General features: G+C 40.1%; 1 protein-coding gene across 2 annotated transcripts; it reads left to right on the top strand.

Annotated features, from left to right (window-relative positions):
- The first annotated feature begins 31,467 nt into the window (after window positions 1-31,467).
- On the top strand, window positions 31,468-142,934 carry COL5A2 (collagen type V alpha 2 chain). Of its 2 annotated transcripts, none has more exons than XM_075285118.1 (54): window positions 31,468-31,682; window positions 79,189-79,410; window positions 82,238-82,251; window positions 83,910-83,942; window positions 87,986-88,018; window positions 96,748-96,801; window positions 98,191-98,289; window positions 99,355-99,435; window positions 101,533-101,577; window positions 103,366-103,419; window positions 104,427-104,480; window positions 105,252-105,305; window positions 107,620-107,673; window positions 109,168-109,221; window positions 110,046-110,090; window positions 110,805-110,858; window positions 111,058-111,102; window positions 113,043-113,096; window positions 116,752-116,850; window positions 117,252-117,296; window positions 117,377-117,475; window positions 118,450-118,503; window positions 118,658-118,765; window positions 119,354-119,407; window positions 120,460-120,558; window positions 122,582-122,635; window positions 123,924-124,022; window positions 124,112-124,165; window positions 124,263-124,316; window positions 124,437-124,490; window positions 125,217-125,270; window positions 125,351-125,395; window positions 125,485-125,583; window positions 126,222-126,329; window positions 126,433-126,486; window positions 129,335-129,388; window positions 129,462-129,515; window positions 129,763-129,816; window positions 131,449-131,556; window positions 132,593-132,646; window positions 132,742-132,795; window positions 132,943-133,104; window positions 134,096-134,203; window positions 134,839-134,946; window positions 135,352-135,405; window positions 135,597-135,704; window positions 135,820-135,873; window positions 135,950-136,057; window positions 137,988-138,041; window positions 138,158-138,265; window positions 138,358-138,646; window positions 140,319-140,509; window positions 140,885-141,124; window positions 141,672-142,934. In XM_075285118.1, exons 1-54 carry the CDS (start codon window positions 31,595-31,597, stop codon window positions 141,816-141,818), a joined length of 4,479 nt encoding a protein of 1,492 aa, XP_075141219.1. In that variant the 5' UTR covers window positions 31,468-31,594; the 3' UTR covers window positions 141,819-142,934. The 2 variants fall into 2 exon arrangements, with proteins under 2 accessions (XP_075141219.1, XP_075141218.1); XM_075285117.1 differs by having other exon boundaries at window positions 31,469-31,682; window positions 110,805-110,862; window positions 111,062-111,102.
- The last annotated feature ends 1,245 nt before the right edge of the window (window positions 142,935-144,179 follow it).

Genomic DNA, 144,179 nt, shown 5'->3' with positions numbered 1-144,179 from the left:
CCCTAGTTCTCCGATCATTATACTCTGTGGTCTGAAAAGACCGCAGAGTATAACAATTATTCATGAATGGGGCATAATACTGTGTGCAGGAGCCACTATGGGACATAATAGAGTGTGGTCAGGGGATACGGTGGGTATAATAGTGTGCGTGTATGCAAGGGCCATGGTGGAGCATAATAGTGTGTGTGTCTGCAGGGGCCATGTTGGGACAGTATACTGTGTAGAGGGGCCGTTATAGAACATTATAGTGTGTGTAAATGTGGTGTTATACTGTATGAGAGTCAGAAAAGGGGTCGCTATGCTGTGGGAGGCCCCCAAGCCAAGTTTGATTGGGGGCCAAGCTTTGCTAGTCACGACACTGGGTGGAGGCCCAGAGGTATAAAAAATAGAGAAAAAACATTTATAATCTCCTTCTGTTAACAGTTTGGGTTATTCAGGTCGATTGAGCCCATCTCTACTGACCATGTATCTACACGTCCCTGATAACATTTCAAAACAAGCATGAAAAAAGTGGCAAAATAAAAATGCTCCAAAAGAAATAGTTAATATTGGACAGGAAATCTAGTATTTATTGTTTAACTCTGGATGGATTCTTGTGACTAGTGGTTTTTGAACATTTACAGACAGCCTGCTGGCAGGGAATGAAAACCAAAAGCTGCTGGAAGTATTACACCTACCTGGAGAAAACTCCAGATGCACAAACAGTTTCCTAAGATTTCAGGTCTTTCAAACTTCAAAGCAATGTAAGGGGGAATTCACACGTAGTAAAGTGCACGTATTCCCATGTCAACAGTTTGCGCGCTCAAAAAGATCCCATTGATTTCAATGGGAGTTACGAGCGTATACGCCACGTAATTTTGTGCCCGTAGTTTCTGCTACAATATATCTGTAACCTTTCTTTAGTGTCACATCTAAATATATTAGTCTATGAATTAACCTAAATGTGGCCCCCTGTTCATAATTTAATTTATATTTTGCCAACATGTTCCGCAGCACAATATAAATCAAAGGGAAATCGTCAGGCAATATCAGATATTACAGTGCAGCAAAATAATGAACATAACAATCAATAGGAGTCAGGGCCCTGCACACAAAAACTGACTCAGGGGGCCAATACTATTGACTCATTAATGTTTTCTACCTTTTCTTGTAGTGATCAGTAACATTTTGCAGTGTTCTGGTGCCACAATGTACAATACTAAGTGAGAATTTCTGCAATTATTTCTCTAAAAGTGAATTATTACATGATATCCTAATACTTTCAGGGAAGTCATTCCAGCTGATTACTGACCTACAAACACACATTTGTCTCCAGAGAAATATGTGTACTCCATGTGAACCAATTAATAAGTCATTCAGTAGAGAGTCCTCTTGCTAAGCCTATTAATTTGAGAGCAGCTTGGTATGAGAATAATCAGTGAACTGAGGAAAGATTTCCCCCGCACAGAGAGTAGCTATGAGACGGTGAGTGATGAATCATACATGATTCACTGAACTGTCTGTATGTGAAACAAGAACATCTGGACCAAGCTACGTATACTTATTCTTTTTCCGTCTTTGGTAGCCATCTTTGAGAAAATGAAATGGACAGAATTCAGGAGTATGTGTTATATGTGGCACTGCAGTCAGCAGACTTTTCTGGATCATTGCTGAACTTATATTGATATAGCAATGCTAGTATAGATAATGCATGTTCAAGTAATAGCTACACTGTCATTAAACTTCATCTGGAGCATGATGCAACAATACTCTGTAATGTCTAACAGCGAAACAATTCCCCGAAGCCCCCCAGAGTGGGATTACACAGCATTATCCCGCTATCACTATCATTCACTGTGATGCACAATTATCCTTTTAATAGAATAATTTCCTATCACGAAATTATCATATATATTATGGTGAAATAAATCATTTTTAATACTTAATAAATAATACATTTTTATGAATTTATATTTATCTTTATCCAAAAGCAAAGAAAGATAAAAGGTCGATTTAGAAAATGTGGCACAAGATCTCATAATAAATGCCATTATTTTGAGATCATGTCACCTCCCCTTCCCCCCGCCCCCACCCCAAAAAAGAAAACACGCACACTTTAGTTTTAAACTCTCTCCAAATATCTGCACCGGAAAAAAACAAAAAGTACTTATGGAGTGCAGAATACAGTCTGGGGACCTGGAAGCCAGTTTCCCTTAGGCCTATTGAGAATTTGGTTTTGAAGATCTGGGCAAATAAATGAACCAAATGTGCTGTGCTCTTGTGCATTTCTGTTGTGTAATTTAGTAGATATTGATAATGACATCAAAACTGACATGGTTACACTTTATATGTGGTGCACTGCTGGTATATATCCATATGTGTATATGTCCATAGATTTTATAGTGACTTTTTGGCAGAAGAGCGTTGCTAATGCAGAAGATCAACTACATCAGCATCATCTGATAAAGTTCATTAGTGCGGCAGGGCATGGAGTCTATGTCTCCCTGGCCCACTGCTGTCCCTCATTCACTATAAGGATTATGTAGAGTGTGGAGTTATTAAGGGGAGCACCTAGGGTCATTACATAGTGGGGTGATACCAGGGCAGACACAGACTGCAGAAGGCCCTTGTGCGAATAATGTATTTGTGGCCCCCATCACCTCTAATTGGCCTCAGCGGTCATATGGGGTACAGGGCTTTTGGGAATTGAGTGAAGGTGCACAACCGAACAGTCTGTGGTATCAGACACAAGAACGCTGGGGGCACGTAGCATAATGTCCCTTAGTGGCCCCTCCACATAGTATAATGTCTCATAGTAGTCCAACCACACCATATCATGTCACACAGTGGCCCGCATACAATATAATGTCTCACAGTAGTCCCTACAAACAGTATCATGTCACACAATGGCCCCAATATAGCATAATGTCTGATAGTAGCTCCTCCACACTTGCAAATACCCTATAGAGGCCCATGAGGCTTTCATTAAAAAAAATTCTCTTCCGACCCTAGAGTATAATGAGCGGAGGCACAAGGGAGGTGATTAAACATAATAAATAGTGTTACTCACCTCTTCTTAGAGAAATCACACCAATGTGATTGGGTCCTAACGATCTTTGACCTCGTTCATGATTAGAGATGAGCGAGTACTGTTCGGATCAGCCGATCCGAACAGCACGCTCGCATAAAAATGAATGGACGTAGCCGGCACGCGGGGGGTTAAGCGGCCGGCCGCCGTCAAAGCGGAAGTACCAGGTGCATCCATTCATTTCTATGGAGCGTGCTGTTCGGATCGGCTGATCCGAACAGTACTCGCTCATCTCTATTCATGATGTCTCTAAGACCATAAGAGATTGGAAGACTGGAGTTGGAGCCCAGGAGAAGTGAATAACACTGTTTATTATGTTTAATCACTTCCGCTAGGCCTCCGCTCATTATACCCTGGGATCTGAAGATACCTCAGAGTATAATAGCAGTTTTCTTTCATACCAATTTGATCCAAACAAACTGGTGAACTTTGAGTGACAAATTTCCAATAATAATAATAATAATAATAATAATAATAATAATAAATTTTATTTATATATCGCCAACATATTCCGCAGCACTGTACAACTTGTAGGGTTCAAATACAGACAGATACATAACAAAGAACGTCATTTCACACAATGGGACTGAGGGCCCTGCTCGCAAGAGCGTACAATTTATGAGGTAGAGGGGGTGACACAAGAGGTAGCAGGGGCTACCTACCAATAAATTCACTCTAAAGATGTAAAGTGGAGTCTGCCGGGCAGAACTATTTTCTTCATGTATAAATCCCAGCTAAGTGGGCCCCCTTCCCTCCATGGGCCCTGTGCAGTTGAACCAGCTGCATATGTGATGTTGGGGGTACTGGGGAGCATTATACTGTATGAAGCACACTAAGGGACCATTATAATGTATATGGGACCAATGAGGGGCATAATCCTATATGTGGGGCCTCTGAGGGAAATTATACTGTGTGATGGCCACTTATGGAGCACCGCTAAGAGGCCTTATACAGTGTGAGGGCAGTAGGTAAGGGCACAGAGTGTGCATTATAACATATGATGGCACAAAAGGACAGGGTGAAGTCAAAGGGACCATGGAGTGGTCACTATTACCAAAGGGTACACTGGAGGTGTATTATTACTATGGGATACACTATTTCCTGGGCGCAGTTATTTCCGACAGCACTGTGTGACTTTAATTACTGTAATTGGCACTGTCTGTGTATTTGTATTAGTATTAGTAATTTTAGGAGAGCCTAAGTGTCTGCCCCCCCCCCTGCCATTTTAAAACTACCTTATTTTGCGGCATACCAATTCTGTATTACATTTCCCTTTATTTAGCAGCATTACAAGGCTTAATCAGATTCTATTTGCAGGTAAAATCTGCTACGTGTGACAGCGCCTATAGAGAGCCGACACCATCTATAAGAGCCCTCTTAATAAATCCTCAGGGCTTTTTCACATTGCGTTTTTGGCCTTCCTTGCCGGGATACGTTGGTAACCAGTCAGAATCAGCTGTCAACTTATCCCTGCACGAAGAACTGGCCATTAAAGAAAAGGGGGGCCTGCAGTTCTCCGTGCAGGGATAAGTGGGTAGCTGATTGGGTTAAAGTCCCTTCTCTAAATATGTCTTACACAGAACAGGACAAGCCAAAACAACACAGAGGAGGAGTCAGCAAACCGAGGTCAAACCAGAGAGGCAAAACAGTACCAAATCACAATCCAAAAGAGTAGTCAAAAAGCCAAGAAGCAGAGGTCAGTAAATACAAAACAAGAGCAAGGACAAAGCAAGGTCAGATACAATATCCAGCAAACATTTGTGGCCTGATGGCTACTTAATGAAGCCCAGAACCTGTCTCAGGCTTGATTGGCAGATAAGCTTTCAAACACAACACAAACACCCCTAAGGGTGCATTCACATGGAGGAAAATGGCGCTGAATTTGGTGTGGAATCCATGACAGATTCAGCGCTGAAAAAAAAAGCCTCCCATTGACTTCAATGGGTTCCTTTTTCTGCAAAGCAACCCAGTGAAGTCAATGGGAGGCTTTTTTTTTCAGCGCTGAATCTAACGCAGATTCCACACCAAATTCACCGGTATTTTCCTCTGTGTGAATGCACCCTAACAATAACAACACAATAACAAGAGACCGGGAGCAGGTAATCATAAGCAATCAGGCCTCCTGCACTGTACAATGCAGCAAGAGAATGGTGCAGGAGTTCGAACGGGTAAGGATGTAACATGAGTATATATTTTTTTTATTATGCTGTGTTTTTTCTCTTTCAGGTTATGATGATCCATTGGATTATGTTGGATTCCATCGATGATCATCATTTTTGTTTTATTTTTTTAAAATTCTTTAATAAAATGGTCAACGATTTGTCTATTTCAATAAAAACAAATTTCTTTCATGTCTCGAGTTTTTATAAATACTTTCTTACCTCTTAGTAATGGCGACTGGTAGACAGCATCCATTACTAAGGTGTGGCTTAGCATTAGTGGTGAATATTCTAGCATTAACCCTCCAATTATTACCCCGCTACCTAATGCTGAGGAGAATTGGTTATCATCCAATACCCGGCTGTTTAATAGAGACTGCTGAGGATTGGGGCAGTCACAGGCTGGAATTATTAAGGTCAGTGCACACTGAATTTTTTGATGCTGATTTTGATGCTAAATCCACCTAAAAAAAAAGCCTCCCAATAGAACTCAAAATGAGCACCAAAAAACTCAGTGTGCACTGACCCTTAGGCTGGAAAAGGCCGAAAACAACAGGCTGGTATTATAAGGCTGGGAAGGGCCAAAAACCATGCCCTTTCCACCCTTGTAATGTCAGGATACTGCTTGTTATATCTGTCTGGCTCAGAAATATTGGGGGGACCCTATGTTGCTTCATAATTAGAAAAAAAAATGACATAGGGTCCCCCCAATTTTTCATAACCAGCCAGATATAACAAGCAGCAGCAGCCTGACATTACAAGGGTGGCAAGAGCCATGGTTTTTGGCCCTTCCCAGCCTTATAATACCAGCCTGCGACCACCCCAATCCCCAGCAGTCTCTTTAGACAGCTGGGTATTGGACGATACCCAGCTCTTCCCGGCACCCCTGATGGTGTTGGGTACCGGGGTAATAATTGGAGGGTTAGTGCTAGAATATTCACCAGCTAACACTAAGCCACACCTTAGTAATGGATGCCGTCTATCAGACAGTTGCCATTTCTAAGGGGGTAAGAAAGTATTTAAAAAAAAAAAATCAAGAGACATAAGAGAAATTTTTTTACTGAAATAAAAACATCAGAAAACCCTCATTGACCATTTTATTTAAAAAACAAACAAAAAAAAAAACAAATCCGATGTAATCCAAGCGATCCATCATAACCTGAAAGATTAAAAAAAACTTGTATGACGGAGAGATTGCCACTGATGTGAACGTAGCATAAGGCTATGGCTACACGACTCTTTCACATTAGTGAATGGAGTCGCATTGGGTCCCTCAGGTTGCAATGTGACTCCATTCACTAACATGAGTGAAAGAATCACAGGGCGACACATCTTTGATTGTATGATGAAAGTTATAGTGTAGCCATAGCCTAATGCTAGGTTCACAACAGCGGCAAACTCTCCGTCATACAGGTCCACCATGGGACCAGAATGACGGAGAGGTGGGCTGCCAAAATGGCGGTTACACCCAGACAGTGGCAGACAGAAACCACTGAGGACTTATCTGCCTTTCACTTTGAAAATTTTTCAAAGTGAAAGGCAGATAAGTCCTCAGTGGTTTCTGCAACTTGGGTATTGTTATGCTGGAGCTCTAGAAAAGTGCACCAGCATAACAATACAGTGAGACATTACCTATGGGCCATAGGGGTGGGTGTACTACAACTCCCAGCAGCTCCAGCCTCCAGGGCATCTGGAGCTGCTGGGAGTTGTAGTAATTGGGGGCAAAATAGGGGACAAAGCTGTTTTCTGTGTTTGTAATATAAATGGCACTTACCTTCTCACTGCAGGTCTGGCCTCCGCTGCACAATCCAGCCGCCGCGCTCAGCGTCAGGACTTCAATGACGCATCAGGAATAGAGACGCGACTGGATTGGCCAAGCCGTTACTAGGCTATAGCCAGGGGGCGGGCCCAAATAGCAGGGACATTCTCCCGCCGCTGCGCCGGCAGCCGGCCATACAGTGCGTAGACAGAAGACAGCAATAGCCTCCACGGACGGACGGGGTTGGGGCCCAATTGAAATGTCCCGTCCCGGGTCCCCCTAAATATCAGATGATCCAGGCCTTGGACTGCTGCGGGCGCCAGGGGCCTGGCCGCCCCCCCCCCCCCCCATTTTTAAATTTGGCCGGGCCCCTGACGCCAGTAGCAGTAGTACTGGCCTATCGGCGGCCCTGCTACTATAATGTTAGGGGTATCAGCATGATGAGACTGTTAGGACACCTGAATGGAGAGGGATTATGGAAATGTGAAGAACCTAAGACTTTTGTGTGACAATTCTGCATATATAAATTGGGACTGGAGGGAGAGTTCATGGTGGTCAGTGCCAAACGAGAAGATTAGGAAAGGGAGCATCTACAATCAAAGGAAACATAACTTCTGAGTCACTGGATGTAATAGATATTAATGCTTCCTGTGCTGTTTGACGCTAGGTTCACACCTGCTTTCGGCACTCCGTTCTGTGGTTTGAGCGGCGGTGAGCGTTTTATGCTCTCCGCCGCTGAACCGTTTTTTTAAATCCGGACACAGAGTACTGCATGTCCGACTCTGTGTCCGGATTAAAAAACCCGGTTTCACAGCGGACAGCATAAAACGCTCACCGCCGCTCACGGCCAGACAGCTTTCTGAATGAAAAAATGAATGAGTGAGAAAGAGTCCTGCAGGTTTCCGTCTCCTGCCTCTGTTTTGTGCAGGAAATGGAAACCTACAGAACGGAGACCGGGGCGCAGATGTGAACGAGCCCTGAGTGCATAATTTGTACTGTTGTTTGGGGATGGGGAGGTTGAAGCATAGGGATGTTTGCTCTTGAGAACTGCCATGGGGCTTGAGCCCCAGATCACAACATCAGCAAAGCACCTGTGTTTTCACATACCGTATATACTCGAGTATAAGCCAAGTTTTTCAGCACAGTTTATGTGCTGAAAAAGTGCGCCTTAGCTTATACTCGAGTCAATATGGTAACTCTTGTGGCTAAGGTAAGCTATGGACCCAACCCACAGCTTGGCCCCGCCCACAGCTTGTGCTCACCATGCCTTCTTTTTGGAACACATTAAGGGCGAAATTGGTATTGCTTAGTCACTGACTAAATACTGCAGAGTCTGAGAGCCATATAATTGTTGCCTCATGTGCGGACAGCAGGTGCACCTCATTTATGCCGAAAGATCCCTGTGTTTCCAGAGCGTCTTCTCTACCTTGGAAACATCTAAGGGCGGCCCTGGAGACAGCACTGCCTTACCACCCACCTAACGGCAGCAGTGCTGGTCCATCGGCCGCCCAAAGTCAGCAGCGGGCCTCCGCTCCAGTCCCGGCCCCCTCCCCCGGCTACATCACACGCTGGGTGACGTGGCCACGTAAGCTCAGGCCCGCACCTGGCGTGTGTCAATGACGTCTTACTGCGTCTCAGCGCAGGCGGCGTCATCACGCCCCTTACGCTGATATGCAGCGTACTGCCGGGAGAAGAGGAGGCGGCGGCAGTGGGAGCAGCAGCAGCACGAGATTGTTAAGTATAAGAACTTTATGTTTGTTTGTTTTATAATAGGCCACTACCTGCTGGAGTATTCCCAACAGCTAGTGGCCTATTTACTACCCTCCCTGGCCCTGCTCACTGCCGACCCCCGCTTCACCTTATACTATAGGCCGTGGAGGCCGGCAGTTAGTAGGCCCGAGCCCAGGCCATGATCCCACTGCCGCTATTATTATATATATCTTTTCAGACCCCCGAGTATAATAATTGTAGCCCCAGGTGAGGTGAGAGAAAATAATAAACAGTTTTACCCACCTCTCCAGGATCTGATGTTAATCCTAGCCGGCTTCAGGCCTATATGGTAATATCCCAGACGTCACGTGGTCTGGGATATTACCATACAGGCCCAAAGCCTGTGTTAGCAGTACCATATAGGCCCAAAGCCTGTGTTAGCAGTACCATATGGGCCCAAATCCTGTGCTAGTAGTAATAGCTTCTTACTGCTAGCAACAGGCTGTTTACTGCTAGCACAGGCTTTGGGCCTGTATGATAATATCCCAGATGTCTGGGGCATTATCATACAGACCCAAAGCTTGTGCTAGCAGTAACAGCCTGTTGCCATATAGGCCCAAAGCCTGTGCTAGCAGTAACAGGCTATTACTACTAGCACAGGTTTTGGGCCTATATGGTACTGCAAGCACAGGCTTTGGGCCTATATATTAATATCCCAGACAACGTGACGTCTGGGAAATTATCATACAGGCCCAAAGTTTGCTAAGATTAACATGAGCACAAACAGAATATCATGCATTTTCCTCCTTCGGCTCATACACGAGTCAATAAGTTTTCCCAGTTTTTTGTGGTAAAATTAGGGGGGGTCGACTTATACTCGAGTATATATGGTAGGTTTGGACAGCATATTTCAGATTTTTCCCACAGATTTAACTGTACTGAAATCAACTGTGCTTATTAATATTGTTTCATATAAAAAGCATATACTGAGTAGGTCCGGCATACAGCAGGTTACCACTAATGTGCATGGTAATTATATTGGGGAGTCAGTGCAGAGAAATGTTTTTACTGCCAGTATTCTGCCGTTTTTTTTTCCCTTCCTGCACCACTACACGTACAGGCATGGCAATTCACCCAGTTTCAGGTCACCCAATGAGTGTTCACTTTTATCCGACTGCCAGCTCAGTAGTATTCACTGCATTGTGATGTCACCCCAGTGCAGTGAATGCTAATAAGGAGGTTACTGGGGAATCTCCTTAAAGTTTTATCACAACTAATGCTTATGTATGTAATTCAGTCACCATACAGACTGAGCCACTGCCTCCATTAACCTCTATGGGAGGTTCTTCCTTTTTCCTTTTTGTCTTTTTCAACTTTATTATAAGAAAAAAACCTTCTATTGAGACAACTGGCTGTATCATCATCAGTCTTGTGATCCTGGTTTTAAAGAGGACCTTTCATGGTCTGGGGCACATGCAGTTTTATATACTGCTGGAAAGCTGACAGTGCGCTGAATTCAGCGCACTGTCGGCTTTCCCGATCTGTGCCTGGTGTAAAGCGCTATCGGTCCCGGTACCATAGCGCTTTACAGTCAGAAGGGCGTTTCTGACAGTTAGCCAGGAACGCCCTTCTGTCCAGCAGCGCCTATGGACGAGCGCTGTGAGCAGAGGGAGGGGGCGTTCCTCCCCGGTCTTAGAGCACAGCGCGATAGGCGCTGCTGGACTGAAGGGTGTCCCTGGCTAACTGTCAGAAACGCCCTTCTGACTGTAAAGCGCTACGGTACCGGGACCGATAGCGCTTTACCCGGGGCACAGATCGGGAAAGCCTATAAAACTGCATGTGCCCCGGACCATGAAAGGTCCTCTTTAAATCCCAAATCATACCTGCTGAATAAATAAATAGAAAAAAAGACCTTCAGAATAAGCTTTAGATTTTTTAAAAAAATGTATTGTTTAGTTTAATATATATTATAAATACAGTTTTACTAAAAATGTAAAAACCAAGAACCTCATTTGCATGTACTTTTATATACAGTAGGTATATACAATATATATATATATATATATATATATATATATATATATATATATACACACACAGTATATATATATATATATATATATATATATATATATATATATAGTAGCTATATAGTGCTTTTGTTGCTAGCAGAGTGCTGTTGTAACTTTTCGGTTCGCATAGATAGGTAGACAGAGATAGATAGATAGATAGATAGATAGATAGATAGATAGATAGATAGATAGATAGATAGTTATATATGTATATATTAGAAATTACTTAAACTTTATATTAAGAGGATAAATCTCAATAAACTAATTTTAATAATACACATAGAAACATAGAAAGAAACATAGATATGTTTGACATAATCAGAACTGTTACGAAGAGCAGAATTAAAGGGATCCTATCATTAGAATCCCTTTCTTTTCTAACTAACACGTAGGAATAGCCTTAAGAAAGACTATTCTTCTCCTACCTTTAGATGTCTTCTCTGCGCCGCCGTTCGGTAGATATTCTGTTTTCCGTCTTTATGCAAATGAGTTCTCTTTCAGCACTGGGGGCGGGTCCCAGTGCTCTAACAGCACTGGGGGCGTCCCCAGTGCTGCGAGAGAACTCTCCAGCGCCACCTCCATCTTCTTCAGGAACCGGCCTCTACGTGTCGTCTTCTGGCCAGGCTTTCAATCTTCTATGCTTGCAATAGATAGGATAAGATCCCTTTAAAGCAATATTCATAGTGATTGGTAAAATGGCGTGAATAAAAATGATGCAATTGTTAATATTAATTAACCAGTAACAATGACAGGTCCAATATTATTATACGAGGTCTGAGTATTTGCTTTATAAACACCACGCCTCTTGAAAAGGACACTCCTACATCATCCCTCCCCATTCATAAGTCACCGGTCTGCCCAGCCACTCCTTGCTACTCAAAGTATTTAGTTGCTATATGCTTTGAGTAGTGGAATTATCTTGTGTATATATGGTATGTACTATGCAAATTTTATGTACCGTATTTTTCGGACTATAAGACGCACTTTTTTTCCCCAAAATTTGGGGGGAAAAGAAGGGTGCGTCTTATAGTCCGAATGTGGCGCCTGGCACCCGCTGTAATAGAGAGGCGAATGCCGGCAAGGGATAGACGCCGGGGCCTGAGACATCGCTGCGCTCCTCTGCCGTGCATGAAGCCAGCAGCGGGAGGAGTGATGCTATTCCGCTCCTCCGTCCCCCCGCCGCTGGCTTCATGCAGGGCAGAGGAGCGTAGCGATGTCTCAGGCCCCGGCACCTGTGCCAGCGTCTATCCCTCGCCGGCATCCGCCTCTCTAGTTCAGCGGATGCCGGGTCAGTATCGGTGGCCCCTTCTCCCCCGGGGCCGGTCCCCACCGGCCCCGTACCTGTGAAGTTGCAGGCCGGCTCCTGCGTGGCGATATCGCAGGAGCCGACCTGTTCGGGTGACAGCCGGGAGCCTAATGAGGCTCCCAGGCCTGTCACTGCTATATTAGTATTGCGGCTGGGTCTATGGCCAGCCGTAATACTAATAGACAGAATGTCCCACAGACGGCAATACAGTTGTATTGCCGTCTATGGGACTTGCAATCAAGTGACCGCAGGCTCAAGCCCCCAGGGGGGAATAAAATAGTAAAAAAAAAAATAAGCTTTAAAAATATGAAATAAATAAAAGTTCTAAATCACTTCCTGTCCCTAGAATATATATATAAAAGTAGAAAATCATATATCATAAACCACCGGGTTTTTTTTCAATACAAGGTGATCTAAGCAATACTGTAGATGTTCCCCAAAATGGTATAACTAAAAAGTACATCTGGCCCCGCAAAAAAAAAAAAAAACACTCTATGCGTCCCCGTACAGCTGCAGGGTCACCTGTCAATGTGGCCTTGCAGCTGTTGCAAAACTACAACTCCCATATATTAAATATTTTACCATTTTTTGCTTCAAATTTTTTTTTCCCTATTTTCCTCCTCTAAAACCTAGGTGCGTCTTATAGTCCAGTGCTTCTTATAGTCCGAAAAATATGGTACTTGGTTGTATTTTAATATTTACAATACGTCTGTATTGCGCCTCTACATATGTATGATTTACTGAATTACAGTAACTGACTGTATCTTTATATACAGTATGTGTAATACTGCTGGCTGTATCTCTATTTCTGCATCATGCAAATATTTGTGATATGCCTGGTTGTAATACATGTATAATGCTATATGCACAGCCATATTTTCATGTATGTGTAACATATCTGATTGCATCTATATACAGTGCTATGGAAACATTTTAAGCAGGTATGGAAAATGCTTCCAAGTAAAAATTCTCAAAAAATAATAATAATTTATTTTCTCAGGGCTCTACCATATCATATCATATCACTTCCATGACTTCTACTCCAAACAGTGGTCAAACCAGATATTGATTTGATTTAGATTTATTTTTGATTCAGGAAGAAGGATGGAAGAAGAATTGCAAAAAGAGGTCCTGATTGACCAAATTAACAGCACTTCTTTTTTCAAGATGGCCCTTACTGATGGGCAAACTAAAAGAAGCCGTTCCCAATTTTTTTTTTTATTACAGTGTCAATCTCCACCTAATAACTCCTGTCTGCATTGCATAGAGTTGCCACCTGGTTGCTGGCTGGCAGGAGGCCATGTGAGAAAGTTGTTGTTTTTTTTTTACCAGCAATATTTGGTTGCAGGTCATTGAGTCATTGCTTTGTGTTAAGCCATGCCCCAAGACCACACACCTTGTTATGCTTCAGCCTTGTTATTTTTTGTGGTAAAAAAGATGTCAAACTTAACGTACAATGTAAGAGGCCCTACAAGCAGAAGGTTCGACACCACATGAATTTTCTATCATGGCCAAGTCTGTTGCGGCATACAGAAGTCTAGAGTCTGGTTTCCACGGATGTTGATAGGACCAGTAGTACCAGCAGGAGAGAAGAACTGGTGTCTTCTGGTCAGTCTGGATTAATCTACATAAGGGAGAAGGGATGGGTTGAGGCACAGGTTGAGCTGCTGGCCTAGTGTAGTTCCCAGTAGTCTCTATGTGTCTTTTCTGAAGATGGAAGAGCAATAGCAGCTTCAGCAGCATCATCATAAACTGTTGCCGACAGCCAAGTCTAAGGCCCTGGATGGGTGCCTTATCAGAAGCAAGTGAAAGAGGTCTGAATAAGGTTCATTCCTTGGGTGGTGAAATGCAAATTCCACTTTGAAAAAGAAGCTTCATCCTTGCGGGACCTGGCTCCTAAAATCAGTCATTTCCAGGGCCACTAAATGGCTGGCACTCCCCAATGAGGATATAGTCTCACTTAAAGACTACCTGGACAAGAAGACGTACAGTTTCCAGAAGCGGACTTGGAAGTCCGTAGGAGCATCCCTTAAACAGAACCCTACTGCACATAGGACAGCCAGCACTCATGTTCTTGCTGGAGATGCTAGAAGTCCTATTAAGGGACAAAGCCCCTAGAGATTTGTCAGCAGTGGTATTAATAAGCTCCCAGTCTCACTTGAGTAGCAAACAATGTGCATTTATTTAGCACAACAAACAGCTTACAAATTATAGTAGAATCCAGTTCTGTGAAGAGAGACTGCAGCAGCCTGTGCAGCCATGACATGTGGAGGGAGAGAGACAGACACAGGAAGAAGGGGAGGAACATCCTATCTGTGAGTGTCTTTTTCTTTTCAGCAGAACTTTGTTAACAACTTAACAATATGAACACAGACAGAATGTCTCATCATATAATACAGCAGTAGTAGTTGTTGCCTTACATATATATGCATTATTCCAACAAGATTAGATTCTGGGAGCTTTACCCACCATACATAGGGCAGCGGACTTCCTAGCAGATGCTTCGGTAGATGCAGTGCCAGTTAGGTTATCAGCCGTTCTAAGGCTAGAGCAAATTCCGCTAGACGTGCCATTTGGCAAAGAAACTGGTAAGGTAATGTGGCATCCAATTTGAACTTATGCAGTCTCCCTTGTAATGTGGAATATCTGTTTTTAACCTGTCTTTTACGTTATTCTAGCCAAGGCTGCAGATAAAAAGAAAGTAAACTCTTTTGTTCATTTCGGAGGTTCAGTAGGGGTAGGGAGGCGTCAAACAGGTCCAAGGACCGGTCGGACCAGGGGAGGAAGCAGAGAGGGTTCCTGTTCAATACCTCCAGGATAGAGACTTCTAAGCAATGATCCCAGATTCCAGTCTTCCAGCCTGAAAAGACATTTCCTTAAGCCCCTGGGTAATGGATACAATTGAAAACAGTTTAAAACTAGAGTTTCTCTCAACTCCCCCATCCAGGTCAGAAGTACTCATTGTTCAGTTACCTGTCAGTCAGCCCTAGAGGTACAAGCGCGGAGTCTTGTGAGCAAGAATGTCTTGGTACCTGTTACCCTGAACGAGGTGGGAGAGAAATTCTGTTCTTCCTTGTAAAGAAGCCGGAGGGGTCATTCAGGTCCATAATAATTTTTTTTTTTTGGGGGGGGGGTTGAACCAGTACTTAATCCCCCAAAAATTCAAGATGAAGACATTCAGTTGAGCAGTAATTCTACTATTCCCCAACTGTTGGATGGCGGTGGTGGATTTAAAAGATGCCTACTACCACATGTCAATCTCTTTGGATCACCAAAGGATACCTGAGAGTAATGGTAGAAATAAATGGCCCTAATCATCATTATCAATACCATGTGCTTCCCTTTAATATATCCATAGCTCCAAGGATATCTTCAAAATTAGTGGCAAAGATGACAGCATTCATCAGCGATAAAGATATAATATTTATCTCTCATCTGGACAACTTTTTGATTGTGGCAAGACAAAAGCTGTTTGTTTAGAGTGTATCAGCCAAGATTTAAGTCTCCTCTCACGTCTATGGTGGTTGACCACTTCCATGTGTCAGATATATGTAGGGGTTCTATTACTATTAATACCCTTTAATTTAAGACTATCTTGTTGGTGGCCGTTATGTCAGCCAGATGCATTAGTGAGTTTGAAGCTCTTTTGGCTAACCCTCCCTTCATGATGGTCCTAGAGGATAGGGTAGACCTGACAAAGCTTTTTGTCCCAATGGTATCATCCGGTCTTACGGCACCCAAGAGATTGTGTTGCTGTCTTTCTGTGATATTCCTAAAACTCTAAAAGAAAATGAGTTCCATTGTCTTGATATGAGGCGTTGTATAAGATAAGATAATCCTTTAATAGTCCCACAATGGGGAAATTCAGTGTGATACAGCATCATGAATAGTGCATTAGTGTATAGCAAGAGAGAAACACAATCTCATGGCAAATAGAGATATACTAGGTGTCATAGCAACTAAAAAGAAAGAAAAAAAGACAAATTGTAGGATCATTTAGTTCTCTGTGTAAAGTGATGGTGATAATACATTCCGACTGCGGTTGAAGGAAACGAGAAGGGGGCACATCATGTAGACATAATAGGCAGTAACAACTTTTTGCAGAGACGGGGGACATATGCAGCTATGACGATAACATGTGGTAGTTCCTTTGGTAGGTAGTAAGATCACCTCTTTCACCCATCTGGCTCGTCCCTCCTTCACTGCCTCTCAGATCTTGCTTCTGCAATGAAGCCACACAGGCAGGGAAGTAGGGGCGGGCCAGACGGGTGAAGGAGGCGTGGTTTCAAGCTTGCCGAGAAAACCACGCCTCCTCCTCCCGTTTGGCCCGCCCCTCCTTCCCTGTCTGTGTGGTTTCATTGCCGGAGCCAGATCTGAGAGGCAGTGAAGGAGGGACGAGCCAGACGGGTGAAAGAGGTGTGGTTTTCTCGGCAAGCTTGAAACCATGCTTCCTTCACCTGTCTGGCTCGCCCCTACTTCCCTGCCTCTCATATCTCGCTCCTGCAAACACGCGACACAGGAGGGAAGGAGGGGCAGAGCAGGCAGGCACAGGACACAGACGCTGCACACGCTGCATTCGGACTATAAGACGCACACACATTTTCCTCCCATATTGGGAGGAAAAAAAGTGCGTCTTATGGTCCGAAAAATACGGTATATCTCACCTGGTTTCCTCAGTGAGGCAATGTAGAAGAAATCCAGAAGGATACATGTTGCTTTAGCAGAACGTAGTCTATTTAAGTTATATGGGCTGGATTTCTTGGACTAGAGGGCAGGTTGTCAGGGGAGTCTCCCAGTCCATACCCCTAGTCCACTAGGGATTTTTCCCTGGTCCCAGGTGTTCTCAGGTGAGGTTTCCTGATTTTCATTACTGGGGAAGGAAGCTGGAAAAGGGCTGATGGGTTGCAGCCTGATGAAGAGAGAGGTCAGCTTTCTATTGTGTTTGGTGCCAGATATTAGGCCTGCACTAGGTTCGTAAGATAACCTGCTGTTTAGTTAGATTCGGACAGGCTTAGGCTTTTATTTTGTTTGCATGCTGTTTTGTGCTCAAGTATCTGAATAAAGCACCCTTGAAGTTTTAAACTTGGCACCCCTGCAATTCTGTCAGATAATACTAATTTTCTTCCAGAAAATGATTGCAAGCACAAACTCTTTGGTATTAATATCTTCATTTATTTTGCTTGCAATGAAAAAACACAAAAGAGAATGAAAAAAAAGTTAAATCATTGATCATTTTACACAAAACTCCAAAAATGGGCCGGACAAAAGTATTGGCACCCTCAGCCTAATACTTGGTAGCACAACCTTTAGACAAAATAACTGCGAACAACCGCTTCCGGTAACCATCAATGAGTTTCTTACAATGCTCTGCTGGAATTTTAGACCATTCTTCTTTGGAAAACTGCTCCAGGTCCCTGAGATGTGAAGGGGCCTTCTCCAAGCTGCCATTTTGAGATCTCTCTACAGGTGTTCTATGGGATTCAGGTCTGGACTCATTGCTGCCACTTTAGAAGTCTCCAGTGCTTTCTCTCAAACCATTTTCTAGTGCTTTTTGAAGTGTGTTTTGGGTCATTGTCCTGCTGGAAGACCCATGACCTCTGAGGGAGACCCAGCTTTCTCACACTGGGCCCTACATTATGCTGCACAATGTGTTGGTAGTCTTCAGACTTCATAATGCCATGCACATGGTCAAGCAGTCCAGTGCCAGAGGCAGCAAAGCAACCCCAAAACATCAGGGAACCTCCGCCATGTTTGACTGTAGGGACCGTGTTCTTTTCTTTGAAGGCCTCTTTTTTTTCCCCTGTAAACTCTATGTTGATGCCTTTTCCCAAAAAGCTCTACTTTTGTCTCATCTGACCAGAGAATATTCTTCCAAAAATTTTTTTGTCTTTCTCAGGTAAGTTTTGGCAAACTCCAGCCTGTTTTTTTTTTATGTCTCTGGGTAAGAAGTGGGGTCTTCCTTGGTATCCTACCATACAGTCCCTTTTCATTCAGACGCCGACGGATAGTACAGGTAGACACTGTTGTACCCTCGGACTGCAGGGCAGCTTGAACTTGTTTGGATGTTAGTCGAGGTTCTTTATCCACCATCCGCACAATCTTGCGTAGAAATCTCTCGTCACTTTTTCTTTTCCGTCCACATCTAGGGAGGTTAGCCACAGTGCCATGGGCTTTAAACTTCTTGATGATACTGCACACGGTAGACACAGGAACATTCAGGTCTTTGGAAATGGACTTGTAGCCTTAAGATTGCTCATGCTTCCTCACATTTTTGCTTCTCAAGTCCTCAGACAGTTCTTTGGTCTTCTTTCTCTTCTCCATGCTCAATGTGGTACACACAAGGACATAGGACAGAGGGTGAGTCAACTTTAATACATTTCAACAGGTGCTGTTAATTTCACAAATTAGAGAAGCATCACATGATTTTTCAAACAGTGCCAATACTTTTGTCCGTCCCCTTTTTTATGTTTGGTGTGGAATTATATCCAATTTGGCTTTTTGACAATTCTTTTTGTGGTTTTCCATTGAAGACAAATTAAATGAAGATAATAATACCAAAGAATTTGTGATTGCAATCATTTTCTGGAAGAAAATGAGTATTATCTGACAGAATTGCAGGGGTGCCAATACTTTTGGCCAACACTGTACCTGATATTAGGAGGGTCGAGATCTGCCTTCAGGATGCCACATGCATTCTGGCAGAGACCGAACCAGTAGCCGCTGTAGAAATCTATGTAGAGATAACCAGACCTGTTTGACAATGGGGCAATTCCACCAGATGGGAAGTGTATCTCAACATGCAGAAATCCCCTGAAACATAAGGATAGGAAAACTTAGAGGCCTTACAATTTTAAGGAAATCCAAAGCAAAGTCTAACTCTTCTGTGGTCACCACTTTATTTAAATCCACAAATTATGCAGATATTATCATGGGGATCTGTAGTTGGGTTAAAAAGGAGAATACCGATCTCTGCACTGATAGGGGGTAGAGTACAGTGTCTGGTAGAACTGATGGAATTGATTGTATATAGCATTGGGGTTAGAAGTAAAGGTGTAGCATGGCGGCCAACATTTTATCTGGTTTCTTAGCATATTTATAGAACTTTGTCTGAGAAGTGATCCATTTAGGTGCCATGTGTAGTGAAAATTAGTAGGTGGCTGAAGATTGAAATCAGCTAATTCAAGGTCATGTTCCACACATGTGCATGGAATGTAACGTGCATAGGTGAGGCGGTGAGGTGAATGTTGGAAGAAGTGATATGGAAGCAAGTATCCAATCTGTTCTGGTGTAATGGTTGTGCACAGGGGAAAAAATATGAGTAGCCCCTCACCTTTCTATTAAATTTGTACCAGCAGTCTGCCACAGCAATGACATTGAAGGGCATGACAGACCTCACTCTTGGATTTTGATGATAGTTTATTCATCAGGGGAGGACTGATTAAGTATTACCGTATTTTTCAGACTATAAGACGCACTTTTTTGGGGAAAGGAAGGGTGCGTCTTATAGTCCGAATGTGGCCGCCTGGCATCCGCTGTAATAGAGAGGTGGATGCCGGCGAGGGATAGACGCCGGCACAGGTGCCGGGGCCTGAGACATCGCTACGCTCCTCTGCCCTGCATGAAGCCAGCAGCGGGAGGGGCGATGCTATGTCTCAGGCCCCGGCACCTGTGCCGGCGTCTATCCCTCGCCGGCATCCGTCTCTCTATTACAGCGGATGTCAGGTCTGTATTGGTGGCCCCTTCTCCCCCGGGGCCGGTCCCCACCCATACCTCTAAAGTTGCAGGCCGGCTCCTGCGCGGCGATATCGCAGGAGCCGACCTGTTCGGGTGACAGCCGGGAGCCTAATGAAGGCTCCCAGGCCTGTCACGGCTATATTAGTATTGCGGCTGGGTCTATGACCAGCCGTAATAGTAATATACAGAATGTCCCATAGACGGCAATACAGTTGCCGTCTATGGGATTTGCAATCAAGTGACTGCAGGTTCAAGCCCCCGGGGGGGAATAAAAATAGTAAAAAAAAAAAAAAAAAAGCTTTAAAAATATATAATAAAAATGAAATAAATAAAAGTTCTAAATCACCTCCTTTCCCTAGAATATATATAAAAGTAGAAAATCATATGTCAAACACATACACATTAGGTATCCCTGTGTCCGAAAATGCCCGGTCTACTAATAGTTTTCCTGTACGGTGAACGTCAAAATCACAAGTGCTAAACCGCCGGGTTTTATTTTCAATACAAGGTGATCTAAGCAATAGATATTCCCCAAAATGGTATAACTAAAAAGTACATCTGGCCCCGCAAAAAAAAAAAACACTCTATGCGTCCCCGTACAGCTGCAGGGTCACCTGTCAATGTGGCCTTGCAGCTGTTGCAAAACTACAACTCCCATATATTAAATATTTTACAATTTTTTGCTTCAAAAATTTTTCCCCCCTATTTTCCTCCTCTAAAACCTAGGTGCGTCTTATAGTCCAGTGTGTCTTATAGTCCGAAAAATACAGTACATTACCGAAGATATTAACCCCTTCCCGACATGCACTGTAATAGTACGGCGCTGCCGGGAAGGGCTTCCCGCAAACCGCCGTACTATTACTGCGGCTGCATGGTGCGCACACAGAACCTGTGTGCGCACCATGCGCTGCGGGTGACAGCCGTTTGTTACGGCTGACAATGCCCCGTAACACCCGCAGTCGGAACCAGGTCCGATCGCGGGTGTTAACCCCTGATATGCCGGCGGTCAACATGACCACCGGCATCTCCGGGGTTTCGCTTTAACATGGTGCCGATCGGCACCCTCCGCGCCGGTTTTGGGGGGTGCCGGTGTTCGTAGGGGGCAGCCCGGGGTCTGATCAGTGACCCCGGGTCTGCCCCATCACTTACCCCCCTTCACGCACCTGGTTGATCCTGCCGTAAAGGAAGCTGTCAGCCTGTGCGTCCACACAGGCTGACAGCTTCCTATACAATGCAATACACGTGTAACACGTGTATTGCAGCGTATCTCTATTGAAGCAGTGATCAGCCGATCACTGCTTCAATCCCCCATGGGGACAGAAAAAAAAAGTTGGAAAAAAGTAAAAATAAAAAAGTTTAAATAAGTTTAAAATAAAATAGAAATAAATAAAGCCCCCAAAATCCCTTTTCCCCATACAAAATGTTTTATTATGTAAAATAAAGAAAAAAAGAAAAAAAACTTACATATTTGGTATTGCCGTGTCCGTAATAACCTGAACAATAAAGTTAAGACATAACCCCGAACGGCGTAAAAAAACCCCATAGAAAACCGCACAAACTAAAGATTATTCACCACCTTTCCCTTACAAAATGTTCAATAAAAAGTAATCAAATGGTCAGATGAAAACCAAAATGGTACCAATAAAAAGCAGAGGTCTTCCCGCAAAAAATAAGCCCTCAACCAGCTCTGTCTAGTGAAAAATAAAAACATTATGCCTTTCAGAAGATGGCGATGCAAAAATAATTGATTTTTTCCCCTAAATTGAATTTTATTCTGCACAAATAGCAACGCATTGAAAAATCATATAAATGAGGTATCGCCGTAACCGTACCGACCCGCAGAATAAAGGTAGCATGTTACTTATGCTGTACGCTGCACAGGAAAAAAAAAAAAATGCTAAAAATCAATGCCAGAATTGATGTTTCCTTTTACATCCCACCCAGAAAGAGTTAATAAAATGTAGTCAATAAGTTACAGGCCCCAAAATGGCGGCATTGAAAAGTACATCTAATACCGCAAACACCAAGCCCTCATATGGCCACATTGCCAGAAGATAAAAATAAAAATCTAGCTTGTACAATGTGAAGACAAAAACCCCAAAAGTCACCAAATCATTAGGACATAAGTGGCTGCGACTAGAAGGAAATGTATAAGCTGTGCGAGCGTTTTCAGGGGACACCCCATATTTAGAGCTTATGAGAGATAATACACCAGCGCTGATCCCCCAGAATACTCCTCTTCCCCATCTGTGTCATAGAAGCTAGTGGGAAAATAGAATGGGATTTGGTGTACCCAATTTACTCCGCACAGCTTACATATTCACTTCGGGGTTACTATTGCTCACTACATCACTTGATAAATTCTTTGAGGGGTGCGGTTTTCAAAATGGGGTCACTTTCTAGAGGTTTCCACTGTTTTGACTCCTCAAGGGCTTTGTAAATGCGACATGGTTCCTGAAACTGATCCCAGCCAGATCTGCCCTCTAAAAGCTCTTTGGCGCACCTTCCCTTCTGCGTCTCGCTGTGCGTCCATATATTAATTTACACCCACAAGTGGGGTACTATGGTAGTCGGGAGAACTTGCCTAACAAATTGTGGGATGTGTTTTCTCCTTTACCCCATGTGAATGTGCAAATTCTACGGCTAAACGAAAATATTAGTAAAATAAAATCAAATTTGAAAATTTCACCTCCATTTTGTATTAATTCCTGTTAAGCACTTATAGGGTTAAATTACTAGGTATATGTTGTTTTGGCTTATTTAAGGGGTGCAGTTTTGAAAATGCGGTGAGTTATGGGGGCTTTAATACAAGGGTCTTTCAAAACCCCTTCATAACTGGATTAGTCCCTTAAAAAAATGGGTTTTGGAAATTTCTTGAAAATTTTGAATATTGTTGTTTCACTTGTAAACCTTATAATGTCTGTAAAAAATAAAAGGGTGACTAAAGTTTGATGCCGACATAAAGCAGAGATCTGGGACATGAGATTTATGATATAATTTTGGCGGTCTGACTATCTGTATGCAATGCACATCATTTCAAACTTTATAAAATGCATATTTTTCAAAATTTCCACCAAATTTCCTATGTTTTCATAATTAAACACAAAACATATCAACCAAAATTTACTAGTAACATGAAGTACAATGTGTTATGAAAAAACAGTCTCAAAATCACTTTGGTAAGTTAAAGCGTTCCAAAGTTATTGTACACACTGGGTTGGTAGCACCAAACTAAATTGATTCGTAACAAATAAACTGGTACTCCTGGAACAAAAATGTACTAAAACATAACTTTTAATAGTCTGACTAAAAATAGGAACTCGTTCCCTTTAGACATACAATAAAAACCAAACAAAGGGTGGGGGTAGGGATAAACACTCACCCATGCTCCCACCCTAAATGCTTTAGTACATTTTTGTTCCAGGAGTACCAGTTTATGTGTTACGTTCCAAAGTTATTGCCACATAAAGTGACACATGTCAGTTTTGAAAAATCGAGCTTGGTCAGGAAGTCAAAAAGTGCCATCGGCGGGAATGGGTTAAAGTCCCCGCACCATATTACTATTGAAAGGGATAATTGCCCTATAACCTGGCATAGCTCAAGGAAGAAGGGGACCAGGTAATCATTAGGTACATGTAAGTTAAAGGACTGACTCTTCGTATACATCTACGTTCGGTATTCCGTTCGGGGAATCCACATGGGAACCCCCCCAAACGGGATACCAAACACAACTGCAAGCGGTGTGCAGTGAAAGCACACGGACCCCAAAGACTATAATGGGGTCTGTGCGCTGGCCGCGCGCTGCCCGCACGAATCATGTGGACAGGAAAGTAGATTGTGAACATAAACCCTGCGGAGATCTGGTGGCAAGCACATAGACCGCTTGCAGTTGCGTTCAGTATTCCGTCCGGGGGGTCCTCATGTGAGCAAAGGGGACACCCCCTATGCTTTTTATTTTCTGTAGATTGTGAACCCCACATAGGGCTCACAACGTACATTTTCTTCCCCTATCAGTATGTCTTTTTGGAATATGGGATGGAAATCCATGCAAACACGGGGAGAACATACAAACTCCTTGCAGATGGATTTTTTCCTTGGCAGGATTTGAACACCAGGACCCAGCGCTGCAAGGCTGCAGTGCTAACCACTGAGTCATGTGGCCCCTCCCCCTGTGCTTTCTGAAGACTGAATAAAGAAGAAAAACAAAAATTCTCCAAAACAATGGCGTGGAGCAGAAAAATAAAGGTAGGAGAAGACTAGTCTTTTTGAAGGCTATTCCGACGTGGTCTTAGTGAAAAATGGGTTTCCCAATGATAGAATCCCTTTAACATTGTCTGGCAGTCAGCTAGTGGTTAAAATAGTCCTATTGTTCCTCAGTGATTTAGTGAAAAAAAAAAGAAGTTATGCTGTATTATATAATTGAAAGGAGGCCACATTTACCTGATATCAGGTGAAGCAATGGTTCACTGCAGGATGCAGACAGGCCAAACCGGTAGATAGTGGAGGCTGCACAGGTGCATAAACTGTTAAAACACTACGGGAGCGAGCCTGTGTTTCTAGCTATTCCTGTGTTTGCACCACGTGACCTAGCTCCCTGCTCTCAGATAGGGGAGAGGAGCTGCTTTAATTTCTGAACTCGTCTTCTGTTCTCCCAGTTATCAGGCTAGCTAATTCAATTGTGTTCATTATGGCAGAGTCAGGCAGTCTCTGTTTGTAACACAGAATGGAGTTGCTCCTGCCTGTACTTCATAGTCCAATATTGTGCATATAGTGTTATTTGAGGACCTTTGATGACATCACAGGCCCTTCAGCCGCCCCATAGGATCACGCTATGCGGTGGGCGGAGCTACACTCTAATTTGGGGGTAGAGCCAAACAGCAGGTTGCATGTGAAACCCCGCCCACCAAATGATGCAAGAAACCAGGAAGAAATAAGATTTTATAGCAGTGAAGACTGGTGAGTATGCGACGTGGGAATACCCCTTTAATAAATATGAAGCATTAGTTGACATTTTGGCCAAAATACACAGAAAGTACGCCATCTTGCAGCCCATGTAAAGGACCCTAAGTTTTTGAGTTACTATACAAAAATAAAAAATAGTTCACTGAAAAGGATATCATTATCAATTGTGCAATTGTGTCACAGACAAAGAGGCCACATTTACCTGATATATTATGTTCTGTTACTGCAGTGAGATTTCTAACTATATATGGGGGTATTGTTTATATGTACATCATATGGCATTATATACCACACATATATTATGTGGTTTTGTTATGTGGCAATATTTGTAAGTCTCATATTATTTCCAGAGATGAGCGAATTTTTGAAAAGTTCGATTTGGCCGCTTTGCTGAATTTTGCTAAAGGATTTGATTCGGTTCAATCTAATTTGTGGCAAATTGTGTTAAAAATCAGCTAGTTCCTGGCTGCAGAGAGCCTGTATAGTGGTGTAGAATACTCTACCTTGCAGGGAGTCTGCTGTGGTAGTGAAACAATACTGTGAGTCAGTATGACACGCTCATGACAGACGTCGCTCTTAGAACCACTGCACACTTCACTTATTTTGAAAGTTATGGGGCCAAAACTGACCAATTATCTCAAGTGTGAAAGCCTTACAGGTTGATGTTAGTGCCGTTTATAAAGAACCGTGCATAGGCCCAAGATCCTACTGTAGCGCGAGAAAGCGCACTCCTTTTAAACAGTTGATTCCACATAGATGTCTAGAAAACCTGTTCTAATAAACACTTACAGTCCTATGAAAAAGTTTGGGCACCCCTATTAATCTTAATCATTTTTAGTTCTAAATATTTTGGTGTTTGCAACAGCCATTTCAGTTTGATATATCTAATAACTGATGGACACAGTAATATTTCAGGATTGAAATGAGGTTTATTGTACTAACAGAAAATGCGCAATATGCATTAAACCAAAATTTGACCGGTGCAAAAATATGGGCACCTCAACAGAAAAGTGACATTAATATTTAGTAGATCCTCCTTTTGCAAAGATAACAGCCTCTAGTCGCTTCCTGTAGCTTTTAATCAGTTCCTGGATCCTGGATGAAGGTATTTTGGACCATTTCTTTCTACAAAACAATTCAAGTTCAGTTAAGTTTGATGGTCGCCGAACATGGACAGCCCGCTCTCAAATGATCTGAAAACAAAGATTGTTCAACATAGTTGTTCAGGGGAAGGATACAAAACGTCTCAGAGATTTAACCTGTCAGTTTCCACTGTGAGGAACATAGTAAGGAAATGGAAGACCACAGGGACAGTTCTTGTTAAGCCCAGAAGTGGCAGGCCAAGAAAAATATCAGAAAGGCAGAGAAGAAGAATGGTGAGAACAGTCAAGGACAATCCACAGACCACCTCCAAAGAGCTGCAGCATCATCTTGCTGCAGATGGTGTCACTGTGCATCGGTCAACTATACAGCGCACTTTGCACAAATAGAAGCTGTATGGGAGAGTGATGAGAAAGAAGCCGTTTCTGCACGTACGCCACAAATAGAGTTGCCTGAGGTATGAAAAAGCACATTTGGACAAGGCAGCTTCATTTTGGAAACAAAAATTGAGTTGTTTGGTTATAAAAAAAGGCGTTATGCATGGCGTCCAAAAAGAAACAGCATTCCAAGAAAAACACATGCTACCCACTGTAAAATTTGGTGGAGGTTCCATCATGCTTTGGGGCTGTGTGGCCAATGCCAGCATCGGGAATCTTGTTAAAGTTGAGAGTCGCATGGATTCCACTCAGTATCAGCAGATTCTTGAGAATAATGTTCAAGAATCAGTGACGAAGTTGAAGTTACGCCGGGGATGGATATTTCAGCAAGACAATGATCCAAAACACCGCTCCAAATCCTCAGGCATTCATGCAGAGGAACAATTACAATGTTCTGGAATGGCCATCCCAGTCCCCAGACCTGAATATCATTGAACATCTGTGGGATGATTTGAAGCGGGCTGTCCATGCTCGGCGACCATCTAACTTAACTGAACTTGAATTGTTTGTCCAAAATACCTTTATCCAGGATCCAGGAACTGATTAAAAGCTACAGGAAGCGACTAGAGGCTGTTATCTTTGCAAAAGGAGGATCTACTAAATATTAATGTCACTTTTCTGTTGAGGTGCCCATACTTTTGCACCGGTCAAATTTTGGTTTAATGCATATTGCACATTTTCTGTTAGTACAATAAACCTCATTTCAATCCTGAAATATTACTGTGTCCATCAGTTATTAGATATATCAAACTGAAATGGCTGTTGCAAATACCAAAATATTTAGAACTAAAAATGATTAAGATTAATAGGGGTGCCCAAACTTTTTCATAGGACTGTATACAAGTAAAGTCCCTTCCTGGCAAAGTGGAGAGGGTGTCAGCAGTAAGTTTGTGTTGACGGCACTGATTATTTTGCCCTTCCTCTAATCCATCAGAACAATAACCCCCTCAAAAAAAGGATCCTGTCTGCTGAGCATCACTTGATCAGGATTTGGTCAGTAAGCTGGTCAGGAGGTCAGGAGATGATAGTGAGCTGCTAATAACCTCCAACTAACACAGTAGCATTCCCATTCGGACAAAAAAGGTGCAAAACCTGCCCTCACATACTGACCACAGATAAAATAAAGATCCCTAATAGAGTTGAGCGAGTACTGTTCGGATCAGCCGATCCGCACAGCACGCACGCATTGAAATGAATGGAAGCACCTGGTGCTTCCGGTTTGACGGCAGCCGGCCGCTTAACCCGCCGCGTGCCAGCTGCATGCATTGATTTCAATGCGTGCGTGCTGTTCGGATCGGCTGATCCGAACAGTACTCGCTCAACTCTAATCCCTAACTCTGATCAAGACTACAAGATCCCAGGTACCTTCACCTGCAGCACACCTAATGTGGTGTATTTAATAATGTGTACCAAGTGTCCTGGGGGCCTGTATGTAGGAGAGACAGGACAGACACTCAGAATGTGGATGAACTCACACAGACATACGACTAGAGAGCAGAGAATTGACCTCCCTGTGCCAAAACACTTCTGCAATCAAAATCATAATATCACCAATGATATGAAGATCCTGGTTTTAAGAGGAAATTTCAAAAACAAAAAAGATCGGAGGATATGGAAATTTAAACTCAGGATGACCTTTGACACACTCCAAATGGGGTTAAACCAGTCACAGAGTTTTATGATGTTTTACAACAACTAGACACCACGTGACTGATCAAAGGAACCATAAACCCAGAGAACTTTCCTGATTCCTGATACTGATATGTATGGTTTTTTTTTTAACTGTCTATTTGCATTTGCATTTGACTTCTCTCAAAATGTTTTATTTCATATCCACTGGCTAACATGGTATAAAGATATTTTTCCTTATACAAAACACTGCTAATTACTCAATATTCCCTTTTGCACCCATTCCTTGGTTTTATTTTACTTGCTGCTGCTTCTATTAGGATGGGTTCATACATTTTTTCTTTAACCGGATTTTGAGGCGGAGGCTGGCCATCTCAGAATCTGGTCCATAAACTGGCTAGCCACGATTGGATGCCGGTACAGTGCATGCATTCCACTCTGGATTAGGCCCAAATGAATGGGCCTAGTCGGGAGGGAGTGTCGCGAGATGGATGTCCACGGCTGAATCAGCCGCGGAATCCACCTGAAGAAAGGGCATGTCGCTTCTTTTTTCCACAAGTGGGAACAAACCATTGAATTCAATGAGAGGCAGTTTGTTCAGCCGGATTCTGATGCGGATTCTGCGTCAAAATTTGTCCAAAAAACCCCGTGTGAACCCAGCCTTACTGTTATTTACATGCAGTGAATCTGTGGACAAACTAAATTTCCTATGATTCATCTTTCTACTCTCAATGTACCCATGCCTTCTCCACCCTCCTCTGCAATTAAATCACAGGTAATAAATCTGTCACATCTGGGGGGTCACATGAAGCTGTGATGTTTCGTTTGCTGTCTTAACCTCTCACAGGGACACATGATTTGTAACTATGCCCTGGTTCACATCTGCATTCAGGCCATTCTGTTCCCCGCTCCACATGAAAAATTCAGAGAGAAAAGTCCTGCAGCACTTTTCTCTCTGCATTTTTCATGCAGAAACCACATGAACTCCATTATAGTCTATGGGGTCTACGGGTTTCCTTAAGTAACTGCTTTTTTATACGGATTAGGTTTCCATTCGGGGGATGGGGTTGAGCTGCAAGACCAAGAAGATAAGAGATAAGATAAGATAATCCTTTAATAGTCCCACATTGGGGAAATTTCAGCATGTTACAGCAGCATAGTAATACAGGTACAGGATAATACAGAGTAATATATTACAGACGTAGACACACATAAGCTGAGAAGATAATAATAGGAGTCCATAGCAGATAAGGAAAAACGGAAGAGAAAGAGGAAGACCTCATGGTCATCGTCATAATCATTAGTTCTCTGTGCGGAGTGATCTTCGCTTGGTCTGATGTAGATTATACAGCCTGGTCGCGGTTAGAAGGAAGGACCTGCGATAGCGCTCTCACTCTTGGGATGAAGCAGACAGTCACTTACAGTGCTGCCAAGTCCCATCAGGGTCCCATACATGGGGTGGGATTTGTTCTCCCGCATGGAGGTCACCACGGACAGTATCCTTCTGTCACCCACCACCTGTACTGGGTCCAAGGGGCTCCCCAGAACAGAGCTGGCCCTCCTGATCAGCCTGTCAAGTCTATTTCTGTCCCTGGTTGATATACTGCTCCCCCAACAGGCCACACCGAAAAAGATGGCTGAGGCAACCACAGAGTTGAAGAAGGCCCTAAGAAGTGTCCCCTGGACTCCGAAGGCCCTCAGCCTCCTGAGCAGGTAGAGTCTGCTGTGGCCCTTTCTGTGCAGCGCCTCCAGGTGATCAGCCCAGTCTAGTTTATTATTGAGGAGCACGCCCAGATACTTATAGGTCCTGACTATCTCAATACATGTTCCTTGGATCTCCACCGGGGTCAGAGCATCTCTCCGTTTACTAAAGTCCACCCCCATCTCCTTGGTCTTCCCAGCATTAATCCTGAGCTGGTTCTGCTGGCACCATTCAACAAAATCCCGGTTTAAGTCTCTGTATTCCCTATCGTCGCCATCAGTGATAAGGCCTACTATAGCAGAGTCATCGGAGGACTTCTGTAGGTAACAGCTGGATGAGTTGTGCCTAAAGTCAGCAGTGTACAGTGTGAAGAGAAATGGGGCAAGAACTGTACCTTGTGGTGCCCCCGTACTACAGATCACAGTGTCAGACACACCGTCTTGGGCTCTCACATACTGAGGGGGGTTTGTCAGGTAGTCTAGTATCCAGTTGGACAGGTGGTTGGCCACACCACCAAGGTTCAGCTTCTCCCTCAGTAGCCCTGGCTGAATGGTGTTGAACGCACTGGAGAAATCAAAGAACATTATTCTCACAGTGTTCCCGCGTTTCTCCAGGTGCGAGAGAGCTCTATGAAGAAGGTGGATGATGGCGTCATCTACCCCAATGCCTGGCCGATAGGCAAACTGGAGGGGGTCCAGAGCGAGCTCACTAGGGGGCGTAGGTGTGTCAGGACCAGTCTCTCTAGGACCTTCATCAGGTGGGATGTCAGTGCTACTGTTTGGTAGTCATTGTAGCCCATCGGGTTGGGTTTCTTTGGGACTGGTACCACGCAAGATGTTTTCCACAGTTGAGGTACCACTCCCAGCTGTAGACTCATATTGTACATGTGCGTAATAATGCCACCTAGCTGGTCACTGCACATTTTAAGAACAGGCATTATATAATGTTTGATGCTGTGTTTGGTAAGTCGTATAGAGGTTGCATTGCTCAGCAAAATTCTACAATCTCTTTAACTAGTTTGTCAGCGGGGGTGCCTGGTGTCCGATCCCCACTTATCAGATAGCAAAATTTTAATTCCCCTTGAAGCTTTGCTGTTTACTGGGTACATGTATACCAATAGGATACTCTTTAGGCATGTTTTGTTCTTGAAGTAGCAATTTTTCAGTGTATACCACCAAAAAGGGGGAGTGAATTTAGCCTTGAAGGAGTTTTCCACAGGAAAGGTCATAGGTATGTAATACATTGGGGTCTGACACCTGGACCTCGCACAGTATTCTGGCAGCCTCCAGGTACCAGAAGCTGCTGTTGTGGAAGGGGAGGTCAGCCCACTCCTATTACTGTGCTCCATGCCCAGTAGAGCAACTTCCGGGACCTGGAGGATGCAGGAAAAGCTGATCTGTGTAGGATTTGGGTGTCAGGCCCCCACAGATCACATACTGATCACCTATCATGAAAACTCCATGAGGGGCTGTAAAACCCCTTCTTAAATGTATATTGTTGGCAATAGAAGTTGTATATAGCAATAACAGCAACAAAAAGTACCACACCATACAAGGCTCCCTTAACAAAAATCCACACTTTAAAGCTATTGCACACTTCAAAAATAGAATATGTTGTTGCTAATGTATAGCACATATTTTCTTAAGATTTGCTAGAATGACTTGTATTTCCATATAGTATTTACGCTGCAGGAGGAGAGTCATTTTGATTTGGGTTGTTTACCATCAATCAGACTCTGCTTGGCAGGGACTGGATGACTATAAGCCTGCACAAGCTGAAAGGGGCAGGAAAACTAGGGAAGGCTGCATTCTTCCTATTTAAAGCTGCAACACTTCAAAAAAGGTCTTGTTTGCAGACTTTGTCTTGGAGCTCACAGGGAAGAAACATACTGATAGCTTAATGGTGCTAAGAAGATCCTAACAAAAAGGAAAGCCACATGTCTATCAAGCAGACATTATGAATTTAATACAGAAAGGGACTTTAATAACTTTTACACTTTTACTAGGGCATTTTCTAGCTGTGAAAGCTCAAGATGAAGAAAGTGGTAAGTGAAGCAGCTTTAGACTTTCAAGTCTTTCTGTGATGTTTGATCTTCAGTGAAATGAGGGCAGACTTTCTGAACTCTTCTTTTTTCCTCTTTTCTTTTCTTCAACAATAACCATAGGAGTACTGAACTAGACAAGGTTTTACATGGTTTTTATGAGAGCTGCAGACTGTAACTTTCTGTAACGCTGCTGGATTGTGCTTGTCATTGAGAAAAGTGCACAGCACTGATCAGATATTATATGACATAAAACTGCTCCTGGCTAAGGTTTTCATTGTTACCTGGCAGAGGGCAGATTAAACTGATGGCTAAGGATGTTCTGGGCATAGTTACTTACTGACTTTTCTCTGTAGTTCTCACATCCAGCTAGGGTGGAGTCCTTGCCATGTATGTCTTCAGGCTTTTTCTTTGTTGAGAAAGAATTTCTCTTGTCTATCTATTGATCTCTTTCTTTATAACTTATTATTCTACAGTGATCTTGTGTCTTATACGAGGCATTTTTTTTAATTATTTTGCCTATCATTGTACAACAATCCATCTTATTGCCTGTAACTTTGCAGACACTTCAATAACTTCTGACTTCCACTTGATAAGTCCCAGTTTTCATATTAGGTCTCTGATTATCTTCCATTGCTCGACTTTTTAAGGCAAAGCGACACTGATGTCTGAGTGTTCCCAGAAGCCAAGTTCTCCCTTTAAGGAGTTTCTTTACATTGCCTTCCCTTCGGACTTGCTTAGCATAACAAAGAAATTGTAGTGAACACCTCAGTCGTACTATGGTGCATTTAATACATTTTGCAATACCAACTTGTATAATTTGCAAATGGGCTTGGAGGTTTAGAGGTTTATGTAATACTTTAAAAGGAGTGTCCTGAACACTTGCATACACTTATGTATACATACTTGGCTATATCAGTTAATGATTTTATTGTAATATACAAGAAATTGCATTTGCTTTCCAGACTGAAAACCGCTGCATTCACTTGGATTTACATTTTTTGATCAATAAATGGCCTCAGAACAACATCAATATAAAATAGCAGATCTTAAGTACAATTACATCACTTGATCTGTGATGGTTTCCTGTTTAAAGGAGTGTGTAGGAAATGTTTTTACAGCTTTACTTTATAAGTTATTTTATCAGCAGTTAGATGATCCAGCAGGAGGGAGACTGGAAAATCTTTTGAGCAACTTTCCCATGTACATTCATGCTTATAAGACAAATCCCATATGGGGGATGTGCACTGTGTAGTGTTACACCTACAGGAGGTAGCCCAGCAATGTAATGATTCCACCAGTTGGCTGGACACTTACGTCATGGGTCATTAATTCTAAAATGGACTGTGTCATTTATGGCTAATGTGACTACTTAACTCTTCCTCCCTGGTCAGCCCTGAAGTACACTCAAGTAACAATGGCAACAATGGTTATATCTTAAAGATGTTTTTCCTAGTCAGTATAAAACAAAGGCTTTGATTTTCACTAATTAGTATTTCAGCAGAGCTGATATATTCTGCTGTAAATTTTTCATTTGATAAATGCATTACATCTTTGATAAAAATATTTTTCCACAAAAAACTATGCCATTTTATGCAGTATAAAATTATACAATACAATAGAAAACTATTTCCTATATGTATGAATTCCTAAAATACTCTGTAGGTTATCAAATGTATACTACTTATGTGTAAGGACAGATCCCTATCTCAAGCTGGATCTGTTTCTCTCCATATGGACCCAAGGTGTCTAATGAAGGGCTTCTTCTCAACCCTGGCAATACTATTAAAATACAACGTGGGGGTCATCCTTTTGAAAAAGAAGGTTTAGTAGAAAAAAATATTAAGACCTCCTGTCCTTGTATAGAAGGAGGGAGAGGAGGAGTCATGTTATAGACCCACACCAGGAGGGGGCCTCACTTTGATTTGCAACATTCATATGAAACATTTTATTGGGCTCATGTGCTGAACAACTGAAATTTTAGATTGAAGGGTCACTAAGCCCCCACTTATTGCTATTGAATGGACTGTGGTGGTTTGTTGAATATGTGGAATATTTACTATTGACAGCAAGTCCTCAGCAATCTGAGAATTAGCCATTACAAGTAACCAGGATCCACTGGGTGATGGAGCGCTGCTGAGCAGCTGAAACTTCTTCACTGTAACAGTCAGGGTCTATAAATCTACACCCACTGATCATAACCTCTGACATGTACGTCCAGTATGTAACTGCTCTGTCCTTTAAAGGGCCAGGCCCTATGGTTCTATGGTTGGTTTCTGTGTTTGTGTTGAATCAAATCGTTTCCTCTTCCAGTTGGATTGTATGTTTCACACATATCGTTGAAAAATATTCCAGTATATGCACCAGACATAAAATTGCCTAAAGTGGAAATGACACTGTAGAAAAAAAAAAGGAAACTGTTTGGTATACATTTCTTTGCAGTGGCCAGCTGTCTAGGGAAAAGCAGCAGGTGATGATTTCCTATACAGTGAAAAGAAACTAATATGCCATTATATGCCTGCTCAGAAGATGACAAAGATATACATTTAATAGGGGTGAAAAAATGCACAAAAAAAAGCACAAGGAACACTGCAGAAAAAAACGCTATGCATTTGCGCAGTTTTTTCTGCAGCCTTTTTATGCTTTTAGAGACAAGGGGCCTTGGCTTTAGAGGCTCAGTTATCCCTGGCACTCCATTATCCGGTCCCACTCCCGTTTCCCTCAGGTTTTATGGCTTGCAGTACCAGAAGCCATGAGACTCACATGATTTCTGAGACCAATCAGTGGCCTCAGTGGTCACTGGAGAAGTACCGGTGATATCACTCACATATGTCACCGGTTCTTTACCAGCAACTGCTTAGGCCAGTGCTTGGTCTCAGCAGGTGAGGGAAATGGGGGCAGAACTGGACAGTTGCGCGTCAGGGATAGAAGAATATGATTTTTGTCCAAGTCCTGGATAGCCCCTTTAAATGCCAAATAGGGATATATGACCCAGTTTTGTGTATTCACTAATAGTACCGGTACATACATTATCCATACTAAAATGTAGTGTGAACTGGGTAGCAGTACAAAAAGACTTGCAATGTTTTAGTACATATAATGTATGTAGCAGGACATGCTCTCAGTGAATATGCTGAACAGATCTGTATCCCTGTTTGGTCATCAGATGCATTAAAGGAGTTGTCCAGGGTTTGGAGCAACCTCTGCATTGGCTGGTATAACCATAAAAGAAAAAAAAAGTCATACTCACCTCTCCCCTGTCTGCTCCCCATCCTCTGTCCATCGCATTAAGTTCTAAGGCTCATGTGACTGCTGAGACAAATCAGTGGCCTCAATGCTTGCTGGTAAGGAACCAGTGACATATGAGTGACATCAGCAATCCCTCTCCAGGAAATGCTGAGGTGTCTGACTTGTCTTTGTCAATCGTCTCTGATGGAAAGGGGAGTGGGAGCAGTCCGATGTTATTATTACAGGTTTCAGAAGTCTGCAAGCTGAAATATTATTAGAATTAGTCATCAATTGAGGGTTCTGCATCTGCTCACTTATAATTCCAGACATGGCATAGGGTTAAAAGTGTTGCTTCTAATGGAGATTGTTGTAACATGTAATGCTGGCCAGAGGTTATAAACTTTACATGCAACCAATAAAAATACTGGCTTCCTGTCTGATGACGTAATGGGTTTATGAATGTTTTAGCAACAAAGCTGGATTAGATTTCTCTTGGAAAAGACAATTCACTACACAAAGGAGAGGCGCTTAGTAGCTATACTGATTTGTTATTACTGAGACTGTAAAGGTATACGTACTAAAAGCAAGACCACTTTTACCATATTGTTACTTTTTACATGTCATACAGATATGCCTGAAGTTATAATTGGTGGTGGGTCCAAGAGCTGACACTCTACGAAGATTTGAAGTCAGTGGTGTATGGACTGTAGACTCTATAAGGCCAAACACGGCTCTGCTTGCCTTTATCAACATGAATGAGGGTCTCAGCACCCACAACTCACTGATGTAAACCTTTGACATGTCACTATGAAATATAAGAAGATTAGAGACAGTCTTTTCCAGTGGTGACTTGACAGCCAATGTGTGGCTGAAAAGTGACATTGTGAATCGCATGATCTGTCGCATATAATTGTATAATACAGTCTGCCTTGAGAAGCAAATATTACAGATCCTCTTCAGAGCTGCTGATATGCTAAGAGGGATCATGTGGTGTACCCTGTGACGCTCCCAAATTGGAACTGCTTCAGCTATGATATTATTTATTTATTTATTATGCTTACTTGTATAGTGCCAACATATTTCGCAGCGCTTTACAGACAATGACAGTCACTGTCCCATATAGGGCTCACAATCTACAGTCCCTATCAGTATGTCTTTGGTGTGTGGGAAGAAACCGGAGTACCCGGAGGAAACCCACGCAAACACAGGGAGAACATACAAACTCCTTGCAGATGTTGTGACATAAACTCAGGCTACTGAAAAGAACTAAAAAATACTATAAGACAATTTGAAGTTCAACTCATTTTGTGGTTTTAAGCAAATGCAAATTATTCTTATAATTTATACTAGTTGATAAATTAATGGTCCTCATTTCGGAATACCTACTAATATCGTGTTCAAACTGTGGATTTTGTCATTGGACAAACTTGTTGCGGAACTTGTGTCAGAAATCCAAGGTTGACCCTCATGTTTCTGCTGTGGATTTGCAGTTTACTATGCTGCACATCCAATGTGCCCTATCTGTATGTGCCCACCCATTGCAGATTCTGCGCCAAGAATGTTATTATTTTTCCAACACAAATTTCAAATGCATCATCAGATAATTATAATTTTCATATGAAAAAGTGATGATTTCTTGCATTACCCAAATTACCAAGTATATCTGACATATCTCAGAATCAACGATCCCAGAAAAATCTCTAAATTTCTTTCTACCATTACTAATTATTAAATTATTAAAACAAGAATTAAAGAGCAGACTTAGAAATGTATATTTTTATTAAAGAGTTGGCGCAGGCAATTAATTTTTTTTATAGGCTGGGGAGTTAAAAAAAAAAAAATCATAATCACTTGTCCCCAGCGCTCCTTTGTCCTGGTCCTTCTGCTCTGGCGTCTACTCAAAGTGGAGCTGCTCCCTGGCTGTGATGTCTCAGATTTCTTCCGCTGAAGCTGCTGATTGGCCTCAGTGGTCATGTGACCGCTGAGGCCAATCAGCAGCCTCAGCATGCCTCAGGAAGAGACCCGTGATGTCACAGACAGTGACATCACCTCCCCTTTGCTGAAGTCACTGGTTGGCTTCAGCGGTCATGTGTCCCAGACTGGTTGGGAGGCACCAGAGCACCATGAAAGGTATAATATGATTTTTTTTAATGTATTTTTTTTCACTGCCCCGTCTCATTTAAAAATTAAACGGGTCATCCATTTTTGCCTGGACAACCCCTTTAAGTGCAAAACTTTAAAATACACTGGAATGCATTTCTTTTCTGTGAACATGTACCATGTTCAGTTTTCCTTTAGAGACTTTGTGCTCTATGTTGGGTCTACAAATAAAACTTTACAGTTTTACAGTTATAATTTACATATTTATGAGTGATGCTATACTTCTCATTCATTTATTCTTGCTATGAATTAGGGTTTTTAGCTATGTAATTACTCCAATTACGCTCAATTTCATGCTCAATTATAGCCATGTATCATACTATATATCACATTTCAGACATTTGAGACACTTCAACAACCTCTCAAGCCTTCCCTGGTGAACATCTGGTGGCTCAGACTGGCCAATTGCCTTGGAATCATGCACAGTGAATATGGAATAATGAAGTAAATCAGCCATCACATATTGTATACACATTACTTTTCCCTTGCAAATTATTCATCTTTAGACAAGACATTATTTTGTACATGTGGTGTACGTATGGTCACTTTGGACAATGACCACATTGAGTCTTCTGTTAATAATAAAGGAAGAGAATTGTTGGTTCATATGTCAAGTAATAGCTTTTCTAATGGTTTTTCTAGGCTAGTACTAGTTTACTGGTTACCAATATCAGCTGTATGATAATCTACCTGTGTACAGAAAGCCACAGAGTTAGGGATGTTAAAAACGGAAATTGCTTGGCAACCAATGTCTTTGATCGACATCTGTTTGTCTGATACTTGCCTTCAACTTATTTCTATTCACAGTGCAAAAGATACAGCATGTAAATGCCAAGCCTGGAATTTATTACAAACGTTGAGCTAAATTCCATTAGTATTGCTTCTATTCTTTCTCTTAAATAAAAAGCCATCCCCATACATATGTGACTCATTACCCATGTTCAACATGCATCTCATGCTAGAGATCAAATAGTATATTCACTTTGATCTAGGTATCAAAGTTGGTTACAATATTTATGCAGAAGATGAGTGCCAACTTTAAAATACAATATTGAGAGTGTTGGCAGCGTTCTATGACACATGTTAAACAATGTATCTTATAAATCATGATCTAAGTTGCTAAAAGATTATTATCATATGATAACAAGTGCATGTGTTAAAATGACTGACATGCCACCATATAGGTGAGGGAACAGAAAAACTTTTTACAATCAATATAGAGCGAATCTCTGACAGGGCGACATTTCATGATTATCATAAAATGCCAACTGTGGATGTAAAGTGAAACATTGCTGCCATATTGGTACACTTGTGGCCAGTTACTGCAGGTTTTCTTTATACCTTTGAGTCATATATCACCTTAGGTATAATGTAGTGTTATTAGGAGTTTTATTTTAAAAGTTTATCCATCTTACTCATGGGTGTAACTCGAGGAAGTATAGAGGTTGTGGTTACACTTGGGCCCAGAAGTCTTAAGTGGCCTATAAGGTGTCTCTTCCCAATATGAGGAGACCAGTACAAAAAGTAATACATAGTTGCCATTAGAGTTGAGGAGCCTGGTATAAATATTACCCTGGGGCTAGGGGCATCATGTTATGACTCTGATTTTCTAAATAAACTAGTCCATCTTATCTTTAGTTTCATGCAGTGTTGCTCCAGCAGAATGTAGAAACTAAGATACTATGTTATAGCTTTTAGGTTTGAGGGGATATCGTCACTCCATAAGGAGAGAACCACCATTTAGGTGTGTGGAGTCTTATTGAGCCAAAGGAACATGGGAAGAATATGCAAATCTGACTTAGCGCCCTCTATTGGTGTGCATACTTGTGGCACTGGCTTTCCAATTACATCATGGAAGTCAGATTTGCATATTCTTCCCATATAGCTTTTAGGTGTCCTCATTTTCCTAATTTTGGCAATTTTGTAAAGTGTTCCATAATTTGCCTCTTCTTTTAGTGAGAAGACCCTACTATTTGCTGTGGTTAATATTGATTGTTACATCTAGATGGTTAGACAGAGGCTAGGGGCATCCACCATCACCTCATTGGCACCTATGATTGTACCTTACTGCTGAGTTGAAAGGGCATTTAGGAGCCTAAAAATATACCCCTAGCCCTACTCATGTACAGTCATTACCACAATTTCACTCGTCTCATGTATTTTTCATCAGTTTTCCCCTAGATGCTGACTCCATCTTCATCTTTTTTTCTTCCCCTCTCCCTTAAACAGTCTCAGATCTACCCTATGTAACTTGATCCCTCAGTCTCAAGTTGCATGGACTTAATAATAATATCTTCACGCGGCAGTACTCTGTTCAGTATTTTGCATCAGTATTTTTATGCCAAATTCGGGAATGGAATCTACAGTGGGAAAGTACAATGGAAAAATTTGTACATCCTCAGTGTTTTGGACCCACTACTGGCCTCAGCTTACATATACTGATATAAAATTCTGATCAGAATATGGCCAAGTGAATATCCAGCTTTACCATGAGCAGGTTTTTTTAGCAAATGAAAAGATAGATCATTAATGAAACATCTGAGGGGTTGGACAACTTGGACCCTTGTGGATCGGTTGTTTGAAGTGGAAGAGACAATCTGGTTTCATGTTCATTGGTTATATGGTCTGATCACTGCTCAGTCCCATTCGAGTGATTGGGTTCAGCTGTGATAAAAAGCCCAGCTTATGCACTGTACTTGATAAGTACTGTAGAGAATACAGTATTCTCGACCAGCAGGCACGTGTTTTGGACCTCTTCACATCTTTAATTTATGACCTGTCCTAGGGATAAGACAACAATTATTTTACCTGGAAAAGCCATTCAATTGAGATCAGTTGGGATCTGACACCCAGCTCCCTCACCAGTCACCTCTTCTTCAATAGAAGCAGGTAACTCTGTATACTGTAGAGACTCTGTTGCAGCTCATCTCCAATGATAGGTCATTATTTATTTAGCCTTGGATAGCCCCCTTTAACCAAAATTTTAAATGGTTTACCTAAGAGCCACTTTGAGAACCAGATTAAGGGCATGTATTATCAGCAGTATAACCTTTCCTTTGGTTGCCCCATCAGTGTCATCAGTAAACTACTGGAGGGTTTTTCAGGACTTCCCATTCTGTTATTGACATAAAATTCGCTAATTTACAACCTTTCCATAAACTAAATAGTGTGTAAAAGTGTGTAAAAGTGGTCTGAAAGGTAAACGTTCTGGTGCGCTGGTTTTAGTGCTGTATCTTATGGTAGTTTATAGTATGAGCACTTCACACATGCTGTTTCAGGCTGAATGACAATGTAAATAAACTGGGTGCTGCTATAGTTCACGAGTCAGACAAATATTACAACTGATGCTGTTATGGCTTTTTATAGCACATTTACACATAATGAAAAGTTGTAATTACTGATAAACAGACAAGATAAAAATACAATGGCCAATATCTATCATTTTATGTTGTACACAAATATAAACTTATACATACAAATATAAGTATGTGGGTAATGCCTGTTACATTAGGACTGTTGCTTTTTGATTGCAAAAATATCACAGAATGTAGTGAATGTTCTTCCTGGCAAAAATAGATGCTTCCCTGTGTTAATTTGGGGATGTTTTCACAATAAAGACTACATCACAGTTGGTTGCACTTTTCTATGGGATGTGACAGTTGGTTACAGGTTGATAAAACTCCCTGCAGATGTATGTGAATGAGTAATTCTACCAGCTGTGATAGGATGTACAGAATTTGCCTTCACCTTGTGTGAACATTATAGTGTTATGTCGAAAATAAAATCCTTCTGCAAGTGTAATCAGTGCACCATTTTGGGCTAAGGCCTCACGTAGTGAGCTGCGGCCTAAAACTGCTGCGGAAAAACTGTAGTGGAAAAACATTGCAGTTTTTCCCACAACACATTTCACAGTAAGTTCACATGGGGATTTTTGTTCAGGATTTTGAGACCGTATCCGCCTCAAAATCCAAGCCAAAGCCAAAAAGACGGCTCCCAGGTCTTTTTTCGGGAGCCATTTTTTTACGGCTCCTGGAAAAAGAAGCGAGATGCTCATTCTTCAGGCCGTTTCACCTCGCAATTCGGCCTGAAGACACTCCCTCCACCGGACTAGGCCCATTTATTGGGCCTAATCTGGAGTGGAGTGCGCAACTGGATGCCGGTGCAGTGCACTGGCTTTCACTGGCTACCTGGTTTTTGGTCCAGAACCTTGAGACAGCCTGCGTCTCAGGTTCTGGTCCAAAAAAACCCATATGAACTTACCCTAAGTCTGCCGAATTTTCCTCTGCAGGCTTTCTGCTCCTATTATACCTATACAGAAAACGTCAGTCAATAGGTAAAATTCTGCTTCTATTATACCTATGTGGATAATGGCAGTGTTTCCATAGGTAAAATTGATATGTTGCAATTTACAAAAAAGCAAGAGTTTTTAAAACTGAGGATTTTTTCTGCAATGTGTGGATGGGATTGGCCAGAATCCCATTCAATTTCCAGGTTCTGTAAAATGCTGCCTTTATACTGCATGGGGCCCTGGCCATAAGCACAATTAGTAACATACATTGCTCTGATTCTCAGAATTTCACAGCACTGTGGGGGGCAAAAAGTTTCCTCTCTCTGCCTCCTCTGCTGGCTGTGGGTCATGTGACCAACCCTGATCTATTCTGTGTAAGAGTAGCAGGAGCAGAGTAGAGTTGGTCACGTCCTCCAGAGTTGCTCCCTGCAGTGCAGTTATAAGTTCATTTTTATAGCTGGCCTGTACCACTTGGTATGTGTAAAAGTCTTCTGTGAAATATTAGTCACTACTAAGAGTAAGAGAACTGCTACATATGGGTTCCATTATTATCTTTGCATTTGCAGGAACCAATAAATTCTATAACCGTGATTGTCCAACATTGAATTTTTTTTAAAATCTTAGCTAGTTTATGTTTGTGACAAGCCATACAGTAATATTATACTTTGAAACACTCTTGCGTTGGACATAACTTTGTTATGGAATAAGAATTCTATTTGCCAAGTAGCAGTGTTCTGTAAAAGTATACAGTACATCCATATACCTCTTGGAGGGGTGTAGAATCACAAGTTTTTAAGGTAAATGATTTTCCAGTTGCAAACTATGATGAGAGACAAGTTCCAGATGTCCGCTTGTTTTGGAATAATGTCATGTTACAAGTGGAATTTGCTGGGCACATATAAAGGAATGGAAAGAAAGCTCTAAGACAACAGGGTTTGGACAAGCAAGTAGTAAAGAACATGGAAATTGAAACATAATGGAAAACTCTGAAGAGTGAAATACATGTAGGGTGCAGTGTTTGTAATGGGGACATTTCATGGACCCAGGGGAACCATTATATGTATAAGAGGAGAGAGATTAATTCAATGAGCTGACATAACTTGTTTGTGTGATTTCTTTTTTACACATGATAAAATCATTCTTACAGCGTTGTACTTTACTAACAATGTGATAATACTGATTTTTTTAAATTAAAAAGTTTGTCCAGCAAACAAGAAGTATAGTTAATCTGACTCAGAATAGTGTACAAAATAAAAAACAACAGTCATGCTCACTTTAATGTTACCCCGCTGCTCTTGTTCCTCTTCTTCTTAGTCCCCCACCAGTCTCTACTTCCTGTTTTAGTGATGACATCCCAACACAGAACCTATGGCTGCCAAGGATTGGGTGCAGCAGTCATATCTCACTGAGTCATAATGTCACCATAGTTGGGGGATCAGGAAGCACCAGAATGGGAGTGGTGGGCTGCGGCAATGTGAGTATTGTCATTTTCTGTGGCTGGGCAGACCCTTTACATATATTATTTAAATAGATATTTTGCATAAATATATAGTACAGGTGATTATAAGAAATTCCTTTTTCTGCTGTTATCAGACTGTTTCCCGTTCTCCCCTTCCCTCTGTTAAACTGCATTTCACTATGAAAATTAGCGTTTTATCTGTCTAAAGAAGGACAGCAGGACACACAGCTGAGTCTATGTAGAGGGAAAGGAAGTGCAGATTACAAAAGAAAGACAGCTGTACACATATATAGGTCCAGAACATGTGCTCTGGACCTATATATAATATATATGTATGTATATATACTTTACTACCATTACGCCAGATGAATTTATATTTAACTATTCCTTGACTGCAGATGCCTTTCAAAAATATTTTTCCACCTGGTCTTGTAAACCTCAGATTTTACTGTTCTCCTTGAAGTGTAATGACTTCTGATGAATTATTTACTCTGGGGATTTGTACAGTTCTGTAAATATTTCCGAGGAGGAAACGTGTTTTACATGTGTGCAAGTGATTGACAAGTTGTCTAATGCCACAGATACAAAGAAAAACAACCATTAGGAATAGTCATTGTGCTTAATCTCTTCTCAATGTTAATTATGAGGTTTATGGGCTCTAGTATAAAGAGAACCGAACAAGATTAGGGTGAAGAACCAATACAGAGTATATTCCAATACCTTCTATATAAGAGCATTTCAGTGTTGTATGTAGCATGTATGGTATCTGTTTCCACTTCAAACTTAAAATGTAGCATTGCCTATAAGCTAAAGGATTGACAATTAGTTTAGTGGGATACAATACCTGTTATACAGACACTGAGCTTTTACCAAATTCAATCACCCTCCCCCAGGAAAGCCCCTTTAAGGTTCAGCCCTGCCCAGCTTTGGTGGAATCTATTTTTCTTAAATATAGGTAAAGCAGTCGATTTTATGTATAATCGGTTTTTATTAAATTTTCATAATGAGAAAATAAGAACAAACAAAGAAATTCGTAAATGGGGCACGCAGGCCCCAAGCAACATATATAGCAATAAAAGATGAAGGGGGAGACCCCCAACTGATAGGGCTTAATGGACTATACTGAATGCTGATAAAGAGAATAGAAACTGGCCACATTGACCAGATATCATAGACTGCAAAGACATACAGGGAACAGGGAAAGGGGACAAGGCCCCGGAGAAATTACCACACACACAAACAAAAGAGAGCGGGAGGAAGGGACAAGAAAACATAGGGGTGAACCAAAGCAGTCCATTTTAAATTCCTTTCATTGTCAAAGTAAAACGTCCATTACTATCATTAGGAGTGATTTTTCTCTTTCCTTTCCTGTTAGCTAGTGTCACTGTCTCTTCAGTCTAAATTCGTTTAACAGCAGCAGGAAATCATTATCCCACAATAAAATTCCATTCCTATGATGATATAATTGATTCCTGGGAATTCTGTTCCATCAAGATGCCATACATTAGCAGAACTCAGTAGGAATAAGATTACCTTAGCATGTTACCATTGAGTTCATGGCTAGCTCTACTTTGACTTTATGAAATTACTGCCATATGAGCCAGCTTGCTTTATAGACATACTCTTGCTGGTTGTTCAAAATTCTTTGTAAAATGAAAGATGGCTGCCTTCCTGGATGGTTTAGTTCTGTTGAAAGAAATTGATTACTGAACCTTTGGTAGTTGTCATGAAAAAATTCTCCAGTCTGGCTGTAGAATTTATTAATCAACTTTCAGAAAAGACAAATACAATTTTTTTCTTCATAATCTTCTTGCTTTTCCATATACTTTTCCATATGTCAACAAGCTTTTATATTAAAAATTGTTTTAGATTGAGCTGCGAGACACAAATGCACTTCTGTGTTCGACTTTGTGAATCTTTGTTCTCATAGAGCTTTCTTCTTTCAGATAATCTACTGTCACTCCTATATCCAACAGAATTATTTCACGTTCACGCTCAATGTTGTCATCAGGAGTAGATGTTGTGGATTTCTGGCTCCTTCTTCATGCCTCTATGGGTCTCTATGTACGGTGGTTTAGCCAGATCCAAGCAAACACCAATCTTTTTCATTATTTTTCAGTAAAAGTTATATTTTAGTAACATTATTGGGTTCCTCTTGAGGGACTTATAGGTTCCTGTCTGTGAGAAAGATTTAACAAATCCAAACCAGCACAGCAGTGACTGGGGAAACAGCGAGCTTTTTACTCACCCTAGTATATAATCATGACAACTTTGTACCACTTTTTATTCCACAAGAGTAATAAACACAAAGGATAAGTGCCATAAAACCAAAGCTTGGCTTGCTTATTAGGTTATAATTAGAAAAGTTCTTTCATACTGAAATAAACCAAACTACTGAACTGATTGAGCAAAACCTGATCCGTCTAGAGGGCTAGTCTTATCAGAGCAGCTAGTTACTCCAGATTATGCTCCCCTGGGATAAATGGCCATCATTGTGGTTCATGAATGACTCGAGTCCACCATAACGGGACCTGCTCCTTCATTCATTTTTTATGATGTCCAAATGCCTTAAAAGGGTATATGGACGGAGTTTTATTGATGAAATAACCTCTTTAGTTTAGATTATTATTACAAACTGTACAAATATGCCTCTCATCCCGAGTGTAGGCATTATTTGTGATTAGAGATGAGCGAACAGTAAAATGTTCGAGATTCGATATTCGTTTCGAGTAGCCCCTCAATATTCGACTACTTGAATCGAATAGCGAACCCTATTATAGTCTATGGGGGGAAAATGCTCGTTTCAGGGGTAGGCAACATTCGATCAAATTATACTTACCAAGTCCACGAGTGCGGGTCGGGCTGGATCCTCCGAGAAGTCTTCTCCGTGCAGCTTCCCCGCGGCATCTTCCGGCTCTGAATTCACTCTGCCAGGCATCGGGCCTGGGCATAGCCGCCTGCACATGTCCGCACTGCAAGCGAGAATGCACAGTCTGCTCTGTCCAGGCCTGATGCCTGGCAGAGTGAATTCAGAGCTGGAAGACGCCGCGGGGAAGCTGCACGGAGAAGACTTCTAAAGGTAGGAGAAGAACCAGTGTTGATTGGCCGACTGTATAGCATTCGGCCAATCAATGCTGGTTCTGCATCGAATTTTCCCATTCGAATATCGAGTGGTACTCGATCGAGTACGAGTATTTTTAATACCGTAGTATATAGCATACCTACTCGATCGAATACTACTCGCTCATCTCTATTTGTGATCCCTTGAGTGGAATCCTAATTCACATAAAAAAATCGGTTACCTTAGGAAACCCATGAACCCCATAGATTATAATGGAGTCTGTGTGGTTTCCTCTCAGTTTCCACACAGAAAATGAGGAGAGAAAAGCACTGCAAGCAGCGCTTTTGTCTCCACTTTTTTCATGTGGAAAGCAGATGTGAACTGAGCCTTATTAGTTGAGTTTTTCAGATTTTAGTGCTGATAAATGTACTTAGTTACAGATTATTATATATAAGTGGTTTAGGTGTTTGGTCCCTTAGTAAACGGTGTTGTTTGCGGTATGTGAAATGTATTGTTCCATATATAGTTTAGACTTTTACCCTGTGCTATTTCTGATAAAATCAGGCATTAATAGAACCAAATATGTGAACAAATTAGTATGTTTTTGGGGTTTTTTTTTATAATGACTTAATGCAACAGTCATTAACCAATGAATACCAATAAACTCAAAGAAAGAAACCCAAGGAATAAATATGTAAATATATGTGGAACTCCAGAGGTCTACTACCGTCAAATATATGTGGAACACTTTTAGAACAACAATTGGTTTAAAAACCTCATTTTTTTCTATTCATACAGTGATTTGGTGATGTCACTAAACAATAAGGACAACTATTACTAAGCCGTATATTAAAGCTATTCAGATACTATCTAGAAAAGCACATTGAGGTGAAGTTTTGCTGTGGCCTGGGTTGCCATTATATGTACCAAATGTATCAAATTGTGCGCAATGTTTGATAAATGTATTACATCATTAGGTCTAAGGGAGCATTTAGACAACCGAGGAGCAAAATGGGTGTGAAAAGCGTCCAGTTTTCACAGCTGTCTTACACCCAAGGGGCATCCATTTTCATGGATCCCCAATACATGTGAGTGGACCATCAAAATAATCGTCATGTGAATAGCCCCGTTCACTTGAATTGAATTTAACTCTGCCATGATTTCTCACGGCCATTATTCGTGTGAATATAACTTAACACATGTTCTGAGAACTGACTCAAATTTGTCAGTGAGCAGCGTTAAAAACTATAATGTTGCTAAAATTTCTAGCACATTAGACTTTTTGACACCAAATTTCTAAAGAGCAGGACATGATAAATTCTGTTCAGATTTTAAAAAATATTATTTTGTATTACGGCTCCTTCAGTCTTTGTGACAGTCTACTGTGGAATGATAGCAAACTGATATATTTTATTTAGTCTACCATGGAATAATTTGAGATAGCTACTCTTGTTTTCAGATTGCCACCATTGCTTAGGCAACAATAAAGGCTTAGCAACATTCTGCAATTTACCAATAATTCCCTGTTTTCCTCTTAAAGAGGACTTTCCAACACTTCCAACAAGTCCAGTTCTTTACACCAGTTAATAGGTGCTGCTCAGCTGATTCTGGCACAGTTGGAATTTTTTCTCTAGCCCGCACCATTCCTGTGCAATAAATGCTGTTACTTTTGTTGTCTGATATGCTATTTATGCTGTGTTCTGTCAGGAGGGCGATGTCAGGCAGGAGCAGGCAAGGTGCGTGATTCTGGGCTCTGACACTGACTGCCTCTGACTGGAGCTCTGAATCACACCCCCTGCCTTACACAACCCATCTGACATTACAGAGCTAAAACTGCACATCAGGCACCAAAATTAACTGCAGATGTTGCTTGGGAATGGTGGGTGCTAGAGAGCAAATGCCAACTGAGCTGGAATCAGTGAAGTTGCACCTATTAACATGCTAAAAACTTGAATGGGTGGAGACGGTGAAAGATTCTCTTTAAGTAGAATGTACTATATATACTTCAGTAAAAAGATAGAGTCTAACATTTTCTACTCTATTTCTAGTCTGTGTTTTATTTCATTCCTTATGTACCGCAACATAAAATGCCTGTCTGCAACAGGAAACTATGTATTATATGAAAAGAAAATGAATACTTGCTTAGACAGGCCTTGCATTTGTTCAAGAACAGATGTCTTGATACGTGGCACAAGCTACAGTCGTAGTTCACATACATTAACAATGACCATTTTATTTAGTGTAGAGAGAAAAATGTATTGACTCTCTATTAATCAACATTTGCAACTGCATTATATGGAGTTTGTTCTATACATAAGCGCTGTACCTTTGCACAATCGACTGCATTTTCTTTTTCACTGAGTTTGCAAAGGTCCCTCATCACATAAAATTTGCCACTATTTTCAGTGGCATAAGGTAGCTAGAGGTCCCATTACAGATTTAGCATTGTACCGTATTGTCAGTTGGGAATTGACATTATATTGCACTGACATTAATATAAATGATGTTATATATTAAATATATTTATTATAATAAACACGATTGCAAATTTTCAAATAATGGGGTTAACTTGCAAAGAATACAAAATGGTAACTTTCAATGATGTAATAATGCAATAAGCTTAGCTTTGGGTTCTTTCTTTTCAGTCTCTGAAATATGATATGGGGAATGAAGTCATGGAAATAGAGTATAAAACTTATTAGAAACATATGCTCCCTCATAGTATCCAAAGCTCTGTAGCAGTGCTATTAACTATTCTGTGATCGTGTTAAACATCACTTGTCTTAGGTGTTGGAGAAAAAGTTTACACATGCGTCTAAGAACAAGCCACCAAGCTCCCCTTTACTAAACTGGCCATACATAACAGAATCTAAACTACTGAAGCTGTGAATTTTAAACATTTGACAAACAATCGTTCATACAAAAAACAACAAACGATCGTTCCAAATAGCCAATCATTAACTAAAGTTGGTTGTGTCCAAAATCGACTGCATTGGATTTTTTCAGCCCTCTGTCCACTTTAATAATTTTTTTTATGGTCTGAGTGACAAATCTGTGGCCAACTTTTTGTATTTTGGGTATGTTTTTGTAGGTTGACACTTGGTCCTCGTGGGATGATCCAAATTTTTGAAAATTAATGTTTATTGATGATTTAACATATATTTCGAAAATTTGTTTAAGGAGGACCTTCCATGTCCTCGGGCACATGCAGTTTTATATACCACTAGAAAGATGAAAGTATCCTGAATTCAGCACACTGTTGGCTTTCCTGTTATGTGGGGCTTAGTATCATCACAGGACTGTAAGGATCGCTCCCTGACAGTACTGTATTGTCAGGAGAGGTGTTCCTCACAGCCCAGTTAGACTGTCAGGAATGCCCTTCTGACAGTGGGGAGAGATCGATGATGAAATTAATGGCACTGATATTAACCAGCCCTGGGTCACATAATGGGAAAGTTGATAGTGTACTGAATTCAGTGCACTGTAGGCTTTCTTGCGGTATATAAAACCGCATATGCATGAGGACATGAAAGGTCCTCTTTAATTGTACTATACTAACTGAATATGGCAACTTCATATTTTCATAGTTGACTCATTTATAAGCCTTCACTGCATGTTGTACTTGAAATAGTGTTTTTTAAACTTCGCCATAAATAACATTTGAACTTAGTGAAATGACAGATATTGGAAGAGACTGCCAACCAACACCATTATATTCAATATTGTCCATTGTTGTCTCCAACTTTCAGGTCGGTTAATTTCATTGTTTGGGCTTGAAAAACATTTACTAGAAGGTTCAATGTCGGTTGTGTGGTTGGGCTAGTCGTTTGTATATCCAATTGCCGAACATCTGTGTGCGCCAAGCAATCACAGTCTAAAGTCTAATGTCTATGGCCACCGTAGGTCTCTTTCCCTTCAGTATAAGTATGGCAGTTCCCTGATATATTGTGTTTTTCTGATCATTTAGTCTTGTGTACTTTATAAACATTCTGCCTTTCCTGTAATTGAAATCACCTTGTCTTGCACTTTTGTATAGGCAGAGCAACCACTCTGAGGAGACAGAGCTCTAGTGAAGAGAGTGACGGTAGAAGCTTCAACCAATGATGAGACTAAAGATCTGTCTCAGGCTACCTCATGCTCCTTGTCATCACTATAGCTAAAGTCACAGCTATGTTACATATCACAGCTATACCGTAATGGAAACAAGCAAAAAGAAGTACCCAGGACACATGACTGGGGAGTCACTTTAAAGAGATACTCTACCCAAAACTAAAGTGTCCCTTGTGCTTCATTATAGTATTCTATGTGTTAGTCTCTGACCTGTTCTTTTCCTTTCTACTTCTACTTTTATACATCAAAGCTATTGAGAACTATGTTTCACCTATAAAAGGCTTCAGCTGGCTCTCTAATGAAATTGAATGGATTTTCCACAAGGAAAGAGAGAGAGAGAGAGAGTCCTATTACAGTTAATACTGATGATTAGACGGTTACACAATTTAGTAGGTGGTGACAGATTAGATTCCCTGACTGTATTCTTATGGTACTTTTAGCTTACTGGAGAATATGAAGGAAATGATCATAATAATGTATTGTCAGCAGGTAGATGTGGTACTAGCTTTAGCTGCTCATGTCATGCTGTGATGAAGCATCATGGGATTGGTAGCAATTCATTGAAATGGAGAAAGCAGGGGAAGTCTAAAAATCAAGATGATGCTATTTAAAATCAGGAAGGAGGTTACACCGCAGGAAGTAAGTTTAGTATGCATGTCATATAGTATTATGTAGTGGTACAGGGATGGAAAGTTGTGTTTCTATTGGAGGACATCTTTAAGATCCTAATTTTAAAGCCATCTAACATCTACCAAATGTATACTCACTTTAGTTCCTTTGTGTGGGAATTGGAAGTTGTACACTTACAGTAATTCATATACAGAGCCTACATTAACTACTTTGTCTGTAGGATTCATATGTATCACGTTATAGTCATCCCTTCCTCTTGAGGAAATTCTACAAACACAACATACAAGAGTGGTCAATGAAGATGATCAACCAATCATTTAATAAAATGCTAAAGCCACACCCCTTACGATCATGTTATCTGATCAACCAATCACATTCATATTTAAATGTGTGCATATATGATCCATTGGATGTTTTTCAGTAAGTCAATGAATAGTCATAAATTAGTAAGCCTAGGTATATATAAATTCCTGTAATGTCCATAGGTTCACAGGGTACCTTCTTGCAGGTCTCAGATCACATGTTTAGCCAAGTTTAGTTTTGTGGAACTTTGGTTAGCTTACTCATCACTAAGTCTAGCCAATATATTATTTTTTTTATATTAATTTTAGAAAAAGCAGAATTATCGCAGAATCTAGAAAAACAGAAGTTTCAAGTAAAACAGAAGCAAATAATGTCACTATTCAACACATTGTATTGAATGAAACATAATCCAATATAATAGCAATCAATGAATCAATTAATTTTAATAGCAAACATTGCTTGCAAACATATAATAGCTACCCAAACATATAGAGGGAGACATTCTTTCTCTATTTTTTTTTGTTTGCATAGTTACTTAGCAAACAGAAAATTAAACACAACCTCTTATTCTGTAATCTCATATGTAGAGCCAAGTGTGGTGAAGTGGATGAGTCAAGTCTGCATCACTGCAAAAGCATTCCGCTCTAGAACTAGTGGTTAACACATTACATCTGGATGACTGAATGCAGTATTTAAAGGCCACTAGATCCACTAAACCACCATCTCCTATTCTGAAATCAAAATGATACTTTTTGAATCTTTACCTAATCTTTAAGGAATTGCATTTATCAGTAGACTATGACGTGTCAAGCTGTTTTCTTTAGTTTTTATTGAAAGCTTCTTGTTACTGTTGGAGCCCTGAGTTAGTCAAAATGATATCATACACATCGAAAAAAGTTCTGTATAGAGGGAAGAGACCGTAATCTCTGTACTTTCCTGGAGACTGTGCGAATCTATGAAAGTTTGGCCGCACAAACTGCTTACTGTATATAGACAATTCCAGAAGATTCAATGTGCTTCTAAAATGACCACACCATGAAAGTAAGGCCTGGTTCACATCTGCATTCGGTATTCCATTTGGAAAGTCCGCTTGGGGACCCCCTGAACCGAATACTGAACACATTGACAAGCAGTGAGCAATGAAAGCAGACGGACCCCATAGACTATAATGGGGTTCGTGTGTTTTCCACGTGGTGTCCGCACAAGTCATGTGGAGAGGAAAGTAGTTCATGAAGTACTTTTCTCTGCATGTTCCGTGCGGACACTGTGCGGAAAATACACGTACCCCATTATATAGTTTATGGGGGTCTGTGTGCTTTCATTGCTCACCGCTTGTCAAAGCATTCAGCGGACTCCCCGAATTGAATACCAAACGCAGATGTGAACTGGGCGTTAATAGTTATAGCATTAAAAATGTACTTAAACATTAAATTGACATTAATATATTTGTTTAGTGTTTTGTCCTTTTTAATTTGTGCTTGTGAGATTCCAAGACTTGACTACACAGTTCTGACGTTACTACCATGAAGGAGCTGTCTACATCTGTGTAGATACCCGGGGCACCTCTTTTAATGATTCCTAGAATGTTTAGTGATATGACATTGTACACTATATAGTGTGGTCTTTCCGCTAATGCAAAGCTGTGAAGCAACAATTGCAATGTCTGTACCAGTAAATGCATTCTCATATGTCAGTACAGCTGGAAAAGCATTTTGAAGTGAATTACTGCTGTAACTTATATTGCTGTTCATGTCACAACATGATCTATAGAGAAAACCTAAGAAAAATTGTGGTGGAGGGGGGGATAAATAGTTTTGGCTTTGTTGGAAAAAGAAAATGATATAAATGATGACTGAAGAGCATAGTTATTTATTTAATAAAATGATGTGACTGTGGAAAATTAAAATAGACAGTCAAGACAAGTATTTGAAAGGTAAGCCAAGAAAAAGACCTCAAAGTGTAATTTCATAACTCTCACACATTGCCTACGGGATAAAGTTGTGTTATCTGCTGTATATAGTCTGTATTTCAATAAAGTGAACATTTAATAGAGTAAGGCTCCATTCAGATCATGTTTTTTATATCTGTTTACCAAATGGATGCAAAAATAAAGGAAGCAAACGGATGGAAATAGAGCCTAAAGCCCTATTCAGATCATGTTTTTAACATCCATTTCGCAAATCCATTTAAAGGGGTTATCCCATCACAAGGATCCTATCTATACTGCAAGTTTATGTGGATTTAAGACTTCCTAAATGCATTGCTTTATCAAAACTTTTTTGTTTGGTCGCTATCTTAATTTATTCACTTCATTGTTTACACTCCGTTTCTATGGCCCTTGGGATTATCTGCTCATTTGTCAAGTGATGTAGCTGCCTGCTCTCAAGGGGGAGGAAGGGGCTGGGAGCAGCTCTGAGCTCTTTGTGTCTTTAAGTAGCGAAGCTTCTCAGATAGGGGAGGTGAGAGCTCCGGGATTTCTGAGCTCTTATCAGTCAGTTTAATTGAATTTGGCTGATAAGGGCTGAGATAGGGAGTCCGTTACCTCTGTATGTAATGCAAACTGACTCAAATCCAGCTCTGCTACATCAGCTTCACACTGTGGTAATTCATTTACAACCAATCCCATGCAAGTGAAACCCCGCCCAACTATGTGCCGAGAGAAGCACGAAGTGAAGAGAGCACAACAGCCTGCAGGTTAGTGAACAAGCATCATGGGAATACCCCTTTAATGGATGCAAAAAAAAAAAACAGACGCAATCAGGTGGCCATCTCACAAGCTGAGTATGGTTATGGTATGGACTAGAACGTTTAAAATAGAGGGAGGGGGCAAAATGGCATATAAAGACACAAAGAAGTGATGCTCAATTCACCAATCCTCTGCCATCCCCTGTCTGATGGGGCAAGGTCTAAAATATCTTGTACAGTTACATTTAAAATGTTGCAAAGTATGAATAAAAGTGCACGTTTTGTTACAAAAAAATCATCCACTTATTAGATAACTGTAGCTATGTATTAAATATAGAGATGAGCGAACACTGTTCGGATCAGCCGATCCGAACAGCACGCTCCCATAGAAATGAATGGAAGCACCTGTGACGCTGGCCGGCCGCCGGCAAAGCCGGCGTCACAGGTGCTTCCATTCATTTCCATGAGAGCGTGCTGTTCGGATCGACTGATCCGAACAGTGTTCGCTCATCTCTAATTAAATATTGTTCAGTCACAAACTGACTGTTTGCACCTTATCTTGCACCATTTGTTAGTTAAACAGTAGACTCTTCCTGGATTGAGATTTCTACCTTTTTCATTTACAAAAATGGCCAAGACAAAAAATGGTTTTGATTCTGTGTGGCTTTAGACTGAGAACAATTTGACACTTTGACCAAGGCCTTTTTCATTGTTTATCAAGTTCAGAGAGGACACAGATGCATTGAAACCAGGAATGGTGAATAGTGAGTACAAGAATAATGAATCAGGGAGCCGTCCACTTCCTGCTTCACCATTCACCCCCTGTCTCTACTTTGGGAGCAGTAGGTGCAATGTGATGATGTCACTTACATCACATCTGCAGCTCCCTAGAGCCTCTGGCAGCAAAGAGCAGCAGGGGAGCAAGGAGAGATGGACATTAGGTTTTTTATGTTTGTTTTGTATAAGGAAAGGGACGTAATATTGTGAGGGCAATTGCAGGGGGACTTTGGGGCAGTTGGAGCAGGACATTAAACTGTGGGAGCATCTGGAGGGGGACATTAAACTAAGGGGGTAGCTGGAGGGGGACATTAAAATGTGGGCAAGTGGAGGGGAATATTAAACAGCTGGAGGTGGCATTTAAGCTGTGCAGGCAACTGGAGTGGGGTCAGTTACACTGTGGGGGTAGTTGGAGGGGGACATAAAATTGTGAAGGCAGCTGGAGAGGGACATTAAACTGTATACTAGAAAATGGACTTTATACTGTGGGACAATAAGGGGTACATTATAAAGTGTCGGCATATCATGTTAGGGTGACTGTGGGGGCATTATATGGTATGGGGGATAAAGAAAATGGGTGGGGTCAAAGTGGAATTGGGTGAGGCTAAATTTGGCTGTCCCATTCTGTACCTCTTTCTGTTGTTTAAAAGTTGGGAGGTATGACTAAGTAATGAATAAATACACATGGGAATGCTGGGGTCTTACAAGTCACAGCATAACTTAGCAATAAATTAACAGTGGAACACAATGGCACTGCTAGCCCTAGTATAACCAAGAATTACATTTATACAGCGGAGCCCTGAGGTACTACAAGTCCCTACGTTTAACCCAGTAAAAAGTACATACGCTATCAAGCACTGAGGCACTGTATAGTACTACTTTGGAGTAGGAAGGCCGGACTCATCTTCATGTTGATGCTGTAATGCAAGGTTAGAGTTGATGGGATACAAAGGGAAGCTGTCTGAAAGGTAGGGGAAAAGTAGATTGCTGAGTAAACACTTCAAACCAAGAGAAAAATGTGGTACAAACGTCTGAGCAATTAATATTATTAGTCAAAAATAATTATTAGCAGCATCCTCCTGCACTTATCAACCGGTCCAGTGGATAACTGGTCAGGAAGTCCCTTGCACACTACCGTGTACAGGTCGCCGGCTGTGATTGGGTGGAATATGGATGTCATCCATGTGCCGCCTGTCGCAGGCGTGCTTCTGCGGTGTCATTCATTCAATGAATAGGGATCGCTGGAAAACTAGACAGGAATAGGACCTTTCCTGAGTTTTGCAGCCCGGACTGTTGGCTCGCCCATGGAACCATGTAATACACGGTTGTGTGCGTGGGCTGACAGAAACTAATGGGTCAGTGTGCTATCTGGGAAAAACCTGGATAGCACACTGAACTAGCACAGGGTCGTCTGCAAGGGGACTTCTTCCATTTACGTATACCTACCACTTCTTACTCCTGTCTCTTCTTCTCACTCGCGCTATGGTACTAGCACACCAAGTAAGAAATTGCAGCAGCATCCCACATTTTCCTTCTATTTTTATTTCCTCTTAGCTATATAGATTGTGTGGTAACTGAAGAAGTTTCTGAATATTTATAAAGAGCCTGCAGGCAATGAGGTAAAATGAGATCTACAGGCTAATGTAATTCCCCTAATAAGGTAAATTACAAAGTTTAAAGTATTCTTACGTGCAAGGACATAGTTTGCAACGTACAATAGTGGGTATAGATAACTGCTCTTGTCTCTAGTTTTAAAGAAGTGCCAAAGATTAAAGCAGTGTTCAGGTCATATTTTTAACCTCACCAGATTCTTAAAACAAAAAAACACTGTTACACCTTCCTGTTTGGTTGGGAATTCAACAGAGATCTCTGTTTCGGTCCCTAATATTCCTCAGCTGCAACCCAAAGATGGGTGATGCCGCCAGTCAGTGGACGAGCAGTGACGCTCTGTTCAAGTCCAACATCCTCTATTGTAAACCGATTGTTGAAATTCTATCTAAACACGTGAGCTATACAACCAAAGATCTGAAAGTAGACTCTCCTCTGGGTCCCCAGCCAAACAGACAAGTGAGTAGACAGGGTCTATTATGTTAAGTACCTGGAGGGGTTAAAATTTGAACTGAAAAACCCCTTAAAACTGAACTGTTAATGCAGATGTCTATAAAAGTCAGAGTAAAACGACTGTGGAAGTAATAAAGACATAATGAACACATTGATGGAAAAAGGATGCTAAATACTATTATATACAGGATAAATTATGCCTTTAAATGATCCTTCAAAGTTTGATTTTAATCTATTTGGAAAGATCCTTTTTTAAGCTTGAACTATAATAATATGCAAGTTCACAAAAAATACAAGAATAGTATAACTAACTACAGAAGCAAGGTATATAACTATGTACAGCAAACAAGCAGCCAGTCTAACTAGCAATTTAGTGTGGGGATCCTATCAGTTCCCTTTACTACTACTGTACTTTGCTTTGACGTAAGGGGTAATATATTTTCATTTGTCAAGCAGGTATAGTAACACTTTGCACTTTAACGGACCCTAAATGGAACCCAAATGTCTTTGTTACCATATTCGAGATGGATAAGTAACTATGCTGGATTTATATGTCTAAATGTTATATTTGTGCATACACCTTGTTGCACCATGTTTTCAGTGTACTGCCTGTTGCTTAAAGGGGTTGTTGGGGGGGTTCCTTCACTGATCTAAACACTCTCTTACTTTCTAAATAACATCATTAATTATAAATGTGTATGTACCCTGTCTGTGCGCGTTCTTCTCCAGGGTGCGCACTGCTGCCGATAATTCACCTCTATTGTGCATCTACCCATGTGCATTAGAGGTGGATCATCGCTGGATGAGAACAGCACACACAGACAGAATCAATACAGGAGGTGCCCCACAGGAAGAAGTGTGGAGGGTAAGTATATAATATGGGTCAGGGGTTGGGCTTAGTAGGTAGGAAAGGGTGGGATAGCTAGAGAGACAGGGAGGGGGTGTATAGAAAAAGGGGGAGTGAGGAAGGGGGGAGTGAGGAAGGAGGGGGAGTAAGGTGAGAGGGGTTAGTGAGTAAGTTACATAGCCTCCTCAGACCCAGAAGTCTTATAATACAGTTATTTTATGTTCACTGTAAAAAATATAATAGAACAAGGCCAAGTAATATTATCTACAGTCTTGAAATTTAAAAAAAATGTTCACATGACCTTGACTGTGCACCATAGTGCACAGTGTGTCCTACTCGGATAAAATTATCCACAATGAAATTATATCGTTTAAAGCCGTTTGAGGAGGATAGCAGGAAGCAGAAGCAGTAAACAAATGCCGGAGATACCTGGATCTCCCAGAGACACCCAGAAATCACTCAAAACATGGCTAAAGGTATATGGGTGCATTTATTAACCCATTAATAGCACTAATAGACATTTTTAAAAAAACAAACAAACATTTTTTTTGCCAAGAAAACCCTTTAAAGACAATGTCCTGTGTATTTAACTGACTTGCACAATATACAGTATTATTTTCTCACTTCCTGATTCAGTGGCGCAGGTTTGATAATGTTTTTGGTGCATTTCTGGCATAAAACGTTGCCTCTTATTTTGGAACATTTTTTGCCCAGACTAGCTGGGAAGGAGTGTGGCTTAGTGTTAATATCTTTTAATGTGACTTGCTAGCAAAAATATATTCTTAGCAATTTATAAAAAAAAAAAAAGACAGTAATAACATAAGTAATCTCATAGCCCATCTAGTAAGCACTCAGATAAAAGACTAGTAGGTGAGGTTACAACAGATGCAAATATACCATCATGCTCAGCCACTCTAGAGGTTACAGAGTTGTCTTTTGCCACCCAGTATGTATACAAAAACTTTACTTCCCTACTCCCTCTACCCCATCCCCCCTTCTTTTTATGTTCTGTATATCTTGTGGTATAAGTCTCTCATATTCACATTCCTATCCTTTTTGCAGTTACTTGGATTGGTGCCAAAGATTTTATTGCAACATATTATAACAGAATACTTTACTACAGTTTTACTTCATTGTATTTAGTGAAAAATATAGAAGTTAATAACATTGACATTATAGTGCTGCATTGTGTCAGCTTTGAAGAATAAAGGACTAAACTGTAAATGGGATCTTTTCTGGTGACATTTGTACGTTGCTTTGCATAAATAGCCTCTATTGTATCTCCCACTTCTCGGAAAGAAATTCTCTTCTTAATTCACATTTTATGTGGCACCAGAAAGAGAATAATACTCTTTATCCTTCCCCTACAGCTTAGGGCTTGTAAATGTCTAGGCTTGATATTCTTAAATTCTTACTTTATGTTATACTGAGCAGATTTTCGGAGGGGGAGGGGGCCTTCCCTCAATGATTTGAGTGTATACAATGGTGTACAGTCCTTATCACTGTGTCTGAACATGTAAATTGCTGAAAGGTTGCATAGATATTAAAATGTGTTGGAATGGAATGTCATCAAACTGAGCAAGATTAAAAAGTCACATAAGTGATGTCTAACACTGTCAAACCGAACCCTATGAATGGGAGACATTTTCATGCAAGCAGAGTTAGATATTTGGGGAAATAAAATGTTTCTCAGTGCATTCACGCACATGGAGAGTTCAGTGGCGGTTGGCAGTCATGTTCCTCTACCTCTCATGCTCTGTCTACATTACGCTGGGTTCACACCAGCGTATGGTCTCCGTACTCAGTTTTCGGTCTTCTGCAGACATAAGACAGAAACCTGTCCGGCCGTGAGCGCTGGTGAGCGTTTTATGCTCTCCCTGGCAAAACCGTTTTTTTTAAAACCGGACAGGGCTCGTTCACATCTGCACCCGGGGTCTCCGTTATGCAAGTTTCCTTTTCCTGCCCGAAACTGGACAGAAATCGGAAACCTGCAGGCATTTTTCAAAGTGTCCGGCTGCGAACACCGGTGAGAGTTTGTGCTCTCCGCTGCAAAACTGTTTTTTTTTTAACCAGACACAAAGTTGGACATGCAGGACTTTGTGTCTGGTGTAAAAAAAATGTTTTTGCTTCGGAGAGCATAAAACGCTCATTGGCGCTCATGGCCGGACACAGTCTGACAGGTTTCCGTCTTCTGAGAACGGAGACCAGGCGCTGGTGTGAACCCAGCGACAAAGTCCTGCATGTCCGACTTTGTGTCCGGTTTAAAAAAAACGTTTTGCCACGGAGAGCACAAAACGCTCACCGGCGCTCACAGCTGGACACTTTTCAAACCCATTCATTTGAATGTCTGCAGGTTTCCGTTTCTTGCCCAGTTTCGGGCAGGAAATGGAAACCTGCATAACGGAGACCCCGGGCGCAGATGTGAACGAGCCCTTACTGGCCTCATTTCCCTGGGCAGCAGGAGTAGAGTGGATGCAGTAACATGACTGAGGGTCAGAGCTGCAGCAGAGGAGGCAGAGGAAGGAGACTTTTGTTTTTATTTAAGTAATTTGTAATATAAGACATGTAAAATAAAAGTTTTATGCTATAATCATACACATATACTCGCTACTTTTGGAGACAGGAAATAGGACAAATTTAAACAGTAAATGTCTAAATGACCCTCATATGGTTCCTAATTGTAATGTCCCTATAAGAGAGACACTTCAGTCTGCTACATTGCTTTATTCTCCTTTTAGCAGGAAGTTACAGAGAGCCGTGATAGTTCAATGTAGATAGAAACATTGCTTGTATCATGTGAGGATTGTTTTGACACTTGATACAATATGGGGCTACCTCTGAGTATTAAGCACTTAGGAACTACAAAATTGTCACTCTCCTTTCTCATCTGGTGTCCAACCATTGCCAATCTGTCTTAGAAAACAACAGATTTGTCAAAAAAGGACACACAGCACATACTGTAAACCATCTTTTTGGTGGACCGTTAATGGGTATCTGTCCGAAAAAAAAGTTTTTTTCGTTTTTTGGCATATTGTTGTTTTTTTTTTTTTCCTCCCTTAATCTTCATTCTGAGAATGCACAAAAAAAAGAAAGAAGAGGGTAAAACGGATTGCAAAACGGACACAAACTGATTACTATTCAAAGACCTTCCGCAAACTTCAATGTTAAAGAAATTTTTTTTTATTTTTTATTGTCTGTTGTGTATTCTTATATTTTGAATGGAGAAACTGTGCTGTAAATCCAAATTTTTTCTCCATGCAAAAGAGCATATATGCGGCAGATTAGCAGTCTCATTCAGCCAGTGGCAACCCTATTAGTTTTGGTACCTTTTGCATGGCAAACAGAAGGTACTGTGATGTTGCAAAATGATGTAAGACAAATCGTACGCAGTGCCAGAACATCTCAGGTTTAGGCCCTTTTGACATACGGCTGCAGAGACAAACTTATCAATTAACATAACAGGTTGCAAAAACTAATAGTAAACTTATATGAGAGGAATGGGAGACATTACAGAAACCGGTCGCTATTCTATAACATATTGTATTAATTATATTAATCAATTTTATTCATATTCCATTAATGTTTCATACTCATGATGTTTGCTTTAATGTTTGCTAAAATATATGGAAAATCATATATATAGTATCATACTCTTCTGTACTTATAACCTATTAATAACTCAGTTTATCAACAAACCACAATAACACTCAGAGCTGAGCAGGACCTTCTGGGTTATTTATTTATTTTGCTTACTTGTATAGTGCCCAAATATTCCACCGCACTTCACAGACATTATCCATCCTATATGGGACAAAGACTGGCAATATAAATTCCCTATGAGTATGTCTTTGGAGTGTGAGAGGAAACCCATGCAAATATGGGGAGAACATACAAACTCCTTGCAGATGTCCTTGGATGGATTCGGCCCTAGGACTCCAGTACAGTGCTAACCACTGAGCCGTCCATGCTGAGCAGATCCATCTTTATACCACCTTGAATGATAGTGGAAATGATACAACAGTAACTCAACAACAGTATGGGATGCTTTCATCAGAATGCAGGGGTGGCTGTTGTAATGCATGCCAGCATGTTACATCAGCCTCTGCAATCAATGATGTCTATTGTTCCTGGCAGTTAAATGATACTGTTCTATAGTTGGTCTTAGAGATTCATAGTAACATAGTTGATGAGGTTGTATGAAGACACAGCACCACCAAGTCTAACCTATAACCTTATAGTGTTGATCCAGAGTAAGGAAAAATACTCCCATGAGATTGATAGTAATTGCCCCATATCGGAGGAAAAAAATCCTTTCTGACTCCAATTCCAACAGTCAGTATGAAACCTTGGATCAACTTGTCTTTACCAAAAATCTAAAACCTGTAATATTTTTCTGTTATAGTATCCAGTCCCTTTTTGAACTCGCATAATATATCCACTATCACAGCATCTTGTGGCAATTAGTTCCTTAGCCTCATTTTTTTACAGTAAAGAAGTCCTGGTGAGATGTTCTTTTTTTAGGCACAGAGGATGCCCCTTTGTCACTGTCACTGTCCTAGGAGTAAAGAGATCATTAGAAACATTAGAAAGTGCTTTGTGCTGTCCCTTCATGTATTTGTATATTGAGATTACATCTCCCCGTAGCCGTCTTTTTTTTTTTTTTGAAAACTGAATAATCCCAAATTTATCAGACTGTGTCTGTACACCATAATAATATAATTTTCTTTGTTGCCCTTCTCTGCATTCTCTCTTGTTCAGTTATGTCTTTCTTGTACTGTATACTGGAGCCCAAACTTGAGCACAATAGCCTATACATGGCCTTACTAGTGATTTGTATAGAGGCAATACTATGTTCTTGACATGAGCATCTATGTCTCTTTTAATGCATCCCATAATTTAATTTGCCTTGGCAGCAGCAGCCTGACACTGGCCACTAAAAGTAAGCTTCCACCAAAATCCCCAAGTCTTTTTCAGCAACAATCTTAGGGCCCATTCACACGGAGTAAACGGGCGTGTAATGCGCCGCGTTTACGGGACGTTTGTGCCGCGTTTTTGACGGTGCATGTTTGCGGTCGCGTTAGCGCCGCGTAAACGCACGTTAACGCGACCGCAAACATGCACCGTCAAAATCGCGGCGCTAACGTCCCGTAAACGCGGCACATTGCGTGCCGCGTTTACTCCGTGTGAATAGGCCCTTACCTGCTGAGTCTTCCTTACAATGACTGGCGCTCTTCTGTGACATAATGTTCCTGGGTCACCTTTAGAGGTGTGTTTGTATAATTCCAAGAGTCTCAAACTCCAAAGAGTCTCTTTTTGTTGTCCTTTACATTATATCGTCGGCTACTACAAGTACTGGGGTTCTCCATCAAGGCTCTAGGAAATGTAGTCATTACTGCAACCTTTATAATTTTTCTGCGGGTTGACAGCATTTTTACCCTTTTCGGTGCGTATCCCTTACTCATATGCACCTGATGAACCCTTATCCTGATTATTAGGGGAAAATGCATTGAGCAGGATACAACTGGAGCTAACATCAGCAGGACGAGCCACTACTCCTGGGTTATCAGTGGAGTGGTTAAATCCTTCCTACTCTATTTTTATGTCTTATGGTATTTTTAGACTTAGCATAATAAAAGTTTTATCAAGTTTTTCTTTTTGGTGAGAACAACAGACACCGTGAACTTTTTATCACATACAGTATTCATTTTGTCCAGAATGTATATTTAAAAACTACTCAGCAACATGTGACAGAATTCTATTAAAAATTATATTGAAAATAGTAATGTGCATCAAATGTATTGTGTTTTAGTTCTGCTGTATTACCCATCCTTTATATAGACCTACAGAACTTAGGCTGGTCCTATGCCAGGTAGTGGAATCTGTTGGAGTTATGCTACTGAATGGGCAATGATTTTATTTATACAAATTTTCCCTTTACATTAGTAATTAAGGAGTTTATTTTATTATACAAATTATTATATATTTTATTATTATTCCTGTGGAAATGTATTGACACGGTTACAATGTTCTAACTAGATCCTAATACATGGAATAAACCCCTTGTTTAATGAATGCTTTAGGCTATTAGGCTAGAACTAAACTGACAAATTTATGTATCTAAGACTGTAAAACATAATAGGCCATAATTGCCTGACAGTCTTATGGCACATTACAGCCTATCTATTTAAATACTCTTGGCCCTGAGGTATTTTACATCGAAACCTGTCATTTTAGTTGGTTGATATACGTAACAGTATTAACATTTCCATGGTATTATAGCGAATGCCATAAGTTGTAAATAGTGTAAAGCTAAATGCATCTGTCCTTAGTGGACAGATTCTGTAAGACTGCTTTTAACTCCAATCTCACTCAACTATGCCAGACTCACAGTTAAGGTCAGGTCTTCCCTGCACCATGATGTAATGGTATGTCATCATGGCAAGTAGCAGGTTTGCATACCATGGCCTACTCTTACAACATGGTGTTGATTTATCTCCTGCCAGCTGTGACATACAGCCGGTACCTTGCTGCAATAGGAAATAACTACGAATGCAAGTGTCATCCACTTTACTGCAGTCTTTTGTGTTAGAGATCAGATGACCACACAGTCTAGAACAAAAAGGTTCTTATTCTTAATTGTTAAGACAGTTGAAAAAAACCAAACATATTTAGTATTGCAAACTCAGTAGCAGGGCCGGCTCCAGGTTTTTATGGGTCCTTGGGCGACAGAGCCTCAGTGGGCCCCCTTGTGGAGCAAATCATGTGGCGACAGTAAAACAGCAGGTACCACAGAGACCCGAATATTTTATTTAGAAAAAAATATGTAAGCTTAGAAAAACACTGGTGCAAAATAGAGAAAGTGCAAGATATCACAGAAACTATTGAAAAAATTGCTTCTCTGTAAGTTGTAAACTTCTAAACAATTTTAAACATTTTATGCTAAGTTTTGCTAGATCTTTAACAGTAGTTACTTTTCTTAGGCACAGCCTCTGCTGAGACATTATTAATGGGTCTCAGCAGAAGCTCTTGCTCTCCCCAGCCTGTACTGAGACCCCCTAATAAAAACTGCTGAAAATTCCATGTGCCCCCACACAGTATAATCCTCCTACAGTCACCCGTAAATTATATGTCCCCCCTCCATCTCCCCCAGTTTCATGTCCCCCCATCTCTGTCCCCAGTTTCATGTCTTCCCTGCATCTCTGCCCCAGAATCATGTCCCCCATCTCTGCCCCCAGAATCATGTCCCCCCATCTCAGCCCCCAGATTCATGTCCCCCCATCTCTTCCCCCAGATTCATGTCCTCCCATCTCTGCCCTCAGTTTCATGTACCCCCATCTCTTCCACCAGTTTCATGTCCCCCATCGAGACATACATCCCGCTGGCCTGCGTTCTGTGCTGGGGCAAGCAAGTGCTGGTGCCGGGAGGCCCCCAGAGGCTCTGTGGGCCCCAACACTTGCCCGACTATGCGGTGTGCTGATGCCAGCCCTGCTCAGTAGTGACATGGATTTGTCATAAATGCTTGAGATATGAGTAAATCACTGAGGCTGAGGGAACAAAAACAAAGAAAACCTTAAAGGACAGCATGGACAGCATGGCTCCCAGTTATGTTTACATGCTGACTCACCATACAAAGTCATCATTGTCTTTTAGACTTCAATATGGCAGCGCTGCAATGCCAAATGCCTAATGTTCTGACGTAGCTGACTGGGTCAGACCCTTGCAGATCTAATATTGATGACTTATCCTACGGATAGGCCACCAATATTAGAAAGTAGATAACCCCTTCAACACCAATGAGAGCATAACATTATGCCTGTACTCTAGATCTGTATAAAATGGATGGAGAAGCGTATGTAGGTTGAGGCAATATGTTGTGGAAAAACTGCATTTTTTTGTTGCCGTTTTTGCTTGTTTTATAAACTAAAGCTAGAAGTGGATTTATCAGAAGGGTTAAGTATTAATGATTCCTTTATATTTCCTATTTCCCATTCCTCTTAATTTAAAAAAAAGAAAATTTAACTAATCACATCCTTGCATAGCCTTTAGAAATGCTATTCCACACCTACCTTTAGTATGTAGATTGCCTAAGTGGTTTCTGAATAAGTCCGTTTTTATTCATTATAAATTATGACTTTTCCTAGTGATAAAGCACCTTTAAGGTAACTGCTGCAGCCAATGTCAGACGGAAGGGCCTAAAGCCCAACAGAGGAGCTTGTTCTGGAGTCCCACCCAGCAGTCTCCTGGTAATAGCCTACACCAGGCATGTCAAACATGCGGCCCTTTACAGGCATATCTGTGGCCCGCACAAAAGTCTCAAACTTTGTCTCTAAACTTTAGAGACAAAGTTTGAGACTTTTATGCGGGCCACAGATGTACAAAACTGACGATCAGCACTTCCGGCTCTTCATTCATTGGCCCATATCCCTGCATATGACCTGCTTACGTGATCTGCATTTTGGCAAGCTGATAGCAAATAAACGTTTAGTTTTTAATTGCTGTATTTTTGTTAAATATATTAGTTGCTGTTGTGCACTGCAAATATATGTTGCTGTTACATATTACTACTTCATATCTTGTTTTCATGACTGCTGTTAAAATACGTGTGTGACATTAGCTGGTGTGTGCGGCCCTCGCAACAACTTCTTGTTACTCATGTGGCCCTCGGGGTACCCTGAGTTTGACATGCCTGGTTTACACTATGGCTCCTTCACTGAAATCTTGCATTTGAGCTGAATAACCGGGTATCATTGCTGCACATTACTAAGTATTTACCCAGTATCATACTTCCTATAGTACTATGCATGCCCCAATAGCTCCATTGCTATTACTGTACTCTGTAGTCTCCTCAGAGTATATTAAATGCAGTCTGAGGGAAGTGAGTAAAAATACCAAACACTTATACTCACTTTGCCTCGCCTTCTCTGGGTATTCACACAGCACTGGTGGTCTTGGCATCCTCTTCAGGTGTCTTCTGGCCCCTGGCCGAAGTCATGTCACCGCTGAGTCCTTTGTAGTTGAAACACAATCTCTGGTGACAGAACTCTTAACCATCTTGCAATTGAAATCTTCACAAACAATCAGAATATCTTCTCTGCGATCTTAGGTGAGCAGGATGTTGAGGCGGCTTGTTTAAGGGGATCAATGCAAGTTGCCTGAATGGTATAACCCAGTTAAAAGAACCATATTAAATATGAGCAAACAGTGTAAAACATGCTAAAAGAGTATAAGACCATAGAATAACATGTATGTAAATATGTAACTATAACTCTATAAAGGTTAATGTTCCTGTAGGACACTACATATGGATGCAAGTATCCTAAAGGGGTACCCCGATCTCAAGTATCCTATTCTGACTTGTAGCTTAAATTAACTGAAGTAGTTTATCCTATACTTTGCTTTATCCATCTTGTTCGGTTTGCCAGATACATCTAAGGCCCGGTTCACATCTGCCTTCGGTATTCCATTCAGGGAGTCTGCATGGGGGCCCCCCGAACGGAATACCGAACACATTGACAAGCGGTGAGCAATGAAAGCACACGAATCCCATAGACTATAATGGGGTCGGTGTGTTTTCCGTGTGCTGTCCGCATAAGTCATGAACTACTTTCCCCTATGCATGACTACTGCCGCTGCGGACACCACATGGAAAACACACGGCCCCCAGATAATCTATGGGGTCCGTGTGCTTTCATTGCTCACCGCTTGTCAATGCGTTCAATATTCTGTTCGAGGGATCCCCAAGCACAGTCCCTGAATTCCCTAAACGGAATAGTGAACGCAGATGTGAACTAGGCCTCTCTCTCCTCACTGTTTACAGCTGTTTTCCTAGGTTACAGACATGTTTGCAGGTCAGAATGAAGACTCAGTTCCTGCTCCCAGGCCACACATTCTCTTCTTCCCCTCACCCTGCATACTGCTTTCAGTTTTTGAGCCCTGCTAAGGGCTAGATAAGTTTCTTAAGCAATGCTTCTTTTAACCATTATGCTGCAAACTTGGCCCCACATTCGATGCACACTCGATCAGTCGTGTGTATGGGGTCTTATAATAGTATGTACTAAAGGGATAAGACATAATGCAATTAACTGATATGGGGCTTTAAGAAAGCAGTGAAACAAATCAGGCAAAAGGAAAAGAGTTTGCAAATATGTTAAAACCATAAAATTCCCAACAAATTTATTTTTTCTTGTGCTATGTGGAGACTTTATTTTTTTGGCGAGTTTAATGGAAACATAAAACCATCAGCTTGGAAACACACCTTTTTATAAACTCTGGGTGGTCTAATCCTCTCTTTTTTTTTGTAAAAATATGACATTGAAAACCGTCCGATTATTTTGTCTTTCTATGGTGCTGATAATAGTTGAATTGTGCACTTGATGCATAAATGAGATAAACAGGTACAAGTGCCCATTTCCTAGCAGTGATATCATTCTCTAGTGCTGTGCAGCTGAATAAGCATTGCCAGCTGTTTCCATACTCATCACTAGTTAATGGTGCTATTGTTTATTCAAGTGGTGACAAGTCTGAGGTAAGAAAAAGTGAACCCGTCCAGGATTTTCACTTTGCAACTTTGAGTGTAAAGGGGGAGAAATCAAGTTGCTTGGTGCAAATGGAATTTTATGAGAGCGAATAACTTCTACCCAGGACAGCTGGGTCTCCACGCTGTGCCTCCTCTGTTGTCACATCATCAACAATGTAATATTGGCGAAGACCGTGTGAAAAGTACACCAAAAAGACATTGAAAAAACTTGTGCAAGTGCAATGTGACCCATAGCAACCAGTCCGAACTCTTTTAACTTGGAGCAGGAATCTGATGGGTTTCAACTATTATTCCATTTTTACCTTTCTCTATTTTGTTAACACCCAGTTTGTTTGGGGTTAATATTACTCATTGATGTCCATGCAGAGGTCATAACTAAAAGCTCCTGGGCCCCAATACTAAATTTGTAACAGAACCTCCATTTACCATGTGCTATGTGTAATACTGTTGTCTTAGCCCTGGTGCACATCTGCATTCACTAATCCGTTCGGGAAGTTCACATGGGGACCCGCTGAACGGACTACCTCACGCATTGGCATGTGGAGAGATTATGAAAGCACACGGACCCCATAGAATATAACAGGGTCTGTGTGCTTTCCACACAGTGTCCGCACGAAAAATGTGGACAGAAAAGTACTTCATAATCTACTTTCATATCTGCATGACTCATGTGGAAAGCCCATTATAGTCTATTGGGTCCATGTGCTTTCATTGCTCACAGCTATGCGTTTGGTAGTCCGTTTGGGGGGTCCCCATGTGGACTCCCCAAACGAATCACCGAATGCAGATGTGAACCAGGCCTTATTATGATGTAATGAGGTTTTTGGGCCCCTAATCTCCAGGGTCTGGTAGTGACTGCTACCTCTGTTATTATGTGTCACATGCATCATACGTACTAAGAGGTGAACACGGCTTAATAATTATGGCACATTTTGGGTGGTTTGTGCACTAGAAGCTGAAGTCTACAGATGTTAAAGGGGTTGTCCAGGATAAACTGATAATTATCCCATAAACTAAACTCCCTACTGCCACCTAACTTCTAATTTACTTCAATTAAAAAAAATGTATAATTACCCATATCTGCTTCTGAAACATAACCTCACCATCACTCTCCCCCCTCCTCTATCCCCTGCAATACTTACCAAGCCTTCCTGTGTCAGGAAAACATCTCGTCCCCCTCTTCCTGTCTTCTTTAGTGGGCGGAAAAGCTTGTCCAGGGAGACGGGAAGGGTGGGAGGGGCTAGTAATGGGCAGGATCGGTAGTCAATGAGGGTTGGAAAGGTTAGGTTAGTGACACAGAGGGTTTTGTAATGGAGTGAGAGAGGAGGGATGACTGAGTGAGAGGGAGTTAGTGCAGCGGCTTCACAGGAAGCTGCACAACAGGAAGCTACAGCATGTAAACAAATACAGAGGATGCAGCAGCAACCAGAGACACCCATAAACACTCCAATAACTGCTAAAGGTATATGGGTGTACTTAACCCATCACTACCACTAACACACCTTTATAATAAAAATATTTTCTGCCCGGAAAGCACCTTTAGGCTGAAGCCCCACCGAAACACAGTTTGTTTTGTTGTAGATTTTACTGCAGTTTTTTGAGTCAAAGCAAGGAGTGGATTGGAAAGGAATGGAAACTATAAAGGACGCTCTTAGAAATTTCTTTTCTGTTAAATCCACTCTTGAGTTTAGCTCAAAAAACCGCAGCAACATCAGCAAAAGCTGCGTTTCCGCAATGTAGGGGTCTCAGTCTTAAACTGAAATTGTGCAATTGATTAAACTGTTGCAGTGTTAATGGGGTAGTCTTGAAAAACAACTACCACCCTAAATGTATTAGTGGTGTGAAATCACAAATACTAACACTAACAAAACAAATGTGACCTATTAAAAAGATGAGTTTTCCTTTATTTAGGGTACATAGCCCTCAAAATAAATAGTGATACTAAAATTGTAGCGCTTGGCTCAAATATAGTATATATATGGCTTTATACACAATACTTTAGAGGGATGCATTTGAGTTCACTCCTCCAAGTTCCATTCAAATTGTATAGCCATTATTAAAAGAAAGTATATACACAGATTGTGGGGAACGAGGGTACTAGTGTTACCTCCCTCTATAGGTATTCCCAATATCTTAATGACAACCTGTGTATCCAGCACTGCTTGAAGCGTCCGCAGTGTAAATACAACATATCCACATCAATACAGACCGAGGATCGTCTGGACACAGCTGTGCATATGGGAACTGATAGACGTATCGTAGGGACGAGGACTAGTTAGCTACACTCCATCCCATACGGTCATATCCTAGCCCCCCTGCCAGTGTTCAATGTCCTGTCAGTACCATCCAGCTACTGGGTCCATATCTAGTCTGATAGGGTCGGTCAATGATAAGTATATCCTCCTATCTCATGTTGGGAGTCTCTGCATAAAGTCATCCACCTACGTATTAGTATACCTTCCTTTTTAACCCTACGCGTTTCGCCTCTCTATCATGGCTCATCAGGGGTATTACTGGTGGGATATCTCAATTGCAGGTGCTAATTTCTCCCTAGTAATTAGGGCAAACAGGCGACCACCGTCTAGTGACGCCGCACTGATGCCCTGTTCGGTGTATGTTGACAAATAGGTCACATTTGTTTTGTTAGTGTTAATGGGGTAGTCCCATTAACATAACCATTTCTACATTTAAGGATAAATAAAAGTTAAACATTTTGGCAAATATAAGTAGTTAAACATTCTGCAGGGTTTTAAAGATTTTCTCTAACCATTTTAGTGGTGACAGTCTGTTGTCTAGATCGGTTGCCAATGGATACGACCACAAATGCAGAAACTTTCTATGGTCTGGGACTCTTTAAATCGTATTGCAGAAGACAACAAAAACCAATGACAACTGTTTGAAGAATGTTTTACCCAATGACTTTACATTGTCCTTTTGTCTTATGTGATGAGATATCACGCTGCAGCAGTTTAACCAATTGCTCATTGCAGAGTTCTGACGCAAATAATTTTACATTTGTTGGGCACAACACCCAAGCCCTTCCATGCCCACGCCATATCTGCTTTTTTAGAAGTGGTGCAAGCGATGTAAAAACAGTAAAAAGTCATTCTTTTTTATTCAAATACAGGCATGCACCAATAAATGTTTTTTTCATACATTTTACTCATTGTATGCAGATTGTGTTCTGCTACTCCTCTGTCAATCCTCTAGAAAATATGCAAATAAATTCATAACTGTATGTTTCTGTCAAGGAGGCGGCTTTGACAGTGTCAGTGAGACAGCACTGACAGCAGTGGCAAGGCCAAAATCCTTCATACATTTCCCTGAGGTATAAGGCTGTGTCGTTTTACAGTCCTACAGTTGCTAGAATCCCATCCACACATTGCAAAAATATACAAACAATGAAAATGCTGTGATTTCCAAAACCGATGCGTTTTCAGAAATCGCAGAATGTCAGTTATACTTATGGAAATGCTGGCGGTTTCCTGATAGGTATTATTGAAGCAGAAAGTCAGCAGAGGAAAATTCTATGGACTTTCTGTGAAAAGTGCTGCGGGGAAAAAACACAGATTTTCAGCACTTTTTCGCTATATGGGGCGGTCTGCTATATGGGGCCTTAGCCTAAAAGAGGAACAATAGAATGTAGGATCCTAAGGATTGATATCTTATTTGAAATATAAGTATACTGAAACAGTCTTGGCAGAAAAGCCAACAGAACCTCTGTTACACAAGGAAATAGCCTATCATGGGTTTACTTAATATGATAAAGTTGATAATGTTGCGGTGCTAACACTACAAATACAAGATCTATTCACTATTAGCATTTTTGGGAGACCAGTGAACATTAGTATAAAGGAACTAGGAACTATCCCTGATAAGACAACACCTGATAGGCTAAAGCAGGGGTCCTCAAACTTTTTAAAAGGTGGGCCAGGTCACTGTCCCTCGGACCATTGGAGGGCCGGAATATAGTTTAAAGGGATTCTACCATTAAAATCACATTTTTTCTCGATAACACATAGGAATAGCCTTAAGAAAGCCTCTTCTTCTCCTACCTTTCGATTTCTTCTTTCCCCCTCCGTTTGGTTAAAATTCCGTTTCCTGTCAGTATGCAAATGAGTTATCTTGCAGCACTAGGGGCATCCCCAATGCTGCGAGAGAACTCTCCAGCGCTGCCTCCAACTTCTTCTGGAACGTCGTCTTTATGCGTCTTTTTCTGGTGCAGGCAGAGCCGACTGAGCATGCTCACAGGCCACAAGAAAATGGCCGCTTACTTACTGTGCAAGCGGCCATTTTTCTTGTGGCCGCGGGCATGTGCAGTCGGCTCTGAGTGAGGCCCAAGGCGTACAAGTTTCACCACCTGCACCGGAAGAAGACGCATGAAGATGACGTTCCAGAAGAAGATAGAGGTGGCGCTGGAGAGTTCTTTCGCAGCATTGGGGACGCTCCCAGTGCTGCAAGAGAACTCATTTGCATACCGACAGAAAATGGAATTTTAATTGAACGGTGGCGCGGAGAAGAATAGCCTTTCTTAAGGCTATTCTGACGTGTCAACGACAAAAACAGTTTTTAATGGTAGAATCCCTTTAAAGCTGACCCAGCGGAATGCACACACCAAACACAAGTGTGAATGCCCCCTGAGGTGTTATTAATCCTACAGTAAGATATGCTTACTTCAGGGGGCACAGATAGGGTCTGGGATCCAGGAAGTTAGCAGGCACTAAACCAAACTAGTGAGGTGGCTTTGCCCACTGTAATTTGGGCTGCCTCAGGTCACGTGACCTGACTGACGAAGTGACGCGGAGGGGTACAATTGACTATACTGGGCCAGGCCATGGAGACAGCGCGCTTCACTTTACTGATTGGAGGGCACCACTCCTGATGTCTGCGCGATCACCGGTATCCTCCTTACATCGCATACATCAGGAGCGGTGCCCTCCAATAGGTGAAGTGAAGCGCGCTCCATGGCCTGGCCCGAGCTCCCCAGGAGCTTCATTATAAATGCGCGCCTGCCGGTGGTGTCGGCGGACCAGACAGATGTGCTCGGCGGGCCGCATGTGTAAATAAGTGAATGATAAGTGTAAATAAATAAGTGTAAAATAAATATATAAAATAAATAAATAAGTGTAAAAAAGTGTAAATAAGTGAATGACCTTTTGTGTTGCTGCCTTACAGCACGCTTCTTTAGAGCAGAAACTAGTTTTTATGTAGGTATCACATTGCTTTTGTGACGGTTTATACTGTATTTCTAATAGCTAACCTCCATTAAAGAATTGATCAAAAAGTTTCTGTTTGGAAATAAATGTTGCCACGTTGTACACATTGTGAATGTCAGAAACCCCAGATAATACTGAGCAAGTCTAGATTTTAGTTCTGATAGGTTTACATGTTCATAAACTCGAATGCCTGAATACTGTATGTAATAAGTGATTTGGCAATACACAGTAAAGTACATCCTCCACACGGAGACAAGACTGACGTCTCATTGCTGTAAACTTCTGCAGTGAGATAGTGGCTTCTGGATGATCCCATAATGGCCTCCGGGTAAATATTTCAGTCTGGAGGATTACCAAATTCCAAACTCTTATCAGTAGTCCTAAGCACACAAAGCTTAGTACAGCCAAGCATGCTTGTAGCATTGCTTTCACTCAGGCATGAATGAACTTATAAAAGCAGATAGTCCTTAATGACAGTTTATTTACTCTTGTTCTACACAGGCATTTGTAACCTTGCTCATTCTTGATTTTCCAAACTTATTTATTTGAAAAAGCACCGTAAAGCTACTTGAATATTATCATTATGCTCTGTGTCGCACTATTACGTCATGCTGAGCATATAGTTAATGCTCAATGATTTAATAATACAGCACAAAGTTGATCAGGTACAAAAGCTTTATTAGGCAGAGTTCACACGGTGTATTTTGGTCAGGATTTTGAGGCCGAATCCACCTCAAAATCCTGACCAGACAGTTCTTTTTTCCGTGAGCAGTTTGTTCCGGCTCCCGGGAAAAAAGAAGCGACATGCTCATTCTTCAGGCGGATTCGCGGGTTGGGACATTCCCTCCTCCTGACTAGGCGCATTCATTTGGGCTTAATCCAGAACGGAGTGCCGCGACTGGACGGAGTATGGCTACCTGTATTTTGGACCAGAACCTGAGGTGGCCTTCTCCAAAATACCCCCTGTGAACCCAGCCTAACAATGGACCTGGTACCAGCTACAGGAGTTGGAAAATACTTTGACTTCAGGTTAACCCCTCAACTCTGGATGGTTGGGGAAGATGGACTCCTTTAATCTCTCGGTTCCCCAACAATCTCATCTGCAATCTGAGATCTATTGCAATGGCAGCTAGAAGGCCAATCAATGGCCTCCTGGCTTTCTTTCCCTATAAAACATTATTTGCAATGTGCTACAATAAAGATGTATTGCAATATTTTGTACAGAGGATCAAGAGAACCCAGGTTCAAGTGCACTTGAGCGACATAAAAAAAAAAAGAAAAAAATGTAAAAAATTTATTTAATTTTTAAAACAACCCAGAATGAATAAATAATAAGGGGGCGTTCACACTACCATCTGTGTTCCGACAGGTAGTGTCCGCTCCTAGTGTCCGTTCAAAATCTTGCATGGACATTAGGAGCGGACACTAGCTGTGTCCGTGACACTTGTCATTCATATAAATGGCGATCGGGTGCGTTCTTTTGCACTCCGTGCCCTTCCTTCACTGTCCGCTTGTAAAGATGTCCGACTTTTCAAGCGGACAGAAAAACCCGACATAGTCTTCAAAATTCTTTGTAATTTTTATTGCTGAAAGAGTGCTGATAGAATTGTATTGGCCCAATGACTATGTTTAACTATCCCAAATCTTCATACACAGATTTCTCATGATTTCTTTATAACTAGGGCTGTATCTATAACAAGGGGGAGTCCATTAAGGTTTCACCACCATAGAAATTGTTCTTCACTGTAAGAGCAGTGAGACCATGAAACCTTCTACTAGAGAAAGTTGCCATAGAGGTTTTATCACTATAATACAAGTCAGAAGTACTAGGTCACTGGAGATGGGTCAGTTATCCATTTATTAGCCATTATTAAGATTTATGCTGATTGACAAATTTGGACTGAAGAAGGAATTTATGAGGAAATGCAGCTTCTATGTCCTGCGGTTTTTGCCCTCAACATTGTAGTATAATAATAGACTGCACTGAATGAAGTTATATCGTTTTATTCAGATTTATAAGCGCCTGTATATCACTATGTATGTGGCTATGTTACTGATAGGTTAGTTGGCTTCCTATGAAATTGGCTCTCAAGGTGAACTCTATTGTACAAGAACTGAAGTTAATGGTGACAATTTCTGTACAGCACTACAGAATGTGTTGGTGCTATATAGTCAGTGTGAAATAGAATGTGCCACTCTGCCAACTCTCATGCCAATTTTATAAGAAGAACAGGCCCTTTTAGATGGCAGAAAATGAAGAGGAATTAAAGCAGACTTGCTCCCTCTCATTTTCTCTTCCTCTGGCTCTCAAAGGTTGAAAGCATAAGCAGAGCCAAGATGAATGTGGCCAATCAACAGAACTTATTTTTTTAATTGTCTTTCCTCAAAATCTGTGCGAAACTCCTATGTGTGAACACACCCATAGTATGTCAAGAAACAAAGTACTTGCAGAAAACAGAACATTGAAACAGTGTTACTTTTGCTAAGTGCATTTATATTTGTAATAACATAGTGTAGGACTGTTGGAGAGAACCAACATTATGAGCATATAAAGTTATATGAAGCTAAACTACTTCTGGATAGTCTAGAGTTAATGCTTAAGAAATTCAAGTTACAGGGTCAGCAATTCTAAATCCTCTCCTCCCTTCTTGAACATTGATTGGTTACATGTGCAGGAAAATTCTACTGTGAAACCTAGTTTTTATGTCAGGGTCTTGGAGAAAAGTCAAAAGACATGAATTATATAAAGCAGACTGGGTGTTATACACCAAAATTGCATAGTGGAAATAAGATCCTTAAAGCTAGCAGCGTAATACTGCCACATAGTGGAGGCCAGGAGAATAACATGCAGACTTCAGAAAAGTCCATTGTTCCTTCTTTCTTTTCCTATAACAATGATGGACATTGTTGAAATGGTGCAGACATAAGAAATTATTTAAAATGATGAAATCTTTGTTCTGTTTTTAATAAGCACAAACCAAATAAATAATGTAATATAAATGTGGCTTCCTTTTTAGAAAAAGCTTTGCAGAAATCTGGTATTAGTTCTTATGTATACATTCCTTATGCTATTACAGGCCTGAATTATATTGTATTTCCAAGTTAAAAGGCATAGTACAGAACGCACAAAACAGAAACTGATAACTAATAAAACCTTTCAATCAAACTCACTATCTCTCAAGTATTATACGACGGTAATATAAAGTTGTAGGACTGTGGGTAATTCGATTCTCCTACCACATCCATATGAATGTATTAGTAGAATGCAGGTTATCGGAACTTTAGTTTGTTGTTTGTATTGCAATTTTTTATAATTATTAGAATACCCCCCCCCCCTTTTAACCCTGACAACCACCACTGATATATTCTGATAATATATAAGAAACTGGTGGCGTGACATAGAGACAAAGAGACTAAATGCTAAATAGGTCCTGTAAATGTAATCTCCAAATTAATACAGATTTACTAATCCCAAAGGTGTCCGTTCTAACGTATACAAGCATGACCAATCTGACAACATTGTGCCTGGAAAAAAGATCATATGCCAGACATCTGGAAAGAAAGCTATGCTTCTGTTAAAATCTAATGGAATAAGTCATGCATATAAGGGATGTGTATGGGGGTGGGCGGTAGGGGGTTAAAAGGAATGCTTTCCAGTCTAGATTTTTCAGCTGTGAAATTTGGTTTCTCACAAACTCTTGGTTAGGTTTTATGGAGAATGTTTACTCTGGGGGCCAGATGTTCCTATAAGCAGAATGTTCCTATGACATAAATTACTTCCACAGGAAGGGCTCATTTTTGGCAAACATTCAAGCTCAGACAATTAAAGTGAATCTCTGCGTTTCGGCCTTCTTCATGTGGCCACAATACTGCATACGCATGCCATACGCATTTTACCAGGAAGACATACGTATTTATTCATTTTAATGTATTTATTCAGACCGTGAGTCATTTATGGACCGTGAGTCTGTGAAAATAAAGATAAGAATGTTTGTTTTTTTCATTGATGGAGATGCATCACATCAATGCAAGTCTATGGGTATGTGAAAAAAAAATGGATGGCAGCTATGTGTCATCCATATTTCACAAATCAAGAAATATTGGAAAGTGCAAGAGATGTGAAAAAACGTTGGTCATTTTTTCATACATCTGAAAAACAGTATCAACCCTGAATAGTTTACAACCTAAATTTAAAGAGGAAGAAAAAACTCTGCAGCAACTCAATCAAATACGCTTCGAAGACTCTTTAGCCTTGTTTCACGGGCCCAACGTTTACGCTACGTGAGGCCCTGGCCTTAGGGTGGTTTCACACACACAGGGAATTTACTAAAGTTTCTACAGCAGAAATATGTCATAGAAGTTGTGCATCTTGAGTGCGCAATCCATATTTGTGCCCAAAATGTGCCACTGTCATGTTTTTGCGCCTTGTTTTCCACTTTCTAAAGCCTTCTGCACATGACTGTGTGCTAACTGGCTGCCGTGAATGAACAGCACAGGCGGATGTCATCTATGTGCCACCCGTGCACCAGCTGTGCTACCATGGCCCCATTCATTCAATGAATAGGAGCCGTGAAAGCAGGCCCACAAAATTGGAAAAAGAATAATCCTGTTCCATATTTTTTGGCCCATCATTGGCGGTCATGTGTGTACAAGTCCACAGAAATTAATGGGTCAGTGTGCTACCCGGGAAAAACCCAGATAGCACACTGAGCAGTCATACAATCATCTGCAAGGGGGCTAAGATAGTGGGTAGATCCGGAGTGAGGATCAAAGGAGGGCCGTGGGGAGGCCTCGACTCATGACATTTATTATAACTCACTGAAGTAAAAGGACAATAGACTGTGGGGGCCAATAATGGGATTAATATACTGCATGGGGGCTGATAAAGAGGGTAAAATGCTGTGGGAACCAATAAATAGGGTGTTACAATACATGGAGGACCAATAAAGGAGGATTTTTTGACCTGCAAATTGGGGACCGTTCCAGCAAAGAGGGTGCATGACTAAACAATTTGTTCGCAGGCTCCCTAAGCCTGAGGCCCCATTTCACGAGCTACAGTGCTGTGGTGGAAAATGTCTAATGTTTTTTCCACATCACTTTTCTCAGAAAGTCTGCAGAGTTTTCCTCCGTGTACTTGTTGTCTTTATTATACCTATATAGAAACCATCAGTGTTGGTGGCTATAGCCCCACCTGGTGCAGGGTTTTACAGTCACTGTATAGTCGACGGGATTCTAGAAAATCCCATCCCCATAGTGCAGGAAAATACATGCAGCGGACATACTGCGATTTCTAAAACCATTGTGGTTTTATAAATCAAAACAGGAATTATATCTACGGAAACATTGTCGGCTTCATTAAAGTTATAATTGTAGAAGAAAGTCCGCAGAGGTAACACTTTTTTGCTGCTGGACGCTACGTGGGGCTTTAGCCTAAATCTCACCACGTTCACAGCAAAAAAACTGCAGTGAGTTGAATTACACGGTCACGTGTGCAGGCCGACAGTCCGGGCCGCAAAATACAGAACAGGTCCTATTCCTGTCCTATTTTGCGGCCCTTGCTATTCATTTAATGAAATGGGCCATGGTAGCACGGCCAGCACACGGGCGACATCCACCAAGGCCCAATGCTGTGGAGTACAGCTACAAAATGCTGCGGAAAAAAATTAGCAGAAAGCGTTTTTCATTGTATTTCTGCGTTTTTTTAAATTCCCTTGTTAAAGCTATAGGGAAAGAGTAATGGTTTTGTCAGGTAAAATTGACATGCAGCTTTTCTGCAACGTTTTTTCACAATATGTGAATGGGATTAGCCAGAATCTCATGCACTTTGCTGATATTGTAAAATGTAGTGTTTTCTTCTGCTGCATTTCTACAAGATGGTGCCTTAGCCTTAGATAGTCAGTCTGAAAATACACCAAATTTATCACAGTAACTGATGCTGGATGTTGGCTTATCTTTACTCTGTCTGGTGTGTCTGTCAGATGTGCCACACTGTGCAAAGATGTGCCGCAACAGTAACCACAACAGTAAATCTTGGCCATTATACAATCTACTAAAATATGTTAAAGTATCAATAACAACTGACATAAATCTGCTTATCATGCACAATTCACAGCTCTTAAAATAAGTTGCCTATTCTTGTATTTTCAGGTGAAGTGGAAAACATTGTCTGCAAACAAGGTGAAAAAATGTACATGAACCAGGATGTTTGGAAACCAACACCATGCCAAATTTGTGTATGTGATGGTGGCGCTATCTTGTGCGATGAAGTTCCATGCCCAGATATCGTGGGATGTGAAAATCCTGAGATCCCTCCTGGAGAGTGCTGTCCAGTCTGTAGAGGCTCGTCTGGAGATCGCACACCTAACCATGGTATAAAAACTTGCACTGGATTGGTTACATATACTTTTTATATGACTAATAATTTTTTAATGTTCTTATTCATTTGAAGTGATGCATATCAATATGTACAGATTATATATTTGCATACTTTTTAAAGCATTTTGATACTAATATAGTTCCATTTATTTTACATGTTTGGAACATGGTAAGGTTACGTTAAATTTCTCCATTTAACGCTTTTTTTGCTTTGTAAGCATCTATTTATTTGATCCTTCTTTAATAAGTTTATTTCTAAGCCAACAATTCAGAAAAAGGTTGGGTGGTCCAATAATTTCATTAAAGCAGCTTGTTTTATACATTTTTTCCTAATATTGGAATTGTATACATATTAGCGCGGAATTGTTAACACACAACAGACTTGTTGCATAAGTTTCTGTGCCCGATCCATACATCTGAATGGGGTTTGTAAGAACAACTCACTTTGAAGACTTTCACAATCTTCATTTTGGTTAAGAACAAATTTCTCATTAAATTGATTCAACACAATATAACAGCATATTAGCATAAGGCTTACAAGGCTGAAATTTACAGTCTACCCATAGACACATATAGGCCAGTTAGACAGTTACAGCTGTTTGTGCTAGGCTGTATGAACTATCTATTCTATTCTATTTTATTCTATTCACGAGAGACTTCTATTATCCAGTGTGCCTCAGGATTTATCCAACTTTTCCTTGGGATCAATAAAGTATTCTATTCTATATCTTATATTCTACAGTCAGAGAAATACAGCAACTAGTATCTTTCTGTTCATAGCTACTGAATTCCAAACCTCAAATCCCAACCTCCTACACACATTGATCAGCACGTCACATTCAACTTTCTATCATGGAGAGAACTGTGCAGCAAGCTATAGCTGCATGGTTCTCCTGCTTCCTAGCCAACACTAATCGGTATAATCAGCAAGAGAAGCTTAACACAAAGTGCAGATTGATTTCCATAATGGCACACCTCCTAACATTTTAGAAACAGAAGGAGTGGCACTTATGTGTGTTTGTGCATTTTTTCCCATGTAAATATGTGCCACAGTTCATATGGTGTGGATTGTTCCATTTAGACTGTCAGTGACAGTACTAGGAAACATGACTGTCCTACTGGATCGAGGACTTTTGGGTGCTATGGTCATGAAATGAACTTTAACATCATTTATAACCACTCAGTTTGTTCTTTCCCCGCAAGCTGTGATCTGCATGACTGTATGACTGCATGACTGTTCCTGACAGTAAACATTTCACATCAATGATGTCTTTCCTATTGCTTTGTAGGAGTTGGATAAGTTTGTTGTTACTGACAGTGGCGTACTATTGCATGTGTTAGGGCAGGGGTTAGGAAACTTGGCTCTCCAGCTGTTGCAAAACTACCAGCATGCATACTTGCACTGCTGTTCTTGGAACTCCCATGAAAGTGAATGGAGCATGTTGGGAGTTGTAGTCTCACAGCAACTGGAGAGCCAAGGTTTCCTACCCCTGTGTTAGGGGCTTTATATTGTTGCCTTTATATGCTTCTGGCCAGGAAGACAAGATCGTTAGGATTTATTAATGAGAATAACATTTTGAAACAGTTGAGTAAACACCTAGACCTCGGCTATGGTATGCAGCTATTCTGATTCTTCTTCACTAGACCATCACAAAATGATTCATTCAACTTTTTATTATAATGTACCTTCATGTATAAACCCTTTACTTTTACTAGAACACCAGGGGAAAAATATCAACTCTCTAAAATACTCTAAAGCAGGGGTCTCAAACTCAATTTACCCCAGGGGCCGCTAGAGGTAAAGTCTGGGTGAGGCTGGGCCACATCAGGTTTTTCCCAACTTTTTTTTTCTAAAAGTCATATTGTGACACCTGTAACTTTTTTATACTTCCATGTACGGGGATGCATAGGGCGTCTTTTTTTGTGGGGCCGGGTGTACTTTTTAGTTCTACCATTTTTTGGGAAATGCTATTGCTTTGATCACTTTTTATTCAAATTTTTATCTGAATTAAAACAGTGAAAAAACAGCAGTTTGGCACTTTTGACTATTTTTCCGCTACGGCGTTTACCGGACAGAAAAAATATTTTTATAGATTTGTAGAGCGGGCGATTTCGGATGCGGGGATACTTAACATGTATGTGTTTCACAGTATTTAACTACTTTTATATGTGTTCTAGGGAAAGGGGGGGTGATTTGAATTTTTAATACTTTTTAAATTTTTTTATATTTTTTTAAACTTTTTTTTAATTCCTTTTTTTTGCATTTATTAGACCTCCTAGGGGTGCTGAACCCCAGGGGGTCTGATCACTAATGCAATGCATTACAATGTTAATGCATTGCAATGCATTGTAAAAAAATCATCATTTCTTTTGCAGGCTGCATAGACCTTTGACCGTGACGCTGGAGGGGTTAATGCCTCCAATTGGTCCGGGGACCGATCAGAGACATTAGCGCCGGTTGTCTACTGCTTAAAGTAGTAGACACACGGCGGTTATGGCGGCCGCCCGGCTCCCGTACTATTACGGCGGATGTCAGGAAGGGGTTAAACACCCGGCATCCACCGGGGGCCGCAAACTATTGTCCCGAGGGCCGCAGTTGGCCCGCGGGCCGCGAGTTTGAGACCCCTGCTCTAAAGTTATTTACCTTAACCGAACCACTTGGAAACCACCATGGATATTTTAATTTGTATAAAATATGTTTTTCCCTATTTTCTGTTGTTTAACCCTGGGTGTCTGTCTTCTATAGTTCAAAAAATGCAATAAATATTTTATAATCATAAATCATAATAATAATCTTTTTTTTTTTTTTTTTTTCTTGCAGGTAGAGGACTAAAGGTGAGTTGAAACCATATTATTTATTTTAGTAAACCTATTCCAATTAAGTGCCCTGTAACAGACTTAATTTATCTTTACTGATTTTCTGCTGTAAATATATTGAAAAATGTGGTGTTTGTTCCATGTTTAAGAAGAACTAGAGATGGGCGAACCGATTAGTTCCAAGCTGGGTTCAACCCGAATGTTCCAAATTGTTCAGAATTTAATGACTCTGAATAAATGATGATTCACGTATCACATTGAAAGCAATAGGTAAAAAAGCCTCCCATTGATTTCAATGGGTAGTGCGCATATGCCGCCTCTCATTGAAGTCAATGGGATCTGTATTTTACGCCGCTCACTCTGAACGAGTTTACGTTCAGAATGAGCGGAGCGTAAACTTCGTGTGAAGGCTCCCTAAAATGGCTGTGGTGACATGTATTGACCACTGAAAATAGAGAAGACACTGTGATATTCATTGTCACCCAACGTCACCTCACAGCCTCACAGGCAATAGTCAATGGTTGGTGGGCACCTCACATTGTCAGATACAGTATATAAGACCCTGTAGGCACCTAAGGCATTTCATTGAAGGTGGAAGTAGGGGATATATGTGTTATACGTCACTGCATGATCCAAAGCTATTACTCAATTTTTTTTAACAATACACAGCATTTAGTGCAGCAAAGCTTGCGCTACAGCTAGGGAATCATAGAAGTAGCAGAGTTATAACAAAGTTTAGTCAGAGTTAATCAATTACAGGCGAATAGTGATAAAAATCATAGATAGGAGTGAGGGAGAATATCTGTAATGTGTGAGCCAGACTGCCACAATGTCCCGTGGCCTGTCATGTCCTTTCACTTTGACATAAATTGGCTATTTTTGCCTTAGGGAGCTAGAAATTGGATAGAAGGGGTCCTTAGGGCGCTGACACTGTTATACACCATGTTTTGGTTCATTCATTAACAGAATATGTATCCTGATGATAAATATGGCTCTAGCTTCCATGAACAAGAGACTAGCACACCGTTTGCTCTCCTAGGGCGAGTTCACACGGGCACAGAGGGGGCGGATTATGGTGTGGAATCCACATCATAATCCAACCCCTCACAATGGTGGTCTATGGACACCACTAGCAATCTTTTTTCCGTGAGCAGCATCTTGTCACTCATGGAAAAAAGAAGCAAGCTGCCCTTTCTTCAGGCGGATTCCTCGGCTCATTGAGCCATGGGGTCCGCCTTGCGGCAGCACCCTCTGGACTAGGCCCATTCATTTTGGGCCTACTCTGGTGTGGGAAGCCACGACTGACAGTCGCGGCAAGCGTATTTTGGTCCTGATTTTGACGCAGCTTCCCATGTCAATATCAGGACCAAAATACACTATTCCATCCCCGTGTGAACTAGGCCTTACAGAATCCCTTAGGTGCCCTATGTACAAAGATATATTGATTATATTGAACTTGGAGCTGTCAAAAGTTTGCATGTAATTTCAGTCTAAATTGTGATAAAAATGTGATAAATGATCAGTTATGTGTATCCTTACATTTCATAGAATATGCTTTTATAGTTATGATAGTAAAATAGGATAATACTGTATATTACTAATCTTTAGAAAGACTTATGTGATATTCTAAATGATGATATCTCAATTGTTTCCTAATTGTATTTCTCTATTTTTAGGGCCAAAAAGGAGAGCCTGGTGATGTGCCTGCTGTAAGTTTTTTGCAGATTTTTCCCTTTTTTATGGCAAATTGTGTGCGATGTACTTTAAATATTAATTAATTTGTTACCATATATACTTGAGTATAAGCCAACCCGGATATAAGCCGAGACCCCTAATTTTACCTAAAAAACGGAGAAAACGTATTGACTCGAGTATACGCTTGAGGGGGGGGGGGGAATCCTCCATTGCAGATAAAAAGTCTGGTCATGTGCATTGCAGCTTAGTAACTACATGGGGATCATAGTAATAGCAGTTAACCCCATCATGTCCCTCACATTAACCCCCTGTGTGCCTCACATAAGAGTTACTGATATGTGGGACATATGGAGGTAATAATTAGGTATCTTCATAATTAAGGTCCTTCATTAGTACCCCCATGTGTCTCACATATTATACGGGGCACACAGGGGTTAATATGAGGGACATGATGGGGTTAACTGTTATTAATGTGAGGCACATGGAGTTACTGAAACTAAATTAATAACCCCAAATGCCTGACATTAATAGGCAGAGTAACTAAAGGAAGGTACCTGTGTGCTTCACTTACTGTAGCTTCCTCTCATCCATAGACAGACATCTTCCATAAGACACAATGAATCCTGGCCACTCATCTGCAGGGTAGATGCTAAATCCTAGTGGGCTAAAGGACCTCTGATGACGTCATGATCATGTGACCGGACTTTGGTGTGGGCGGCGCTACTAGGATTTAGACTCAACCTTATCTGCAGATGTTACACACCAGTGGCTACAGGACCTTTGATGACATCACAGTCACGTGACCTCATGACAAGCCAATCACAGAGCAGTAGCACTAAAGGACCTCCCCCTTCCAGGTCCTTCCAGTTTTCTGTGCTCTGTGGACCCTGACTCGTGTATAAGCCGAGGAGAGCTGTTTCAGCATGAAAAATGTGCTGAAAAAGTCGGCTTATACTCGAGTGTATACGGTAATAAAAAATAATGTACAGTAATTTCATTAAATTAAATGCTTGTATTTAGGCTATCATAAGAATAAAAACCACTTACAAACCATCATCACAATTAGGGTATAAACCACAAAGTACATTGATATGGCATTATAGTTTATCATACATTGAGAATAAGCCTACATTCATGCAAAAGTGATTAATGGTCATGTGATGTCCAGTTTTTAAATTCAATGTCATTGACTACCATGTTCTTATTTTATCAGTTTTCACGGATCCCTCTATTCACTATGGGGGATCCATGAAAATGTTATCACAACTGGTGCCAGACGACTATGAAAAATGGACGCTTTTCATGGCCATTTTGTACCTCGGTCATCTGAATGTGGTCTTATGTTTGGTTCACATCTGAGTTTGGTAATCCATTCAGGGATTCCACATGGGGACCCCCTGAATGGACTACCGAATGCATTTGCAAGCAGTGTGCAGTGAAAGCACACGGACTCCATAGACTATAATGGAGTCCGTGTGCTTGCCGCACGCTGCCCGCATGAATCATCCAGACAGAAAAGTAGATTGTGAACTACTTTCCTGTCCACATGTTCCCTGCGGAGATCTGGCGGCAAGCACACTCATCACATTCATCAGTCATATGGCCTATTTGCAACTGAGTCTCAATCAAGTGATTGGGGTTGAGCTGCAATATCAAGCTCAGCTGCTATACATTGTATGGCTATGTGCTTGGTGAGTAGTGAAAAGGCCTAACTTCAGTCTCTTTAATCACTTGGGATGCCATGTCATTATATAGACTTTCCTTATGAATAGGTCAGAAATATTTTAGTCCCATAAAACCTTTAAACATTTAATGACCACAAACCTCATTTAATAGTCTGAAATCATAGACTTCAAGTAGATTTTTGTTGGATGATCCATTGCTTCTATTTATATACAGCAGGCACGGTATACTACATATGGGATACAGCTGCCTGTAGCCACTATGAAGTCATGTTCATGCTTAAAAATCAACTTGTCCTATTTGAAAAATAATAATAAATGAAGAGCAAGCAATGTAAAATTGGATTCATTGGCCCATGTTTAATAATAGCTAGGCAGTGATATAGTGTAAATGTAGAAAGGCCATTAGAAAATGTGCCAGATTTACCACAGTGACTAGATGACAGAACCAGCATTGATTGGCCGACTGCTGTACTCTGTATGGCATTCGGACAATCAAGGCTGGTCAATGCATTCCTATGCCAAGATGTAGCAGTGCTGGCCGTGCGCTCAGCACTGCTACACTGGAGATGAAGCAGAGCTGAGTGTGCAGCAGGATTCAGCGCACACTCAGCTCTTCTACATCTCTGATGCAGCAGAGCTGAGTGTGCAGCAGGGTTCAGTGCATCTCTGATGCAGCAGAGCTGAGTGTGCAGCAGGGTTCAGTGCATCTCTGATGCAGCAGAGCTGAGTGTGCAGTAGGGTTCAGCGCACACTCAGCTCTGCTACATCTCTGATGCAGCAGAGCTGAGTGTGCAGCAGGGTTCAACGCACACTCAGCTCTGCTTCATCTCCGGTGTAGCCGTGCTGAGTGCACGGCCAGCACTGCTACATCTCGGCATAGGAATACATTGACCAGCGTTGATTGGCCGAATGCCATACAGAGTACAGCATTCGGCCAATCAACGCTGGTTCTGCCGGAGGAGGCGGAGTCTCAGATTGGTCCACAGCAGTCTCCATTCTGGTCCGATATTAGACTCCGCCTCCTCACAGACGAGCCTCCGGCAGTACCAGCGTTGATTGGCCGAATGCTGTAGTCTGTATGGCATTCGGCCAATCAACGCTGGTCAATGCATTCCTATGGGAAAAAGTCAGCTCGTGCATATCGCAAGTTGACAGGGATTCCGACGTAATACAGTGACTTGGGCATGTTAGATGCTCCCAGACATGCTTCCCCTGCTGTCCCAGTTGCATTCCAGGGTGTTGGCATCATTTCCTGGGGTGTCATAATGGACTTGGTGACCCTCCTGAGTCGAATAGTGGTTTCCCCTAAGGCTGGTCTTACACGACCGTAGTTTTGCACCGCAAATGGTCCGCAATTGCGGGTTCAAAATTGCGGACCATTTACGGTCCCATAATTTTCTATGAGGCCTCTTACATGATCGTAGATTTTGTCAGTGGTGTGGCGTGCCGCAACCGTGGTCCGGACAGTGTACCGCATGTCTTTAATGGCCGTGCTTTTACGGCACGGCACGGAAGGTCCAATAGAACTCTATGGGCGCGTGCATTTTTGTGGATATACACTGAACATACATCAGTGTATATCCGCAATTGTGGATATCAACATGTGTGTTTTGTGGTGTGTTTTGTTTTTTGCGGATCCACATAATACTGATACACACGAAACGTTGCGGATGCACTTTGCGGATGTCTGCGTAATTAATTTTTAAAGTGAAATTTGTGTTGCGGATCTGCAAATTGTGGACAGCAAAAACCACTACGGTCGTGTAAGACCAGCCTAAACGAGTATTTATTCCCCATAGACTATAATGGGGTTCGATGTTCGATCGAACAGTCGAGTATTGCACGGCTACTCGAAATCACTGTTTGCTCATCTCTAGTCTCATCCCTTACTCGCAAAGCCACACCCACCTAGAGTGGGGAAAAAAAATCTTATCTCACACTAGATGTGTCAAAATGCAGCAAAATGTGCAAAGATTTTATACTAGGATCAAGTCGTAACCACAGTAGTACAGGAAAGTCATATGCGTCATATGCTATGATGCATACAATAATTTTTTATTGTCTTAATGGTTTTGTGTTATTTTTATTGCACTTCCGTAGATCAAATCAAATTATATGTTATTACCTAATTAAACATTCATTAGTGTCATACATATTTTTTGATTGTGAATACAATAGCCATTGAATATTTATCCATATGCAGTATAGTAACATTTATTTAATAGAGATATTCAGATAAATTGTTCATTTTGTTATGTTAAGTATGTTTAAGTGTGATCCTGCATAACATAGCATATTTTAATAACAACTTAATAAAATGAAAATTAATTTACATTTTTTTTAAAATAATGATTAATTTTTTTTTATTCTAGGTGTCTGGAATTAGAGGACGTCCAGGACCTGCTGTAAGTTTTGAAACTATTACGTAAGAAAATAATGATGTTTATAATATTGACCAGAAAGCAGTGGCAGGGATTGTTTTCTTAGACATAGGCATGAGCTTGTTTATTACAGTCAGTAATCCGCAGAGTTCTGGAGTTTTTCAGTATGAGACAGTAGTCTTATGGGGATCCAAGGACTCCGAGCATAACTGTAGGAAAATAGACAGAAAAAACGCTGGTATTCGCTCCATATTTCAGGCTCCCTATATGCCCATGGGAAGTATAACCTACCGAGAGCAGTAAAACAGATTAGGCTGTGTTAACATGTACAGTGTTGACCAAAAGTATTGGCACCCCTGCAATTCTGTCAGATAATACTCATTTTCTTCCAGAAAATGATTGCAAGCACAAATTCTTTGGTATTATTATCTTCATTTAATTTGTTTTCAATGGAAAACCACAAAAAGAATTGTCAAAAAGCCAAATTGGATATAATTCCACACCAAACATAAAAAAAGAGGGTGGACAAAAGTATTGGCACTGTTTGAAAAATCATGTGATGTTTCTCTAATTTGTGTAATTAACAGCACCTGTTACTTACCTGAGGCACCTAGCAGGTGGTGGCAATAACTAAATCACACTTGCAGCCAGTTGAAATGGATTAAAGTTGACTCAACCTCTGTCTTGTGTCCTTATGTGTACCACATTGAACATAGAGAAAAGAAAGAAGACCAAAGAACTGTCTGAGGACTTGAGAAGCAAAATTGTGAGGAAGCATGAGCAATCTCAAGGCTACAAGTCCATCTCCAAAGACCTGAATGTTCCTGTGTCTACCGTGCGCAGTGTCATCAAGAAGTTTAAAGTCCATGGCACTGTGGCTAACCTCCCTAGATGTGGACGGAAAAGAAAAATTGACAAGAGATTTCAACGCAAGATTGTGTGGATGGTGGATAAAGAACCTCGACTAACATCCAAACAAATTCAAGCTGCCCTGCAGTCCGAGGGTACAACAGTGTCAACCCGTACTATCCGTCAGCATCTGAATGAAAAGGGACTGTATGGTAGGATACCCAGGAAGACCCCACTTCTTACCCAGAGACATAAAAAAGCCAGGCTGGAGTTTGCAAAAACTTACCTGAGAAAGCCAAAAACGTTTTGGAAGAATGTTCTCTGGTCAGATGAGACAAAAGTAGAACTTTTTGGGAAAAGACATTAACATAGAGTTTACAGGGAAAAAAAAAGAGGCCTTCAAAAAAAAAAAAACTGTCCCTACAGTCAAACATGGTGGAGGTTCCCTGATGTTTTGGGGTTGCTTTGCTGCCTCTGGCACTGGACTGCTTGACCGTGTACATGGCAATATGAAGTCTGAAGACTACCAACAAATTTTGCAGCATAATGTAGGGCCCATTGTGAGAAAGCTGGGTCTCCCTCAGAGGTCATGGGTCTTCCAGCAGGACAATGACCCAAAACACACTTTAAAAAGCACTAGAAAATGGTTTGAGAGAAAGCACTGGAGACTTCTAAAGTGGCCAGCAATGAGTCCAGACCTGAATCCCAGAGAACACCTGTGGAGAGATCTCAAAATGGCAGTTTGGAGAAGGCCCCCTTCAAATCTCAGGGACCTGGAGCAGTTTGTCAAAGAAGAATGGTCTAAAATTCCAGCAGAGCATTGTAAGAAACTCATTGATGGTTACCGGAAGCGGTTGTTCGCAGTTATTTTGTCTAAAGGTTGTGCTACCAAGTATTAGGCTGAGGGTGCCAATACTTTTGTCCGGCCCATTTTTGGAGTTTTGTGTAAAATGATCAATGATTTGACTTTTTTTTTCATTCTCTTTTGTGTTTTTTCATTGCAAGCAAAATAAATGAAGATATTAATACCAAAGAGTTTGTGCTTGCAATCATTTTCTGGAAGAAACTGAGTATTATCTGACAGAATTGCAGGGGTGCCAATACTTTTGGCCAACACTGTATGTCATTTCTTCTGTTCATAACTCACAATAGTACAGATGTAGCCATATATTCAAGATTAATTTCATAAAGTATTATACAGTGTTCTCCATATTATTAACTGATTCTGGATCTTTTCTATGAAAACCTGTACTGAGACCCACTTATGTTCCTTCTGTATTATTTGCCTTGTTTGTCTCACTGGCTTCTCAACTGGCGTATGTTTGTATGGGCTCTAATATAGCAGGGAAATAGAGTGGGAGAGGGAGGTTACTTCAAGCAGATATATTACAATATTTATTAATATCACAAATATTTTTTTTTTTTCTTCAAAAGTTGGTGCAAGATTAGTTAAACTTTAATATGTAAAGTATTAAGTTAAGGTTGGTACATGTGTACACCAGATCCTTTGTGTGATGGATCTCAACAGCAACCAGTGGACTGCATTAACTGTAATGTAGTTCATTAGGATTCCTTTGCTTTGATGGCAAGAATAGCATTGCATTATGTGCAAATGTGATTAACTGCTAATGGAACCTCCATTACTAGTGTGAAAAAGAGTCTTACCAGTTCTAGAAGAAGAAAGACAGAAATGAGTAATGGTGCTTGTTTTGTCTGACATTGTTTAGGAAAAGATGTACAGTATGTGCGAACTCAAAGAATGGTTAGGCCTGGGCCCCAGTCCCTCAAAGTAGATGGGACTCTAGCAAATCCCTTCCGCAGATTACAGAAAAATACGCGTCTGCGATTTCCAAAACCATTGCCGTTTTATTTCAGCATTTGTGTGCATGAAGCTTCCTTGGCACTACACTCTTTCTAGGTGTTTTTTTTAACTTAAAAAAGTCATAAAAATGCTCAGAACTGCTTAGTATTTTTAATGCTTTTTATGTTTTTGAGTATTGTTCCCTTCTTTTGTTTTTGAGTGCTTTCTCAGAACCATGCTATGCTGCATTAAAAAAAAAAAGTGCAAAAGAGACATTAAATAAAATGGACCCCTGGGGCCACACTGTGGCTCAGTGGTTAGCAGCGCTGGGTCCTGGTGTTCAAATCCCGCCAAGGGCAAAAAAACATCTGCAAGGAGTTTGCATGTTCTCCCTGTGTTTGCATGGATTTCCATCCCATATTCCCATAAGACTTACTGATAGGGAAAAATGTACATCGTGAGTTCTATATGGGGCTCACAATCTACATTTTTTTTAAAAAAAATAAAATGGACCATCATAAGAATTTTTTATTGAATACCCCAAAACTTCTGGCCAATACATTTTAAGGGCAACTTTCCCAGTAAAAACTATCAAAAACCCCACAGAAACACCAAAAACACCTGAAAGATTGCTTGTGTGAAACCAATGTTACTGCAAGGATGGCTGATATCTAAACTAGAAAAAACTCCATTGTTATGTGTTAAAAGATTATTATTATTATTTATTACTATGGCTCCATTCATACTTTCTATGCCTTTAAAAAATTTTTTTACGATTAATACATATTTGATTATTAACTGACGCTAGGTTCACACTAGCGTTCGTGTCTCCGTTTTGTGGTTTCCGTCTTCTGCATGCAGAAAATGGAAACCTGTCAGAGCGCGTCCGGCCGTGAGCGGTGGTGAGCGTTTTATGCTCTCCGCCGCGAAACCATTTTTTTTTTAAATCGGATACAGAGTACTGCATATCCGACTCCGTGTCCGATTTAAAAAAAAAAACGGTTTCGCGGCAGAGAGCATAAAACGCTCACCGCCGCTCATGGCCGGACATCTTTCAAACCTATTCAAATGAATCGGTGAGAAAGAGTCCTGCAGGTTTCCGTCTCCTGCTCTGTTTTGTGCAGGAAACGGAAACCTGTAGAACGGAGACCGGGCGCAGATGTGAACGAGCCCTTAGTATGTCTGATATATCAAATCATTGACAGCCTACAAGAACTACATCACTGATATACCACTTTGAGGCTTGACAAGAAGGGATGTAGATTTAAGTATAGTTGGATATGGCGATTATCTAACCGACTGTAGTTTTCAATACATAGCCTTTATATTTAGGGATACGTTATTAAAAAAAAAAAAAAGATTCTATACTTGGGACATATCTTACATATCTTTTAATGCATAATAATGTTTTTTTTATTTTAGATATCAGCCATCCTTTTAGTGACATTTATTTATTTTCTTGTTGCTCCCCTTGGTGAATTGTGGGAAACCAGCCTTCAGCTAAGGCCCAGTTCACATCTGTGCATGGATTTCCATAACAGGGAGTCCAATTATGGACCGAAGAAGCAGAAACCTAATCTGCATAAAAAAGTGGTTACCTTAGGAAACCAGTAGACCCCATAGACTATAATGCAGTCTGTGTGGTTTCTGCTTGGGCAACGGAATGGCCTGAACGCAGATGTGATTCAGGTCTAAATGCAGCATTTTGCAGTACCAGGTTAATCCCATGCATCCCATGTCCATGTAGCAAACCACAGCTTAAACGCTGGGGTTCTGTTCCTTTTAGAATAGATTTACTGGTTTGGCTAAACCTCGCATCATAGCATTAAGGCTTGTTGAAAAGGTCGTGCATGATGTTTAAGGGGGCTGCCCCTAGAGGGCAGCAAGCAGAGACACTGTTTTCCTTTTGTTTTCCTATTTCCTCTTGGAAAACAGATTTGCATATTTTTCCCATAATCTCCCAGTGGAGCGAAAATGGCTTTGTAAGTCTCCATATGCCTGTAAAGGTGCTCACTCCTTAAAGGGGCTCTATCAGCAAAATTATGGCATATGAGCCCCACATATGCCTGAATAGCCTTTAAAAAGACTATTCAGGCACCGCTCATGATATTTTAAAAGCCCACCCGTTTTAAACTAAGACGGTAAAAACATATATACAAATTATACTTACCGTGCATGGTGGGCGGTTCGGGCACTGGTGGTCATCATCTTCTGTCCCGCCTTTCTCTGGTGTCTTCTTCCAGTGACGTCCTCCTTCCACGCCTTCTTCTTCTTTTCACCGGTGGGTTGTGTTTAAATCCCGCTTCGGCGCCATTTTTGTCAATGGCAGTTCGCGACCGTACTGCGCATGCGTAGTACGCTCATTTAGTTCTAAGGGGAACTGAGCATGCTCAGTATGCTCAGTTCCCCTTACAACTACGACAAAAATGACGCTGAAGTGTGTGCAGTAGCTCTCCGGAGGGAGCGCTACTGCGCATGTGTGGGATTTAAACACAATCCGCTGGTTAAAAGAAGAAGGACGCGTGGAAGAAGGATGTCGCTGAAAGAAGACACCAGAGGAAGGCGGGACCGAAGATGATGACCACCAGTGGCCGAACCGCCCACTGTGCACGGTAAATATAATTTGCATATATGTTTTTACGGTCTTTTTTATCCATTTTTTTTACAGTTTTTTCATCCTGTGATTTACAAAAACACAATGTTTTTTTTTTTTAAATTGCAGCATTTATGCTGTGGATATTTTTCTGCAATGTGGGGATTAGATTAGCCAGAATCCCATCCACTTTGCAGGGACTGTAAAATGCCACAGGTTTTACCGCGACGTATCCACTGTGGCCAAATTGTGACTTTTTTTGCAACTTGGGATAGGGGCTAAATGCAACAAGGATCTACTTCCCTGTTGAGCCTTGTCTGGCCTGGATACAAGATAAGACATGGGTGGACATAGAGGCATACAGGTTCCAAACAGTATCCTTTGGCACATTTGACAACTCAAGTTGTAGCTGGGTGTGTAGGTCCTGGACACTCATAGTATGCAATAGTAAAACTGGGGTCCCAATTGGTCTAAAAAATGTTTAATAATTCTAGCTACTGGACAGGTCATCACACAAGATGTTGTGCTACTCCACAGCAAAGGCAGGATTGATGCACTCACCGTGAGCCTACCATTCTCAAACTGTCATAATATCTCAAACAGGAACTGGATTTTTCTCTAAAATCAATATGGTTCCAGTCTGTAGCAGTGCAGATTTACCATTCATGACACTAATACAAACAAAGGAGATGGTGGCTAGCGGTCAATGGCAGGACACATGACATGACACCAAGTTTGCTTCAGCTAAGTGCCTGGAAATGGTCCAGGATTGTGTAATTAAAGCGCAACCTGTGTCTGAGTGGTGTACAAGGAACCTGTGGTTTGTCAATTGCACCCCAGAGGGGAACAACATCCAGAGGAGAGCAAGACGGCCATTGTACTTTATCCCAATACTTAAGATAAACCTGTGGGAGCTGCTTCTGTTCTGTTTGTGCCTTCCAGAGTCTGTTCATGTCTATTCTGTCAAATGATGCTGTGTTCACACATCAGTATGCCATCCATCCGTTTGAATTCAGTTTGACACTTCGAAACGGACTGATACACATACTGATTGTATATTGACACCTTTTTATGCTTTTTACCTTTTATTGCAAACGTTCTCTGTCCCCTAGAGGACAGATAAGGGGATTAAAAGTAGCAACTGTAAACAAAGTAAAGATAAGGAGATATAATAAATGTCCTTATGTCCTCCTTATCTCTACTCTGTTTACAATTGCTACTTTTAATCCCGTTACGCTAGGTTCACACCTGCGTTCAGGGTCTCCATTCTGTGGTTTCCGTCTTCTGCATGCCAGAAGACGGAAACCACAGACCGGGTCCGGCAGTGAGCGGCGGTGAGCGTTTCATGCTCTCCGCCGCGAAACCGTTTTTTTTTTTAGTCCGGACACAGAGTACTGCATGTCCGACTCTGTGTCCGGATTATAAAACCCGATTTCGCGGCGGAGAGCATAAAACGCTCACCGCCGCTCACGGCCGGACAGCTTTCTCACCCATTCAAATGAATGGGTGAGAGAGACTCCTGCAGGTTTCCGTCTCCTGCTCTGTTTTATGCAGGAAACGGAAACCTGAAGTACGGAGTGCCGGGCGCAGATGTGAACGAGCCCTTATCTGTCCTCTAGGGGACGGACAGCGTTTGCTATCAGCATAAAAAGGTGTCAGTATGCAATCAGTATGTGCATCAGTCCGTTTTGAAGTGTCAAACTGAATTCAAACGGACGGATGGCATACTGATGTGTGAACATAACCTGACAACTGCTCCTAACAGCGAGATCAGAATGACACTTTATCATTCTGATCTCAGTTTTTTAGTTGCGCTCTGCAACTTGGGCCTTAGTCTTAGGCAACATTCAGAGTACCAAGGAACAAAACGCCCATGAACATCTTCTATTTTTTTCCACACTTTGCAGGAAAAAAAAAATGCTGCTGAAAAGCTGCGTTTTCAAAAATGTGGGTTTTTGAAAAATGCAGGATGCCAGTTTTTCCTGAGGAAGCGCTAGTGTTTTTCCTATAGATATAATAAAGGAAGAACAACGCAGCAAAAGAGCAATGACAAGCACTGTGAAAGTGTTCTTGTGTTCCAGTGTTTTTTAGGTGCCTTCTACAACTTGGGGCCTTAGCATAAATCTATGGCCCTGAGCTATGGGAAAAACTGCAGACGAAAAGCATTGCCATTTTTCCCACAGTGCTTTTCACAGACATTCTACTTCAGGGGTGCCCAATACGTCAATCGCGATCTACCGGTCGATCGCAATGGACGTATGGGTTGATCGTGGGATGCAGCCAGGGATCCCCGGTGTCTGCTTGTTCACAGCGCAGGCTGAGAGTCTCTCAGCAAGCGCTGTGAACAAGCACGCCGGACACTTGCAGGCCGGGTAGCAGCAGCTACGGGGGATGACTCGCTCCCCGCTCTTAGGGATGGAGGGAGCTGGGGTGCTGCTTGTTCACAGCGCAGGCTGAGAGTCATCTCCGGACACTGGCAGGCGAGGCTGCCGCAACCCCAGCCTGCCAGTGTCCAGAGATAACTCTCAGCCTGCGCTGTGAAGAAGCAGACACTGGGGATCCCTGGGCGGCCACAGAATGCCACTGTCTCCTGCTCTCACGCTTCGCCCGACCCCGCCCACATGCCTGGGCCCGCCCACAAGAAGTGGGTAGTAGATCTCTTGCCTTGGTCAGTTTATAAAGTAGCTCACATGCTGAAAAAGTGTGAGCACCCCTGATCTACTTCAATTATACCTATCATGAAAATGCTGGCGTTTCTGTAGGTATAATTGATATCCTGCGATTTCCAAAAACGCAATGGTTTGATAAATCACATTTCTACTGGGCGGATTTTTCTGCAATGTGTGGATGGGATTTTCAGAAAAATTAGTCTATTAAAATATTAATAAAGAGCAGATAAAGCAGCCAAAAAAGACTCCTGATGCCAAAATGTAAAAATCTGTCTAAACCTCTGTCCAGTCCTAGCAGCTGAAGCTAGTCCATATGGAGCATTTTATTTATCTGAGCCAGAAAAGCACATGTGATCTCCACTTGCTTGCGATGTTTTCAGCTACAAGGCCAGTAAGACAGAATCAAGCAGGACATTCTTGGTTCAGCCCACGCCTCGCTAATGCCAAGCTCCAAGCTAATGCCTGTTTCTGAACACAAGTTTCCCACCACAGTCATAATCATTACACATTAAACTCCTAATAGCAGGCTATTGTTTCTCCGAATGCATTGCTATAAGTAAGAAGGCATTCGTTTATCCAGTTCTGATTGTTGCTACCTTTTACATTACTATCTTTATATAGATCCAAAGGAGGTAAAACAGGAACACATAGGTTGTAGTGGAGGAAAAGTAGGGGGACACTTCTTGACTGCAGAATATATAAAGATTTAAAGCTTTAGTAAACACATTTCCTGTGATATTATCAATGCATTACTAGTACAAATCACTTATGTTATGTTATATTGTACTGTTGTTGTAGACAGCAATAATGTTTAATAACAATGAGATTGTATTTTTAACAGGGACCTCCAGGTTCCCAAGGACCAAGAGGAGACAGAGGACCAAAGGGGAAACCTGTAAGTTAACATTATAGATTTGCTATAGAGAGGTATTTCCTTTGTAACTCGGATTTGCCTGGGTTAATAACCAGTTTATAGCTGAAGTCATGTTAGCAAATAGTTCATATGTTACATAAATGATGTATATGTCATGTTTGGTGGAAAAATAGATAAAATGTAAATGTGCTCACATGTGGGTTTTTTTGTTTTGTTTTTTGCATCTCTTTAATTATTCTATGAACACATATCATTGCAATTTTATAATTTACAATTCCAATCTCATTCTGTATTTTGTAAACTTAATCGGAGAGCCTTATATCATAAATTGGGGCCATGCTATATTAACACGATATATAACAGACAGGCGGTACACTTTAAACATGGAAAACATTTAATATACTGTATTAAATAGTGTAATAATAATCAAGATATGCTATTAAATTCTTGCTGTGACATTGCCTGCCTCATATTAAATCCATATTCTATACTTCATAGGCAGGAGCTCAGTGTTATAGTCATAGTAGTTCTAATACACTGCAGCCATTTGCATTTGCTTCTCACCAACACTGGATGTCAGTGCAGCTTCACAGAATATGAGGCTGAGAGCGCCCTGGTTACATGGAACAACTCAGCGAGATGTTACTCCGTATGATCATTTCAATGTCATGAATCATCATAACACAATTAGGGAAATTTGATATTATATTTCAAAACTTTTATTTAAATTCCAAATATTCTTACGCTTCACAGTATCCAAGGACCTAATATTTAAGGTTTACAGCAGTTCTTCTTATGTTTTCATTTTTACAGTACAGTATTTTTATATTTAATGTATTATATTTGTGATACACGTTAGCAATTTAACCTTAAGAGCAGAAAGTAAAAAAAAGAAGCATAATTACAACATAAAAAACTCAAAACAATTTGTAACAATAAGAAAACCTTACAAAGATTTTTTGGGGTAAACCAGGAAATAGGAAAAATAACTTTTAAGCTAAGACGCCTGTTGAAAAAAAATGCATCTAAAATGTGTTGCATTTTTTTCTTCAATGTTTTTCCGCTGAGTTTTTTCTTCCCCTATTATATCTGTAAATTCAGTCAATAAATTCCCCCCACAATACTAAAGTACAAAAACTGAAAAAGGTGCTCCTTTATTTCAAAAGACTAAATTGATAATTTCAGCGAGAAAATCCAACAAAGAGAAGACACGACTTTCACAAAACCTCATAGCCACAGTTTATCACAAAAAAAAAATTGACCACAATGAGTGACGGCTAGACCATTTATATACATTCAATTGCATTATGTCAACCAAAAAAATAAGTAACATTACCTGCGGCATGTGATTTGAATTTGTTATAATTATGTTTGATGTCAAAAAACAATCTTTTAACCATTTTTCCCAAGGGTGCAAGGGGTCCTGCTGGAATAGATGGTGAACCTGGTATTCCTGGATCGCCTGGTGATCCTGGCCCTCCTGGACATCCCTCTGTTCCTGGAACTCATGTAAGTATATCAATAAATAATAACCCGCCAATATCACTCATAACTCTCTTAGATATACTCAGGGCCATCAAATCACCATATAGACCATAAATACCCAGTTAATAGTATTGAAGTTTTTTGAGAACATTGGCCTTGTCCAGAAGATGTCAAATAAAGGGTTATTCCCATCTGACAAATCTCTGCTGAGATGGGAATAATTTCTCTCCGTCTTAAACCCTATAACTGGAATGTATGGAAACAGCAAAGCAGTGCTACTCCATGATTTCCCCGTAACTCCCAAGCAGTGCTATTCCATGCCGTTTCCGTAGCTCCTATACAGGGGAATGGAAACAGCATAGTACAGTTTGCTATGCTGTTCTTGTATCTTCATTATCCTCTATAAGAATTACATGAAAAGGATGGAGCAGCACTGCCCGATTGCTTACATAAGTTATGACAGAAGGGTTAACCGACATGGAGCAGTCATTCCCATCTCACCAGTGATTTGTCGAGTTGGGAATAGCCTTTTAAATCTTCTTTATAAATATACATGACAATGTTTGTGTTTGAATGTATGATAGATGTATGCATAATGTTATTTGAGACAAAAGATGATGTTGCAGAAAATTGACCAGAGCAGAAAAATGGATCTTATAAACAAGACAGGAAGCAAGTGCTGATATACTCCCTTGGCTCTAGAAGTAGATTGAAATTTTTTCCAGAAAAACTGGAAAAATCTGGGGGGGAAAAAGTATGCCATAAGAACAATATCAACAATATCTAGTTTGCTGAAGCTGCTTCACATTGTCTTTGATCTCATCACTCTCCCCGGAAATAAAAGTCTGGCATATAATTTATTTTTATTATGTTGTTTATAAAGTTTAACACATAGATTACAGCAGATGGATATATGATACATGTACATCAGGGATACAGTAGTTTGAAACATAATATATGAAGTCTTGTATGTCATTATCGTAATAAACAGCAAAATCTGCTGTCCAAGTAGCTGCCCATGTTTGTCTGATGTCTGGCATAAATACAAGATGTTTGCTGCAACTTTTTGCTTTTTTTTTTTTTTTATAGCCATTGTCTTCCCAAATGCAAGGTGGTTTTGATGAGAAATCTGGACTTGGATCTCAAGTTGGATTGATGCCTGGTTCACAGGTACAGTTTTTATGTTTTTTCTCTAATTCTTGATAATAATATCAATACAATGTGTGTTGTGCTAGTAAAATCATGCACAATTTTGTTTGTAAACTCCTAGTCAGTATGGGCAGTAAAAATTAGTGAGACTTGGTATTAATGTTCAGAATTTAGTAGTCAGCATTTATTAATCTTTTTCTACTATTGACAATGTTGGGGAGCATGTCCAAACCTTCCAAATGTCGTTGCACATAATGAAATGTAGGTCAGTTGATCCCCAATCCCAATATCCAAAGATGGCACATAAATATCATACCATTCTCTGGTGATCTCTAGGCTCTTGGTCTACCAGATACTCAAAAGACCATGTCGAAGAATCAGGTTGATGTATTTATACATATAAAAGAGTACATAGCGTACAGTACATAATATGACTAAAAAATATAAATAAAAAAATGACTATGTTCTTGACACATTTATGGAGGTAATCCATCTTTTCTCAGGAGACAGACCTTCCCTGGCATAGCTATTTTTGACTTGTCTTCCAAGAACCATAACTTTTTAATTTTTCCATTCACAGAGCCATATCAGGGCTTAATGTTTGAGGGGCAAACTGTACTTCGCATTGGTATTATTGAATATGTTCTGGGAAGAAAATTGAGAATGGGGTTGTGGGGAAAAGTGGTTGTGCGACATTCTTACTGGCTTTATAATACCAAATTTGATACCAAATTTATAGTTTTTGCATTTTTATCCCTTAAAAAAATTCAAAACTTAAAAAAAATGTATTGGAGTCGCCCTATTCTGACACCCGTAACTTTTTTATATTTCCATGTAAGGGGCGCATTAAGGAATATTTTTTTGTGGGTCCAAATGTAATTATTTCTACGATTTTGATTGCTTCTTATTCAAATCTTTATGGGAGACAAAATGGCAAAAAAAAAACAAAAAAATCATTGGTTTTGCTCTTTTGATTTCTTTCCCTGTATCTGTGTTGACCAATGTGTGTCTATATTGACAGAGTACAAAAAAAACCTATGCAGTTTGATAGTCAGACTGTATTCAAAGTCTTTTCCAAGTGTTCTCTCCTTTCTAACATGAAAAATGTCTGCTAGAGAGAATGTGTGACTATTACACAGTTATAAAATGTAGTTGATAAAGTTGATAAAAGACACAGGTACTTCATGTCAAATACTCCCCCACCTCCAAAAATGGCAATCATAGTAAATCCATGGATCAATATCCTAAAACCAGAAATCTAGTACTCATAATTTTATATTGAAAGAAAAAAAATCCAGGTAGGTTCATCGTGAACACACTTAAAGGGGTTGTCCAAGGTAAACTGAAAATTAACCCCTAAACTTCTTTCCCCCACCTAACTTCTAATTTACTTCAATTTAAAAAAAATCTAATTACCTATATGCCTTGAACGGTCATGGGATACTTATAATGCATTGACGCTCCGTTTCACCACTTCTGAAACAGAACACCACCATTACTCTTCCCCCTCCCCTATCCCCATCAATGCTTACCAAGACCTCCTGTGTCTGGGGAATGGTTCCTCCCCTTTTCCTGTCTTCTAGCAGTGGTGGAATAGATTAGCTAGGAAGATGGGGGAGGGGCTAATAATGGGTGGGATCACTAGGCGAAAGAGAGGCAGGGGAGGGTGGGAAGGGCTAGGCTTAGTAAGACAGATAGGGTTTTGTAATGGAGTGAGAGAGGAAGGGAACTAGTTTAGCAGCTACACAGGAAGCTGCACAGAAGGAACTACAACAATAAACAAATGCAGAGGATGCAGCAGCTGCCAGAGACACTCAGAAATCAATCCAAACACTGCTAAAGGTATATAGGTGTACTTATTAACCCATCACTAACACTAACAGACCTTTCTAAAAAAAAAAAAAAAAAAAGATTTTCTGCCTGGAAAACCCTTTTAATGAATTTGCTATTCCAATATTTTATGGAAGTGAATTCCATAAGGCAAATGGAATTTTGTTGATGATGATTTCCCAGTCATTTAAGACAAAAGAAAATGAAAAGATATATAATGTTTCTTATTGCATGAGTTATCATAACCTTGAAAATGTTTTCAGGTGTGTTTTGTTTGTTGCTTTACAGGGACAAGCTGGTCCAAGAGGTCCACAGGGTCTACCAGGCAGCCCAGTAAGTAGTTGTTAAAGTGTATATAATATTAATTCTGTGTTGAATTTGAAAAGTTTTATGCAATATTTCAATGTCACAGACAGTGAAATAGTGAACCTGAAAGCACATACTTGGGTGGGTATTTTCCCATCCAGACCAGAGAAGGTCATGCAAGAATCTTTAACATATGACCCTGGTTAGTCAATAACATAAAAAATAACATTAGAGTCTGGTCATTGTTGAATGTTTAGTTGCCTTAGTACATGCATGTCCAAAGTCCAGTCTGCGGGCCAAATGTGGCCTGTGTTCAAATTTTACCTGCCCCACCAGCACTTTTGCCTTTAGGGGACCTTACAGGATCCCCACTGCTTTTATAATAAGCTTTGGAGATCTGATAACAGCCCCTATTAATTTACCTATCCCCTGCTTCATCCACCAGAGTGCACCCAGGAACCACTTTAGGCCACAGGCCACATTGAATCAATGGCCTACAAGCTAGGTACCAATACTTACTCTCCTGTATGCTCTCTGCTGCCTCCTGCTTTTTCCTTCTCTGGGCGCACATGATATCACAACAGTGCCCAACGAGCAGGGAGACAGAGCAGGACCGGGAGCAGACAGTAAGTAATGAACTAGTATGGCTATGGGGGCGACCATACAGTGGCCACTTTACTGTTCCCCAGCTCCATACAGTGGCCTTTTCACTAGTCCCCCGTACTGTATGCATAGAGACCAGTGATAGGGCCGTTGTATTGTTTGGGGGCAGTGATGGGGCTTATTTTTGAATGTGAAGAAATTAAAAGTTTTCCAATTTACAATAAAAAGAATTCATAAAAGAGTTCATTTGCATTTAATTTTAAAGGGGCCTTTTCACATCCTCATATATGTGCAGTATTATGTATGTGAGGACGTGAAAGGTTCTCTTTCTTGGTTTAGGCTAAGGCTCCATGTAGCAATCTGCAGACAAAAAAGACAGCTGGAAAGAACAGGGTGGAAAAGCATTACATTTTTCCCACAGCGTTTTTCACAGAAAGTCAGCAAAGCTTTCCTCTGTCACACCTATAGAGAAACTGAAAGCGTTTCCATAGGTATAATTGAACACAATGGTATAAACTCAATAGTTTTTGAAATCACAGCATGTCCACTGTGGGTATTATTCTGTAATGTTTGATTGGGATTATTTAGAATCCTATCCACTTTGCAGGTACTATGAAACACCACATTTTTTACCACGGCGTTTACATTACATGGGGCCCTGGCCTAAAAGAATGTCAGGCTGGATGGTTAGTCCCCACACATTTTCATCTCACCAAATCTGGCCTTCCTTGGAAAAACTGTGGACGCTCCCTGTTTTCGTATATAAATAAATTATTATATAAATATTGTATTAATTGCTCAGGGTTTTATACCAGAGCACATCTCTCATCAGGACTATTGATGTAGAACACCAGAACCCAAATGTGAAATGCTGTACATACTATATACTATCATGTCATCATGTAGCATTTATAGCACTGCCACCCTCTTAAACAGAAAATATTCAATGAGCTCTCTAAGAACCATGTATGTCTGTAACTTCTGTATCCCCTATAAATAAAGAAAAGTAATGGTCTTATTGTCAACGTCAGTGCTAAGAAAAATACATTAGAATGTCCATGGAGAATTGTCTGTTCTAATAATAATAAATAATAATGTGATCTATCACATCAATCTATCACAATTACATTATATTATATTTATATATGTGGAGTATATAACATTGTGTGTCTATTTAAAAATTAACATGTACTTGTCTTTATTTCTTGCTAGGGTGGTATGGGACCTCCTGGCCCTCCAGGAGAACCAGGTGAACCAGGCTCTATGGTAAGTGCCAGCATTTTAATCAAGTATTTGTATTTAGAAAATAATAAATAAGCAGTTAGGCAGTTAATAATATGAATAAGATAATGCTATAAAATCCTCCCCACAGTATATCGGCTTTCCTGATCTGTGCTCCGGGTAAAGCGATAGTGCGCTGAATTCAGTGCACTGTCGGCTTTCCAGCAGTATATGGAACTGCCTGTGCCCAATCTGATGAAAGGTCCTCTTTAACTGATAGTAGTTTTACTTTAAAAAAGGCTCCCAAGTGCCTCTTGCACTTGTACAAAGTGCAGTATTCAATCATCAATACATCCTTTGGCAAAAAGCTCTATAGTCCACTGTTCCTAAGGTAAAAAAAAGACCTGTTTATGACCATGGTGACACCTTTTTTCTCTAGAATTAGCATATGCCTCTTTGTCATGGTCATTGGCTTAGATGTAAGGAGATCATTAGAAAGATCTTTGTATAGTCGATTCATATACTGTATCGGTACAAGGTTGATACAAAGTCTCCACGCATTGGTACATATTTAACAAAGTCTAATTAGATGCTGATGGTGTATCATTGACCATTTGTTGAGGCTCAAATAATCCATTTTCCCAAACATTAGTTTAGTTTGTATGGACATGTTGAGTGTATTCTCTACAACTACACCTGAAACATTGTTGGTACAACCATTACAATAAAGAAGGTGTATAAAGATAGCATTTTCAGCTTCACAATGTCCCAATTTTCTTTTATTGCTCCAATGTATCTAAAATATAATGAAACAGCTTTGCAAATAGTATTTACTCCGTTTTGCGCCTACAGCATCTGTGCAGACCTGTATGTCTCTTTAGTTACAGACTAACCCTTTGTATTTCTATTTGTCAACTATTCTTGATAACTCACACTGGGAAAGGCTAGCAATAACTAGGATACAGATAGAAAGGTGTATGAGTTTGTGTTGTTAATGCCCTGGTTATGAACGACAGTGGCCATCAATAATGTTTTTTTTTTCTTTGTGTTAGGGTCCAGTTGGTCCAAGAGGCCCTGAAGGACCTCCAGGAAAACCTGGAGAAGATGTAAGTAAACTTGAATTCACTGCACAGATATTTAGTTTATTATGTTATTGTGAAGAATTCACTTAATGCTCCTAAGCATCAAAATCAGGGCTAAACATAAATGATATTTTTCAGAATGGTTAGAATCAGTGGTGTAACTTAACGCTCCGGGGCTACAGTGCAAAAGCTGTTATGGGCCCTTTACTTACCTTGTGCATATTTTATGAACTAGAGGATACTTTTGGACCCCCTTAGGAGTCCAAGGCGTGGTGGTGGCTGCTACACACCTCCTATAGCTACAACCCTGGTTTGAACAATGGAAACATAATATATAGTAGATGTAGTCCGCTGAAAGTCCTTTTTTCAGCAAGACCTACTATACCAATCTACAATAAAAAATTATGCTAAAAGTGTTTTATGCACAGTATACTTCCACATATACTGTCTCCTAAAAAAGTTGACTATAGGAGGGACACTACTAATTACTAACTAATAATTGGTAAGACTGAAAAACTCATCTAGGTATATAAAATTAACTTTTTGTGGCAAATTTGGCCCCACATTGCTGACAAGCTGCTTTTATTGTTGAAGTTTTTACTGTGTTTTTTTTTTTAGCCAAACACAGGAGTGACTACAAAAGCAATAGGAAATATAAATGAAGCACTTATAGTTTTACATCCTGCCCAATCCACTCCTGACTTTGGCTCAAAAAGTCACAGAAAAATCTGCTAAAAGTAAATTTAGCAAAAAACTAACAAGTTTCATTGATATGATCTGTATTTGTTTTTTAAGGGTGAAGCTGGAAGATCAGGACAAACAGGTGAAAAAGGATTTCCAGGATCTGCAGTAAGTAATACTTTGATCAGATGTCCTTTGATAAGGTAGAACTGGAGAATACGTGATGGTCGTTCAAATAAAGGCACTACTCTAAGAGACTTACTACTCAGGAGCAGTGTCAGACTGCGATATCTAAGGCCCACCAGTGGAATTGATTCTAGGGGCCCACCCTACTGCTACTCACGTACAAGTCATACAAAGTCATGCCACTGTCCTGGCCTCGTTAGAGTTATCATTATTTACAGAATATTACTGACAATGTTGTCTGATTTCTATGCCAGGACAAATAAGGAGCTCGTGTGGAGTTCTGTATAGATGGACTGGCCCTGGAGTATGTGCCTAACTTATGAGAAGGCATACACTTCATTAGAAATTAGGCACAATTTTTAAAAATTCAATAAAAAATTATTTACAAAAAAAAAAAAGAAAGAAATTAGACATAAATGCCGGCAGGTGGAAAACATTGTTTTTGATAAATCAGCCCTTATATTTTCATTATTACTTTCAGGTGTCGCAGTCTGTATTGACTGCGGCATCTAAGGGGTTAAATCACTAAGCTTGTCATCACAGCCATTAGAGCAAGCACTTCAGTGCAGCATAATGGAACAATGGTTGGTAAGAATAAAACTACAACTCTCAGCAGGTCCTGGTTCTGGGGATGCTCGGGCTTGTAGTTCTCTTGTAGAGGTTATGGGAAGAGTAAAGACCTGATCAGATGGTGGAAAATGAAGAGGAAGTGAGTGAGACTTTTGCTTAGGATTACTTTTCATTTTCTGGCCTCCATTTCCCTGTGGCAAAAAGCCAAAGCAAAGCTTCACCTACTGATAACCCCTTTACTTGCTCCCACACGGTATAAAGACCCCTTTACTGGCCTCCACATATTGCACTTTTTGACTCCCATGGCATAATGCCTTCTTTTCCTCGTCCCCCATGGTATAATGTCACCTTTCCTGGTTCCCAAATGGTATAACACCCCCTTTCCTGGACCCTACACATTATACTACATTTATTTGGTCACATTCAGTGAGAGCCTCCTTTAGAGGTCTCTATACATGCTGGAATAACTGCTTCTATTCACTTATAAATTCCTGCTTTTGCCAATGGCCTCCTCCGTTTCCCCATTCACCTTCCAACCTCCAATTGGTCCCGCGTGCGATGCATCACATTCTGATGCTGAATGGTGAAGTGATATCATGACGCTACACCACAACATGATGTGCAGCACCCAGGGCTCCCTGGAAATTGAAGGCTGAATAGGGAGTTCAGGAGGCTTCTGTGAGCAGGAACAGGATTGGTCAGTGAATAGTGGATGTTACCTGCTGGAGTAATCCAGCAGACAATCGCCTATTGCAAAAACAAAAATAATGGCCTACTAGGGATTCACTGTTACACTGGTTGGACAGTCCAAACCTGCTCTGGAGCACATTTACTAAAGTGTTTAAACCAAATTCCTGATATGAAAAGGTCATTTTTCCATCAATACTTTTGGCTCCTTGTTAATTCTCTGCTGCACTTTATAGGTCATGAAAAATGTGGATGACATGGGTAGGAAGGTCATTTACTTATACTTACATAAGAGATAAATAACACATAAAATGTATGCCAGTTCTAAATCAAGTCAGTTATGTGTAGATAAGGTCTCTCTGCGTGTAAGGATGGGTGAAATATATCTCATTGCTGGGTCCCATTGCCTCAAGGATTGTTACAACACAGGTTTCTCGTCACCTTTTGTTCCTCCCTACACAACTACCATGAGGAGGAATTTGAATGACATGGCATTTGAGCATGCGTCCTGTACAGAAGTATAGCTATTGGGCCTCTCTGCCACATATTATATACTGCTTTTCTACTTCACAAAGTAAGTAGAGATTCCACTACAAATTTTGCATGGGGTCCTAGGAGTTTTATTCTGTACCTCTGGCCCTTTAACTCTATTTAAAGTCCATGCAACTGATGGGAAGCATGCAGCGAGGAAGAGCAATAATGAGTGTTCAGGACTCCAGTTCTATTGATAAGTGCTGTCTCAATGGTGGGGACCCCGGCAATCACTCATAATTCACCTAACCTTAGTGTCTAATATGTTCTTACTCCAGGATCTGCATTATGTAAAATTCTTGGTCAAGAATTCAGAATATTAAGTTAAACTCCACTGATTTGCCATTGAACTTGTCAATCTGCCATCCAGTTAATTGACAAAATACAACACATTATCTCTGTGTTGTATAGGAAATAAAGAAAGTAAAAGTATAAATATCTTTGTACCAGACAATATTGTAATTGATGAGAATTTTGTAATTTATTTTTATTTTTTTGCATCTTTTAGGGAGCCAGAGGATTTCCTGGTGCTCCAGGAATGCCAGGACTGAAAGGACATAGAGTATGTATTTGTTTGCTGTATATTCTATAGTTTATATGGTGTATTAAAGTAGTTATATTACATTCATACTGGCATTGTTTGGTCCATGGATCAATCATCGGATCAGAACAACAGACTGAAATGTTGACAGAATAGCTGATACAGAAAGACTATCTTACATTTGAATCCATCATTATTCAGTCATTATTCACTCTTCATTCACGAATGAATCTCGGTCATGTGAATGCAAGGGATAAGGCTTCATTTACATGACCATCATCCTGTCCGTTGTACTGATCAACATAGGATCAGAAAAAAATGACTGAAACACTGACAGGATGAAGGACCAATGGTCTGATCATATTACAGATCAGAACAACGGGCAGAACAACAGCAGTGTGATTGTAGCCTAAGAACAAATAATCCAACTGGTGGACATTGATAGAACCCTATCCACCTTTGGTAGTCAATGGATGCTCAATTTTGCATGTAAAACTGAAGTATTACTTTACTTTGTTTTTAATGTGACAACCCCTTTAAGCACACATACGGTAATTGTTATATATAGTAACTGTTAATCAGATAACATAGTAAAATAAGTGAATGCGTCTGTACAGAATATATTTGAGAATTCTGACTTCTCATTCGGGGAATATCCATGGTGTAGGTGTATAGATTTGTTACTCCATGAGGTTTGTAAACTTAACTAGTAACTTTGCAGGAATAAGTAAAAGCTGTCAGTAGTTTGAGTGATAGGCAAGACATATTTATTGAGGTTTATTGAGATTGAACCCATCCCAATACTAAGTGAAGGGACTCTTTTTTTTTTTTTTTTTTTTTTTTTTTTTTACATTGGAGTCAGAATAGATACAGAGGCCTCTGTTTTTATCTCTTATAAGAGAAACATCTTTTCCTTATCCCTAGATATATCTGAACAACAGAAGGAACAATGTCAATGTGAAGTAACCTTACACATGATGCATATAAGATAGCTCTATTTAAAATCTGACTAGAGATGACCAAACTGGTTCATAACAAGCCACATTCATTATGAATTTACACAAAATTCCAGGTGCCAACCACAAATTACTATTATACTTTGTGGTCTCTTCAGACCCTAGTGTATAATAATCAGATGCCCAGAAACATAATAAACACTCAGACTTCTCTTTCCTTACCACTCCTGGGCTCCCTTGGGATCTTCTTCTGTCATCTTCTGGCCTCCTGAATGAAATCTTGGGCCCCAGGGAGCCTGTGATCTCACCCAGATGGCCAGAAGTGGATAAAGGATGACTGAAGAGGTTACAGAGGGTTCACTGAATGCCACTAGGCAGCCCAGGAGAAGTTAGGGAATGCAAGTATTAGTGTTTATTATGTTTCCACACCACCCATGGGTCACTGCTTATTCCACTCTAGAGTCTGAAGAGTTTATGTGCTGTATTTTACGAGCCTGAGTGGAAAATGATAAAAATGTTTTAGTAATGTATGTTTTATATATCTTATGTTGACTTTTAGGGTCATAAAGGACTGGATGGCCCAAAAGGAGAGCTTGGAGCAGCTGGGTCAAAGGTAAAAAGTTTATATAAATTTCACAGCTCATTTGCATAAGTTTTTAAATATTTTACATAGAATACAGCTTAGGATGGGGCCACCTGAAATTAGGTAGTGCTGTGGCACACATGCAGAATTCTTTGCTTGCCCCTCACAGCTTTCATCCTTTGTAGAGCAAAAGTTGAAAGTTGCCGGTGGAAACTATAAAGTATTTGATGTGCTGCAAGTTTAAACCAGTGGTACAGATCACTTTGTGCAGGTTTTACTGACTTAACTTTCCTATCAGACAAGACATAAAAGATTGAAAATGTGCAAATTCATTTTTTTGAGCACAAAATTGTGACTTTTTGGGGGATTTTTGTGCAGCTCTCACCAACTTCCTGACGCAGGGGTGGGGCAAGGGCAAGCAGGAGGAGGCGTGTACCTAGTCAGTCACAAATATGGAGCACCCCACGCCGACTCAGGGATTATGAAGACTAACGTTATGAAGGGGTGATAAAGACTAACGTTGATAATGCCAGTTTCAGAAATCTCCCCCATATTACTTTGCCAATTTATTTTTTGTCGATACATAATATATATCTGATTGTTTGGGCCTCATCTGATTGGAGTGGTAGTTGGGCACTGACAGACAGCGTAGTACAGTCCTCAGCTGTTTCTGTCGGCCCATAGTCATTAAATAGATTGGTGGGGCACAATGTTCAACCGCCACTTCTTTCAGTTTTTCCCTTTACTTCATGAGGGTGGGTGATAAATGTCCATTTTTTTTATACAAACATATCTTCGATGAATACATACAGTATAAACAGTTCAACTATATATTTTTCACTGTGTCATTTTAGGGTGAATCTGGTCCTACTGGTCCAATGGGTCTAAATGGCCCACCGGTAAGTTTGAGAAAGCATGTAAAGTTACATTGTACGTAGGTTTACGGTTGTGCCAAACAACTCGAAATGCATTTATCACTATTCTTCTTTGATTTTGATCATAACTCAGCTATGTGTACAGTACATAGTCGGGGAATTTATCAACCCTTTATTGTCTGTTTTAGACCTTGATGACCAAGCCATTTTTTTTATCATAACTTTTTTTTATTATTCTGTCAATATAATTGTTTGAGGGCTTGTTTTTTTTAGGGGTGAGGTGTTTAATGAGTTGCAATTGCATTTGTAGGGGTAATGATAACTATTAGATGGTGCCCCCTCCCTTTAGAACCATTTAGATCTTGTGGTTACTGTTGAATGTAATATAAGAAGGGGATGTAAGAAGAAGGGAATGTAAGAAAAATTCCAAATTTATAATTTTCCTAGTTCATGAAAATCCTTAGCAAAGCTAAAATCTGAATGGGAAACAAAAATGTATTTTTATTGTGAATCTGTAGTAAACATAAAAGGAATAGATATATTATGGTATACATACTGTAGAACTCCCCAGATCCTGAAGTAGTGATCCTGTCATGTTGTCACTAACCAAGACTGCACAAATATATACTTCACCAATGCTTCTATTGCTATCTTTGCATGCATTTGGATTGTAAGGTCATAAGGAAAAGGATAAGTTATTCATTTATTAAAAGTTGTTCATAATTATTAATTTTAAAGGGACCAAGAGGAATGCCTGGAGAAAGAGGACGTATTGGACCTCAAGGTACACCTGTAAGTATCAATGAATATTCATGATCATATAAAGTACTAGTTAATATAATACATATACTATAAAGCAACATGAAACCTTAAACATAATAAGGTTTTACAGAAAATTGCATTTGTGACGTTGATTGATGGAGTCTTAATAAATAATTAGAAATGTCTCCATGTTGCTCTCTAACACAACTCTTTTGTGCACTGTTTACAGGGAGCAAGAGGTGCCAATGGACTTGTGGGGCCAGCTGGAGCAGTAGTAAGTTACCATAAGATTGTCCAACAGACGAAACCATTTTCATTAGCTTTTCTATACTTTTCTTGAATGTATTCTTTTTGTGCACTTTTTAGTAAGAACTGCATGTATTTTTTCATTGCAGTATTAACCTGTAATGATTTAAAGTAACAGCATTAAACTGAAAACATCTGGTTTACTGGCATAGTAGAAATGTACTGCGCATAACTGCACTTGGAAACTGCATGTGGCTCTCCAGTAAAAAAAAAGTGCTATCCCCAATGATCTAATACATGAACTTGCTATATTTCTTACAAGAAAACTATGTAGGCCTCTTGAACTTATTTCTTTGGCAGAGAATCGGATCCACTCACTGCTCTTAAAGTAAAGAACACCCTTTATGTTGGTATAGATCACTTCTTTCCTCTCGATCAGGGGTGCTCACACTTTTTCAGCATGTGAGCTACTTTATAACATGACCAAGTCCAAAGATCTACTACCCACTTCTTGTGGGCGGGGCCAGGGTGGTCCTGTGGGTCGGGCCGGGGCGGGCCTGTGGATGGGGTGGGGCATGTATGTGGGTGGGGCCAGGCATGTGGGCAGGGTCAGGCGGAGCGTGAGAGCAGCGGCGTTCTGTGGCCCCCCAGGGATCCCCGCTGTCTGCTTGTTCACAGCGCAGACTGAGAGTTATCTCTGGACACTGGCAGGCTGGAGCTGCGACAGCCCCGCCTGCCAGTGTCTGGAGATGACTCTCAGCCTGCGCTGTGAACAAGCAGCACCCCGGCTCCCTCCATCCCTAAGATCGGGGAGCGCATCATCCCCTGGAGCTGCTGCTGCAAGTGTCCGGAGTGCTTGTTCACAGCGCAGGCTGAGAGTCGACTCTCAGCCTGCACTGTGAACAAGCAGACACTGGGGTTCCCTGGCTGCATCCCGCGATTGACCCATACGTCCATTGCGATCGACCGGTAGATCGCGATCGACGTATTGGGCACCCCTGCTCTAGATGAATGTCCCCTGAGTATTAATAGATCATTAGAGAAATCTCTGCATTGATTTGGCACATTTATAAATGTAGTATGCCACCTTTAAGTCATATTTTTCCAAATTTAGTATCCCTGATTTAATCTTTTTGGCTACTTCTGATGACCTCATTTATTAGTTGTGTTTTCTTTGTAATATAATGCTGCCCTCTTCTTAGTTAAAGGCTAAGGCCCCATGTAGCGTCCTACAACAAAAAAGCTCTGCGAGAAAAAACATGGCAGAAACGCATTGTGGTTTTATCTGCAGTGCTTTTCACAGAAATTTCGCAGAGGTTTGCTTTCTGCTCTAATTGTACCTATAGGCAAACCTCTGGCATTTCTGTAGGCATAATTGACATGCTGCAATCTCTTAAGGCGCACCGTTTTTGGAAATCACAGTTTTTTTGGCAAGGAATTTGGTGAGGAAGAAATCCACTTCAGGAATTAGGAAATTTGCCAATTCCACGTGGATTTTCCGCCTCCCTTTGACTGTGATGATTTTTGCAGGTGGAATCCACCTGCATGAAGCTTTTTTTCTACTAGCGTTAAAAATCCGCTGGCGGAAAAAAAAGCTAGCAGAACCCATAGAATTCTATGAATTCTATGAGGAGGTGTTTTTTCCACATGGATTCTGACCCGGATTCAGCGCCAAAATCCTCACCAAAAAACTCAGTGTGAATGGACCCTAATAAGGGAACAACAAAAAGCTGCAAAAGGAAAAATGCTGCGTAAAGTATTGCGTTTACATAGTATTTTTTCCTCAGTGTTTTTAGCAGCATTTTGCTGTGTTTAGCCTTAGCCTCAGTCTGTTTTATGGCCAGATCAAAGTTCAGATTGAAAAAAAAACTGGCATGTGTACTTCATAGTACATTTTGATTATTTCTTTAAGTAAAATAGTAACTTTTTTAGTTTTATTATAAATAATTGCCTTTTTTAATTCAATAGGGTCCAATAGGCTTAAGTGGTGCTCCTGGATTTCCTGGTATCCCTGGTATGAAGGTGAGGAGTATTTTTAGAACTTATTTTTGTGGTTCTTGCTAATAATTAAGTAAATGTAAATCTTTTTAAGATTGTTTATGTGTGATTGTCCATCCAACCTTTTTTTTTTTAAAAAAAAAAAGCAATCCCCCCCCAAAAAAAAAAAAACAAAAACCCATAAGTAAACCAAAAAAGGTGATATCCAGGTCTTAGATACCCATTCCAATGCTTTCTAGATTTCTGCTGTTCTTTCTGGTCTTCCTGTTTCCTGGTCAGTGACAGGTCAGAAGATCAGTTGCATCAGCAGTAACTTTCAGTTTGGATAGTCTATTATGTTCAATGAAGTCTGTTATATTCAATGAAAAGTTTATGACTTGCTACTTTATTACTACATGACATATTTACTTATGTTAAGGAAGGTATTGTTGAGAATTTTGCCCCTAGGCTTGTGGTCACTATTGGTGTATGGGTATGCAATTATTTTCTATCTGCAGGTGCTACTTAGTCACAAGGATGGAGACAGCTGCAGCTGAAAATGTTACAATTGGCAAATTCCACTTCTTTATTTGCCACAAGATAATAAACCACAGACCTTTTCATACAATACATGTTTTCATTCCTTTTAACAGTGTGTAATCGGTTAGTTTCTCATGGATCCTTGGCTTTACAAAATTCCCCAAAGCCTTAAACAAAACTGGACTAAAATTTATTTGGCACCGTGATTGGGAACACAGTGAAATACCCGAAGGAGGCTTCTACGTGTTTAATGGAAAGAGGTCTCTGTGGCCTGTTTTAAACAAATTTTAAGGAAATGACTAAAATGAACATAATTTTTACCAAAACTGATCGTTTTACAATGTGAACTAGTCTGTATCTAAACTAGATATAAACTGTATTTACATTATATATTTACATTAGTAAAGTAGAAAAAAGACATGATATTCCAATGTGTACACTGTGTGATAATGTGTAAAAACCATATACAATGGGTAATCTACTTACCTGACACATTATTAGCTTTATTGTACTAAATGTTATGGTGCCAACTGCTGAACTGTCACTTTCATAAAGTACTTGGTACCAAACTGCATTTTTCTTTACCTTTGGTACAAAAACTTCGAGAATTGTTTAAGCTCTTCACTTTTTATGGATGTACCATATTCTTTAAAATGGTTCATGACTCTTAGGGTAAGTTCACACGTGATTTTTTTGGACCAGAATTTGACGCGGAGGCCGCCTCGGATTCCTGTCCAAAAAATGGCTAGCCATGACTAGATCCCAGTGCAGTGCACCAGCAGCCAATTGCGGCATTCTGCTCCGGATTAGGCACAAATCAATGGGCCTAGTCGGGAGGGAGGTGTCGCGAGGCGGATGTCCACGGCTGAAACTGCCTGAAGAAAGGGTAGCTCGCTTCTTCAGGAAATGACCGGTTCCCATTGATTTAAATGGGAGGTGGTTTTTTGAGCTGGGTCCTGATGCGGATTCCGCATCAAATCTGTCCCAAAAAACCCTGTGTGAACCTGGCTTTAGAGTATACAAGTTATGCTCTTGTATAAAGAGACAGAAGTCTTTTCTTTTTGTATGCAATAAGGTGCACTAGACGGTCACTATATTACAGACAGCTGTCGTACTGGAGCTTTCATACATTGAAATGAAGCAGCAGTGCTTGCTATGTGCAGTTTTTCTTTATAGTACATATATTGATAAATTTGGTCTAAACTTTATCATCTGGGATGTCACGCTTAGTTTTCTTGTCACCTTTCAAATCTGACAAGTGAAGAGAAAATTAATTAGAGAGGTTTTCCAGCATTATTAATGATGACTAGGGCCCTGGCTGATCAGCTGCTTGAAGAGGTTGCAGCATTTGCGTGAGCACTGCAGCCTCTTCAGTACTAACTATGCACAGTGCCATTTGATATCACAACTCATTCCATTCACTTGAATGGGATTGATGTGTGATCAGACCATGCGACCGATGAACGAGACATCGCATTGGACTCCCGCAAATATTAAATTAATGATCCACCCTAAGGATATTTCATAACTTGAAAAGTCCTTCAACGCCCCTTGCCGCTAAGGCACCACGCAAGCGAGCCACAGCCAAAAATGCTGCAGGAAAAACAGAGGCAGAAACACACCACGTTTTTTCCTCTCTTGACTTTCTGCTTTAATTAAACCTATAGGGAAAAGGCCACCATTTCCATAGGTATAATTGACAAGCTGCAATATACAAAAACACAATGGTTTTTGAAATCGCAGCATGTCCGCTATTTTTCTACAATGTGTTGATGGGATTAGCCAGAATTACATCCAATTGACAGCTACTGTAAAATACTGCGAGTTTTGCTGTGGGGATTATATCCCCATATAATAGCTCCTTATGTCTCCATACAGTTCAGTGCTCATTTATTCTCCCATATAATGGTCTCTTATGTCCCTATAAAATAGAGTGCACCTTTATTCCTCCATATTATATCGCCCTATGTCCCCAAATAGTATAGTACAGTACCCCATTATGTCTTACTCGCTCCCCTGCTTTACCCTTGCACAAAGCTACATAATTTAGGCAGTCAGACAGGGAGCAGAGGTAGTAATTGCTACTGAGCCCTGGAGTCATAGGAGACCCAAAGTCATCTCTACAACATAAGAATACACTGGTATTATAGATAGTACATAGTAAGTGGGGGTCCCATTACATGATTTGCTTTGAGACCCAGAAGCTTCAAGTTACGTCTCTGAACTCAGATGAACTATGACTATGACAATGTGTTTCCTTCTGTTCAGATGAAGAAATCCTATTGATAAAAATGTCCCTCGGATCTAACGTTTCTAACCACAATTTTAAACACCTAATTTAGTTCTCTGTACCACAATTTGAGATTTTGTCTTATTTTCATTTTTTGCTATACTATAGTCATTAATAATTGCCACTTGGGCATATTACTCATATGACATCCCATTTTTATGTTGCCTCACATAAAGGTTTTCAATTATTTAATAGGAAAATTGTTCTGCTTGTGATTCTAGCTTTCAATATGTCATCACTTCAACATTCAATGGCAATATAGCTATATATTAGACTGTGTTATGACTAAACCAATGGGTTTACAATACTGTTCTATATGGCTGAGCTGATTTTGCTACAGTAAGTCATTTCTGCAAGACAGTATTTTCTCTAGAAGTCGCCTCTGTGGGTTACTTTTTGTATGATTTTGTGGGGCTTGATCATGTATATTATGTTCAATGTTTGTTGAGGGAAATATTATTTGCAACAAATGAATTAGAATGTTTCATGATGTAGATTAATTTACACTTATCTACAGGAGTGAGCACGCAATTTTTTTTTTTATAAATGTGTATTAAGACTAGCCAAGTAGCAAGCTACCTCCAGTCTGTACACCGCTGACATGTGTGGCCAATGGCTGTAATTTCTGGTCAAATTGGTTTAAAGTATTTTCCACAGATGCATTGATAGATATGTGTTAAATTGATCATTTATAGTAATTTATGTTCTTGATTTGTAAGGATGACCTTCATTCTGTTAATGCTATAACATAACAAAAAGGGATTTTTATAACTATGAGTACAGTACATCAGTACATAACCATGAAACCAAATTCGGAATTCTGAAATTATTGATCATTTTTCTAAATTGCTCCATCTTTCTTCCAACAAGGGTGAAGCTGGCCCAACAGGTGCACGTGGTCCTGAAGGACCTCAAGGTCCAAGAGGTGAAACTGGTTCCCAAGGTCCTGCTGGATCACAAGGTCTTCCGGTATGTTTGTTTATATATGAATCCAATTATAAGGATATCAGAAATGTATTGCAAGGAAGAAATCACTGCAAATTAAATTTTGCTTCCTTACTTTCGTCAATGGATTTCTTTTTATATACAGTCCCTGCTGTTACATAGAGATTGTTGAGGGTCCATTCGGTTTCGGTGCAGTTTTTGAAAGCAATATGCTTTTAAGAATCAAAAAATCTTAATTTCACACTTACAAATATATAAGCATACAACCAAATATCTTTGCATCTCCTTTGACAATAGTTTTTTTTTTTTTAAAGCTCTTATGTAAGAATATATAAATGATAGTAACAATGAAACACTATTATGTAGTTTATCTTTAGATAATGTTATTAATGAACTTCTTTTTCAATGTTACCTTGTGTTCTTAGGGTACTCCTGGAACTGATGGAACTGGAGGAGCTAAAGGACCAACTGTAAGTGAATTATCACCCACAATGAATACATTTTTAAACAAATCTACATTTTATAATGCACATCAATTTCTTTCTTCCAGGGAGCTCCCGGTATTGCAGGTCCACCTGGACTTATCGGACCACCTGGGTCTCCTGGACCTCAAGGAAGTACTGGGGTACCTGGTATCAGAGGCTCAGTGGTAAATATGATATGTTATTGTAATGTAGATTCATTAAATAATACAGACAAATACAACCCAGGCCTGCTTGAATTTTGGAACCAGCCATGCTAATGATTAATTATCTTAAATTAGAAACAAGTCTGAAAATATATTTATATGATATATAGTAAAGTTGGACAAAATCATCCCAGCTCTAGGTGTAGGTGTAAGAATAATTGTAGACATTAACTATTTTTGTATATCTGTTATTAAAATTCCTTCTCTGATACACTGATACTGTAGAAAACATGTCCAAGAAGCCAAAATTCTTTTGCTCTTTCTTTGACATTGTATTTGATTAATAAATATAAAATCCTGTACTTAAAATCTCACATAGATGTACAGAATATTATATTATATTTATAAAATGACACACCATGTACGCTCACCAAGATTTGGAAACACATTCTGGGATCTGTTTTATTATTTATTCTTCCTTCATGGAGGTCCTTACTGGCCACTAAGCTTTCTCAGTAAGACCTTATACCTTTAGCCAGAGACAAAGTGTGTCTATCGTCCAGCTGTTTTTCTTGGTCTGTGTGATCCTTTTTGCTGGATTTCAGTATGATCTTTGCCTATATACTGTTTATGATATCTGTTGCACTTAACAGCCCTTGAGATGTTGCAGATGTCACAAAAGGGGATGTTCTGAATCTGAATCTAGTTAGAACCATCAACTCTGACATTTGCAAGTTTTCTCAGAGATCAAATGGAACTGTATGCTTGAACTGTATGCAGAGTGTTCACTTAGCAGTGTGTATACAGAGATAGGACTTGTTTATGACAGCCCTATGCAGCCTTACGCACTATCCTCCAAGCTTTTATAGTATCGCAGAATAAAGTTTTGTTTGTAGGTGATTTCTAAAATATTTGTAATGCTGTATTCATATAGGCAATATTCAAACACATATATGTCCAATAAACCACTGAAATATTGTTTTTGTTACCTAAAGGGTGATCCAGGTGTCCCTGGATTCAAAGGAGAAGCTGGACCCAAAGGAGAACCTGTAAGTATATGCAGAATTTTGAAAACGTATTATCTGATTTTATATGTGTAAATTGTATATGAAGGTAACTGGAAAGAAAGTGTCTATTTAACAAGCAACAATCAAATAATAATTCATTAAAGTTAACTAAAGATACATTTTTTTTTAAAAACAGGGTCCACATGGTCCACAAGGTGCAACCGGTCCACAAGGAGAAGAGGGTAAAAGAGGCCCTCGTGGAGACCCTGGATCAATAGGTCCTCAAGGACCAGTTGGAGAAAGGGTAAAATAATTGTTCTGCAAAATAGAATTAATGATAAAACTTAAAAGGGTTTCCCATTACAGACATTAATAGTATATTGGCTGGCTATGTAGTCATATGACTTTTTTACTGATACAATAATATAGAAAAAAAATACATGAAAATGATTTCTAAATGGAGAATATATTACATGCTTTATTCACCTCTTAAAGCTATGCAGTAAGTGAACTAAACTCATAATATATTGTTATTTGCTATGAATGAATAACTATTGTAAATTGTAAGGCTTGTGAATGAATACAAATCTAAATTACAGTGCCATTATACATGTACTTTTATATAGATTATATAGTATATAGATGTACTTTTATATATATTATGTAGTATATAGATGCACTTTTATATAGATTATATAGTATATAGATGTACTTTTATATAGATTATATAGTATATAGATGCACTTTTAATTAGATTATATAATATATAGATGTACTTTTCTTTAGCAGGTGTTAGCAGGATTAGTACAACATGGCTAGATTAGTTTTGCATCTTTCCACGATACTGTAGGTTTACATAATTATTACTAGCATTTACCATTTTTATCTTTAGGGTGCCCCAGGTAATCGTGGGTTTCCTGGATCAGATGGACTGCCTGGACCTAAGGTAATCATAACAGTTCTTATCATTACCATACCTAATGTCATCATAGATATAACATGCCTGGAGCGTTAAGGCCCCTCCTATGAAAATAAAGACTGTGTCACAGATTTACTAAAAGTTACACAGTGTGTACTTAGACAAGAAGTCTGAAATAGCTCCAGCTTTACCACAGTGACTGATGCTGGATGTAAAATCTGGTGTGTCTTCAGATTGTCTAATCTAAATTCATATCACTTTTTATTTTGCTTACTTTGAGCCATCATTTTATGACACAACTTTGGCATATATATAGCACATCTTGGGAGATTTTGCCAGATTTATTGCATTCCCCCTTTTTTTGAACAAGTCGGAAACCTTTTTGCTCAAACTAGATGTACCAAGCTGCGCCTAAGTTGTGTAAAGATGCAGCACATGTATGCCATTGTGCCGAAATATAATGATGTACATTGGTTGCACAGTAGATCCATAATATAACCTTATAACACTGTTATATATTATTGTTTACATACCAAGAAAATAATAACATAAAAATACAGGGGCATATTTATATTATGCCTTGTACACTAGGTTTTTGACGTACGAAAAGTTGCCATTTTTTTTGCACATATTGGGTTTTCTATGAAAAATAGCATCTGTTTCTTTTTTTGCACTGCAATCTCTAAATTCCTAAAAAAGACCATGGTAAGGGTGTGCAGGGGGCAGGATCATTTTCTCTAGCAGATTTTTGTCATTTGCACTACAAATCTGGCATAAATCATGATGAAAAGCTATTCCAGCTATGATCTGATGTAAATTTCCCTTCAGGTGCATGCACTGGCAGAGAGTGTGTCTCATTTATGAGTAGGTCTGTGCCTCGTCATATATGAGGTTCACCCTCTACCCACAGTGGGGGTTATGAACACTATCAGTGTTTACAAGTTTTCCCCCATTACCTTTAGACATATTTAATAGAATTGTTATGTTTTTGTGTTGTTCAAGAGCTTGTTGTATAAAGTGAATATTTTTTCCATTGAAGTTACTTCTATATACTAAAACATTAACTAAAACTTTTGCAGGGTGCTCAAGGAGAACGAGGAGTAGCAGGAGTTTCGGGCCCTAAAGGAGCAACTGGGGACCCTGGTCGTCTTGGAGAACCTGGTCTTCCTGGTGCTAGAGTAAGTAACAAACTGCATTACGTATATAGTAGTTGCTTTATTTATTTATTTTTAATGTAGTTTGTGAGCCCCACATAGAGCTCACAATGTACATTTTTCCCTATCAGTATGTCTTTTTTTTTTTTTGGAATATGGGATGGAAATCCATGCAAACACAGGGAGAACATACAAACTCCTTGCAGATGGTTTTTTGCCCTTGGCGGGATTTGAACACCAGGACTCCAGCGCTGCAAGGCTGCAGTGCTAACCACTGAGCCACCGTGTGGCCCCATAGTAGTTGCTTTAGTAGGTTCTGATTTACATTTATATTAAGACAGATGGAGAGATTCTCTAGTCAAAATGCTCAAAAATGCTGGCACAATTTGTGCAAACAAAATGGTGGACATGCCTTACCCTACACACTAAAAGGTAGTCTGTCAGCAGGAAAATCAGTATGACAGTACCTTGTAGAGTCTCTTTGACACTTTCCAAAGATACTTTTCTTATCAGCTCCATTTTCATGAAAAAAAATCAGCATTTTATTCTTATGCAAATTAGCTGAAAAGGTCTTTAGGGGCTGTGTCCTCTCCTATCAGGGCTTCAATATCTGCTCTAGATAATCACACCCTAACTGCCACCCAGTGTCACCCTCCATTGCTTGGGTGGCATCTTCCACTTTGTCACCCTTTGTTTGCAGTTAGGTATGGTTATCTAGAGTGGAGGGTGAAGCCCTGGCAGGAGAAGAAGCACCTCTAAAGCCCCTTTAAGTTAATTTGCATAAGAATAAAATATTGATTTTCATGAAAATGGAGCTGCAGTGCAAAATAACAGACATCTTTGGAAACTGTAAAAGCTGTTCTTCAAGGTGCTGTCATCAGTTTGCTAATTATTTTCCTGTTGTCAGGATCCCTTTAACGTGTTTTACATATTTTTAGAGCCTCATTTGACAAAAGGATTGGCTGAGAAGTAAGGATTACAAGAAAGGGAGTATGGCTTAAGATGCACCAATGTGTAAAAAATACATTTTGCTGAAAATTTTAATAGGATGTTTAATTTTAATGATCAGCCAACATCAGCCAATGTAATAAATGTTTGGCATTTATAGATTGTTTAGTCGTAATTTACAAGTGTTAGCATCAATATGTTGAGCTTTATTGATATGATTTGCTTAAACATTGTAGGGCACAATATATTCTAATTGTCTAGTGGCACAGAGTAGTATTGCATTACATGCTGTTGCTACCCAGTAGGCCCAGGAGTGCACCTGCCTTTTTCGCCGCCCTAGGCGGATGACAGAAAGCCGCCCCCCCCCCCCTGGGAGGAGGGAAAGGGGCAGAGCAGAGGGGGTGGGGCAGAGTGAATGGGGAGGGGCAGAGCGGTGTTAGCAGACAGAGAGCAGGTACGGAGAGGACCTGCTCTCTGCCTGAGCATGAGGGGAGGCCGCTGGAGCAGCGCTGTAGGACAGCTTGTCCTGGATTGGCTTAGGTAAGCAAAAATGCCGCCCTCCCCGGGGCCCTGGCATAGCGTCACCTGAAGCGGTCGCTTCAGGTCACCTCATGGGAGGTGCGGCGCTGAGTAGGCCACAGTAAATTAACACTAGGAAAGTGGTTTGTGCGATTTTCATCTTTAAGCAGGTTTACACTTTGATCACTCAACAGTGAGCTGTTATTACCATTAAGTACTTGAGTCCCTCTTAGTCTGACTCCAGAAAGATGAATATGGAAGGGGTATCTGAAGTAGACAACTAGTTGGCCACAATGGTAAACTCAGAGAATGCTCATTCGCATAAAAGTATCTTGCACAAACTGCATTAAATTATCCTCTAGCTATTTGTTATACTACTAAATATACAATTTCTTTAAAATCTCCCTCAAAAAACAACAAAAACCCTGCCTTGACAGGAAAAAGAGGATCTAAAATCCAGTAACTACTAGGAAGAGAATCAGGCAGTTGAAAAAGCGATCCTTTTCAACTTCAATACAGAGCTCACCCCTTCACATGAACAAAATGTGAATATTAATCATTTATTTTACTTTTATTGCAGGGTCTGACTGGAAATCCCGGAGTCCAAGGTCCAGAAGGCAAACCAGGACCACTGGTAAATATCTAAAAAAAAAGTTTGTATATTTTAAATTATGTTTAAACTATTTATTATGAATCAAATTACAATGATGCTTTGTTGGTCAAGATTTAAAATATTTGTATTCTGTGGTATACTCTATATATGAAATATACTGTATATGTCATATATGTATCGGTACAGTTTTGACAATGTTATAGAACAACATTCTGTAAGGGGGTATTCACATGGAGGAAATTGGCGCTGATTCTGCCACGATAACTCGTTTTCAGAATCAGCGCTGAAAAAAAGTCTCTCATTGACTTCAATGGGTTCCGTCTTCCGTGCGGAACCCATATAAATCAATGGGAGGCTTTTTAACCCATTGATTTCAATGTGTTCCGCGCAGAAGATGGAGCCCATCGAAGTCAATGGGAGTCTTTTTTTCAGCAATAATTCTTCTGAGTTATCGTGGCGTTATCAGTGCCAACTTCCTCAGTGTGAATGCCCCCTAATACTGAATCAATATTTACATTTTTCCCTAAATGGGATTTGCTTTATAGATCACACATATCTTCAGTAGATTAAATATTCATTTTCAGTTTAAAGGGGTTGTCCCATCTCAAGGATCCTATCTATACAGATAACTTATGTAAATTGAAGACTTTTCCTAAATATATTGCTTTAGAAATTCTGCTTTCTTTGCCTGGTATGTGAATTTATTCCCCCCATTGTATACACTGCGTTGCTATAACCACGGACCTATAGGACAAGTGACATCACTCACTCACTGCTCTTGTTGGCAGGGCAATATGTTCAGATAATTGCAGTTATCTGATAAATCCAAGTCTGTTATCTCTCCATGTAAACACACAGATAACACTTTGTTTGTTCTGTACAGGAATCTGCAGATTATCTGACTTGGAGAAATGTTCTGTGTCCCATTCAGCAGGAGGGAGGGGGAGGGAGAGAAATACAGGAAGTGGGAAGCAGACAATGCATACAGCCTGGCTGAAAGGCTGAGATGGGAAAACACCTTTAATTATACTAATAGAAATACATCCATGCTTCTGCATTGTTTTTGTTAAATTGTTAATTCTATGTTATTATTATTATTATTTTTTTAATGTAGATTGTGAGCCCCATATAGGGATCACAATGTACTTTTTTTTGTCCTATCAGTATGTTTATGTAGAAAGGGAGAACATACAAACTCCTTGCAGATGTTGTTCCTGGGCAGAGTTGAATCCAGGACTCTAGCATTGCTGCAGTGCTAACCACTGAGCCACCATGTTTCCCCCTAAGCCTATGTTTTTGTGTCTTGCAGGGAGCTCCTGGAGAAGATGGTCGCACTGGTCCACCTGGTCCAATCGGAATACGTGGTGAAACTGGAACTATGGGGCCCGCTGGACCAAAAGGCAACAGTGTATGTGCTATACCTGTCTATAAAACACAAACTCCTTACTATTCTTTTGCTTTTAGAATAATTTATACAAAACTATATATAATTAACAGGGAGACCCCGGAAAGCCTGGAGAGCAAGGAAGTGCAGGTGTACCTGGACAAAGAGTATGTTATCTGCTTTGTTACATTATTATATTTCATATATTGTTTGATGACCAAATGTATCTTTAAATAACGTTACACTCTTATTTATCTTAATCAGGGAGCTCCAGGAAAAGATGGTGAAGTTGGTCCTTCTGGTCCTGCAGGCCCACCAGTAAGTAAACAAAATAGATATTATTATTATTATTATTATTATTATTATTATTTAGTAAAGCTTAATATAATGTAATGTAAACTATAATTACATTGTTTATAAACTATTATAATTACTTAGGGCCCTGCTGGTGAAAGAGGTGAGCAAGGACCCCCTGGCCCTACCGGATTTCAGGTATATTTCATCATTCCGTTCTAAATTATGTAATAATAAACTGCACAGTTTAATTGTCATAAATTCTTTAAGAAACTAAGTGCTGAGTTTGTACATAGTTGTTTACATCCACCCCATAACATTATTATAATAATAGTAAGCCATGGCTATTTGATGATGATGAAGACTCTCTTCTATTCATGAATCCTCCCTATGTCATTACCTGCTTCAAAACTGCAACAGCTGTCTTGGAGTTCACCTGTACTGCAATGGCAGTTCAGTGCTTCCCACCTACTCTAATGAAGAGGACCCATACACAATACTTGTGGGTGATGTAAGGTTGCCTATCAAGTACTGTGCATAAGTGTCGCGATTATCACTTGGGTACGGTAGAGCTGTCAGTTTGGGTGGGTGAACCCCAGTTGAACACTATAAGAAGAGCACTGATGTGTTTAATGCACAGAAGGATATGTTTTTAGCGTGGACGAGGCATCGCTATAAAACCAAAGAAAAACATTCTAAGTGGACTAAGCCATATTTGACCTATCCCCTGTCCCACACACCTATTTTATTATTATGTCTTCTGGTTTATGCCTTAACAACTTTCAGTGATTCTGATGAAGATTAATTTAATCATTACCTTTACACAACATTGTACGGCTTCTTTAACAAATCTTTGCACAGTTTTAAGAAACCATAAAAGCAATATGATCAATTATTATATAATGAGGATTTCTCTGTTTATAGGGTTTACCAGGTCCACCTGGGCCTCCTGGGGAAACAGGAAAGCCAGGAGATGAAGTAAGTAATTTCTTGTGCATGACACATTTCAATGATGTAAGTAACTGTAGAGATGCTTATACATTTTATATCTTACACAGGGAGTACCAGGAGATTCTGGAGCTGCAGGTCCACTCGGTCCAAGGGTAAGGATTATATTTATAGGTAAATACTTGATATAGCAGGTAAATTATACTATTTGTTGTGGCTAACAGCTTTTGTTTTCTTTTTATAGGGAGAACGTGGTAATCCTGGTGAAAGAGGAGAACCCGGAGCTTCTGGACTACCCGGTGAAAAGGGAATGGCAGGTGGTCATGGACCCGATGGACCAAAGGTAAGTTAGGGTTATTTCACTGGATTCAGGAGAAATGAAGGGAAACATGAACTATTTCAGTAATGATGAGCTTTTGCATCCTTTACTTGAGTATCATGACATTTTATGTATTATTGACGTAAAATTCTGTCAACAGGAAATTGGTTATAAGTCACTGATTCTTGTAGAGGTGATTCTACAGTTTCCAAATAATACTGTTATTAAGCCTTGGAGCCCCACATTCATGTAAATGGACATTTTTCATGTGAAAATGAGGGGGAACGTGCTTTGGGGCTTTGCCTGGGCTTTGGACTCAGCTCTAGATTCCCAGGCAAAGCAATGGAAATCTGCATGAAAATGGGACTCCAAAGCTGAATAGCAGAGACATATTTGTAGAAAACACTTTCAGAAGGTACTGTGATAAGGTTTATAACCAATTTACTGCTGAAAGATTCCCTTTAAATCATAGAACTACATTCCAAAAACCTTACATACATATTTATTTGAATAAAACTTCATTTAATATACAGTAGTATACATTATCTTCTTCTGCAATGGAGCTTTTGTTACATGCACTTCACATTTTCACTACTATTTTATATTTTCTTTCTGTTCCTGCTCATTTTTCACATTTCTTAAATATATGATTATAACCATAGGGAAGTCCTGGTCCAACTGGCACCCCTGGTGATGTAGGACCTCCTGGTCTCCAAGGTATGCCTGGAGAAAGAGGCATTGCTGGAACACCTGGTCCAAAAGGTGATAGGGTAAGTCATAAATCATGTTTTACATCTTAAATTAAATATAATGTAACAATATAATGTAATATATAATGTAATACAATGCAATTTTTTTTCTTTTTTAATTCAGGGAGGTATGGGTGAAAAAGGCTCTGAAGGAACCCCTGGTAATGATGGTGCAAGAGTAAGTACAAGTGCTATTATCTTATATCATCTATTGGATGGACATAAGTATCATAATAATAGTAATAATAATACATTTTATATATAAAGCGCAACATATTTAAACTTTATTTAGACATAGCGCTAACAAAATTACTCATTACAGATTAATATAATAATCATCAATTCAATCAGTAGAACTGATGGCTATTTTGTGAAAGCTTACTATATAGGAAGAAGTGGGAGAAACACAAGAGGAATTGTGTGTGCAATGCTCCAGCCATCTGCTGGATAACACAAATACAGCTGCATTAGCTGGTCACCAGCCGCTATCTGCATTGAGATACAGGGTCACTGCTAGATCAGGGTGACAGGATATGAGGAATAATGTAGAAGGGAGGGTTAATGCAAAAGTGTCAAAATAGGGAGGATAAGACATCCTTAAAAGATATGTTTTAGGACGTTTGAAACTGTAGAAGTTTCTGTAGAAGGAACAGCATTCCCAAGGTCAGTTTCTACTCACTATCCATATTGAGACATAGAAGTCCATTTGACATAGAAAAGTATAATCAAGCAAATAATAGGTTACGCTGGGTTCACACCTGCGTCTGGGGTCTCCGTTCTGTGGTTTCCGTCTTCTGCATGCCAGAAGACAGAAACCACAGACCGGGTCCGGCCGTGCGCGGCGGTGAGCGTTTTGCGCTCTCCGCCGCGAAACCAGATTTTTTTATCCGGACACAGAGTACTGCATGTCCGACTCTGTGTCCGGATTATAAAACCCGGTTTCGCGGCGGAGAGCGCAAAACGCTCACTGCCGCGCACGGCCGGACAGCTTTCTCGCCCATTCAAATGAATGGGTGAGAAAGTCTCCTGCAGGCTTCCGTCTCCTGCTCTGTTTTATGCAGGAAACGGAAACCTGCAATAAGGACCGACGACGCAGATGTGAACGAGCCCTTAGTCACATGAGCGGGGGGGGGGGGCAACTTTATTAACCACATTATGGTTGTGTTACATTTACACTTTAGAGGGATTGTGACAATAATGACACTGTATTCCATTATCTATAGGGTAGAGGATTATCAGTTTACTGATACTATAGCAGTCCTTTAATTTCTATTGGTTTGCTGAAAATCACCATCCCAATAGTCCCGTAGAAGTTTATGGAGCGCTTCAACCTATGAATTATAAAACTGCCCATATAAAATACCTGGAATTAAAGAGGTTGTCGCATGAATACACAAGAGATATCATAGAGTGGCTTACTTTTTGGTAGACTCAAAACATTCTTATATTTGTAATGGGGATCATATTGTGGAACCAACTAACCAGTCTGATTGTGGGCAACTCCTAAGAGCTCTGTCTAAGTAGCCTTGAGGTATTTCCCTTTAACAACCATACAGGGATCTGGATATTGTAATGGGATCCTGCCCAAAGACCAGAGAGTTGCTGGTGCATAGCACAAAGGATCAGGCAAGAGAGTAGTCTAAGACAGGTCGTGTACATGGGCAGGCAGATACCTTTCACAGTTGTAGATAGGCTAAAGGTCAGGGCATGTAGCACAGGTTCAGTAGTTATAGGCAAGCCAAAGTCTGTAACAGGAGTCAAGCAGATCAGTACAAGTATACAAACTGTTACTATGCGGCACAAACCAGCAGAAACCTTCACAGGAACAAACTAAACTGTGAGCCCATTTTGCTCAAGCATCTGGTGTACATTGGGTTAACTTTAAATAGGTTTTTGGTGACAGGGATTTCCAGGAAGAATAACATTTATGTACCCATTAAGTAATGGAGAGGTCAGGTCCAGCATTAGCAGCAAGAAGTCCATAGCATAGCATGGAGAAACACAAACTGCACAGCGAGAAGCAAATGTTACCAGGTAATAGCCCCTGCCGACTGTCTCCTGGCCTATTCCTCCCCAGACTTCAGACACAAGATGACTAGCTGGTGATCCTAGAGGCTGCATTTTGCAAATGATTTTATATGACAAGATAACATGTTCATTGCCGTAGAGCCCTGCATCACCATGTATTTTATATGTAACACTAGGTTCATACTAGCATTCAGCTTTCTGTTCGTCGGGTCCATGGGGACTCAAAAAATGAAAAGCTAACCCACTTAAAAAGTGGTTAACCGTGGAAACCCGCAGACCCCATAGACTATAATGGGGTACACTGGGTTTCCGCCTGTAAAAGGTGGAAAACGTGGGGAGAAGTCCTGCTTCACATTTTTTAAGTGGATTCAGGGACAGAAACGGAACGGAACGCTGGTGTGAATCCAGCCTAATATATTAACATATAAACAATTTTCTTTATTGCTTTTGCAATGTTTTGTTCTAATAATGCCCACGGTCAACATATGTTTTGCATCAGTTTGTACTATATTTTAACTGTGCGCTAAAAAACACATACACATTTTTTTTTTCTTGACCAAACGTCAGTGAAACAGATCCAGTAGCCAAATATAGGATATTAAAAATGGATCTATAGATGTGTATTGGGCCCATCAGACGTAAAAAAACAAGACATATAACAGTTTAGTAAGATTTTACATACAATGATTTTTTTTCATTTATGCTTTGTGTGTATTTGTACATGATATTGGTAGGGCCATGCTTTCCTATATTTTATAATCACAATTCATTGAAATAGGAATAGAATTGCACTGTTGTCAATGCTCCAGATGGAAGAACATTTGTATTGCGTATTCCCAAATCACAGTCAAGTTTTCTCTAACCTGTATGGCATTTTCATTTCTCCTAACCAAATGGGTTAAATTGTTGTCGCCTTTTAGGCTACAACTGTGTCCGCAAATACAATATCTTGAGTTTCTTTAATACTACATTTCACTCATTATAAATATTTCTTCTAGGGTCTTCCAGGACCTATTGGCCCAGCTGGTTCAGCAGGTCCAGCTGGTGAAAAGGTAAATATAAGATTTCATAATTTCAGGCTATCAGTTTTCTACAGCAGATATGACACATTACATATTTTTCTAGGGTGAACCAGGACCAAGAGGTGTAATGGGACCAGTTGGATCACGTGGAACTCCTGTGAGTAATATAATCCAAGTACTTTTTTAATGATAGCTAATGGCATTAGTATGGCCCAAGGTCAATTGTTTTTGGTTGTCTAACGGGTGATTATTATATGAAATTGTTCCCCACTTGATCAGACTAATATTTCTTAATTCTATTTACACACATTCTTATTCAAATTCTTTGATGTTACATAGTAAGCACAAACATAAGGTAAAGATGCTTAGTAGTGCTATGTTAAGTATGATATTTCTTATTTCAGGGTTCTCGAGGTGAAAATGGACCCACAGGTCCTGTTGGCTTTGCTGGACCACCGGTACGTAGTTTTTATGCTATTGTCTTCAATGCTGTAATATTTTTAAGCTATAATGTTTATTTGATGCTTCAGTTTAAAATAGAAAACGTTGACAGCTGCCATTGAGTAAAAAAAAACAAAAAAAAACAGCATGTTATCAGTTTCATAAGTAAAATAAAACAAAAAATGTAGTACAATGCTATTTATATAGTACTAATATGAAGTCCAACGTAAAGAGATGTTGCAGTTTGAGGTAGCAAAATTAACTTTCTTGTTTTAGTCGAGGCCCACGTTGCGAAAACCTAAGTGCCCTATGTTTTACATTACCTGCTAATTCCATCCACATATTGCATAAAAAAGTCTGCAGCAGAAAAGATGCATTTTTGAAAATCGCAGCATGTCAAGGCTCATTCACATCTGCGCCTGTACTCTGTTCTGCAGGTTTCCGTTTCCTGCGCAAAACAGGGGCAGGAGACGGAAACCTGCTAGCATGTTTCAAGCCCATTCATTTGAATGGGCTTGAAAAGTCTCTGGCCGGACACAGTCACACTTACAGTACTCTGTGTCTGGTTTAAAAAAAACGGTTTCGCCGCGGAGAGCATAAAACGCTCACCGGCGCTCACGGCTGGACTCAGCATGCATGCAGAAGACGGAAACCTGAAAACGGAGTTCAGGCGCTAGTGTGAACCCAGCGTTAATTATACCTACATAAATGTGGGCATTTTCCAATAGGTATAATAGGGGCAGAACGTCCACTGAGGAAAACTCTGCCAACTTTCTGTGAAAAACTTTGTGGGAATCAAAACACAATGCATTTCATCCCGCGGTCTTTTCTGCAAAACAATACAAATCTCCAAAGGTTAACATAGAACCAATAGAAAAGAGAAGATGCTCATGTCTAGATACAATTCAAAATGTGTGATGGAAGCCTTACAAGCTATAGGCCTTCATACTGTTATCACTAACCACTGTGTTTATATATTCATTAAGAGACTCAATCACAGAATGCAATAAGGGTAAGTTCACATGGCAGAAACCTTTTCCACCCTGTGACTTTTCGGGGTGGCTAGCCACAACGGGATGCTGATACAGTGCATCGGCATCCCGTTGCTGCATCCCGCTCCTAATTAGGCCTGAATGAATGGGCCTAATCAGATGTGAGTCTCAAGCCGCGGATGCCACAGCTGACTCAGCCGCGGTATCCTGGGAAAGATAGGGCATGCCACTTCTTTCTTTCGCTAGCTGGAAAAAATCGCTAGTGAAGAAAAAAAAAATTAAGGACTCCCATTGATGTGAATGGGAGACGCTTTTGCATTCAGATTTTGAGGCGGATTCTGCGTTAAAATCCCCCTGCAAAATACTCCGTGAACATACCCTAAAACTGTCATAGAGAAGAGCACTTTTATCTGCTAAAATATCTTACTCCATGGCAGAAACCTGACTGACTCTATTATAGTTAGTAGGATCTATAATGCACAGTTGGTGTCTATGATTTCCTTGCCTTACTTACATCAATGAATATAGCTCATCTGGATATAAAACATCAAAACGTTTTCATTATAGCAGTTTATAAGTATTTTTGGTACTACAGAAAAAATATTCTGAATATCATTTTGAATTAAAAATATTTTGTGTTTTTTACTTAATTTTTAGGGACCTGATGGACAACCTGGTGTAAAAGGAGAGCCTGGAGAGCCTGGTCAAAAGGGTGATGCTGGATCTCCTGGTCCACAAGGTCTTTCTGGATCTCCTGGTCCTCCTGTAAGTATTAGGGCCATATACCCCTAAAGCACTATATTTTACAATTCACATTTACTGGTATCACAAGTACTGTGATTAACCAAATGTAATTTATGCAAAATAATATCCCTTGCTGTCCATCTAATTTAATAAACATTTCTACATATAGTTTGCTATATAGATAGATTCTAAACGGCTTATCAACATCCCCATACCAAACCATTGTATTTTGTGTTGAGTGTTGCATACGCTTGATTTATAATTGTATTCGGTTCAGACCAAAGTGAATATAGGCAAGTTAAACTGAATATAACATTTAAGTTAAGGGTTAAGATTATTGGCAAATTTGAGTGAATTACGGGTGTTCTTCTTGAGCACAGTTAGACTATAGCAGCAGATGGTCAAACAATGTTCCAATGTTTAAAATACAAGAGAGCAAGGCCAAAGCATAAACCCACAAAAACTGCATCATATGTTGACTCAAGAAATACTATTAAAATCCTTCTTTATATATGTTTAAAGGATACCTCATATTATAAAAACCCCTTTCATAAATGAAATGTTGTGATATATCTATTAGAAAAGAACTATGTTTTCTTCACTTATTATGCTTATCAAAGAATTGACAAGTTCTTAATTTTAAGATTATTTTTTTTTTGTACTTGAAGTAGATTTACGGGTAACAATTTCCATATTATAAAGTAATGGATTGCTAGTATCAGTGGGGTCTGACCTCTGCAACTCTCGTGAGATATTGAGAATGAAAGTGATGCAGTAATTCAGTGCTGCATCCCCATTTACAAGTCTAGCAAACTTTTGATTTGGACCCCTCCATCCCCACATGGCATAGTGGTCCCTTTTTTGTTTCTATATGGTATAAGGCACCACTTACACACACTATAATGTCCCATAGTGGTCTCTTCACCAAGTATAATGTCCCACAGTCAGTGGCCCCTTCACAAAGTATAATGTCCCATAGCCCATGACCCCTCCACACAGTATACTGTATATCAAGAAAGTTGCTTTACATTCATTTACCATTAAACTGTTTTTTTAGGGACCTCATGGTGTGCCTGGACTAAAGGGTGGTAGAGGAACACAAGGGCCCCCTGTAAGTATTATACATAAATAGTACCTTCATATATATTGTATTACTTTTCAAATTGTTTTTGCACTAGGATATTAAACACATTCCTATTTTTTAAGGGAGCAACCGGATTCCCTGGATCTGCTGGAAGAGTTGGACCTCCTGGTTCTCCTGTAAGTAAAACCTAAAGATATTCCAAACACAATTTGCCTATATTTATAAAATTTCATGTTATTTTAGAATTTTAGTAGCACTTTTACTGTAGTAAGTTCAATGACCTTTTGTGTTATACTGTATATTGTATTCCCCTATTTTTTTAGGGAGCTGTTGGTCCTCCTGGTCCAATTGGTGAGCCAGGAAAGGAAGGTCCACCAGGTCTTCGTGGTGAGCCTGGTGCACATGGCAGAATTGGAGACAGAGGTCCTGCTGGTCCTGCTGGTAGTCCTGGTGATAAAGGAGATCCTGGAGATGATGGACAGCCAGTAAGTTTGAAAATGATTTTTTTCCCTTATTTATTGTGTTTATGAGGGTAGGGCTCGTGTGTAAACAATTGTATGTCAAACTTTGTTAATTTTTTCCGTCATTTTAGTAAAAAAAATCCCCTTGATCTGCATTGTTAGTGTCACCATTTACTAAAATGGAGTTCTAAATATTACTAGTGAGAACTAGAGATGAGCGAACAGTAAAATGTTCGAGGTTTGATATTCGTTTCGAGTAGCCCCTCAATATTCGACTACTTGAATCGAAAATCGAATCCTATTATAGTCTATGGGGGGGGGGGGATGCTCGTTTCAGGGATAGGCAACGTTCGATCAAATTATACTTACCAAGTCCACGAGTGAGGGTCGGGCTGGATCCTCCAAGCAGTCTTCTCCTTGCAGCGTCCCCGCAGCGTCTTCTGGCTCTTCATTCACTCTGCCAGGCATCGGGCCTGGGCAGAGCCGACTGCGCATGTCCGCACTACAAGCAGACATGCGCAGTCGGCTCTGCCCAGGCCCGATACCTGGCAGAGTGAATTCAGAGCTGGAAGACGCCGCGGGGAAGCTGCACTGAGAAGACTTCTAAAGGTAGGAGAAGAACCAGCGTTGATTGGCCGACTGTATAGCATTCGGCCAATCAATGCTGGTTCTGCATCGAACTTTTACATTCGAATAGTGAGTGGTACTCGATCGAGTACAAGTATTTCAAATACCGTAGTATTCGATCGAATACCTACTCGATTGAGTACTACTAGCTCATCTCTAGTGAGAACCTTATGTTTGACAAAATAGGCGCTATTTCACACATAAGCCTCTTTACTGGAGTGTTTATCACTCCAAAAATGATATAGTTTCTAGAATTGATTACCAGTGCTTTACTTTATACCAATTTAACCTATAACCAATAAAAGCAGATTAAAATAAAATAATTATGGAAATATTTATCTTGAAAATATTGCAACAGTGGTTAACACTATTCTGTTTTTTTCTTCAGGGTCCAGATGGCCCACCAGGTCCAGCTGGAACAACTGGTCAGAGGGGCATAGTTGGCATGCCTGGTCAGAGAGGAGAAAGAGGCATGCCTGGACTTCCAGGTCCAGCTGTAAGTATCATGATTTATATTACTGTATTAGAATTTGTCAAAGATTTCAGTATATGAAAAAGTATATACGGTACTTCTTCAAGAAGAAGCAAGTCTGCTATCTGATGTATACAATAAGCAATACTGCACCTTTTACATTTGATAGTTTTAACCATTTTAATGGATTATACATAATTCATTTAAAAAGATTCACAAACTGAATTTTTTGGGCTTTACCCAGCAATGGTTTCTCAAGCGACTAACCTCTGGCAGATCACCAGACCTTGATTTTATGCTCATTTTTTAAAGAAATATTAAAATCAGTAAGGCTGTCTTCTTATTAAACTTCCCAGACATATTAAAATGTCAAATATGGTGTTTGCCAAAGTAGAGGAGTAGACTGGTGCAAATAGGATTAGACTATATAGGAAAGTAAAGCAACAAGCGAGTATGGAAAATGTTACATCATAATTATCAATACAAAATAAGTAGCGATTATATAATTCATAACGTGCCATGAACATATTCATGATAAAAACTATGACAAGATCCTTTTGCCAAAAGATAAGTAATTAGTTAACATTGAATATTTTAATGTTATTTAAAACATTTCAAGTATTTTACAGCGTATAATTGTTATGTGCTTAAACTTTCAGGGATCTCCAGGAAAAATAGGTCCTACTGGATCCACTGGAGAAAAGGGTCCGTCTGGTCCTATTGGTCTTCCTGGTGCTAATGGTCCTGTTGGTGAGCCAGGTGCAGAGGTAAATATAAAAATTATGATTTCCTGTTATATATTTTATTCTATTTACTTACTGATATAGCACCAACATATTCCCCAGCGCTTTACAGATATAGTCATCACTCACTGTCTCATTTATATACACACACTAGGCTACAATGCTCAGAAGTAGGTCTCACAATGTAAATTCCCAATCAGTAGGTGTTACTCTTTGGAGTGTGAGAAGGAACCAGAGTACCCGAAGGAAACTCACGCAAACACGGTTCTATCATAGTACAATACATATCATATCTAAGCAATGGATCAACAAGTTTATAAGGCCGATTGTCATAATATATGAAATGAAAATTTTAAATGCAATATCATGAAATTTAGTTAAGTATGGATCTATTTGTGTGACTAAAACACTAATGTGAACCTTTCGTAGGGTCCACCAGGAAATGATGGAGCACCTGGACGTGATGGAGCTCTGGGAAAACGTGTACGTGTGCTTTATTTTAAGTGTATATGCAATTTTACTGTGTTTGCTGTAGCAATGATAATATATAATCTACCGTGTGTTTACTGGTATCATTTAATAGCATTAGTTTACAGTGACTTCTTAATATAAACCACAGGAAATTTTTAGGATATTTTTTAAATCAAATCTGTCATTTTCATGTACAATTTTAGGGAGATCGTGGTGATCCAGGCCCTGAGGGTCTTGCTGGATCTCAGGGTGCCCCAGGAACACCAGGACCAGTTGGTGCCCCAGGTGAAGCTGGGCCAAGAGGTGATGCAGTAAGTTTCTCACTACAGCTTTTATTATAAAGGTTAAATGTATTTATTTTTTTTACATTTTGTCATATTGTTGATATTGTGCTTGAGCTGAACCTTTTTTCTTCTTATTTCCAAGGGTTCTCGTGGACCAATGGGTCCCCCAGGAAGAGCTGGAAAACGTGGCTTGCCAGTACGTTACTTTTTTTTCTTAAATTTAATTATAAATCTATATAAATCAAAGTTAATTTTTTTACATCTCTTAAAAGGGACCACAAGGACCACAAGGTGATAAAGGAGACAATGGTGAACGTGGAGAAAGAGGACAAAAGGGACATAGAGGCTTCACTGGACTGCAAGGTCTTCCTGGTCCTCCTGTGAGTATTATTTAAAATATTACACATAAATGAACCCTAAAATATATATATTTTATTTTTTTGCTGACTTTATGTCAGGAGGTAATATATGTAGGAAACCATAAATATAATAGGCAACTTTAAATGAGTAGCACATACATTGTGCATTTTTGCACCTCTGTTCTACAATTCTATTTTACACATGTACAGTGAAACCTATTCAGAAGACTGCTTATTTGAGAAGGATCCCCCTTCCCCTCATATTGCACTTACATACACTGTAAGACCAATACTGAAAGAGTTCTGTGCTGTACTGCATCACTACAACATTTAAAAGACTTGTAAGGGACTTCAGGAGATAAATGTGGGCAAAGCCAATATCATAGTCAATGAGGCACTTGTAAACAATGGGAACTGCAATCTGCCACTCAGGGACCAAGCAGTCCCAGTTTTACCAGGACAATCCCAGGAACTTGTGCTCAAAAGGAACAGGTATTATGTAAACATCACTCCAAAAAAGGACATTATTGGGTAGGCTTTAAAGGCCTATGAAATGTTAACAATATGGTCAAAAATAGCAGGGAAGGCCAAGATTTAAAGGGTTAACATGGTGAATACTAGGTAAGAAAGAGGAACCATGCTGAGAACCATGATTCTAAAGGTTTCCATACTGGGGACCAGGAACAAGAGGGAGAGCCATAATGGCAAATAGGAACAAGAAAAAAAAAACATGCCATGGACAAACATTTAGAGAGGTGCCATGATGGAGGCCAAGAATGATGGGGCCATTTTAAACTAGATAATCTATAGGTCACCAGGGGACTAACAAAGAGTTGGCACCTCCTATGGTATGCGTATACATGATTTTCTGCTCTCTTATCATTATTTCTAGTTTTCAGAGGCCGTACATGGCACTGACCCAATTAGACAATATAGCATTCATTATGTATAGCTTTCTGTGAGAGAATAACCTCTATATATGGCATTTTTTCTGTGCAAATTTAGGTGGTCTTCTCATAGAGGTTTCACTGTTTAAGCATTTTAGTACGCCTACAGAAACAAAGGCATACATAGGTACAGTAACAACGTTTTGTGGACAGAAAAGCCAAAGCAGTATCAAAACTTTATTTAAATCAAACATGGCTAAAATATCCAAAAATAATAAAAACAAATATTACATAAAGAGGGAAAATAACATCCAATGTTACATTCGCCACTGCTCTATAAAATTGATGGCCTATTAGGTTAGCCTATCAACCTCAGTATGGTTGGAGTCTGTCTTTTTGCCCACTCTGTTGATCGCTATTTAAAAGTGTCACAGCACTCTGATGCTGAATCCCTTCATTGTTTATCAGGCAGAGCTCATACTCTTAGTGGTGAGGACATGAAAGGTCCTCTTTAAGTGAAAATGGCAAAAAATAATATTTATTGCCATTTCTGTCAATAAATAAAGAGAATCCAGTAATAAAAAAACAGTAACTTTATGGTAAGTTCACATGGAGGAAATTGTTGTGGGTTTGGGGGCGGATTCCGCCACCTGAATTCGCCTCCCATTGTTTTCAATGGGAAGCAGAGATCGCAGGAAGACGTGGAAAAAAAGAAGCACCCTGTTCGATCTTGCCACAGATTCTGCCCATGGAGTCTGTGGGTCGAGAATCCCTACTGATTAGACCCCTTCATCCGACCCTAACCAGGAGCGGGATGCCGTGACGGAATGATGATGCACTGCATCTTCATACTATCGGGCTAGACCACTCGAAAATGCTGGCAGCTGAAAATGAAAAGGAATTTTCATTCTCCACCGCGTGAACAGACCCCTAAATAGAAAATCCTTGTAAGCAGCAGTCTGAAAGCTCAAGAAATAGACTTAAACTATATTTTTACAACCATAAAAATTGGTATTTTATATCTGGTGTTTGATATGTTTTTTTTTTTTTATTAACTTTTGTAGGGTCCTATTGGTGAACAAGGAAGTACTGGTCTACCTGGACCTTTTGGCCCCAGAGTAAGATTTGTCCTATTTTTCCAAATTTATTATTATTGTTTTTTATTTAAATACATTTGCTGGCAAAAGTTTATTTTTATAGAAATACAACACTATTAATCTTTTAACATGTGTAGGGCCCTCCAGGTCCTGTTGGACCTCCTGGCAGAGAGGGTAACCAAGGACATTCTGGACCAATTGGCCCTCCTGGTGTACGAGGAACTGTTGGAGAAGCTGGCCCAGAGGTACTAATCATGCATATTACATACATATTATTACATACATCAAGTTTTTGTAAAAATAAATTAATACATAACAACAATTACTTTATGTTTAGGGTCCGCCTGGTGACCCTGGTCTACCAGGTCCTCCTGGTCCGCCAGGACTTCTCACTGCTGCTTTAGATGATTTAATAGGGGGTTATGATGATACTGTGCCAGATCCACCTCCAGAATTTCCTGATGATCAGGCTGATGATAATGGAAAAAATAAAGATCCAGGAGTTCAGGCAACCCTCAAATCACTCAGTAGCCAAATTGAAACAATGCGCAGCCCTGATGGCTCCAAGAAGAATCCAGCACGTACATGCGATGATTTAAAACTTTGTCATCCCACAAAGAAAAGTGGTAAGAATCTCAGTAATACTAACAAACTACTGTTTACGCTAGGTTCACATTAGCGTCTGCTCATCTCTGTCCACGATTCCCTTTAGATCGGCGGAGAGAAAGGTCCTGCAAGCAGGACTTTTCTCTCCGCCAATTTCAATATAAAATTGGAAGAAACTGTGCGGAAACCCTGCGGACCCTATTAAAGCAGACAGGGATTTTAGTACTTCAGTTTACTCTCTCCTTCCTTGAAGTCCATGTAATGTGTTCAGTGCTAGTAGTCACAGATGTTCAGTTCATTTGTGTTGCCAGAGTTCTCTTTTACACAGATGGTAGGATGACTCCTACTAATATGTAGGCTAGCCAAAAATAAGAAGTGACATTTTCTCATCCCCTGATATGTCCAATTGAACATTTTTGGTACATTCTAAGTAGGTATAAGGAGTAGAGATGAGCGAACACTGTTCGGATCAGCCGATCCTAACAGCACGCACCCATAGAAATGAATGGAAGCACCTGTTACACTGACTTTGCCAGCGGCCGGCCGGCGTCACAGGTGTTTCCATTCATTTCTATGGGAGCGTGCCGTTCGGATCGGCTGATCCGAACAGTGTTCGCTCATCTCTAATTAAGGAAAATATTTCCTGATTTAATATAGCAATACAATAATTATATAAACTCCCTTTATATGCCACATCTCACATTTCACATCTCTACTCAACTCAGTGCTCTACCAAAGGGCAAAATATTCTCATGGAGGAATGTGGACTTGATTTTGAGGCAGATTCTCTCTCAAAATCAGTTCCAAATTTCACCTGAAATCTACTTCCCATACATTTCAATGGTAGGCAGATTTTTCTGCTAGCTGATTTATTCAGCTAGCAGAAAAAAAGAATCATTCTGTTCATTCTTCAGACGAATTCTGCCAGAAATTTCCATGGGAGGCAGATTATGGAGCTGTGTTTTACAGAATCAGCTTTAGAATTAGCTTCCAAAATTTGCTTCAAATTCCTGAAACAGAAATTTTCTGCCCAACAAATACCTAGCTATTTTTTTTTATTTTTTTTTACTATATCTGCAAGAATCCATTCTGCAGCTAAGAAACTCTAGAAACTCTATGCCCTTTCTTCATGGTCTATGACAAAATTAACATACTGTAATAATGATATCCAAATTCCATCATAACTGATAGCATAGACTACTTAAAATCATTTCTCGCTCACTCAGCCTTCAATGAACTATGGAAGGCTATAATGTCAGTTTTTCTTTTGTATCATCTTGCTATTTCCTTTAAATGGCCCGCTATGACTTTTAGAAGTGATCCAGGCTTAAAGAGGTTGTCCAAAATCAATTTTTTGCAAGGGGAGGGTGAACTACATACTCACTTGGTGCTGCAGTGTCTCCCACCATGGTCTGGTCCTTCTACTTTGGCCACACTTGACCACTGAGGCCAATTGGCAGTCTCAGCAGTCATGTGCAGCAGGGACTTCCACCGAAACAAGAGGCTCAGAGCAACAGGACCAGACTATTTTCTTCCCATAGACCCTAATATATTACTTAATATAATATATTACTTTGTTACCTACTATATTTGCTTTATACCATAATCTAATAAACCTGAATCGTAATGCAGAAAATACATGAAAATAATTTAATTTACATTAGACTGATAACATACTCTGTACATTCACAGGGGAATACTGGATAGATCCAAATCAAGGATGTTCAGAAGATGCTATTAAGGTTTATTGTAATATGGAAACTGGAGAAACCTGCATATCTGCAAATCCTTCCACAATACCTATGAAAACTTGGTGGACTGGTAGAAGTGGAGATAATTTCAAGCCAATATGGTACGGTGTGGATATGAACAGAGGATCACAGGTAAATAACTATCTTATATAGTTGAATTATTATAATATTATATTATAATATTTGATAATGGATATGTACAGATTTGACCAGACTCAACTGATCTCCAGTTTAGTTAACTAATGGAACGAGTTTAACACATACTGAACTTACTGAAACGGCTGCATTTACACAATAGTCACAGGATAGTCAACCATACATATAAATAGCCTATCGAGTGATCATGTTGAATTTAGAGAAGCTGTCCAACTTGAGACAACCATATCTGGCAATATTCAGCCAGAACAAAAGGAAAAGGAGAACACATCTGTATATTTTGTTGCTCATTATGTAACTTTGTTGTTCCTTATGTTGTTCATCAGTTTTTTCTATTTGTCTTTTTTGTAGTTTGTGTATGGAGAAAGCGATTCGCCAAATACAGCTGTGACACAAATGACCTTTTTGCGTCTTCTGTCAAAAGAGGCTTCACAAAATATTACCTATTATTGTAAAAATACAGTGGGATTCTTAGATGAAAGAAATCAAAATTTAAAGAAAGCCGTAATACTTAAAGGTGCTAATGATCTTGATATTAGAGCAGAAGGAAACAGTCGCTTCCGATATACTGTGTTGGAAGACACATGTTCGGTAAGTAAATGCCTGCAAGAACCTAATCCCAATTTACAAGGAAATATAAAGACAATATGTCAGTACCATGGAGGGAAAGTTAAATTGTGTTACAGCTATAATATCTAACAATACTAGCTATATGTAATAGGTACAATGGGGATAGATTAGTAATAATCACCAAATGTTGTTTTATGTTTCCTTCTTTTGGCCTCAACCCTATAATCTGTGGATGTAAGGAACTGTAAGCGGGTCATGTTCCTCAGACATTTATAGGAATAAACTATCAAAGGGCAACACGGTGGCTCAGTGTTTAGCCTTGCAGCACTGGAGTCCTGGGTTCAAATCCCGCCAGGAACAACATCTGCAAGAAGCTTGTATCTTCTGCCCGTGTTTTCATGGATTTCCTCCAATTCTACAAAAACATACTGATAGTAAAAACAAAATGTACATTGTGAACTCTATATGGGGCTCACAATCTACAAAAAAAGGAATAAAATATCCAATGACCTTTATATTTGTTAAGTCTCTGTGAGTTGACAGATTTGTTTTTTTCCTCTCTTTTCAGAAACGCAGTGGGAATGTTGGTAAAACGGTGTTTGAGTACAGGACCCAGAATGTGAAACGTTTACCCATTATTGATATTGCCCCTGTGGACATTGGAGGTGCAGACCAAGAGTTTGGAGTTGACATTGGGCCAGTTTGCTTTTTGTAAATTACACCAACAAACAATCTAGGAACTTAAACTGACTGAAGTTATCCTGAGACTCTTGAAAACTATAGCTGGGTATGCACCAGCACTGTACATACAGTTGTCCATTATTTTCCATTTTTTATTAACTACTTGGCCTTCTTACAAAATATTTATTTTCCGTTTTTAAGCCACCTTAAGAGCAGAAAGATAATAAATGGATTGATATTTTTATAGTGTTCACTATGTTTGCTCTCCATTAAAGAAATCAACCAAATTGAGAAATGTAGGAGAAAAATAAGCTTGCATGCCAAAGGTTTAAAACAAAAAGAATAATTGACTTTTTAACTTTGTTGGGCTTCTGATTTATAACATTTTGGGATTCATTCATCAAGCTTTATATTTTTGCCAGGATTAGTTTTACATTGTGACATAAGCTAATATTACTAAAGTGTTACAATTTGATCACTTGCGTAGATTGGTTTAATAAGTATTAGGCTTTGGTTACATCTTGAAGCTTCTTGCTCATATGTACTGTACATATTAAATACAGATTATTGGTGTAGAAAGATTTTATAGACTTATAGCCTCCAAATTCCTCCCTATACTGTAGGTAAAAGCTTGATGGATTTCCCATTTTGGTTTGATTTTAAATTTTTTTATTTTGCAGATCATTTTTTTTAGAAATTGTATATGTTCTTTGTTGTACTGCAAAGAACAACACAAATATTTATTTACAAGGTACAAAGGCAATATATGGTTTGTTTTTTCAAGTCTTCAAGTCTTTTCAAGTCAGTAGTGCTTACAAACTGCCTTGTTCACAAGGATATCTTGCTGTTAAGCATTTAGGGGATTTTATTGTAAACTGAAAACTGTTATGTACAGCATATGAACAACATTTCCATTTTACCCACAAATTGTCAGGTTCAAAAGGATTTAAAGTTTCTTAGCATAAGCTACCTCATCTCTAGATGCTGGGATGCATATATAATAGTTGTATTTCTTGTTCGATATTAAAAGGTGCTATGCTTTTATTGTTCTTCAGAGAATGGGGAAAGTCAGTATACATGTTTGATGGTGCTAAAATTCCTTTTGTAAAATCCTGAATTAATAAAAATTGACAGCTGCCCATAAATATTACTTTATAAGTGGGCTTAGTGCGCTTCTTAATGCTTACCAAACCCAATGCAACTATATATATATATATATATATATATATATATATATATATATATATATATAGTTTATCTTCGAATCTTTGACTGCTAATCCTGGATGGAAGAAATTGCATTTAAAAAGGAAATATACTATTAGCCATAAGCATGTTTCTTTTCAACGCTTTATTTATATATCATTTATTTGCAAAGTGTGGAATTTAAAGAAAAAGAAAAGAAAATCAATATCAATTCCACAATTTATTAAACTGTAGACATAGCTTGGTCTCATTTTTATTGTGGTAAGATAATACTATATATTCTTTTATGCATTGTGAATAGGAAACATAGCAAGTAAGAGTCTCCAAGATCCTATATGTATCTATGTGTGGCCACCTAATGATTATTAAGAAGCAATTGGATGAAAATAAAGGGAAAGAGATACAGATTAGACATTAGGAAAAACTTTCTGACAATGAGGGTAGTGAGAGAGTGGAATAGGCTGCCACGGGAGGTGGTGGGCGCTCCATCAATGGAAATCTTCAAGCGGAATCTGGATAAACATATAGCTGGGATGATTTAGGAAAACCTGCACTCGCAGGGGGTTGGACCCGATGGCCCTTGAGGTCCCTTCCAACTCTACCAAAAAGTAAAAGTAAGTAATATTTTGTGTGAATTGCTGCTTTGCAAGTGTTTCTTTTAGCATATCAAGATTTTGAATATAGATATTAGGAACCTAGTACAATATATAACGGACAGTTAGTCCCGGGCAACCAGACTGCCCTGTACACTGAGGCAAAACAGCACTGAGCATTCAATGCCCTCCAAACCAAAGCAGAACCAGGCCCTAGAGGTCTTTGCCAGAGCTCCTGGTAGTGGAGATGGACTGGTAAATTCTAGGGCCCAGAACGACTGCTGCCCAGAGAGTGTCACACGCACAGTGCACCCTAAAGTTACACGGCTCCGACACCAATTTCAGAAGCGTCCACCTTCACAATAAAAGGTCTACTGAGGTCAGCCTGAATTAAAACCGGAGCTTTCATAAAGGCTTGTTTCAGAAACTCAAAAGCATCAATAACCTCCTTTTTGCAATTCAACAAATCTGCACCCCTCTGAGTAAGGTCAGTCAGAGGTTTAGCAATGATGGAAAAATTATGAATAAACTTCTGGTAATAGTGAAACCTAAAAATCGCTGCAAAGCCTTTAAGGAGGTAGGCCAAACTCAGTCTAC

Source organism: Leptodactylus fuscus, chromosome 8 (assembly GCF_031893055.1).
Source record: "Leptodactylus fuscus isolate aLepFus1 chromosome 8, aLepFus1.hap2, whole genome shotgun sequence".
Classification (NCBI taxonomy): Eukaryota; Metazoa; Chordata; class Amphibia; order Anura; family Leptodactylidae; genus Leptodactylus; species Leptodactylus fuscus.
This window is presented reverse-complemented; position numbering and strand designations above follow the sequence as displayed.

Excerpts from the sequence above, each read along its gene's own strand:
- COL5A2 (XM_075285118.1), top strand. The coding sequence starts at position 31,595 with ATGAATTTAATACAGAAAGGGACTTTAATAACTTTTACACTTTTACTA. Across the intron at positions 134,204-134,838 it reads CTGGACTTCCAGGTCCAGCT|GGATCTCCAGGAAAAATAGG; the intron begins GTAAGTATCATG and ends TTAAACTTTCAG. Across the intron at positions 135,874-135,949 it reads CTGGAAAACGTGGCTTGCCA|GGACCACAAGGACCACAAGG; the intron begins GTACGTTACTTT and ends ATCTCTTAAAAG.